Source organism: Heloderma suspectum, chromosome 6 (genome assembly GCF_057233095.1).
Source record: "Heloderma suspectum isolate Gila_16-S chromosome 6, 16-S_ref, whole genome shotgun sequence".
Lineage (NCBI taxonomy): Eukaryota > Metazoa > Chordata > Lepidosauria > Squamata > Helodermatidae > Heloderma > Heloderma suspectum.
The window spans coordinates 70,656,810-70,800,988 of record NC_139463.1 but is presented as its reverse complement, the minus strand read 5'-3'; the positions used below and the strand labels follow the sequence as shown (position 1 = coordinate 70,800,988).

The window sequence follows — 144,179 nt, the reverse complement described above, 5'->3', positions numbered from 1 at the left end:
GAGCTAGAGACTCGCGTCTCAAAAAACAAACAAACCCTGAAAGCTGAATTCCGTCACTAACAACACAACCCTGGGCTCAGCAGCATACATATGGCCTAGACAACCTCTTGCAAAGCAGCGTTTACAATTTCATTTGCACCTTTTCCCTCTGTATCCTTAACTATCAGCCTTTCTTTCTAAGGTTTCCTGAGACGCAACCCCATGGCTCTTGGTCTTTCACCTGGGGTCAGAGCTTCCCATCTTTTGGAACTGTTATTTGGAGCCCCTTAAAAGAGAGAGGCGATCTGCAAGAGACTCATCGAGGCACTCGGCTTGCCACTGAACTGTTCATCTGCCATCCTGCCATGCCTGGTGTCCACATCGGTACCGACCTGCTAATATGGCTTTGTGGGCCTGGAACTCCTGGCCTGCCACACACAGGCAGCAGTCAGTGAAGCGAGAGTTTTCCCAGAGGCCTCCCAACTCATCAGCCAAGCGGCATTCGGGTACCTTCACCATGTTCATGGAGTTTTGGCCGGAGATATTGACAGAGTCCTGCACTACACTCACCTGCAAGGAAGAACAGTGGGTCAACACCTCTACAAAAGTAGAGGGAGTAGTAGCAGCAGTGAACCTACAAGGACAAAGCAAACCAGCAACAAATCCCACAGATCTTCTCGGGTAGCGATGCAGACCTTTTTGCGAGGAAGACACAGCAATGCAGAGGGAAAGAAATGTGTTTCCCCAGCCCCGCACCCCAGCTCAGCTGCTGCGGGCACCCACAGGCGCGGATGGAATTGGAAGTTCATGTAAGTTTACCCCGCCGGGATAAAAGGCAGGACCAGCCACCCCTACAGATTAACCCCTGAAATCCAAGCCATCATGTGCTGCAGGCAAGGGGCAGATATGTCACCAAAAAATGTCTACTGAGTTTTATATAGGAAATCTGTCAAGCCACATACTGCAAAACCTCTCAGTGGGTGAATACAGATGACCACTGGGGTATGGATAAATACCTGGGAACCCAGATGTCCCTGGCCAAATCCTCTACTCCCTCAGATTTGTCATCAGATGGGGAACATGGGCAGGAGGGTGCTCTTGCACTCATGTCCCACTTGTGGGTTCCTGGTCAACAGTTGGTTGGCCACTGTGTGAACAGAATGCTGGACTAGATGGACCCTGGGTCTGATCCAGCATGGTTCTTATGTTGTTATGTAGATGTGTAGTAAAATTATCCTGACCACTTGGCAGGGTGTTACAGACCACCTTCCCAAGTGTTTATTGACATACTGCAGCAAGTTAACACCATTAAGTGGTCATCTGTATTCACCCAGCGGCACTGGCCATATGCCTTCCTGATCCCACATATAGCTATTTATCAATCCCTAAGCCTAAGCAAAACCAGGCTCCAAATCTTCTGGCAATGCAATCTCACATTACCTAGTGCAGGGTTCACAAACTTCCCCAGGCGAAATTAAGAGCTCATTCAGAGGTGATTTGTTTATCCACAGAGATAAGAATATCGCTGCTGGATCAGACCCAAGGTAACTTTAGTCCATCAGCCGGTTTCCCATAGTGGTCAACTGTATGCCTCTGGGAAGCCCACAAGCCAGGTATGAATGGCAATAATTCTCCCCTGTTGTCACTCCTCAGCAAATGAGCATTCAGAGGCATTCTGCCTTCGGACATGGCGGTTCTATACAGCCATTGTGACTAGTAGCCATGGACAGACTTATCCCCCATGAATGTACTGAATCCCCTTCTAAAGTTATCTAAGCTAGCGGCCCAATCCAAAATGGATTATGACCCAGAAAACCCAGTATAAGAATTGGAGGATTGAAATAATTCCTGTTGGATTTATTTTCAAGGCTACACTGAAACCGTCGCTCAGAAATCCACTGCTTTAGGGGACTTTACCAGGCATTGTTTAATATAAGTATAAAGAAAAAAAAAAGAAAAGTTTAGGGAGCAATATAGCCAAAATTAAGCACTCACATCCCAGTGATTCAATGGAAGATTTATGCATGTCCTGTAATCTCTCCCATCAAAATTGACAGGACTTCAAAGTGTGTGACTTTGGCTGGGTTGTGCCCAGTACCCTCTGGAGTCAAAAGGGGGTTAAAAATACCCTGCTTTTTATTAAACGAAAGCTGAGATCCTAAGGATGCTGCAGTCTCTGCTGAATACTGCAATGCAACCCAGCTTCTGCCTCCTTGACACAGCAACCGCCTCACTCTGGAGACTGATGCCTCACGATCCCAACACAACCTAGTTGGCAGGCAGGCCCACAGGCACTGGCCAGAGAAACAAGGACTGTGAAAGTAAATGTGGATGCCTGTCTCATATGATCATGCCCAAATGTGACCGTTTGTCAGCCTATGTTGATGCAGGTGACAGAAAAGAGTCACAGCAGAACTTATGTGAAATTTTGAGAGTCAGACAAACCCCCTTCCTCAGCAGTATCTGAACTTTAAAGCAAACAGAAGCCCCCACAACAGTCTCTCAATTCACCAAATGTTATCACGTCTTTAGAAAGAGAAAAAGGGGAAAAAAACTCCAAACATCATTCCTGCTAAATGGAAACACAGCTGTAGGCAACCTGTGGCCATGGAGAAAAAAAAAACATTTGCTGAGCATATTGCACATCCCACCTAAATGGCAAGAAAATCTCAGCATCAGCGAAAACCGGCACAAGTTTTTTTTTTATCTATGTGCACCACTTCTGGCTTCCTGGATTCATAAGTTTTTGTCAGAGAAAAGCTTAAGATGAGCCCATCTATTCCAAGATTGAATCAAAGACACATGGGGGACAGAAAGGCTACTTTGCCTGACTACTTTAGCAAATGTGGTCCACACACCTGTTTCCCCAACTCCTCCAGCCACAGGATGCCGCAAGCAAGCGCATAAGGAGCTTGCACAACAATAGTTTCAGACAACACAAGCAAGAGAGATGAGCCATGCCCTACAGATGGAGAGAAAAAAACCCATCCAATTTTTTTTTAAACCGCCAGGGCGAACAAGGGGTTGGACCTATGATAGATGCTGAGACGGCAGAAGCATCTTTATGAATATCCTTCCAGACAAAATGAAGATTTCGAATTTCTTCTCTCCTTACCTCACAGAAGAGAGTGAGCTTGTCATCTGGAAGGAGTCCATTGGCCTCATCCAAGAGGAAATCTCTTCTAATAAACTTCTTGAATCCCCAGTCTTTGCCTTGCACAAACCGATAGGCTCGCTGACTCTCTGGAAACACACAAAAGGCAAGATTCTTTTTTTTCCTTTTTTTTAAAGAAAATCCAAGACACGCACAACCTGGGCTCTTGTTTCCTCCCTGCTTAGGTATGGTAAGTAAATACAAGTACCCAAGCACCAACTATCCATACCCATTGCTTTTGTTTCTTCTCCTTTTGCATTCAGGATGGAGAACTTGAACTTGGCTCGGACTTCACTCTTTGGACAGCTGACCAGTAAGAGGTAGAGTGAAAGATAATCTTTACTCTCTTCATCCAAGCCCTTTGGGTTCACACGCAAACACCTGCAGAAACAGAAAAACCCTTTTCATCTTCTCTATACAATCTTTCACCCAGATCCAGTCAATCTAACCTGCTGGCAGAAACAAGTTTCCACATACAGATCTGTTGTACTGGGTACACAAAGGTTTGCATTGCCAGGGGACAACAGGCCGCATCCTGCAATGAGGTAATAATGCATGAGGCTGCTCCACAGAGATCCCAAAGAGAAAAGGATTGCTGGGTTTTAACATTTTTCTCCCCTATATGGGATCTGTCCCTCCCACATCCCCTGTTTTTCTGGGGCATCAGGGACCAACCCAGCTATAGGCAGAATACTGGGTAGGATAGAGCTGCACCAAATTTCTCTTCCTTGGGATTTCTCACTGGGTATTACTCAACCTCAGGATTCTCTGACTTCCACCTTGTGGGGGTCAGGAAAAAGGCTGCCCTCAGTTCAGACTGACTAGTTCCCATAAATTTGTTTCATTCCTCCGCAGCATGTAACTTGGCTTGCTTGCTTGAGCCTTGGGGAGTTATTGCTCTTGTGCTGGGCCTGTGGCTTTTTATTTTTGCTTGCAACACATTGCGGCTTGGATTGCATGGGCTGATGGTCCTGTCTTGCTGCCAGCCATCAGACAAGATGATGTTTTGGTCTCTTGAAACTGATTTCTCAGCTACATTTTGGGTATGGGTGAGGAAGATTATATCGGGAGACAAGAAAACTGCTATGACGCTGACGCAAAGTATCCTGATATATGCCACATCGACATCTCCCCTTTCTACTGAAGCGTAAGGCATGCACAAACAGTTCCTTTCCTTAGCCATTCTGAAAACAACCCTATGAGTCAAATCACTATTATGACATTTTGCAGAAGGCAGTACTGAGGCGGAGCATTAGCAACCTGCCCAAGGCTTCCCAGTGAATTTTAAACCAAGGTTCAAGCACCACATACTATCAATTAATGTGTCTCTTGCTGCTCCTGACTGCAGACTGTGGCCAGGTGTTTCTTGTGTAGTGGTCCTTACCATTTCAATTTGTCATTCGCTCCCGATGAAAATGTCGAACTTTTGATGACCTCACCCATTTCCTCCCGGCAAAAGCTGAAGTTGTTGATGGTCCACATGTAGGAAAATTTGACCACTTTAATCTTTAAAAGAAAAGGAAAGAAGAATAGCAGCCAGCAATTCATGTACACAGTTATAAAGAAAAAGATAGCTGAAAGGCAGAATCTCCAAGAATCCCACTAATGTTACTACTAATCAGAAATCTGAGGATGGGGGGTGGAGAATACCTTTCATCCACATTAGGGAACGATGAAGAGTTATGATACCTTGAAAACTTTGCCATCCTCTTGAAATGTGATATGTACGCCAAGAGGGACTGATCTGTGCAAACCAAAGGCATTCCACAGCACTTCTATGTTTATCCCTCTCACACAGAAGCAAGGAGGAGCATTTAGCTTGCAATTCATGGGCTCTTAATCAATGAAGAGACTCCCATGGCTATTAACAGGTATACACTCCCTGCAGTGACTCACCTAAGGAGACATCTGAGAATCTACTGCAGTATTTACATCAAAGAAAGTTTGCTGCCAATGGATTTTCTTGTTTTTGTTGTGTTTTATGGATGCTTAGATTCTCAGGATTCAACTGCTGGATTCCACAATGGAGGCCTACTCCCTTGAGACTGTGGTGTTCAAAATCAACAGCGAGCACCTTTCTTGAATATAACACCCATGACAGAGAGTGGCAGTGTTGCAGGCTGCTCACCAAAACATCAGACTCCCTTTCTCCAAAGGTTTGTAGGAGTCTGAACCTTGAGCACCTCCTCTGGAAGGAGTGCCAACACCTTATGATATTTAGGGTGGCTTTTAATGGCTGGCGTTAAGCAGTTAAGGGGAAATGTCAATGTATCTGTGGATGCAGGGCACGATACAGCCAAAATGCTGCAGTTTGGGCCCCAATGATTTCAAAGGGAGAGTTAATGTGCTTAACTTTCCCCCCACTGGTCTAGCTTTGGATTGTGCACAAGGAATTTGAGGGCTGGTCCACTGGGCTGATGCACTAACCATCCCAAGGATGGCTTGGGTAAAAAAAAAAAAAATACGAAGAATAGAGGGGCCACTTTTCACACTCTGTGAAAATTTGGACCATATGGATTTCCAGAGATACTGCAAATAATAGCACCTGCGCCACAGGGGCTGGAGATCTGGATCCCTAGCGGGACTGGAAGGACCTTAGCAGAGCAGCCAGAATAGGACAGGCTGATGTCCATCCCTGGGGAGCTGGGCAGGAGCACCACAGGAGTCTGGGAATCCCATACTTTTACACATTACATTCATCGCTACCAAAGCTGGCAGGACTTGACTGTCAAGGTTTTAGCAATTGAATTCAGTTATTTAGAAAGCATCACATAATGCCCACAACATTTGTTTGGGGCCATGGCAATTCGAACAGGGGACACTGAATGCCAGCTGGTATTACAATCACTATCAGACATTCTTTGTCCCTCGATAAGGCAATGCTAGAAGGATTCCACACTGCAGACTTACTTGAGTGTAACACCAGCTCTCTGCAACAGGTCCACTTGACATCTCTGCCGGAGGAGGAGGACTCGGTACCCTTGACATCGCCAGTGTGGAGGTCAGACAGGATTTCACAGGTTAGTTAAAAAAACAATCTGGGTGTGCAATCTTCACCCTGATTGAAGAAGAGGGAAGGGGAAGGGTTAAAACAAAAATATCCAGTAATTCTGTTAGGTTTCATCTGCACAGCAAGATTCTGAAATTACTTTTGTAGTGCTTTTTTTTTTTTTTTTAATTGCCTGATCACCTGCTCCGCTCTGTGCTCTTTTGCCCAAGGCACGTTTTATTCTGCCTGTATTATGCTAGGTTAAAGAGTTACTCCTAAAGAAATACTGACAGGGTCTCGACAAGTGTTCACCAGGGCGGGAAAATTTTTTTTGCAATTCTTAAGCACCTCGGATTTTCGCATTTCTGGCACTTTACACTCCTGCTGCTGCTTATTTCTATACCACACTGAATTTGTGGAAGAGGCTTTACAATATTTACAGTAATAGTACCATTGTGGGTAACTTCTGTGGGGAAAAAAATCTCTTTTATAGTTGAGGATTTTAGAACTGATATATAGAGATTTATGAAGGCCACACAAGGAAGTCCACAGCAGAGATGGGGTTTGAATCCAGGTCAGCACTCTGCAAGAGAAAGAACCTAAGAAGAGCCCTACTGGATCAGGCCAAAGGCCTACTAGTCCCACATTCTGTTCACACCGTGGCCAACCAGATGCCTCTGGGAAACCCACAAGCCGGACACGCGCCCAATCATAGCTTGTGTTCTCCAGCAATTGGTATTCAGGGGAGAACTATGTCTGATACAAAGAGTACGCAACTATACAAACAAGAGTCAAGCACCTGATGGAAAATATGCACGTGGGTAAGTGCAACATGTTTGTGGGTCCACAGAAGTAGAAGGAGAGGAGGGAGAAATAAGGTGATAGCCAAGGGATAGCCTGGAGGTGGGTGCAAAGTCTGCCCTCGTTCTGTGTACATATGATAACTGTAATGGCTTTGTCACATAGTCCCAGTTTTTCAGATACAGGTTGACATATAGCATTGCCACCATAAAAAGAACCTGGTCTCGATCAACCATCACAAAGACTTATGAGACTACCAGCAGCAGCCCAGTAAAGTGCCAACTTGCTGGAGCGGGGGGAGCCTTGGGCAAATGGGATGAAATCCTATGAGGGCTCCCCCAGGCTCCCAAAACACACTCAGCCCACACTGCAGCCTGCTTTAGGTATCATGTAAATCATCTGTAACACAAGGTTTGCCCCCCCGCCGACACTCCCAACTGCTGCACATTTTGTAGAGCTATGAACTGAAACAGTATAAACCCTCTTCAGTAGCAAGCTAACTCAAGAAGCATCACCAGTTCCTAACTTTGTATCAATATCACGGAATGCTATTAAACAGAACTGTCAATGGACACTGCGTTTTACAGAATAAATTCAGCAAGAGTGAGCGAGGTCCTTGCCCCAATCTTCACCAGCAGGTGAGACAATAGATGGAGCGGCGTCAAAAGAGGTAAAAAGGGCAAAGGCTGGTACATGTACTCAATTGAGATGTACATTCAATTCCCAGGAAAGTAAAATTAACACCCCCTTGCAAATACTTGAGGGGATGGTTGTCCACCCTGTCCTGCAGGGCATTCATTCTCTCTCCCCTAGCTCTTCAAGCCAACAAGCCTGCACATGAACCTCCAGCAATCTGGCTCTCTATGGAAAGCAAGCTGAACACAGTGCAGGAGATGTTGGCAGCATGGCTGAATGCCGAGGTGTAATCAGTATTTGTTCCAGGCAAGCAGGTGGGTGGCAAAGTATGTGGTTGGATCCATGTACCTTAAATTTGCTCCTCAAGGTTTCACTCAGTCTCTCTCCACTCAATCACTCTTAAGGGATTGCAAGTCCTTTTCTCTGTGCACCAAGACTTGTTAGTTTCCCCCTGCAGCCAGCACCACGATCATCATCTTGCCATACTTGCAGAATTATGCAGTGTCTGCCATCCAAAGGCATGCACAGCTAACGGGCAGGGTCCTGTGGGACACCAGACTCACTCCCCCCCTCCTGTGACTCCCTAACACACTTGACTGCCAGCAGCTGGCAAAATGTGTGTATCCACCAGCCTGTCAAAATCTAAAATTAAAAACAACAACAACAAAACTGCCACTAACAGCAGAAGTGTGAGAGATAAGCTACGGAAAAAACAGATGTTCCCATAGAATTGCGGGGGGGGGGGGGAGAGAAACAGAGAGGAGGAAGAGGAGGAGGAGAAGAGCAGCTGTTTTTGGAAAGCAAACCATTCAGGCCTCTCTCATCAAAACTGACACATGAGTTTCACACTCTCGTTACCTTTTCCAATATAATTTTCAGGTGACTTTTTACCTTGCATGACTCCCAATATGTAAACACATTCTTTATCCATTCTAAGTGGAAAAGACAAAAGCTCCATAAGTACCAGATATACACCCATCAAGCTATATATGACATTTGACTCCCATTATACTTTTCACCCTCAAAAAAGCTGGTAATAGGATGAACGCTACCTCTGCAAAATCTTCAGTCTAAGGAATAAGCCTGCTTTGTTAATCCAACAATATTTTGCATCGCACTTTAGAATACTTAACAGTATTAGGCCTTATGTGTACACCAGCTGGACAAGCCTTTGATCATATGCATACCACATCGCACTGCGACAGAGGTTCAAGCCTGCACATCAGTTGGCAAGTGTCATGTCTCCTCCAACAGCTAGGATATGCAGGTCCAGACATTTTGGCCACAGCCACCTTGCATGCAACAGTCATGTCAAAAGGCTCCGCTAATATTGCAGCTCCACTCTTATTCGCTTGTGTTAGTGATTAACCGGTCACTCTGAATCAGGCTTACTCCACCTGGTGCCCTCCAGATGGGGATGCTGGCTGGGGATGCTGGGAGTTGCAGTGTGGAGTTAGCGTGGTACAGTAGTTAGAGTGTCAAACATGGACTTGGCTCAAATCTCTATTCAGGTGGGGTTCATGAAGCTCACTGGGCACCCTTGAACCACTCACTCTTACTTTTTCATTGCGTAAACAACTCAAAGGATTGTTGTGAGGCTAAAAGGGGGGGGAGAAGAACTATGTTTACCACCCCCTAAGCTCTTTGGTGAAAAGGTGGGATAAAAGTGAAATAATGCTGCAGCTGAGAATGTTCCATGCACACAGAATCAGGCACCTGCAACTAGGGATGGGCGAACCAGTCTACTTCTGGCCTATGTCACTTTCCCATGTGTTCACCCTTAAGCTCATTCTGTCCCATTTCCACATTAATCTGTCATTTTTTTAAGTCCATACCACAAAATAAATCACATTTAAACAGTTTCTCAAATTATGTATTTTTAAACGTTGATACGTTTTTTGAGCTGAGAACTGCTTTGGAGGATTTCAGGAAGTGCAAAAGCCGGCAGGTAAGTTACAACTGGCACTTGGCCCAGGAGTGTGGATCAGGTCAGTTCATACTGGAATTCGCAAAGATCGGATTTCTCAAGCACCCCTATCTGGATCATAATGCGTCTTCCTAAGAATATCATTTACATGCAAGTAGGAAGTTTCTACCCCATAGGGAGCACAGAGGCAAAGCTGAAACAGAAAGCATGCTGAAGGCTCAGAATCTAATAAGAGGGCTTTGTATGGCCACTTCCTGAAGTCTGCGGTTATGCTGTGACCAGAATGACATTACAGTAATCTAGCCTGGATGTCACAAGTGAATGGAGAACTAAGAGCAAATCTGCTTTCTCCAGACAGGGCTTTCACACTGAACAGGAAACCGATGCCGAGAGGAAATCCTTTACTAAAAGCCACAGATGGGAATCCCATGGCAGAAATGGGACGTGAGGCCAAGTTTCCCGGATTAAAACCCAACTCTCCCCTCTCCATTGTCTCTTGATCCCTGCATTTCCTACAGCAGGAGTGGGCCACTTGTGGCCTTCCAGATGTTTTAGACTACAACTCCCATCATGCCTCACCATTGCCCGTGCTGGCTAGAGCTGCTGCAAGTTGTGGCCCTCCAGATGTTTTGACCTACAACTTGCCCACTCTTGCCCTAGAGCCGCCTACAGCTAACCAGGCCTTGCCTTTTTTCCTGAGGAGTTTCTGCTTTTTCACAACCCATCGTCTTGCCCACTCTTCTGCTAAGAACACCAGCACCGAAGAGCAGCCTGGATTATCTGAAGTACCTGGGGAGGAAACCTGATGGGGAAACTTGAGGTTAGTTTTCATTATATGATGGGTCTATTTATATTAAAGGTTTTTTTTTCATAAAAATGAATCTTGCCAATTTCCAAGCTACATACTTCCCCACAAACAATACCTTGCTAAAAAGGGGGGATTTTCTCCCAGCAACATGTAAAGGACAGGCAGAAGTAACCAACCGAAGGTGTTAAACCCCTCCCCCCACAAACAGACAAATCTGCACATACCATACACCTCCGCTTAAAGCAAGCCGATAACAGTATTATCAACACAGTTCTGAATCGCCAAGAGAAAATTAAATAGATTCTTCAAAAGGCAACAAAGCTTTCAGAAACACAGCAGATATCGAGATTAGCCTGGCACAGAGAGATTACCAGCCACACGTCTTCTCTCTCTGAGAAGAAGATTTCACACATTGCCATGCCAGGGCATCAAATTACTACTTGGAACAAGCCATTAATTTGATGCCTGCTGTGTAGGACTCCCCACAAGCAGCAGCACCCTAGCCTTTTATAACCCTTTTGACACCACATCATCTATGGAAGCTTGCTAAGACTCAGTAGTGAGGAAAGGGAACTCTGTACAGGCTCAGAGGTAGCTTCCTGCCCAGCCAAGCCTCCAAGTGCTGGGGGCAGGAGAGGATGGAGATTCACTCATGGCTGGCCAACTTCTTGGGCACCAGAATCAAGTTTATAGGCATCTGAGGTTTCTCCAATAAAGTCCCAATACGCACACACAATTGGAGGCTTAGATTCTAGCCTCCCCAAATTCTAGCTACTCAGATAGATTTCAGATGTAAAACACTAGTCAAGCCAAGAACAAATACAGTTATCTGTGTTTATTTTGGACATACAAACCCAACTTGAGATGCTTAAACTCCCCCAAGTGCGTCAAAATGCGAAGGAAATGGATTGTTTCTGTATTTGATGATACTGACCTGGCTCGCACATAGCAAGAAGCCACTGTGGGTGAATTTCCCTGTGGGGCTTCTTGTTGTGGCAGCTGCCGCCATTTTTTAATATTCAGGGTGCTGTGGGGTGCACGGTAGCTTCTCATTATGTGTGAACCTCGGACGGGTGGGTTGTTGGGCTGACAAGCCACCCAGAACCCATGATCTGTTTTAGGGTTGTGGGTGGCTTGAAAGCCACCCCAACAACCCACCCTTGCTGGGTTTGCATGTAACAAGAAGCTATGGTGCACCCCTGCTGTGCTCCGAATATTCAAAATGGCAGCTGCCGCTGCAACAAGAAGTCCTACGGGGAAATTCCCTCATGGTGGCTTCTCATCACAAGTGACCCCAGGCCATTGAGAGACAGCATGGTGTATTGGTTAGTGTGTCAAACTGAGACTGGGATAACCCATGTTCAAATCCACCCTCAGCCATGAAGCATGCTGGATGACCTTGGTCCAGTCACAATCTCTCAGCCTAACCTACCTCACAGTGTTGTTGTGAGGATAAAAGGCGGGGGAGAGAAAACCTTGAGCTCTTTGGAGACAGGATATAAATTCCAAGGCTATGGCGGAACGGATGGTATGAAGACTTGGAAGCAATCAAGTCCCCTCAACTGTTCCACTAGCACTTTTGTCAAATTTTGTTTCATCCTTTTCTTAGAGATGGAAAACAGTAAAGAACAGTTGGGGGCAGGAGCAGAGATGAGGTTCAAGGCAGTTTTATATGAGGTAGGTCCAGATACCCAGCTCATGCACACACAAATTATGCTGCCAGTTTGAAGAGGTAATACAGCAGATATGCTTTAAACAACAGTAGCACTGTGTGCGTTCAGCACATCGGCAATTTTATTGCTGAATCATATTTATATTTATTTTATTGCTACACATGACACACCCCTATCAGGTGGAGTCAAGAACACTTTACATAAAAGTAATTAAAAAAGCCAAATAAAGCCATATTTTAAAACAAAGGGGTGAGGTGGGAGGAAGGCAAATTATATACTAAAAAGGAACCACCACTGGATCCTCTAAAAGTACAGGAGAGAATAGAAACATCTTTACATGCTTTTTAAAAGCAAAGCACAGCAATCTTTGGAGGAAAGACAGGATGTAAATTCCATTGCTATGTCAGAATGGATGGTATCAGGCGCAAAATTCAAAACCTTCGAGTCAACTCTGTTCCCTTTACTTTCCACATTTCTAGCCTTTATAGCTGCAGAGAAAAGTCTGGGCACTATTTCTAGGAAAATCTCAAAGGGTGGCAGGAGGGGGGGAAAGAAGAGATCTTACACTGCACAGGACTTTCAGTGCTCAGGGGCTACAGCTCCTTTTCCCACCTGCCCCAATCCTCAAAGCTATCACTCCTCAGTCCTTTGACTCCTATCACCAACTTTCATACCCTTCATATCTCCGAGTGCTAACAATGGCCACCGAGTTGTCATTTTATGAAAATCTGGATCTCAAACACAGCAAGCTATGCATAACAAACATAAAGACGAAAATGTTTTCTTGATATACAGTAGAATGCACACAGCTTTGTACCCATGTAAGAAAAGCCAGATTTCAAAAGGGAAAAGCAACCTGTAGCCCCTCGTGGGAATGCGCTAGGAAGCTGGACAGGAATTGTGGTTTTCAGGACAGCTAAAAGGAAGAATTCGTCACACAGCGCATAATTAAACTATGGAATTTGCTACCACAAGATGTAGTCATGGACAACTTGGATGGCTTTAAATGGGAGTTAGACAAATTCTCAAAAGATAAGGCTATCCGTGGCTATTAGTCATAATGGCTATATATTACCTCCAATATCAGAGGCAGTGTGTCTCTGAATACCAGTTGCTGGGAAACACGAGCAGGAGGATGTTGTTGCACTCATACCCTGCTGTGGGCTTCCCAGAGCCATCAGGTCAGCCGTTGTGGGAACAAAACGCTGGGCTAGAAAGGCCTTTGGTCTGATCTAGCAGGGCTCTTCTAATGTTCTTAGCAGTCAGCTGGATGGAAAACAAGTTAAAGGAGGAAGCTCCTGTGAGAAGCAGGAGGGCAATCTGAACATGAATGGGAGGAAATTGAGTTCTACTGAGCATCTCTACTGAAGGCTTCTTCAGATTTTTGCATTTGATTTCAATATTGTATTAAACTTATAGACTTGCATGAGTTTGAGGGTTTTTTAAAAAATTGAACCCCAGTCCCACAATGAGAGAGTGAAAGAAAAAAATCTCAAGGTGTAACCTGTCAGGCTTTCTCAAGCATTTGGCAGCAGGCCACTGTGTCCCAGCCTCTTCAGGAGGCATAGACTCCAGTATCTGAGTAAGCAGTGCTAGAATGCTCCTCCCCTGTCCAAGGCACCATCAAGCATCTGGGTGCTAGGGATCTAGGCCTCTGGGAAATTCCTACCCCAAAAGAACTATTGCTCTGCTATATGGGTCAAGAGTTCTGCTGGCCCATAGAATAATTCCCTATTTGTATGCTGGCTTTGTAGGTGTTTGTTTTGGTTTGCTTCCTTTGCAAATTGACAGCTGGCCTCCTGCTGGTATTTCCAATGTGGCCCCCAGTGCTGAACACAGATCGCAGCCCTCACTTACATTCTAACCGTCTCACAGAGGCGATCTCCACTGATTTTTTCCTAATTGGTTCATTCCCTTTCTTTAAATATACGGTCACCTACCTCAGGCTAAAGGTGACAGGGTATGACAAGGCAGGGAACATAACTAGATACCTTGGCTAGCTGGGCTCCTAAGAATGTGCTACTGACATACAGGAATTTGGAATACTGGTTCTGATTTGTACATGCTTCGTAGATTTTTTTTAAAGATGCCTAAACATCTGTTAGAGCCTAAGCCCCTAAATGCACAGGGGCAAGAAAAAAATCCTATATAGCTGCTCACTGGGAGTCCTAGAAATGTGAGACTTGTACTAGGAAAATTCGAAGTCTAAAGGTTTCATCCCCTTTTTTTCTTCCCAAAGAGTGCTATTATATTTGGGTAAATATATTTGGGTAATATATTTGGGTAATTTGGGCAGTATCTTTTAACCTGGCAAGCACATTTGTGGGGAGGTCAAAGAGAGAGATGGGCCTCTGACCTTCTGGTAGACTTCAGAGGCACTTAGAAGCAGCAAAATGTTTCGCTGCTCTAAATGCCTTCACCCCAGCACAACTTCAGGGACTACCCCAGAGATGGTTGGCTGGCTAACCAAGGCCTGGCAAAGAGTGCAGATCTTTGGTTTTTATGTTTCATTGCAATTACCTTGGAGGAAATCGTCTTATGGAGCAAAAAGCAATGCATATAATACTTCAGACACAGTATTGCCCCACTAACAGAAACTCTGATGGTGATAAATCACAGAGACAGCCAAAGTGTAATAATAACAGGTGACTGCAACTACTCTCAAATTAGCTGGCAAAATGTAATTTCAGACCATGAAAGAGACAACATTTCTTGATACAAACAACTGTGCCTTGGAACAAAGTCAAGAAGCCAAAGAAGAGGTGATAAGGTAAAAGGAAGCTGAAAGGTATAATTAAGAGGATCTGATCTCTGCAGAAAGCTTGGAGGTTATTTACAACTGCCCGAATCAAGGCTTAAGTAACACAGAAAAGAAAAGGGACAAACAACCCCAAAAGAATGCCAGTGTGGTTAAATAGGAGAGTGGATATAAAAAGCAAGAGTTGCTTGAAAATGTATTGTCCCCGTGAAGAATTAAAAATCAAAAAGTACAACATTCTGGCAAATCTGATATGAATTGACAATAAGGCAAGCAAAGAAGTATTTCAGGGGGAAATTGTTAAACTGAAACTAGAAAAAAATCTTTATTTCAGAAGCAGGAAGGCAGAAGAACTATTAAATGGGCAAAAGTGTAAAAAGGAGAAGTGATAAGTAAATACACACAGCTAAATCATAAAGATAGTACCGTGAAGCTGGGGAACATACAGAAAAAGGGCAACTAAAATTATCAAGGAGATGGAGCTTCTTTCTTATAAAGCCGATTGAGCCTTTATTAGGTTAGAAAAAAGATGACCCAGGGGGGATGTGAGAGAAGTGTATAAAATTACTCTCGCCCCAAAGACCAGAATTCTGGGTCATCCAATGAAGTTGATTGGCAGTCCATTCACAGTCAATACAACTACTACTTCATCCATATTTAACTTGTGGAATTCAGTTCAAAAAAAGCAATGATGGCCAATAGCTAAGCTGGTTTCCCCCACCCCACCCCACCCCACCCAAAAGATTAGGGTACAATGCTATGGTCTCTAGGAGGGCATCCAAGAGGCCCAATGATTTCACAGATCTCCCTCTCTGTAGGGAGAGAGGGCAATCTGCCCTTGGAAGCCTCCTCCCAGCAGACACAGAAAAGTCCGCTGCCATTGCATTTCTGCTGTCGGAACTGCGATGGAAGAGCGGGCAAGGAGGTGGGTGATGACAGGGAAAAGTTCAAAGGGGGGGGGGACTGGCCAAAAAAGACCACAAAAAAGGAAAAACACTACCAATCCCTTCTGCTCTATATGTGCAAGTCTGGAAGGGCATAGGAAGTGGCAGTTCATCCACCATTTCATCTCCCTTCCCCACCAGATTGTTATACCTCTCAAGAAACAGCTGTTACCCAGGAAGCTAAATGGAACTCGGATATTCAGAGGCAATGCTCATCTGACAACCAGACGCTGAAGACAAGGTATGGCAACCTCTGTCAGGCCCAGCTTGTGATCTTCCAAGGGAAATTTATCTGCCATGGGTGGGAACAGAATGTAGGACCTTTGGTCTGATCCACCAAGATAATTCTGTGTTCTCACACTTAATGGGTGGTTGATGGTAGCCATATACACCTATGTTAATGCAGTTAGGTTACTTCAACAGCAGAAAAACCTACTTTGGTGCTTAATTTTTCCCTGAATATTCTATATGCACCCTGAAGCCTTATGCAGGGTCAGACCATTGGTTTGCTCTCAGCAGTTCTTCAAGAACTCAGGCAGAGGTCTTCTTCATCCTTCCTACCAAAGATCCTTTAGCTGCAGATGTAATTTCATCTGGACCTCATATGAACAAAGTCTGTATAAAGGCACCATGCTTCTCTCTGCACAGTTTCCATCTTAATACGTTTTGGATGATGGTATTTGAAAGCCAATTTACAGATCAAGCAGACAGCTGAATAAGAACACTTCTCCCTAAAGTGCTAGATTTCCATGGTCAAAGATCTGTGGGTGTATGTGGTGCATGCATGCAGATGTTCAAAGTTATGATCTACCACTTGCATTCTCAAGTTGTCAGCCCAGAGAGACTGATCACATTCGGAATACACAGACTGATATATAGCCATGCATTAGATGGCTTTTCTTCTTTCGATGTTCAAGCGTGATGAAAAGGAGATTTCATCTGAACCTGTGCAGAGTGCCTTTCCTTTGTGATTGAATGGCCACAGAGGATTAGGGAGCAGAATTCTGGTTTAGAGAATATAACTGCAAAGCACAGATTGGGCACATAAAGTTAGCAAGTGTTACATTCTAGGCAGTTCTATAGCCAGAATATCAGGTTTATTTTACCACCACCACCACCCTTCCCCAGTGCTCACAGGGCAGTTCAAGCCCTTCACACCTACACAGACACCCATGAGCTCAGGTTTCAAGATACCGCTGTCAGACTAAAACACAAACAGAAGGACAACTGTATTCAGAGAGTTCCCTCTTGAGGCTTTTGCAGAGTATTTTATTTTAATTGGTGGGGAAACAAGTTTGGCAGTTGTGCACAAGGTGCGGGTTACTCTGCTTTAACTTGGGGCCAACTCCCGATTTCTCCAGAGACAAAGGCTGTTTTATATCTCAGAGAGCAAAACACTGCCAGAATATGGGACAAGGCAGCTGACAAAGGGAGGGTGGGGGGTGAGGTGGCTTGGCTTTTTATTCTCTTAACTCCTGTGGCTTGGCATGTGAGCACATACCTTCCTGCCTGTCCCCTTGGTGTGGTTCCCCCCACCCTCCAAACATACACTTGGTCTCCAAATTGTTTATCAAATGCCTGACTTAAAACCACTGTGCATTCCAAGGCCTGTCTGAAATTTTCAGGTTGTTCCCAGAGAGGAGATGTCAGCATTGCTAAGAAAGAAACTATAAGCTCATGAATCATGAAAAGGGACTGAAGTTTCTTTTGCCAACTTGCAGCAGGGGGAGAAGCAGAGGAAGCAGGTGAGCTCTCCCACTCCCCACAATGCTTTATTATTTCAATTTATATTCTGCCTTTCTGCATACAGCACCCAAGACAGCTAACAGTAACAGAACTATTATTTTTTAAGTCAATAATTTTCTTGAAAACGTCAGTTACGAGTAAAATAAAAACAGTTGATAAAACCAGTTCTTCAAACAGCATGCTGCTCCTGTATGTCTCAAAAACATTTTTCTTGAAAACTGGTGGCAACATAGCATTTGAATCCCAAAGAGGACGAGGTGAAGCAATTCCAGCAGGATTCATTCTCAATGCTGCCCCTTCCCCTGTACAGTAAAATCATTTACGCAAGGGGGGGAAAGGCAACGTCGGTAGGTTTTGGCCATCTATAATACTTTGCCACCTTCCAACAATGATTAAACTGGACTGCACAGTACATAAAGCATATTACTATTCACAAGTGATGGTATACTCTTTCAGGTCATCATTTTAATTCATTTGACACATTTATACCCCTACCTCCAACCATTCATGACCACTTACAAACATAATTAAAATCATAATCAACAGCGTAATCCATAATTCCATAAATAGCAGCATCAGTTAAAACAGATTATGTGCTACTACAGCTAAAGCCTTCCTTTTAAGGCTTCCTTGAAATTTATTTTGTTATTCTTGCCCAATTCTCCATCCCGTCAAGATCATCTTGAATTGGGGAGGGGAAGAGGGAGGGGAAGAGGGAGGGGAAGAGGCTGGATACGGCATAAACCATCCCCTCCCTTCACCCTGGCACGGCCCCTTTCTCTTCCCTCTGAGGTCTCCTTGTGACCTTGGAGAGTCAGCTGGCGTGGTTCTCTCCATGCTGGCTGCGAGGGGGAGGGGAGCTTGGACTCCTGGGTCTGAGCACTGTCTGACCTCGGATCCAGGAATCCAAACTATCCTATGGGGCCCCAAGCTCTATCTAGGGGGCAAAAGATTGCTCTCTTAGTTTATCAACAGTTTTCAGTAGCTTTGTTTCTTTCCTACATTTAGGGCGCGATCCTATGGCCACTAGACAGCGGCTACAAAGCCATAGGATTGGCCGGTCCCCAGAGAACAGCCTCCCCACCCCTTCCCCTGCTGCTTTGTAGGCGGTGAGGATCATCCCCGTGCTCCGCACTCAGAACAGCAGCAAGGAGCAGGGCAAAAGGGGGCATCCCCAGGGGCAGGGAGGGGTGAGTGCGGAAGTGCTGGTACAACACTTACTGCGTGTCATCCGGCTGGACTCCCTTATGCGCTCCTCCCGCCCTGCATTGGATAGGCATTCGCCTCCGAGTTCGGAGGCGGCCATCTATCCACATAGGATTGCTCCCTCCAAGTATATGCTATTGTCTTCAAATTTTTCCAGGTATTCCAATAAAAATGTCTACATAATATAACTTTTAAGTCAGTCACATTACGTGTGCTTTAATTTTTTCCTCAAATATTTTGTGTCACATACTTGTGGTGTACTGATGCAAAAAAATTAACATGGGTTCCTTTTTTAGCTTTGTTGTTTATTTTACTTGTATTTAGTGAACATGCTAAATTAGATGACTCTAGATATTTTTTAATGTAAACTGAACATTTTCTGACACAAATGACCCAGGCAAATTAGCCTGATTTGCATAGGAAACTTTTCCAATTCAAAATTTTCTGGAAAACCCACATCACTGTATGATCCATCAGCAAATCCATCTAACAGTAGCATGGTTTCACCTACATTTTACCAGCTTGCCCAGAAGAATACCCACATGAGCCCTTGTCAAAAACCTGGCTGAAATCAAGATATGTCCACAGCATTCCCCTGATCTACCAGGATAGTAACTCTACCAAAAAACAGAGTTATTCTGGCAAGACTTGTTCTCAAGATACTCCTCTTTGTGATCACACCTTTTTTTCTAGATGCTCACAGTTTAATTATTTGTCCTAGATACTGATGTCAAGCTGACCTGCCAGTAGTTGCCTGAATTCTCCCCCTCCCACCCACCTGATGCTGGGGACATTTGCCCACCTCCAGTTCTCCACTTGTTCTCCAAAAAGTACTTTAAGATGCAATGAATCAGGCCCTGAATTCATTTAGAGTGGCTACACCACTCCACACCTCCTCTTTACCTATCTTGGGCTGCAACTCCTTCTCGTCATCATTTTATCTATTCTTGCATCATCAAGTGGTTTCCTTTGTGGGAGAAGGCTAAGGCGAAGTAGGAATTGCACAGTTCTACCTTCTCTCTGTCACCTGCTAACATTTCTCCATCTTCTCCTCAGAGCAGGCCTACCACTTCCTTGTTCTTCCTCTTGCTCCAAACATATCCAAACTCCCCACTTAGTTATGTTTTTTAAAACATTCTTTGCACTCCTAAATTCATTCTGAACTTTAGACCTCCTGGCACTTTCCCTATAAGTTCTGGCTACTCTCTGTACTCGGTCAATGGTGGTTTGCCCTTCCTTCTATTTCCTATAATGCCCTTTTTAAATTGGAGATCACAAAGCGCCTTAAAGAAACCAGTGTGGCTGCAAAGATGCCTCCCATTTTTCTTGTTCACAGGAATGATTTGTGACTGTGCCTTTAATATCTCACTCCCACCCATCTTGAAATCCCTTCTCCTCAGGTATTTCTGCCCATGAGATTGGCAGAAATCTGTTGAAAGAAATCAGCTTTCCTATAGTGTGACTAGGCACAGCTTTCCCTTTCCTCAGTATTTGTAATCCCAAGATGATTTGGTCACTCTCTTCCTCCCAAAATCCCTAAACTACTTTCACCTCATTAGCTAGTTCTCCCCTACTGGTGAGGATCAGGATAGCAGATTCCCTTATCTCTTCTTTCACCTTCTGGAAGATGAAATTGTCAGCAAGGCAAGTCAGGAATTTATTAGACTTTTCATTGTTAGCAGAGTTTGACTTCCAACAGATATCACTATAATTAAAGTCTCCCATTACTACGATGTCGCTCCTCTTTGAAAATGTGGTAATCTGATCTTGGAAGGCGTCATCCAAGTTTTCTGGTTGGCTTGGCATTCTGTAGCAGACTCCCACAATAATCTCACTATGATTTCCCTCTTCTTTTATTTTTACACCGATGCTCTCAACTGACCTCTCATATCCAGTCCAGATGCATGGACTTCCCCACATGTGGATAAACCCTCTACATATAATGCTCCTCCTCCTCTCCTGTTTGGTCTGTTAGTTTTGAATAAATTATACCCTTCAGTCCCTACATTCCAATCAGTCTCACCCCACAGGTTTCTATAATGCCTATTAAATCATATTTGCCTTCCTGTGTTAAGAATTCAAGCTTATCTTGTTTATTTCCCATACTCTGTGCATTGGTATAGAGACATCAGAAACCATGGATTATACAAACCAACTGTTCCCTTAATGGCTTTTCTTGCATATTAGTGGGTATCTGCTCCACTGTTCCAGTTTCACTTACACTCCTGTCCCCAGTGCATGACATCATGCTGTCATATAGGATTTCACTGTCCTCCCCCATAGGATTTAGTTTAAAGCCCTCCTGATCAAGTTTGCAAGTCTCCTGTAAAGCATGCTTTTTCCAGTCCTTCATCACGGAAGTGTAGACCATGGTTCAAGGACTCAAACTTTTCTTAACAACAGCATCTGCATAGTCAGTCATTCACTTCTGGGATTCTTCCCTCTCTTCCTTGACCATGACCTTCAACAGGAAGCTATGTCTGGCAGTATTGTTTGTTCCTATATGGATCAGCAGGAAAGGATAATGGTCAGTGAACTTGATGAGTCTTATCAAACTTTCCATCACATCCTAGATATGCACACCAAGGAGACAACACACCTCCTGTAATGACTTGTCAGGACAGCACACCACTGCTTCTGTCCCCCTCAGAGGAGAATCACAAATCAGTACTGTATGTTGCCCTCTCCTTGCCTCCATCAACTTGGACACCTCCTGTTCATGGAGGCCTCTGAGTCCTCCTTTATTCTCTGTGGAACCTGAGACAGCTGCTTTTGCTCCAGCAGTGCAGAACCATTGTTTATGGAGAGGCCCTGCAATTGGTCACACAGCTCAAAAGACAGAGTTCCTCCTGATTATCTTGCTCCAATGTGTGACATTCCAAGCAGGGCCAGAGTCAAGAGTAGTCATGGTTGGGCATCTACTGAGGGCCCACAGCCCAGCAGGGGCCACTGACAAGAACCCCCTGGAGTTACTCCTCCTCTTCACCATTGCAACCTGCCTCTTCACCTGCCTCCTGCTCTGGCCCAGTCAACAGTGGTGGTGAGACGGAGGAGCAGTAGATGCCACTGCCTGCTTGTTCACTGGCTCTCTGCCTGTCAAACAAGCAAGTGGTAGCAATGATATGAGAGGGGATGAGGAGCAAAAGCAGCTGGTGACAATGGTGCTGAGAAGGTAGACTCAATGAGCAGGGGCCCAATGAGGCTGTCTTGACCAAGGGCCCTCAAAAATATGGAGCTGGCACTGGTTCTCAGGCCCACCTCCTGAGTCCGGTTTTCTTTCTCTTCATTAGAAATTGTCCCTTCTTGTTGTCCTTCCAGAAGGACTTCTTGAGTTTTGTCCAGAAATTCTTCACTTTCAGGAGTCCCTCCCACCAGGACCATGTGGCAAAGCACACGGCAGCAGCCCTTCTTATCATCTTCCACCACTCCCATGTAAAGCTCCTTATTTGTTACTCATGTTCACATGCTCTGGATGACCTTCATCTTTGAGATCAGTCTTGAAGACCCTGTTTATCTGCCCTCCCATGAAAGCAATGAAAATTGGTATACACAAGGGACAGGGCCATTTTGGCTATGGCCCACATGTTTCTGGAATTCTATCCTGATTGAAATATTTTGGCCCACTGCACAGGCTGTAAAGACCCATTTATTTCAAAATGCTTAGAGAGATGTTCAAGATTACTATTTTAAATTGGTTTATTTTTAAGGTTATTATGCTGGGTTGTTATTGATCATTTTATTGTTGTTAGGCTATTGTTTTTATTACACTATGGTATTTTGATGTTTTTGACTTTGATAATATATTATGTTGTATACATCGGAAGCCACCTTGTGAGAGCATGGCCCTAAAAGGTGGCCTAGAAATCTCTGAAATAATTTTTTTAAAACATTTTTTCTTTCAATGCCCCCTTTCCAACTTTGTTACTAAAACAAATAACCAATTACATCTCAGTCTGTATATCAGAGAACATATGGCAAGATCATGACTCGAGCTGAAAATAAGACCGTGTGTGTGTGTGTGTGTGTGTGTGTGTGTTTTTCTGGGGGATTTTGTTGTGTTTTTAGGGGTGGGTAGCCTGCCTGATAGGCGGGAGCGAGGGGGCATGTGTCCACCTGATGGAGGCAGTGGGGGGAGTGTTGGGGACCAGAAGATACCGAGGCTGGGCGGCAGGCGCTGGCGGAGCGCTAGGAGCAGGCCATGCCAGGTAAGGGGAACAAGGGAGAGATGTGTAGTATCTGTCCCCTGCTCCGGGCCTGTCCAGAGCCAAAGGATGGCTGGGGGAGGCGTGACCCCAACTTCTGGCCTTCGTTTGCTGCTCTGCAATGTCAGGTCTGTTACCCAGAAAACCTCCCTCATCCATGACCTGATCCTGGATGAGGGTGCAGACCTGGCATGTATTACGGAGACCTGGCTGGCCAAGGCTGCTGCTCCAACCCTTGTAGCCATGTGTCCAGCCGGATTTTTGTGTGCACAGCAGCCAAGGGCTGGGGATCAGGGAGGGGGAGTGGCTGTTATCTACCGAGAGTCCTTGGTCTTCACCAGACCCCCTCTCCAGGAGACCAAGGTTGCTGAGTGCATGTACTGGAGATTGGGCCCAAAGGGCAGTCTGGGGATTCTGCTCGTGTACCGTCCACCCCGCTGCACGACTGACTCCCTGGCCTAGGTGCTTGAGGTGGTCTCTGATGTGCGTGTGCAGTCCCCTAACTTACTGGTGTTGGGGGACTTCAACGTACATTTGGAGGCCATCCTCACAGGAGCACCTCGGGACTTCATGGAGACCATGGCCTCCTGGGAGCTGCACCATATTCTAACTGGGCCCACCCATGTAGCCCGTCATGCACTAGACCTTGTGTTTGTTTCTGGAGAAGCGGGGAGTGATCTGGAAGTCGGGGGTATATCCACCACCCCCTTGTCATGGTCAAATCACTATCTGGTGACGTTGGACTTCTCGGTTCCACAACCTCTCCACAGGGGTGGAGGACCCATTAAAATGGTCCGCCCCAGGCGTCTTATGGATCCAAATGGATTCCTGAACGCGCTTGGGGATTCTCTGGGGCACGCCAATGGCCACTCGGTCGAGACCCTGGTGGGTGGCTGGAATGCCGCAATCACTGGGGCACTAGATCAGGTGGCTCCGAAACGCCCTCTCCCCCTGAACAGGGCTCGGACTGCACCATGGTTCAATCCGCGGTTACGAGCTCTGAAACAGGAGGTGAGACGGCTAGAGCGCCAGTGGCGGAAGTCTCGTTCCAAAGACGATCAGACACGGGCTAGAGCTGTATCTTCAGCCTATCACGTGGCGGTGAAGGCAGCAAAAAAGGAATATTATGCTGCCTCCATCGTGTCTGCAGAGTGCTGTCCCAGGAGCCTGTTCCAAGTGGTCCGGAGCCTGGTCGGTCCTGTGGCTCCAGAACCACTGGAGCATTCTAAGGCCTCCTGTGAGGCCTTGGCAAGGCACTTTGCAGATAAAATTGATCAGATTAGGTGTGTTACTCTGCACACTGTGGATACAGTTAGTGAGCAAGAGGCGGCCTATGGCAAACCGGTTTTGTGGGATCGGTTCCAGCTTCTTCCTCCTGATGAAGTGGACAAGGTGCTTTCATCTGTATGGCCGACCACCTGCTTACTTGATCCTTGCCCATCTTGGCTCATTATGGGCTGCAGAAAGAGACTGGGTGAGGGGATCAAGGCAGTGGTGAACACCTCCCTTGAGGAGGGAGTGATGCCATCAGCCCTCAAGAAGGCAGGGATAAGACCGCTCTTAAAGAAGCCCTCCTTGGATCCTCAAGTTCTGAACAACTTTCGCCCAGTCTCAAATCTGCCATTTTTGGGCAAGGTGATTGAGCGGGTGGTGGCGGTGCAGTTGAAGGCACACTTGGAAGAAACTGATTATCTAGACCCATTTCAGTCGGGCTTCAGGCCTGGGCATGGGACAGAAACGGCCTTGGTCACCTTGGTAGATGATATGAGGAGGGCTCTGGATAGGGGTGAATGCTCCTTCCTTGTTCTCCTCGACCTCTCAGCGGCTTTTGATACCGTTGACCACGGTATCCTCCTGGACCGCCTGGAAGGGTTGGGCATTGGGGACACCATATTGCGGTGGTTCCGGTCCTTCCTCTCCGGCAGGTACCAGAGGGTAGCACTGGGAGAGGAGGTTTCGGACCCGTGGCCACTTACTTGTGGGGTGCCACAGGGTTCCATCCTCTCCCCAATGCTATTTAACATCTATGTGAAGCCGCTGGGGGCTATCATCAGGAGGTTTGGGGTGCAGTGTCATCAATATGCGGATGACACGCAGCTCTACCTCTCGTTCAAATCTTCACCAAGGTTGGCCGTAGAATCCCTGTCCAAATGTCTGGAGACGGTGAGTGGCTGGATGGGGAGGAATAAGCTGAGGCTGAAGCCTGACAAGACCGAGGTACTTTTGGTGGGAGACAAGAGGAGGCTGGGGGATGCTGACCTGGTATTGAATGGGGTACGGCTACCCGTGAAAGACCAGGTCCGCAGCCTGGGGGTCATTTTAGACTCCCAGCTGTCCATGGAGGCTCAGGTGTCAGCTGTGAGCCGGACAGCGCTGTATCAACTCCATCTGATATGGCGGCTGCGCCCCTTCCTTCCCGACCATCTGCTCCCATCGGTAGTACATGCCCTGGTCTCCTCTCGTTTAGACTACTGTAATGCGCTCTACGTGGGGTTACCCTTGAAGACGGTTCGGAAACTGCAGCTGGTACAGAACGCGGCGGCTCGCCTGATTAAAGGCAGCCACCGGCGAGATCACATCACTCCAGTGCTGAAGGAGTTGCACTGGTTACCAGTTGTTTTCCGGGCCAAATTCAAGCTGTTGGTTTTGACCTTTAAAACCCTATATGGTTCCGGCCCAGCCTATCTTAAGGAGCACCTCCAGCATCACCAGACAGGCCGCTTAACAAGATCAGCCTCGGATGGCCTTCTGTCTGTCCCATCAGCCAGGACAGCTAGACTGGTGGGGACGAGGGAGAGGGCCTTTTCTGTGGTGGCCCCCACTCTGTGGAACTCCCTCCCTAGGGAACTCCGTCATGCCCCCTCTTTAATGAGCTTCCGTCGTGCATTAAAAACGTGGTTGTTCAGGCAGGCATTTGGGGTGGGTTAGGGTATTTTAGGAAATGTTTTTATTGTAGAATTTTATTGTTTTAAACTGTTTTATTGTATGTTGTACATCGCCCAGAGTGGCTGGGTGACCAGCCAGATGGGCGATTAATAAATTTAATAATAAATAAATAAAAATAAGACACTATTTACATGAGAGGTGAGCAACTTCGGTGGGTCCGGGGGCTAATTCTGCCCTCCTCCCTCACAAAATCTTAAAACTGTATCATAGATTAAAGAACATTTCCCTTCTCTCCTGACGTCCCCACCCATCTCTCAAAACTATACTGATATGCCTACTCAAGAATAAAACCTGGATGGAAGCAGCAAAAGGTTTCTCTGACTTATTTTTTGCTTCTCATGTTACTTTAAGAAATATGTTATTAGTTCTTACATCTCTAGCAATTGCCCCTCAAATTCCTCCAAAGTTTGCCTTGTCACTGTACACTGATTCACCAGAGTCAGTAGTCTTTTGGAAGGTTTTCCTTAACTCTGGCAAAGATTTCCTCTTTTTAAAAGGAAGTCTTCCTCCCTTTTATAGCTTTCTTGGCCCTGGTAATTAACCATGCTGGCATAGTTTTGGAGTGGACTTGTTTGTGCCTTCCTAAGTTTAAAAACCTCCAGTTTTTCTGAAGATATTCTAGCCTCCTAATTACACCTAAACATGCAAACCCTTGATTTGTGGCTTGCAGTTTGCATTATGTTCTACTGCGTAGATGTGCAGAAGACAGATATTCCACACTGTCCCAGTATAAAAAAAAAAAGCAGCAATGCCTGAAAAAGGTACTTGCTAGGATTCATGTTATTATTATTACAAGATTGAGAGACTGTCCTGCTTTAGTATGAAACAGTAATGAAGATGTATCTAGAATCCTACTTCATACATTCCAGAACTAAGAACAGGCCCGAGATCCCAGGTTCAAATTAATTGTCAGTAACAAATTATGAGAGTAAGACTCCCTGACCGAGTGCACCCAGCCTGCATGCAGAAACACATTTCCTTCTACAGCAGACATACTGTACTAGCTGTGCCCTGAAGAGTCTACATAACCCCGAAGATTACCTACTTTTTTTCCATCCGATTGCAATGTCAATGTTCAACTGAGAGAACACTCTCAACAAGATTAGCCACACACCACATTTCAATGACAAGGGCATAGAGAGGTGCATTCGCAGTTGGCTGCACCATTCCCTTCACTGTGGAGATTTGCCAAAGTTCAAACTAGATCAGGAGTAGGCAATCCGGTGCCCACCAGATGGTTTGGACTACAGCTCCCATAATCCCCTACAGGCATTATGACAGTTGTAGTTCAAAACATCTGGAGGGCACCAGGTTGCCTACCACCTGAGCTAAACTCTGTTTGTCTATTTCCAGAGGGGTAGCCATGCTGTAGACAGAATAAATTTGTTAGTTTTAAGGTGCCACAAGATTCTTTGCCTAGAGTCTCACATTCATTTCTGACATGGACTAGTCTCTAAAAGATAACTCCTCCAACATCTTTTTTACATACTGAACATGTCTTCTCAACGTGTACCCATGTGGCAAGATTACAGATGCACTGTGTCCTGGACAGTTATAAAAGACTCATATTTTCCAGGTTATGATAAATCTCATAGTTCACCATGCAAGGGCACAGAAGAGAAAATAATGCTCTAGTGATCAGATGGTCACTGCAGTTGGATACAGTTTCCATTTAAATCTAGCTTTTTAGAAGACGCTTTCAAGATGGAGCAGAAACAAATAAGCAAGCCTTGATACCTAGCACTGGACCCACAGACCATCAGCAGTGAGAAATGGATCAGGGAGCCGCCCACGCCAAAGACAGAGAAATCACCCATAATGTGAAAACCTTAATAAAAGAGGTGTTAGGGACTTGAAAAAGCACACAAAAAAAGAGAAAAGGCATATTCCATAGATAATGGGAAGGTGCAAAGACACTAATGTGAAAGAGACAAAAGAAGGCAAAAGCAAGAGATTCGACATATAATTAGGGAAAGGATGCACACAGATGAAATAGGACAAGGAGTTTGAACATCAAGCTGTAAAAGAAGCCAGAGAAAAAACACTAGTCCATTTGTAAGGACGATTACTTAACAGGCCAGAAAGGAAAATTGCTGTTAATGCTTTTCTTTAACATTGCCAGAGCTATGTAATTTGGTGTAGAGCTCTTGCTACAAGAGAATGCGATACAAGTACACACACAAAGGAGGGGGGAGGCTAAAATGTCATTTAGACATATCCTGTCAGTTCTCTCAGAAGCAGCAAATATGAAATTCAGCAGCAATTCGTTTGGCGGCTCTGGGCTCATGATGGCTAGATGATGCCTGGATAAAGGAATGAAGCCCAACCAGATTTAGTCACAAAGGGGAAAGAACCAAACCAAACCGACAGATGGAAGGCAACAGCAGTGAGCCAACATTTGGCTCTAAATATCCAAGTCGTTTTCAGAATTCATGGAAACAACTTCCAGAAGGTTAGCTACGTCAGCTGCAGCAAAAACAAGGAAGTTTATGGTACATTAAAGACCAACTTATTCTTTAAGGGACCACACAACTTTGTTAAAACAATGGTCATTGGGAGGGCAAGCAGATACCTTGAATTAAAGCAGGAGAAGTTTGAGGAGGTGCATTCCTCTCTTTAAAGTATTGACTACTTCAGATAAGTTCTTTCCATAGCCTGTCACCAGTTCGCCGTTTTGGCAAACTGACGTTACGTTAAAACCTCTCAGACAAGCTCCAGTGCAACAGAAGAGACAGTAAATGAGAGTAAAACATAAGCAATAAGTGCTAAAATGTCATAAGTAATACACCAATCAGGTAAGGAAGTGGTTACAGGGTCTCAAATTACACACACAGAACAAGAGCTAGGACTTGGCAGGACTCCAATGAACCCAAGGATCTCTGCTCTACCAGTGGCTGCCACATTAACGTCAGTGTCACACAGCTGACCCCACCAGTGAAATCAACAGAGCATCCACACACATGTGGAGCTCCATGTGTACTGGGTCCACATGTATGCCTCAGAACTGTTCTTTAAAAATAGCATAATTTTAATCTGGTGTTTTAGTCTTTTTATCCTTTAACTGTTTTATCTCTTGTGTTCACTGCTCCAAAATCTGTTCTAGATATGGAGCGGTATATAAATATTGTAAATAAATAAACTGCAGGATTAGAGCTAGCAGAAAGCCCATTGATTTGTTCCCAGCTTCTCAGCTGCAATGTATCCAATATCTGGAGTTAAAGTTACTGAGGTCATAGACTATAATCTGGGAGCCATATGGGATTAATATCTCTAAAACAGATTTCTCAACAGTTGCATACTTATCATTTGTCAGCAGTTCAGTGATATCAGTTCCAAAGTTCACAATTTATCAGGAAACACTAATTTTGGACAGAGTGCCCATAATTACTGGTCTTCACCCAGGCTACCTGGGCTTGGATCCAGACTCAGTCAGACTTAAAGTATAACCTAGCTTAAGTCCCATTGGTTAGGTCATGACTAGGTTAAGTCCCATTGATTTCAGTGGGTCTACTCTAAATATGACTTAGTCTGGAGCCAACTCCTGGTATTTGCTGGGGAAATGGGGAGGGGAGAGACCGTATTATTGTACTAAGGAGAATTAGTTTTCCAGTGATATGGTCTGTTTATTCTTAATTAAAATAGATCCTGAACTAAACTGTGTGCTACTAATTGGTGGTTCTTGGAAGGTGCCATGTCACCCTCTCACTTGCCAACTCCAGGTGGAAAAGAGGTATATCGATAAACAGCATCTGTGGCATCGGGATTTTGCAGAAGGCCATTTAGTGATGAGAATAACAGGGTTTGGGCCTTCCATCCCCCATTCACTTGTCAAAGTGGTCCTCCAGTAAAACTCTGTTTACCTGGATATACACAAATAACTGCGTATTAGTGCACCGTTTGGTTAGTAACGCTAGTCAGCTACACGAGAGAGCTTCCAAATTAAAAAAAAAAACACTAAGTTTCAGCTTCTGTTTAAGCTAAATTAACATTTCATTCCAGAAATGTTCCGGTCTCTTGAATCTGAGGGCTGCTTCTTAAGTAATATTTTGTACTTAGTTGCCAGTACCCAAGTACAATACACATGTATAAAGGGCAAAGTGTCAGATAAGGTACATGCATGCATAACTCACTGATTTTCCCTTCAAAATATATGTGAGCAGGGAAAATTGGACTGCTGCTTGCCATTCCCCCACCCCATGTGTAAGCCTTCATATCTGATAAATGTACACGCCTGCTTTTACGTGGGTATTAGCATCCAAGCAACCCCTAGATGCATAATAGCAAATGATGGGGTGAGAGGGGAAGACCATTTCCAAACTCCGGGCATTACTTGTCCACTGCAAACTGGTGTTGTGGCGTGTGTTAATTTACAGGGAAGAAATGGGAGGGAGGTGCTCAAGCCTTCCCTTCCCCAGTCACTTTTCCTACAATGTGCCCCAGCCCCAGCTGGGGTTCCAAATGGGTTTTCCCTTCACCAATATGGTTCTGGAACTGCAGCTGTGGGAAAGTGGCAGGGATGAGGGGGACTGCAAACGCAGTGGGCATGGGAAAGGGCTTAGTGCACCCACTCTTGCCTCCTGCTACTCACTGTCTCCAAACACTGGTTTCCAATAGAGAAATGGTGGCAGCTGGGGCTTGGGACAAGACTTGGCCACAATGTGTAGTTTCAGCCTAAGAAAGCCAACATTCCTTGCAAGTCCCCATGTTTGGGTACTTTGTTCAGCCATCATCAAACCAAGCTGGGAAAGAGTGCAGCCTGCCGGGTATTTATACCATCAGTTGGGAACTCCAACATGTCTCTCTGCACTAGGGGTGGGAAAGGTGTTGGGCTGCAACTCCCATCATCCCTTACCATTGCCTACGCTGCCTAGGGATGATGGCATTTGCGGTCCAACAACATATGGAGGGCCACAAATTGCCTACCCTCACTCTATACCACCTTCCAGAACTTCTGCAAGGCTCTAGAACTCCAGCTGTTTTCCAGCAACACTTCTTGATCCAGGACATCCTGCTGCTCTTCTCCTGAACTTAACATAACATCTTCCCAGTGCCTACTTAGGGCTCAGACATTCACATGAGTCCTTCCCCACTTAAGCCATGCTTCCATACACATTTCATTCCGAGACTAGCCTGGTATACTGTGTTTAGTTTATTTGCTACAAATGACTAGTGCAATATTTCCACCTTTTCTGTCTTCAGAGTAGCTATGATCTATTACCACCACCACATATTGATTCAGAGTCAGGGTGCTATATGGCGTTTGGAGCACAGTTGATGAAAGAGCTTACGATCTACCATGTGTTAGACAAGGCAGGGGTAGAAGGGGGAGGTCACGGGTGGACAAGTTACAATAAGGCTAGAGTTAAGAACCTAAGAACGTAAGAAGAGCCATGCTGGATCAGACCAAGAGTCCATCTAGTCCAGCATTCTGTTCACACAGTGGCCAACCAGCTGTCAACTAGGAACCCACAAGCAGGGCATGAGCATGACAGCACCCTCCCACCCATGTTCCCCAGCAACTGGTGTACATAGGCTCACTGCCTCTGCTACTGGAGGTAGCACATAGCCAACAGGACTAGTAGCCATTCATAGCCTTTTCCTCCAGGAATCTGTCCAGAAAGTTGTTCAGAAAGACTTATGCTAAAGTAGGCAACAAAGGGAGAGGCAGAAGCTGCTTCTTGAGACGTAGGCAGCAGCATGTCAGAAGGCACACAGAGGGAGGTGGTGGCAAAATGGGGCTGGTAAGGGGCAAGGTTGTGCAAAGCAGAGAAAGCAAGGGAGGTGCAGCTCTTTAGAAGGACAGAGACATAGCATGAGTGACCAAAGTACAGGGAGCAGAAGGAAAAGGAGAACATGATCATAGCAAGTTGAGAAAGATGAATTTAGCAGAGTACTAAAATCATTAGTAAAAAAAAAAAAAGGATAGGCAGCAGGAGGGAAGACCGGAAAGGAGGGCTTTTATTGTATGTATTGGTTTTATTTTAAGTGCCGATACCTGTTTACGGAGCCCTCACAATCGGGCAAGTTAATCTAAACTAAATAATGTTTGTTCTGGCTGGCTGAATTAACTGGTCCCTATGGAGGGACTAACTACTTTGCCTCCCCGGTACAGAAGCACTTGAAAGCAGGGAGGGAAAGGGTTATCATAATTAAGGGATAACTAAATGGGTTTTTATCACTTTCTATATTGTAGCAGAAGGAGGGTGGAACAGGGGAGAGTGGACTTAAGACATGAGCAAGTTATTTATAGTAGAGTGATTGCCAAGTACTTGGGTGCCTTGGCTCTAGTTTAGACACAGGCTTTCAGAACATGAAGCTCATTTCATATTATGAAATGTTGCACCAAACTCTTTCCCAAAGCCTTGCAAGGGTGTGGCGGTTTATTTAGGCCTATAAACCTAAAAACAGATAAATGAAAACACTAAGCATTGCTGGATTTTTCACCACATTAGTTAGAATACTTTTAATGCTCATTGAGAAGTGAACATGTACAAGGACTAGGAGCATATCCAGTTCTAAATGCAGCACAGAAAGCTCAAAGAGAAATGCACCCCTAGCAAATAGCTTTCTAGCCCTTCTGGAATAAACACAGCTCAAAACAGACATCCTTCCCAGTTTGTTTGTTTTTAAAGGATGCCACAGCAACCTGTCTTGCACTGGAGTCTGGACAGGTGCATCCATTTCGCATTTTCCAGAACTTGTTGTGTGGCCTTAATCTTGGTATGTGGGGAAAATGTAATGAGGCAGAATTGGGATTAAATAGCAACAAAAATTCTCTCCAGCTGGTTAGCAACTAAAATGGAGGGACTGCCAGAAACTCCTGAGAATCAGAATCATTGCTGTATCCAGCACAACACAACACACTCAACATTCCTTCTGTTGGCCTGCCTGAGCTTGTTAGAATTCCACAAATATGAATTTTTCTGTAGTGAGGAAAAGCTTCTAGTCCTCATGATAAACAAATCATGTGTTTATCACAATATGCGTTGAGATTATACACACATCATGCTTTTCTTCAGGGAGTTTAAAACAGCATTAACATTCCCTCAAGAAATTCTCTGGTTCTCTGACTGTGCATTATATGGAGATTGGCATGCCTTGTAAATATCTGTTATGAGAATTACAGAAATAAGGGGAAGTGCTCAGAATGCTAAAAATACAGCACTAAATAAACCCCAAATGTTGTTACTATTGTGAAGCTAGATCTTGACAAAGCAAGGTGATGGGTTTCTGCTCCTCACCCATGATTGGTGTTTTGGTTTTCAAACTGGAAAATGAAACTTAGCCCAGAGCAGGTGTGCACAGAATTCTGCATCTCTTACCAGAGACAGGCTTATAAACATTCAAAGCATGGGTTGTGATCTCAGATGGACTTGTAAGGGAAAGGTGGAGTTCAAACCTGTTAGCAAGTTCAGTTGCCTCTTTCTCTGTGTGCGCAGAGACATTTGTCTGTATGTATCAAGAAGGAAAAGTGACACAGAATGTGTATACCAGAGGGTGAAGCACCATGGGATGGTGGCCAGAGGTGCTGGGTGAGAGGAAAAGGAGAAATGTAGGCAATGCAAGAGCAAGGCAAACGCATGCACGGAAGCTTCTAGGCTGGACAGGAATTACACAGAAGAGCTACTAAATTTAGAAGGAGGACAAAATTACATAAAGTTTGAGAAATACCACTTTGCAATATTTTTCTAGTAGAAACGCAACAAGAGTTAAACAAAACGTAATTTAGGCTTCCTTTTCAATCTGCCCCCTCCTTTCCTTATCCTTTATTTCATGGTCTCTGAAACCATGCTAGCTAGAAATTTAACTGAACACTAATATTCTAACAAGGGCCTCAAAGTTGCACCAACATGCTATGGGCGGGGGGACATGTTGCCCAATTCTATATTAACATATCCTGAGCACACAGTTCACATTAGAATACATTAAGAATGAAAGATTAACTAATAAATCATAAATGCAGACCCCACATGAGTCCCGCCATAGATGAACTTTACTGTTTAACTTTCCCCTCATGTAGAATAAATTGAACATGGAAATCCAAATTTGGAACTTTAGAGGGACCTTAGGCAATTATCTGATTTTGAACTCACTAAACCCACAAAAATACCTTCTTGTACAAAACAGTAAGACACACGTCCAAACAAGAAAAATGCAGAAACCAGCAATTTCAAGACCCTTTACATTTCACCCAAGCTTTAAAAGAACAAAGGCAACACCTCTTCTTATTCAGAACACACACCTAGGCAATTCCTAAGTGAAACTCCCCACTTCCACCCAAAAAAAGAAAAAGTGAGCTAAACCGCTTGAGATACTCAGGGTTTCTGTGGCATCAATGAAGCCAAAAGCGATCTGCAAGTATCAAAGTTTCAATGGTGAGAGAGTACCACGAAGGGTGGAGCTTATTCATCCAGGTAACACAGTGCCAGCCCAACTGTATCCCAAACTTGCAGAAAAGCAATATTTTTTCATCTTTTTTTGCCAATACAGCCACCCATACATAGCCTGAGTGTTTGATTTGGCTACCTGCTCATCCCATCCCCCACCAAAGTATAACTTTTCCCAGGCAGCAGATGAGTGGCTATGGTCAAGACTGCTGTAATCGCTCACACTGCACTGATATGTGGGGGGGGGGCATACAATGTAGGTGGGGTTTACTGTGGGGACGCTGTATCAAGCATTGGTATCCACCATCTTTTATGACCAGCAAATCTTGGCCATGCTGTTTGTGCATGTCTAATTAGCCCCACCCACTGCTAGCACTATAAATCATGCAGTATAGGGTGTTGCTATCATAGCGCACAGCAGTAAGGAAGAAGGAGGTACCTAGGAGATAGTACTATGCTTGGACCAGATGTGATCAACAGAGGAAAAGGAAGCGTAGCCTGGAACGTTTTAAAATGTTATTAAACTTTATGAGGCTCTGGTGTTGCCTCATTTGAAGGCCACGATCCAATGCTGTACTGTCTAAAGCCATTTCACTTAGTCTGGTCTGACCATTTAACTTGGTCTGACAAAAGAGGGAAGAAACAAACTATTATTGAGCTTTCTATACCACAGTTCCAAGACAAGTGACAATACATTCATAACATGGGAGAGAAGGCAGAAGGGCAAGCAGGAGTTCAACTGCTCTTACTCATCCAGCCTTCTCCAACCTGGTGCCCTCCAGATGTTTTCAGCATCAACTCCCATCAGCCCTAGCCAGCATAGCTAATAGTCAGGAATCCTGGGAATTGTAGTCCAAAACATTTGGAGGGCACCAGGTTGGGGAAGGCTGCTGATTAGTAGCTAGGTTAACTGTTGGTTGTTTAACCCACAGTTAACTTATAATGTCTGGGTTCAGACATCATGTAGCAACCCCCAATCAGCCCAATAGGAGGATGAATATTCAAAAAGGCTGAGGAATGTGCCTGGCATGCACTGTGGCAAGTTGTGGGTTAAATAACTCACAGTTTGCCACTGTTATGTGCAAACAGACCCTGAGTTTCAGTTACAAGCAAGTTAGGGAGGAAAAATGATATTTGCAGGAATTCCAGAAAAACGTCTATCTCTGCTTCATTGACTACATTAAAGCCTTTGATTGTGTGGATCACAACAAACTGTGGCAAATTCTTCAAGAGATGAGAGGACCAGACCACCTTACGTGTCTCCTGAGAAACCTGTACGAGGGTCAAGAAGCAACAGTCAGAACCGGACATGGAACAACCGAGTGGTTCAAAATTGGGAAAGGAGAACGACAAGGCTGTTGTCGCCCTGCTTATTTAACTTATATGCAGAGTACATCATGAGAAACGCCGGGTTGGATGAATCACAGGTCGGAATTAAGAATGCCGGGAGAATTATCAACAACCTCAGATACGCAGACGATGCCACCCTAATGGCAGAAAGTGAAGAGGATCTAAAGAGCCTCTTGTTGAGGGTGAAAGTGGACAGTGCAAAAGCTGGTTTGAAACTCAACATTAAAAAAACTAAGATCCTGGCATCTGGCCCCATCACTTCCTGGCATATAGAAGGGGAAGAAATGGCAGCAGGGACAGATTTTATTTTCTTGGGCTCCAAGATCACCACAGACAATGACTGTAGCCATGAAATTAAAAGACGCTTGCTCCTTGGGAGGAAAGCTATGGCAAACCTAGACAGCATAGTAAGAAGCAGAGACATCACCTTGCTGACAAAGGTCTGTATAATCAAAGCTATGGTTTTCCAGTAGCAACATATGGCTGTGAGAGCTGGACTATAAGGAAGGCTGAGTGCCGAAGAACTGATGCTTTCGAACTGTGGTGCTGGAGAAGACTCTTACAAGTCCCCTGGACTGCAAGGAGGTCAAATCAGTCCATCCTAAAGGAAATCAACCCTGACTGCTCATTGGAAGGACAGATGCTGAAGCTCAAATATTTTGGCCACCTAATGCAAAGAGAAAACTCCCTGGAAAAGACCCTGATGCTGGGAAAGATTGAAGGCAAAAGGAGAAGGGGACGGAAGAGGATGAGATGGCTAGATAGCATCACCGATGCAATGAATATGAACTTGAGCACACTCCGGGAGAGAGCGGAGGACAGGAAGGCCTGGCGTGCTATGGTCCATGGGGTCACAAACAGTCGGACACGACTTAACAACAATATGCCAATAAACATTTTTAGTAGTCTGCCTGTCCATATATACCTATGTTAGTCATTTCTCACACATCAGTGGCCAGAAAGAATAAAGAAGCAACTCTTGCAGTTCCCAAAACTACCTTGCCTTTTGCCTGAGCTGCAAAAGGGAACATTCTATGCTGAGGAGGAAGGACCATTCATAATGCTGACAAGGCAGTCAACCTTGACATGCTGGGATCTAGTGCATCAGTGGAAGGGAAAAGCTGGATTGCCACTAAACCAAGACACCTAAAAGAGTAGTTCTCAGAATGCAAGGCGAACCTTCCTCAGGAGTGACCTTCTTCTTCACTGGCTCCTCCCATAATGCTTTGATCAGGCTATGAGCTCACCTTCCACCCACTCTAATTCTCCATCAAGGATTGTCAGAGCTCACACAGATGGGCAGAAGCACCACATGATACAGTCCAGTAACATATGTATCGCTTCACACTACAGGTGGGGATCAAATCTTTGAATGCTCTTACACTTTCAAAACTGCCATATCAGGGAAAGAGGTTCTACGCTAGTCTCCCCCCCCAAACCCCAAACATACTCGCATTGAAGATGTATGGCACATTTTAAGTGGGAAGGCATTCTAACATTTGACTTCACCTGCAATCTGAAATGATATAGCCCAGGGGTGGGCAACTTGTGGCCTTCCAGATATTTTGGCCCACAGCTCTCAGCATCCATAACCACTGGCTATGTTAACTAGGGCTGATGGGAGTTGTAGGCCAAAACATCTGGAGGGCCACAAGTTGCCTACCCATGATATAGCCCAACAACAGATTCATCACATGGTACTTCTATTTTAACTGTCAGCATCAGGTGTTTAAAGGGAAAAGGGGGTGGGGACAACTATTTTTGCTTATCCTTATATTCCAGCAAACTCCAAAGCTGCTCTGTCCCATTCTTTCCTTTCAGTTTCTCTTGAAAAGGGTCAGAGATGCCCAGCAAGCTGGGTAAGTTTCATTTTGCTCTGTTACCTACTTTGGAATGTTCAAACAACTACTCTCAATATACAAAGATTTGTTTTGATAACATTTGCGGAGCTGAGAATCTTTTTACCAATCTTTTTCTTGGAAGGCCCAACAGGAATTCCCCAGTCCTTTAGGGCTAAGCTAACTGAAGAAGGAACGAGGGAGAAAGGAGCAGACTCAAGGAACATCAGGACCTTGCTCCATCTGGCCTCTCTGACCCCACAGGGCTAACTGACATCAACTGCCCTGTAAGGAAGAAGCTGAGAGGGAGACAGGAACAGGCCCAGAGAACATCAGGGCCTGCTCTAGCTGGACTGCCCTTCCGAAGAGATAAGAGGCCATTCCACCAGCCCTGCTGAAAATCCTTTTTTCCCCTTTCCTTTCCTTTCCCCTCCCCATTCCCTTTTCCTTCTGTGCCACGTCTTTGCAATTTTCTACAATTTTACAGATTGTAAGTCTGCGGGCAGGGACTGTCTTATTTTACAGATTGATTGTAAGCTGATCCGAGAGCCTTTTGGGGGGCTGAGGAGATATAATCGTAACTGGGTTCATAGTTGAACAGCTCTTTGAATTATGCTTTTATAGTTTAAGTCTACCATTTCATAAACTATCAATTATTTCAGAACATTCGTGGCTCATTAGCGTTCCATAGAACACACAACCCACCACTTCAGAGTGGCCATTATTTTGGACTTTTAAGACAGCCTTGCAAATTAACTCTACAAAAATGACTAGCATACATAATTTTTTACTAGCTCTCCTGCCCACACACATCAATGTTGATAATGTGTGGCAGAAAAGAAAACAAGAACCAATTTACAAAAGCTTCTCTGCCAGATCACTTGAAAGCAATTCATACTAGTCATGGGTGACCAGCTGAGCCTGAGTGGCTATTTAGAACCCTGCTTTTAACCTATCACTCGCACCCTCACCTTGCATGTTACACTGTCAACAGCACCACTGGCTGCAATGGGTAACCTATCCATAAATTTCACAATTTGGTGAGAACTGCTGATAGCATGATTTGGCATAATACCAGGTCATCATGACTTTATTGCTTTTGTTCCAAATCTTGCAGTGCTTTACTCTTAACCTTCTCTCCATCCCTACCCACCTCCAACTCATCACAGGCTGATCTGAGTTCTCTTCCCAAACTTAGGCTGCTCCCTTCCCTCCATGTGCCAGAATCCAAAGGTAAAGCACGCTGAGAGGTTTCACATCCACTCCCTAGTTGTGGAACTCTCCCCAGAAGTATATGAAACCTCAAGCCTGAATAAACCTTGCAAGTGATGGAAGATCTTTGTTTAGACAAGTTGCCATGGATGAGGAGGGGGCATGCATGTAACAGTATTTGAGGTGGAGGTGTTATAGTCCAATTGGCACTGTACTGATTTTAAATGTTGTTACCACTGTCAGATTTTGAAGATTCAGGGGGTTAAAGACCTAAATAGAGTCTCTTCATTATCAAGTCTCTCTTTAATCCAACACCACCCTTTAACAAGCAGATTCCATTGATTTTGGTTCTGGCCCTCTGCAGTTCAGTAAGTTTGTTTGGATAAGTTGCACAAGTGATACTAAAGCATAAGCTAGAGAGCACTTCTACATGTCAAAAAAGGCTTACACAGCTAAAACCAGAAAGGGCTGGCCAGCTCTTGTATCTGAAGGTTCGACCAGACATTACCATTGTCAGATAGGACAAAGGAAAAGAGTCCTGTCTCAGTGGTAGAGCACCTGCTTTGCATGCAGAAGGTCCCAGGTTTGATCCCTGGCATCTCCAGGTAGGGCTGGAAAAAATCCTGCCTGAAACCCTGGAGAACTGCTGCCAGTCAGTGTCAACAATACTGGTTTAGATGGATCAATGGTCTCACGTAGTATAAGACAGCTTCCTATGTCCCTATGCCTTCAAGAGCTGCTGAGCAGGAAGACTTTCAGCAGCTGCAGTCTTGTCCATCTTTGCAGTACCATGACAGGTGAAGTTGCACCTGCTAAAAGTTCTCCCTCATTTGGGAGAATCACTCAACACAGGAGACACATCACATACTTACTATAGCAACCCCACTTATCTTTTCTCTCAGCCCATGTCTGACTGGTGGCAAGGCAAACTGCAACACAGCTACTATGGCTATCATTTTTCCGCCCTCTCAGCCTCTTTCAGAGTCAGGCTAACTGCACCCCATTCATCATTAAAAGTTATTTCAGTAAAGCTTCACACACTTTACCAAATCACTGGGGAGGAAAGCAAGATGCAGAAAATAGGCCTCTAATTAGATTTCTAACCCACCCCATCTCATACGTTCTAAGATTTCAATTGTGAATTCAAAGGAACCATATACTCCACAACTGAAATAAATTGCATAATGGAGAAACTTTTAGGACCATAGTCTGAAGGAACCCAGAGGCAAATCTGTCACAATGTATGCCTGTCAGTTCACTAGAAGTATCCCTGACCCTAATGTTGTTAATCCTGACAAAAACCTGCAAAACTTATTACAATCGTACAGATGAAGGAAACAGAGGCAGAGTTTCTCGCCCACGGGCTGTCCAGTCTTTTACTTTCTCCAGAGTTCATCAGTGATTTCATATGAACACTCTTCAGCCACTGGACCATACCAGATCTCAGTCAAGCCTTTAAGGTTTAACACCACTTCACCCCCAAATTTGTTATTAACATAATGAATACAGGCTTACTTCTCCCACCCACTTTCTTCCCCTTCCAGGAGGGGGGTCAGGATGAGGGGCTTACCTGTTGGCCTCAGCAAGTAACTTCTGCCACTTTGTTCTCTATCAGAATAAACAGTAGTAAGCCAGTGACCTGGGCAGGTGCAGTGGATGGGGATAACAACAACAACAACAAAGGTAATTCCCCTCCCCACTCCACCACCATGCCTAGGTCCTCTCCTCCTCTTCTTTTCCCCTTGTGAAATGCAGCAACAGCACTCACAGCTCATTATTTGGCAGCATGTCTCCCTCTTGCAATTCTTTCCCCCTTACGTAGCTGCAGAGGATCATTATTCCGCAAGGCCCCTGCAGCAATATTATGCGCAGGCGCAACAGGATGGGGTGGGAGGAGGGAGAAAGGGAAGCCAGGAAACTGCAGGATGTGACTGTTCTTCTTTCATTCCTCTTTGCGCAGGCGCAGAGGATCGGCATGCCACAAAACTTTTTGCATCGCATGCGTGCCCTGGACTTCACCTGGACCTTCCTTTCCTACACAGCGGTTCTCTCTAAGGCGCCTGCGCAGTCTCCGCAAGTCTTTGAATGAAAGCGCACGCGCCACAATCCCGAGGGCCGAAACCTCGCCGCCGCGCATGCGTAGCCTTTATCCGAGGGTGCTTTCCCTCTGCCCCGCCCCTTCTCCCTGCGTCAGGCCCTTTGGCTCATTATTTTGCAACCAGTCGCCCACCGGCGTTATGTATTTCCCCCCTTTCGTCCCTACAACGTGGTGAGTTATATCCATCGCCCGTTCCACCTCACCTGATAGCGATATGCTGTGGCTGCGGCCGTCCCCTTGTGGTCTCCTCATAACGCCCTGACCTGACACATCCGGGACTCTCCGGTGACGTTGCCACGACGCTCCGTTCATTCAGAGGCGGGAGGGGGGGGGAAGAGAGGCGGCGGCATTGCGCATGTGTCATAAGGGACCTAACCCGGAAAAAATGGCGGGAAAAAAACCGTCAAGAGACGAGATGGGATAAAAGGGAAGAGGATGGTCGCGAGATGCGGACGGCATTGCGCATGCGGCGCGTGGGGTTGCCATGGCGCGAGGGAAGTGACCATGACTACCGGTCATAGGTGGAAAAAACATGTTCCTCAGGAGTGTTTAAATCCCTGGTTCTTTTCGATGATGTTGTATTATTCATGATGAGTCAATAAAAGTTTTTTTTAAAAAAAACACTATAGTTATAAACAAATACCCATGCTGGTTCATGAGGAAAAAACAGGAACCAAAATCCACGGTTGAGCAATACCGACCAATCTAATAAAGGTATTGTTCAGCTGTGGATTTTGTTTTGTTTTTTCCCTCATGAACCAACTTGGCTGCCTATGTTTTTGTTTTTTAGTAACTATGGCAGTCACTTTTATTAAAAGGAAAGGGGCTTGCGGTTTTGTCAAGCATACCTAGTAGACTTTATGTATGCTTTGTGCCTAACTGGATTTTGGATTTGTTGCCATAGTTGTGAGGTATAAAAGAATGAAAAATGATCACAATAAGGATTCATAAAACACACCTTTGGGCCAGCCTGTTCTCTTAAATGTATCCCAAGATTAGGCTGGGTTTAAGGCAACCAGATGCGAAGGAGGATAAGGCTCTTGCCATACTTTTATCACGAAGAAGAGGGAATTTGAACAGGAGCAACTTCTCAACTAGGGGTGAGAAAAATGGCTGGTATTCTCTCTTCTACTGAGCTATTAAAGAGAAAGGAGCTGTGCCCTCCTTTGGATGCTGCAGTGAGATTTTCAGTGCAATCCTATGTATGTTTACTCAGAAAGAAGTCCCATTATGTTCAATAGGGCTTTCTCCCATGTAGATGTGCATAGGATTGCTGCCTTTAGCGCAACCTTCCCAAACCTGGTGCCCTCCAGACGTTTTGGACTTCAACTCTACTCAGCCCCAGCCAGCACGGTCAATGGTCAGGAATGCTGGGGATTGTGGTCCAAAACATCTGGAAGGCAACAGGTTAGGGAAAGCTGGTTTAGGACATAACTGAACCGTGGGTGCTTCCAGACAAGGCTTTTATCACGCTATTGCCCTGCCTCATTCACAGAATTTTACCGGGGGGGGGGGATTCTAGGATTGCGCCCTTACTCTCTTTACTTCATGTCAAATATCACAACATTGTTTTCCAGTCATAACCCTCCTGTATTTTCCCACTACTTCTTTCATCTTTTTTCTTACCATGGAAAATTTGTTAAAGAAAAAAAGACGGAATAGCTGCACAATGCCTTCTGATCATTACCACTACCCCCGCCCCCAAATCTGGAAGCACCCCTCATCTCTGCTGCTCATAAAATCTGAAATGAACTCTGAGCTATATTTCAAAGGACTGGAAACCTTTGCCCACAGCTGTAAAAGGAGTCTGTAGAAAGACTTTAAAAGACTGTTTCTTGATTTCGTTCCTGATTATTTTGTGATACTGTTTTTAATTTTAATTCATATTGTTAGCAGCCTTGGCGTCTCTAGATAGAAAGGCTGAACACAAATTGAGTAAAATAAAGAATAAAACTAGAAATTGTGATATTTGACATGAAGTAAAGAGAGTAAGGGCGCAATCCTAACTAGATAGGCGGCTGCCTCCAAACTCGGAGGCAACCGCCTATCCAAAGCAAGGCAGGAGAGGCACAGGGGGGGATCGTTCACTCTGCGCCTCTCCCGCCTTGCCATTTTTCGCTAGACAGACGTTTTCAGCTGTCTAGCGGGGGGGGCGCAACTGGGAGAGGAAGCTGCCATATGACACATTGGATGTGTCATATGTGCAGCTCCACTCTCCCCACCCCGGAACGCCCCCCGGAATGCCCCTTTTCGGTCACTCCGCACTCATCTGCCGAGCACGGGGGACAGGGCTTCTCTGCGCTCCCTCAGAGGTAGCGCGGACAAGGGGGGAGGTTGGTTTTCCAGGAACCAACCTCGGAGCACAGGGGACGGAGCACAGAGCACAGAAAAGAGTATATCCTATGGCCCTCTAAGTGTCTAGTGGCCATAGGATTGCTCCCTTCAAGAATGTGTGTAGACACTGTCTTGCTTACCCCATCTTCTAAAAGGAGGAATCTGGAGTGGTGTCAGTTTGTATAATCATGCAAGTTTAATTTATTTAAATGTATACCCAGCTTTATTATAACTACATTTGTAATTATTGCAAAATTGTTTATAGCCTAACAAACTGAATCATTATTTTATTCATCATTTGTGTCACAAATGGAGAGCAGTTTATTTTTCTCTCCATCTAGCCCAAGTACAGTATGAATTATTATTAATTTAACATGTACCCCACCGTATCACCAGAGGTTGGAGATGGGTAACAACCAGTTGAAACCCTTACAAACATTAAAACATAACTCTAATTCCACCTAGTCTTGGCCACTAAACACCAGCTTTAAACTATTACTTCCTTTTTGCCTTGCGTACTTATTACTCCCATTGAAATCACTGAGAAGTTAAAAGTGCTTAACTGTAGCTGCAATCTTATGCACACTTCTTTTTTTTTAGTAAGCCCCACTGAAACTAACAGTGCATAGGACTGGGTGACATGTTGGCAAATCCAATTATCTATTCATCTGATTAATGTTTTCATTTATTTGGTTATTTGTTGTTGTTTTTACTTTCATCTATAGCATTTCTGTCAGAGATTACTGTGATCCTATGTCATAACCAGGAAGGAAAGATTACAGTTAAGTAGCAATTAAAGCTGCAATCTGTAACCCACTTACCTGGGAGTAAGTTCCACTGAACTCATAGGATGTATGTAAGTAGATAGACATAGGCTCTTCAGTCTATCTCAATATGTTTTGGGGAGTAATTAGTTATATTGCTACTGTCTGTACTCTATAGATAGAAAAGTCCTCTTTCCTCCTACCGCACATTGCCTTTATCTAAGAACTTTGGCTGTACGTGGTTTCCAACTTTTAAATATAAGGGCGCAATCCTATGTATGTTTAGCCAGAGAAAAGGCCTACAACTCCCAGCTGGGGCATGCTAGGAGTTGCAGGCCTTCTCTCTGTCTAAACATGCATAGGATTGCACCCTAAATTGCTCTAATCTGCCAAATTCGCAATGTCTTATATATTGAAGTTCTAGAGGTAATTTGTTGTTGTTGTTGTTCAGTCGTTCAGTCGTGTCCGACCCTTCGTGACCCCGTGGACCATAGCACGCCAGGCCTTCCTGTCCTACTAGAGGTAATACATAAAACAAATATGTTAACTTAGGACGGACCATCATCTTAATAGTTGCTATTTGACTAAAAAGTGAAATATTACGTTTCTCCCATTTACGTGTATCCTTCAAAATATTTTTCCATAGCCGTCCATAATTTATTTTAAAGAGTCTTCGACTATTCCTATGTATATATATACCTAAATAGTGAAAACAATTGTTTACTAATGGGATCTCTAGTCTTTGTGATACTCTTAGGAGGATCCCTAATCGAATATTATGAATCATATCAGTTACGTCACCTCCTCTCTTGATTATCGACAGATAATAATCATTGGAGACAGGTGGAGAGAATAATGTTACCAACACAGATAGTGGATTCATTGTTATAGATTAAAAATGAATTTACGAGAATATGTGTGAGTGAAACCTCTACACTGAGAGCAATTTTGCAGGTATGGAAAGAAAAATACTACCAGGGATATCTCCTATTATTCCCTTACATTGTCATCCGGCCTTTCGCTCTAAGGATCGACCAATGGATACACTGGCCTTTAAACAGAAGGGGCTTTATGGGTTGAAATAATTTTATTTGAATGGCCTGCCCCTCCTCATAATAACTGACAACTAATGTGAATATAAAAATAATAAATTGTGTGTGTGCGTATGTGCATTTACACGCATACACATGTGTACATATGTGTGTATAGACCTTATAATCTTAATATCTTTACAGTTATTGTCTATCTGAAGAAGCAACTCATATGCAAAACAGGATTACACCGGATTCCTGTAAAAACTTTTTGTATGGACTTTAAGATCCTCAGAACAAACTATAATAATAATTTCTATATACCTGTGATTCAGATGCTTCTGTTATCTTCTAATATATGTGCAATTGTATTCACATTGTCTTCATACGTATAATCATATTGTTCTAACACCAATTGTATTTTAAATAGATTACTAACACCCACTACGCTATTGTATATTGTTACATTACACCAGTATTACCTGACCCACTTACAGTTGTGTGCTTGTTCACTAATTTCCTATCGTTTCTACAACTGTGGCCCTTTTTCATACTTAGTATCATTGGAAGAGAAGACATCAAACAACAGGCCTTGAGAAATTTAACATCATTAGAATCCATACTTAAACTCTTAGGCAATGGGGAGAAAGGCTTGGTGTCACATATTTACGGAGTGCTAACTGATTGAGATATGGGTTCAACTAACAATTTAAAATGAATGTGGGAATTGTACTGGGAAATAGAAACAGAGGATGTTTTATGGAATTCAGTGCTGGAAAAATTCCCATTTAAATCAGTATCTATTAATATGAGAGGACAAGCTTTGAAGGTTCTTCAAAAATAGTATATGGCTCCTGCTTGTTTGGCTCATATTCGTCCGGAACTGTCAAGATTGTGTTGGAGGGGATGCAAGGAATCAGGATCCACCCAACATATGTGGTGGTTCTGTGTAAAAGTGGCAAAGTTTTGGGCTGCAGTCTTTGGTGAAATTGATGACACTTGGACAACAATTAGAGAGAACACCAGAGTTGGCACCTTTAGGATTGTTTGGGGAAAATAATAGAAATTGCTCTTCTAAGCCATTGGCTGGATTTCTGTTGGCAGTAGCTAGACTGGTTATTGCTCAATTTTGGAAGGACTTAACATGAGTCTCATTGGATGCTTGGTGGGCCCAGGTTTGAAAGACTGCTGTAACATAAAAATTAACAAATAAGTTATGACTGGCGAAAGGAAATAGGAAACAAGATACATTTACTATGGATTGGTAGCAATTTATTTATTTATTTATTTATTTATTTCATTTTTATACCGCCCAATAGCCGAAGCTCTCTGGGCGGTTCACAAAAACTAAAACCAAACAACACACAATAAAACAATTTAAAATATATAGAACATTAAAACCACAATATAACAATACAACCACAATAAAACCTAGCAGCAGTACAGGAGTTTAAAATACAGATTTAAAACAGCAAAGATAAAAATTTAGAAAGCTAAAATGCCTGGGAAAATAAAAAGGTCTTCACCTGGCGCCGAAAGGAGTACAATGTAGGCGCCAGGTGAACCTCACTAGGGAGCTCATTCCAGAGCCGGGGTGCCACAACAGAAAAAGCCCTCCTCCTAGTACCAACCCACCTCACTTCCTTTGGCAGGGGCTCACGGAGAAGGGCCGCTGATGATGATCTTAAGGTCCGGGCAGGCACATATGGGAGGAGGCGATCCTTCAGGTAACCTGGCCCCAAGCCGTTAAGGGCTTTGAATGTTAACACCAGCACTTTGAATCGGGCCCGGAAATGGACTGGCAGCCAGTGCAGCTGGAAAAGTACTGGCGTAATATGAGCTCGCAGGCCAGTCCCTGTTAACAATCTTGCTGCCCTATTTTGGACCAGCTGAAGTTTCCGGACCGTTTTCAAAGGCAGCCCCACGTATAACGCATTGCAGTAATCCAGACGAGAAGTTATCAGAGCATGGATAACTGTAGCTAGGCTATCTCTGTCCAGATAAGGGCGTAGTTGGTATACCAGCCTAAGCTGATGAAAAGTGCTCCGTGCCACTGAGTTCACCTGTGCCTCAAGTGACAGTTCTGGGTCCAAGAGCACCCCCAAACTACGAACCTGATCCTTTAGGGGGAGTGCAACCCCCTCCAGAACAGGTTGAATATCACCTAGCTGGGCAGACGAACCACCCACTAACAGTACCTCCGTCTTGTCTGGATTGAGTTTCAGTTTATTAGCCCTCATCCAGTCCATTACCGTGCCCAGGCACTGGTTCAGAACAGCCACTGCCTCACCTGGTTTTGATGAGAAAGAGAGGTACAGCTGGGCGTCATCCGCATATTGATGGCACCTCAGCCCACACCTCCGGATAACCTCCCCCAGCGGTTTCATGTAGATGTTAAACAGCATGGGGGATAAAATAGAGCCCTGTGGAACCCCATGGCACAATTGCCATGGCACAGAGCAATAATCCCCCAGCACCACCTTCTGGAATCGGCCATCCAAGTAGGAGCGGAACCACTGTAGTGCAGTGCCTCCAACTCCCAACCCAGACAACCTATCCAGAAGGATACCATGGTCGATGGTATCGAAAGCCGCTGAGAGGTCCAGGAGAATCAACAGGGTCGCACTCCCCCTGTCCCTCTCCCGGCAGAGGTCATCCCACAGGGCGACCAAGGCAGTTTCCGTTCCAAAACCAGGCCTGAAGCCCGATTGAAATGGATCTAGATAATCCGTTTCATTCAAGAGTGCCTGGAGCTGTCCTACAACCACCCGCTCAAGCACCTTGCCCAGGAAGGGGATGTTGGCCACTGGCCTATAATTGTTAACATCCTCTGGGTCCAGGTTAGGCTTTTTCAGGAGTGGTCTAATTACTGCCTCTTTTAAAGCAGCAGGCACCACTCCCTCTCTCAAGGAGGAATTTACAACCTCCTGGACCCAGCCGGACAACCCCTCCTTGTTTGATTTAATAACCCATGAAGGGCAAGGGCAAGCACACAAGTGGTCGATCGGACTTGGCCAAGCACCTTGTCCGCATCCTCAGGCCTCAGTAACTGAAACTCATCCAATAAAACTGGACCAGACGGTGCTCTGAACGCCTCTACCAATGGAACTGCATTAATGGTGGTGTCCAATTCATGACGAATCTGAGCGACTTTATCCTCAAAGTGCCGCGCAAACTCGTCACAGCGTGCTACCGAGGGTTCCACCGTCTCTCTCCCTGGCCCAGAATGTAACAGGCCGCGAACCACTCGGAAAAGCTCCGCTGGACAACACTGAGAAGATGCAATGCTGGTGGAAAAGAACTGCCTCTTTGCCACCCTCACCGCCACAGAGTAGGCTCGATAGTGGGCTCTTACCTGTGTTCGGTCAGACTCAGCACAAGTTTTCCTCCACCTGCGTTCTAGCCGTCTCCCCTCTTGCTTCATTGCCCTCAGCTCAGGTGTATACCAAGGAGCTGGCCGGGCTCTGCTCAGAGGGAGAGGGCGCTTGGGTGCGATCGTGTCAACCGCCCGAGTCATCTCTGCATTCCACAGAGCGACCTGGGCTTCGACAGGAGCACCAGCCATACCAGCAGGAAAATCCCCCAGAGCCCTCTGGAATCCATCGGAATCCATTAATCTCCGGGGGCGGACCATTTTAATAGGTCCCCCACCCTTGCAGAGGGGAAAGGCCGCCAGGAGTCTAAACCTCAGCAGGAAGTGATCTGACCATGACAAAGGGACAGATGTTAATTCCTCCACTTTCAGATCACCATCCTCCTGCCCAGTCGAGAAAACCAGATCAAGCATGTGTCCTTTTATATGCGTTGGGCCGATGACATGTTGGGACAGCCCCATGGTTGTCATGGCGGCCATGAAGTCCTGAGCCGCCCCGGATACAGCGGCCTCGGCATGGAAGTTGAGATCCCCCAGGACCATCATCCTGGGGGTCCTCAACACCAAGTCCGAGACCACCTCCGTCAGCTCAGGCAGGGAGTCCGATGGGCAGCGGGGTGGGCGGTACACCAACAGAATCCCTAATGTGTCCCGGGTACCCAACACAAGGTACAGACACTCAAGATCTGCACTCGAATGAGCAGGAAGCCTGGAGAGGGAGATTGAATTCCTATAGACCACGGCAACCCCCCCTCCCCGACCCTCAAGTCGGTGTTGGTGCTGCACTGAGTACCCAGGAGGGCAGAGCTGGGAGAGAGTGACCCCTCCCAGTTCCCCCACCCACTATTGCCAACATACATAATTTATTATGTATGTTGGCAATAGTCAAGTTCACAACACTCTGCCTGTAGCATATCGGTCTCCCTGGTTCATGTGAACAACATATTCTGTATTTTTCTGCCTTGACCTATTACAATTTTTGATATGCCTGGACTATTGCATATAAGGGGGTGGGTGGGGTGAAAATATAAGGAAATAAATAAAGTTTTTAAAAAAGAAAAAGAAAAGTCTTTATTTTTGGCCATGTTGCACCAAGCCAGTTTGATGGCCTAGCTTTTCCATCAACACAATGCCCCAATTTTTCTGTTGCTGTTGTTGTATAGATGGAGGTATTGGTTGCTTCCATTTGTTGGCAATGGTCATCCTAGCAGGAACTACAAATACAGAACTCTTTAATGGTTGCATTGTTCTCATTTTCTAAAATATTCGATAAAGTTGTTCTTGCTCACATTTCTAGAATATAACAGGATATATTAATAATGATGTCCAAAATCCCTCAAGAAGTTATTTCCCAAAGGACAGGCCAACCAGATATGTGGCTCAACATATTTGGTTGCTTGGAGCAAAACCCCATTACCTCTTTCATAATTGTGTTTGACCTTCTCTAGAATTAGGTCTTGAACCTTCACACCTCGTACTCATTTTCTTTGTATGCTATACATAATGGAATTTTAAGTTGTGCCTAGGTATATCTGTGCACAGTTTATGCCAAGGAGGGATTTAGATTTTTTTTTTTTCACATAGCGCTCTTTCGTGGCATACTGGGGCATTGCTTTTCTAGACCTGGAATTAAAATGGTGGCCCCACATGGCACGCTATAGCACTATAGTATCTGGCATTGCTTGTCCCCATGGCCAGACTTTTTCTATCATGTTTACCGAGGAGAAATCCCTTTCAGGGAAGTTCTCCTGCAACTTTAATTAGAAGCTTTCTCCTTGCAGTATCTGTGTAATTGTAATTGCTTCCTTTTCGGTATGGAGACAGGCATTACTGATTGCATCATAGTTACCTCTTCTTGTTCCTCTCATGTGTGTGCTATTTACTGATTCCCTTTTAGTTTTCTTTTTTTCTTGCAAAACAGAATGAGAGGAAAGAAGAACAGGAACTGATTCATTAAATGGAAATTCAATAAGGCCGTGTGTCCTGGCTGAACAGCAAGCAATTACAAGGGCAGAAGCCACAACAATGAAGCTTTTAATTAAAAGCACAGTAGTCTTGAAAAGCTTCAAAAGTGCATGGCCAGTCCAAACTAGACAGGCTGGAACAGATTGTGTCTTAATATTTTTTTAAGGTCACAAAACCGACTTGGAAAAAAGAGAGAGGACAACACAGTAAACACTAGAATTTCTCTGGTTTCCATTGGCTCAGCTACTTTGATGTCACAGTCTCACTCTGTTCATGGCTTTTAATCAAGAGCCAACACATTTTGGCTGGCTTTGGTGAACGTCATGGGCATTGGAAAAGGGCAGAAGCCCCCCTCCCCCCCACGTTCTGGGTTCCTTCAAAGCTTGATGGAAAATGACCAGAATCCTAATCTCCCCCGAGTTCTCTTTGTGCGTAGAGACAGCAAGATGGTCTCTTGTGCCCCGCACAAACTGTGCAGAGAACTCAGGAAAGGGGAGTGGTTTCTTACTTCATGCTGTGCATCCAAGGATGCGGAGCAGTGCTCTCTCCATGGACATGTGGCAGTTCTCAAAGTGAATGGCTGCCACTGGCAATGTGGTGATGTGTGTTCATGGACCTCTACTTTTCATAGATGCAGCTGACTGTTTAGGGACAAGAGGAATCCTTTGATTCTATTTAAATAGGAAAATAATGAATGACTTCTGTAAGTGGGTGTGTCCTGCATGTCCCAATAGGAGCTTTACGAAAAGACGAATTCCCATGGTGGGGAACGTGTGATTGGGGGGGGGGTAACCCTTTCCTCTCCAGCTGCAATACCCCTCCTGAAAATTGACCCTACCTCGTGTGTGGCATTTAGGCTTTCAAAACCGCTTCCATTGGCATCAACAGAAGCTTAAAAATATGTAACTGCTGTGCTGGGGGCCAAATGGGGGGGGTCATAGTGGGGTAGAGAAGGGTTAACCGCTCCCACAAATTGCCCCCATGTGGCATTAGTCTCTTTAAAAAGTTTCCAATTATGTCAATAGAAGCTTTTTTAAAGGACAAATTGCTGCAGGGGGTGCGGAGACAGCAGGCCCAAGGATGGGAGGCTACTGGCTGGATGAGAAGGCCCAGTGGGCTGCAACCAGTCTGCAGGCTACTGGTTCCCCACCCATGATCTAGGTGAAAGTAGTCAACAGGGTTACAGCTCCCAAAAAACGGAGTGAACAACACTGGGCAAAGATGTCATCTTAAATAGGTTAAGACAACCCACTCTCTATCCATGACAAGGTATGTTATTTGAGGTCAGTACTGACGGTCCTCAGAGACTGAAGGGATAGAAGTTAACCATGACATGTTTTCAAAAATGCAAAAGGCATTCTGGATCTTAAGGCAAGTGTTGAGGCCAGTCCCACATGGAGGCATCTGTGTTTGGAACTTAACCTCACAGCACATCTTCGCCATATGAGTTTTGACAGTGGTGGCCATGTGGGAGCCACAGAAATCCTCCACTATCCTAGCATGAGCTTTACATTCTTAAACAATTAGCATGAGCTTTACATCATCTGAACAATGTGAGACAGGTTGCGCCCCCCCTGCCCCATCTTTGAAAAGTTGCAGCAGACCTTTTGACTGACCGTCATGGCTTTGGTTGTGACATTTCAACAGCACTTTGTCTCCCCAAGTTTCTAAACCAATGTCCTTGAAAGCAGTTGCGTGTGTGGATTTTTAACAGCATCTGCTTTTTTAATATTCACTTCCTTTTCGTTTTTTAATTATTTTGTTCCTCTGTTTTTCCCTTTCAATTTGCTAAAAACCCAGAAATGTAATTAGAGGGAGGCTGGGCTGCAAAAAAGCTGCCAGCATTTCTACATCATGATTAAATATATCAGCCGTTCCTTTAGTGAGAGAATAAAAAAAAGAAACCTACCAAACTGGATTCTTGTAATTATCTCCCTGTTATCCAGGAAAGAATCGGTAACACGTACAGATAGACTTATTGAAAATGCAGCACTAATTAAAAACTCATATAAGCTCCAGACGATCAAGGCAGTACAAAAACTACAGTTATTTAATTATTTCCTCTATTTGCTAATCTTTGTTTTAGCAAAACAAACAAGAACTATTCCAAACAAAACCCCACCACTCCTTCACTGGAGGGACTTAATAGGACTTTTATCTATGCAACAGTCAGAACAGACAATGGAAGCTCAATTTGATTCACCTTTCCTTATGCCACTGGGAAATCTTCACAACTGATTTTCTGAAGGTAATCTAAAAAGGAATGTTTTGATTTGTTCAAAAGCTATGCTGAGCTACATTCAGAAGGCTTTTTTCATTTTAAAAAAGTATTTGTCTCTTTTTGCTCTCCAACTGCTTAATTTCTAAAAAGAGAGGTGCGATATAAGCCACTCTGTATGAGCCTAGAGGCTTTCCCAGATCCTTTATTACTTCACCTGCTGTGGAGCTGATCATCTGGTGACACCCCCCCCCCCATCTTAGATTAGCCTCTGCTTTTCCTTGTTTCCATGTGTAGTGAGTTATGTCAAAACCAAACGAGATGTTAAATGGGAGATGCATGTAACAGTCTCCTGATCTTTGATTTTATTTTAATGAAAAGCAGACGCAGGAAGCTTTGCAATCAGAAGGGGAAGAACAGAAGAAGGCTACTCTTGTGTGTTTTCAGCTGAACTTACCCCCCTCACCCCCTGCAAATTTCCCACCTACTGTTCTTTTGGTCCTAATCAGTTAAAACCACCACCACCAGACTGTTACACACATCTCCCATGTAACTTGTAGTTTGTCTTTCTGTGCCCTAGTTCTTTAGGCCAAACCATTGGATCAGATTTCCCACATTTTTTTAAAAAAAGGTAAAAGCAGCTGTGGGGAGTGGGTGAGGGAACCTGTAGGTTTTTATTCATGGGACAAATAGCAACTTCAGGAGGCAATTTACATTGGGAAAGTGACCCAAAGGGAAAGGTAGTGCCCTCCTCAGTGCTGTGGCCCTGATCCAATTCCTTCCCTCCCAGCACACAACCATTTTTATCTTCTAAAAGAGCTGTGTTAAATCCAATCACAGATCTGCCAATATCACTTTTAAGCTCACCCTCTCTGAGGTGGGCAAACCCATATCGGGGCTGTACCCCTTCAGGCTACACGTGGGGCTCACAAGATGGAATACACACACAAACAATGTAAGGGAGAGCCCTACTCTGGAGCTCTTCTCTCCGACATCTAATTTGCTTTGTCAGGGGAAACATTTTTGTATGGAGGAGAATTCAGTAGTGTGAATCCCCACACATACACCGCCCCGCCCCTGCAGTCTGATGTTGTACAGTCTAGGCATAAGTTTACCCCCTTAGGAAGAATTAGGCCAGGTTTGGCTGTTTTTCATACCCTTCTTTCTACACTGATCTTTTAAAGTCAACTGGCTAGATGGCATAATTTGCTAATAAAAGCACTCGGCTCTGATCCGATCTGGGCTGCTATTTCTACTGAGATTGAAGAAATGGTCTGTTGCTTCTGTTTGCCCAGGGTTTGTGCCATCAGTTTCAATCTGTAGGTCCTGATGAGGTGGGCAAGAACTCTGGAGCTCTGAATCTGACAATTTGCTGGCTCTTTTTGGCTAGCGAGAGGCAGTCAGGAGTGGGGAGCCCACGAGGAAACCTAGGTAGACCTCTGCTCACTCTTCATTACAAGTGGCAGCAAGAGTGGTGATAGCAGGTGAAGTAAGACCCACTTTGATTGCCTTGGGGAAGGGGAACCCTAGTGCTCCTGAGTCAAGCTGTGGAGGCTAGACTTGGGGTAGCATATTGGGTGGCCAGGGGTCCTACTTCACAGAGGACTGCCCTCTCTTTGATGGGCTGTCCAGTCCAAATCTGCTTGAAAGGTGAAGAACACTAAGAAGGGAGAGCAGCAGGGTCCTTGAAGTTGTCCATCCATACACGTCACCTGCTCACAGTCTTCCCCACTATGGTGAGATGTCCTGGATTTCTCTTTAAATGATAGTATTTCTAAGTGTGTGTGTATATATATTATATTATATATATGGTTCCACATGGACCCATGGCCTAGTTGGAGTCCACCAGGAAAGGAGCCTTCAGTGTGGTGGCCCCTTCCTGTGGAACTCTCTGTCTTTGGAGGTCAGGCAGGCGCCAACGTTGCTTCCGCCACCTCCTGAAGACATAGTTATTTCAGGAAGCCTTCCTTGACTGACCAGCCGCAGTTTATAAAATTTGGTCTTATCTGAACTTGTCTCTTTTTAAAATGTTTTAGGGCGCGATCCCATGCATGTTTAGACAGAGCTGGCTGGGGAATGCTGTGAGTTGTAGGACTTTTTTCTGTCTAAACATGCATTGGATTGTGCCCTTAATTGTTTTAACACAGTGTTTTATTCTTTTATCTTTGCTGTTCACCGCTCCAAAATCTTTTGATGTGGAGCGGTATATAATGTAAATAAATAAATAAGCATATGCAAATGTTATGCAAACTGTTGTCCTCTTTTGGTGATGCATTTCCCTTTCTCTTTTCTTTTTTTGCTAATGTGTAAGTGGCCACCCTAGCAAGCAGGGGTGAGCATGGCTGCATTCCCTCCTTCCCAGTACCAGCTTGTCCCCTGCAGCGGGCCCAAGGGTGAACAGAGGAAAATGGAACTGTGGCTGCTTGGCCTCAATGAGGACTACTTACCTTGAGTAGCGCAGCTGTAGCAGCAGTGGGTCTTTCTACCCAAAGCCAACTTTTTGAGGTGCACTCTGGGAGACCCAGCTCCACAGCACCTAGGGTGATCACTTATGAATCACTGCAAAAAAGGAAATGCACTACCTAAAAAGAAGACACAGGTTTGCATAAAAGGTGTGTTTTTCATTTATATGTACAGATGCAAAATTTAAAATAATTATTATAATTTTAACAGAAATACAGTTCATCTGACCATAGTGTGGAAGACTGTGACCAGGTGACCTGTGTGACTCCCTGTTCAGGTGTTGATGGGCAACAGTTCTTATGGTTCTTTATCTTTAAACAAGAATTGGACAGGACAGACCTTCAAACAGAGGACCCCTTCAAATAGAGGACTGTCCTCTGTTAAAGAGGACATATGGCCGCCCTACCACCACCTCAGCCTAGCATCTTTCCCCAGGAACATTTGTTCCTGTTCTCAAAGAAAGTAGAATAGAACTGAATGATCCCAAATTTCTGTTCACTTGCAGGAGGATATAGCGTATCCAACAGCTAGGAAGTCATATCACTTTCATAGCTTTAAAGAAAAGTTGTGCACACACTTGAGGGGCGAATTTAAGCTGAAGCCAGGCGGCAGATTGTCACTAGGCCTCAGACATGGTCATGTTGCCTCTCGCACATAAAGCCTATTCTTGGCTCCATATGTAAAGTGGCTAGGGAAGAGAGTTTCTCTGAGCAGGTGCAGACTGCTTTCTCTTCCCACTGAATCACCATAGATAGGTTCCTAGGCTTCTGGCTATTGTCAACAGGGACTATTGTCACCGTCATGCTGAAGGGGGAATCGGATCCCAAGGAAATGGAGATTTTCTCAGTGGCTCAGCAAAGGCAGAATCATTCCAATCAGCTTGCCTCATCTGAGGAGAATCATTCTGGTCAGAATCATTCCAGTCATTTTGCCTCATCTGAGGGGGCTGGCAGGGAGGGGGGCAGAATTGCCATGGCCCGTACGGCAAGTCATGATGAGCTATCCATCCCTGGTTATGACCTACTTGTGAGTCTCCCTGTCTGGCCACTTGAGGAAACGGATGCGGAATGGATGGACCAAATCCAGCACAGCAATTCTCGTGAGAGATCCAGTATAGGGTATAGAAACCACAGGCCGAAATACCAGTCAGTCATGAAGTTCTCTGCCTGGGCGGGTGCCACTCTCTCAACCAAACTTACCTCGCAGGGGTGTTGTTTATGAAGCTCAGTTTTTACTTGTTGCCCATCAGTGGAAGGGCAGGATTGCAGTGGAGGCTGGTGGCTCCGATGTCAGTGGGGCTATTAATCCATTCTGGGTTTCGGTCAGAACCAGCCAGAATTCTAAAGGACCTATCCAAGATGTTGAACCCAGTCCCCAAAATAGCACCTTGGATAGCTCTTTTAGAGTCCTCTCTGGTTCTGACAGAAACCCAGAATGGATTCACAGCCCCACTGAAATTGGAGCCACCAGCTTCCACTTCAGGATTGAATTGTAGTAATACCAGTTACTCTTTTCCCAAGGCATGGGTATTTTAAATCCCCAGGCAGGTTTTGGCCCTGTCTCCTCCTTTGGAGCAACGAAGCCCTGACTAAGCCACAGGCCTTGATGAAACGGGTGGTGAGATCACTAAGCAAATATGTTACTAAACTGTGTGTTTCCCACTGGAATTTCTGTGTGGCACCATTATCACCAGAATTGCAGATGTGGAGATTCAAAAGTTTAAACTTTATTGCTTGCAGAGTGGGTGAGCAAGGGCTGGCCTTGTTAAATCAACCACTGGGCTCTTTGGGTTTTTTTAAAAAACCTGTTGTTATTTTATCACCTTTAAATACGATCTGGGGATTTTAATTGCATGCTGCCTGTGTGAGGCTCTTATATTCACCTGTTTGGGAAAGAAAAAAAATCAAAGTTAATTTCTTAGAGAGGAGGAAATTATACTTTAAAATGTGCAGTTGTGAGGAATCGTCTCCCTCATGTCTTTGAGTCCATTCTTTGTTTCTCATTAGAAGCATCTCTGTCCTCCCTCTTCCCTGGCGAGTCTGTCTCTTGTTTTCAGCGGCTGCTTGCCTTGAAGATGCTTTTGATCCTGTATTCATTAAAACTTGATCCTGCTGCTTCCCAACAGCCCTAATGGTGTGTGAAATTATTTCCCCCTTCTCAAAGACACCACTAATTCAGCCAGCATCCACAGGGCTGGGGAGCATACACACAAAATTGTCAAAAGCCTCCCTGAGTTATTCAGATCTGCTCTCCTCCACAAAAGAGAAATTAATCTTCAGTGATATCTTGGCAATCTGCTTTCTGCAAAGGAGAAGTGGGAACTGACTTGAAGCAGTCTAAAGGCTTTTATTGGTGCGCTTTTCTCCCCATGTGCAGGTAGTCAAAGAAGGATAATTGGCCGAAGGGCATAGTAGGAGAAGAAGGGGGCGATCTATCTAGTATGATAAGTGGCAAGAAGCGAAGAAACAAAAACAAACAAAGGCAAGGAAAAGGTACGCCTTAATGGGAGGACAGAGAATGAATGAAGGAGCGAACGTTGCGCATTGGGAGACAGCTGTCGGTTAGCTGACGCCAGAGAGAGAAAACAAACATGGTCATAATACCAGCATTTATTTAAAAAGCCATGCATACAGAGAATTATTGAAGAGGACCACACAGCAGTTGGCAAGGCTGAATTTCACCCACGCCACTTGGTGAGACAGATGAGGATACATTCTAGAGAAATAGCTGGTTCTATATGTGGAGTCCCTAAATGTTGCTTCCTCTGTCTTTCCCCAGCACACACACCAACTTTAGAAATAATGCCCTTTCAAAGGGACTTGCGTCTCAGTAGAGACTGACTACTTGACTGCTGCATGAGCTGTCACAGGCAAGAAGAAAAAGCAAGTAAAGGTGCAATCCTATGCAAGTTTAGACAGACAAAAGGCCTACAACTCTCAGCATACTCCAGCCAGCATAGGGTGGGGTGTATGGCATGAACACAATAACAGTAAAAATCTAAATGTGACCAAGAGATGCTCCCTGTTAATTTTTTTCCTACACCAATAGTCAGGCTGGTGTGAATGTAGAGTGCCAGACTAGGATTGGAGAAACTCAGGTTCAAGTCTCCGCTCAGCCGTGAAGCTCACTGGGTAACCTTGGGCCAGTCACTCTCAGCCTAATCTACCTTGCAAGATTGTTGTGAGGATAAAATGAGGGGAGAGAATTATACCTTGAGCTACTTGGAGGAAAGGTGGGATCTCCTCCTTCTCTTCCTCCTCCTCCTCATTATTATTTAGACAAGAGCTGTGGCTCAGGCCTGCCTACTGTTATCCTATGTGTGTTTACTCACAAGTAAGCCCCACTGTGTCCAATGGGACATACTCTCAGATAAGTATGTATAGATTTGCCATCTAAATTCCAAAGCACTATCGTTCATTGTACTAGAAACTTTGTTCCCTTTTTCATTTATGTAGACTTCACAACCCAACGACAAACCAGGGGGTTCTCTTCCTGGGCTGTTTGTAGTGAACAATCCATAGTTAAACCATAGTGCAAGGTTCGCACGTAACGACAACTCTCAATTCAACAACAACCCAGATTCAATGACAACCCATACTCTGGGTTGTCGCTACATGGCAGGCCTTTATCGGCTTCTTCACATGGAGCTTTTATCCTGCTGTTGAGGTTGGTTACTCACAGAAGTTTGCGGGTCCATTAGATGACATCGTCAACCTCCAGGGTGCTTCCCACACTAAATGACCTTTATTCCATTGTTTTTAAAGATCGGAGATAATGAGCTATCAAATTACGATGTTTGAGTTCCCTCCCTAAAAAGAGGAAAAGCTGCAATAAGGGGAGCTGGACCACAGCGCCATCTAGCAGCTGTATAATGAAACATATGGAAGACTCAGGAAAGGGGGGTGGGAGGGAAGCATGTGTAAAGGGAGCCGTTGTGATCCTGCATTTAAAACGGAAGCAGAAAGCCCCGTTTTAAATGCAGGATTTTAGGCTGGTGTAGAGATGCTCTATGTTTCATTCACCACAGGGAGGCAAGTCTCTTCCCCAGCTGTAACCCAAATGCCAACTTACTTCCTGAGTTGCAGCCAACACGCTCCAAGTTGCTTGACCAACAACTTCACTGACATGGTGGTGCAGTTTGGTAATTTTAGACTCTGGACTAAAAGGTCCCCCTTTAGATGGCCATGTGTAGCACTTCAGTTGTGAAGCACACAACTAACATTTCTCTTTCCCCCACACAACTGCCATTCCATGCTTTATAACTGTTTCTGCATTCCCAAAATGCTAGAACATCATCATCAGCAACACTGTCTACCAACCTTGACAAAAACAACAACCCCACCTCTGAGCATGTGCAGTTTTGCATTTTAAACTCGCTTAAATGATACATCATGACTACAGGAACAAAATGGAGCTTGCTCCTGCTGCCCTGTTCCTCGTGTCACCTGGCACTCTCTGGGTGGTCATTGGGGTGGGGGTGGGGGGTGGAGAGCTGGGCTGTGGACAGGTGTGAATTGCAGGTGAGAAAACTCCCTTACAATTGACTGTAAGACACATGTGGAGTTCAGCTCCATGATATATCTGGGAGGTGGAAAACTCATAATAGGGACACCAAACTTTGTGATGGGTTGGTGTGGGAGATGACAGTGTATCCCCAGCTTTGTATTTTATTGATTTTTGGTGTGGGCTTGGAATTTTCCCCCATAGTAGAAAGGACCAACAAAATTAAGAACTTTCTCTTAAGATTCCTAGTTTATTGATCTGTTTCTCCCTCTCTTGAACCTTGACTACTGATTTCCAGCTCCACAGATATAATGGAACAGGTTTATTTCACATGGTAAATACAGTTCTTTGTCAAGGTTCTTTAAAAATACCGCCCCCGCCCCCCCGGCTGGCAGAAGGATTGCTCCTGGTCCTGGTCCAAATGAAGAGGGGTGAGGTGAGGAGGGGTCTGGAAGTTCTGTTGTATTTAAGAGGACCATGCACAATTAATGCACTGTGCCTGAATTCATCTGGCATATAGCAAATGCCTCCTGTAGTAATGACATGTCCCTTGTATAGATTTTTATACGAATAACTCTACTCCATTTTATTTTCACTATTCTACCAGGTTGCTGATAAGTTGAAATCTCAACTGGCAAAGTCGAACACAAAAGGCTAGATAGGGTTACCTTAGTAACGAGGAATTTGGTGCAACTCAGCCTAATTACGTGTAACTGAAATAATTGCCTATTCTTCCTCTGTTTACACCTGCCACCATTTCCCTCCCCTTGTGTCGATCCTTAGATTGTAAGTCCCTTGGGGGCAGGGACCTGTCCTCTCATTCTTTCTAAAGCACCATGCACGTAGGGCGGAATCCAACCTCACGGGAGCATGATGTACAACAAGACTTTCTCCTCCTCTCCCCTGCAGCTCCCTCCCCTTCCCAAAATCTGCCCTGGAGAGTCCCCTAACCCTCCAGAGCAGAATTTGAAGGCATGTGGGGGGCTACCCTCTTCCCCATTCTGCTGATGGAAGCTGTTCCATCAGCAGGATGAGCTAATTGGATTCCATTCCTATATTTATAATAAACCCATGATAATCATGTTAATGATAATGTTAATAAGAGCAGCATACCTGGGCTTTGCAGCCGCACATAAGCATACCAGGGTTTGGCACCAAGCAGATGCTTTAAGAAGGAGCTGAAGTCGTGCCTGGCTGTCTGATCCATGCATTTCTGATACTGCTGCGAAAACAGGCACATGAGAGCCATCTCCTCAGAACTGAGCTGGCGCGCCTCTTCCCCCCCTCCCCACAACTGTGCGTGTGTAATGCTCTGCCTACTTGTAGAGCCCCCAAATGGTCCTGCCTGGGCCAACGCCCCCAACCCCCTAGAAGTTGCCCACCCCGATCTGTGCAACCCGCATCTGCCACATTCCCAATTACATGTCTATGTGTACGCTTTAACATCGTAGGTGCTATAACGTGATGTGTTCAGCAGCTCTAACACAGGCATATGTGCATTTCTGAGTCATTGCAACAGAAGGCACCTACTCCGCTGTTGCCTTCCCTGGAGCTTAATTTCTTAGCTGCCAAGGCCCCTTTTACTTTACCCATCCCATCATGTGCTGGGAATGTGGTTTGAGTGGCGCTGGGTGTCAGGAGCGCCCTGGCGGCCTCTTTCAGTAGACTCCAATAGCCAACTCAAGACACAGACGAAAGGATTCTTTTCAAAGCTTTAATCCTTTTACAACTTAATGACTCTTTCAGATGCCAATCGCCAGCGACTAAAGCAAGGAACAGCAGAGTGGCCTAAGCTTCGAATAGGCAGTTGATCCCCGTTTGAAAGAGAGTAACTTGAAGACCCAGAACTTATGGGCTAGGGAGAGATCCTCCCTCTTTCCCTTGGGTCCATGGGAGGCGGCCGTTGCTTGTGCACCAAATGGGCGCTACGCCTCCTTTCCGCGCCCTCCATCACTTGTCGCTCTCTGCGTCTGCGTCGAGCATCTAGCAAGCCTCGTTCCCGCACTTTCTCACTGCTACGATCACTATCTAACTCAGGAATGCCAGCAGGAGGAATCTCTGCCAGCTGCTCTGCCTGTGAGGGATGAGCTGGCTCCTCTCCCATGGATTGCTGTTCCTCCTCAGAATCAGAACTGCTCTGGGGCTCTATGGGCTCAGTTTCCACCCTGACACTGGGTGGGGCTCAGCAGTGATTTCATCACATACTCAGCTTGTGACTCAAGCCAGTGAAGCCACGTATGCCCCCACATCCCACACTAGCCTTCGCTGCTATGCCTTTCTGGAGGGCACAGGAAATGCTTAGTAAGCTGCAATTTAGGCATATATGGGAGCAATTGCACATAGTCCCAATAGCCAAGCTCTGCATGAATCCATAGCGTCTCACCCCAACAGTTTTGTTGTGTGAATGGCCCTACATCCCTGCACACTTCTAGGGAACTTTTACATACTGTGTGCAGTGGCACCCTCAGAACTGGACTCTGGGCCCCACTCAGTAGCATGAGCAGGAGGGCCCCCCCCAAACACTGCAGGGCTGGCTTACCACCAAGAAAGCAAAGTCACGCATATTACCATCTAAAGAGTGGGGGGGGGACCCCTTTAAAACCAGCGTTGAAAGTGTGTCGACAGCCTGGGTTTCCTGTGTGGCCAAGGGAAGCAGCTCTTTTCTCCTCCCACACTGGCTAGGAAAGCTCAGAATTTTTGCCAGCTTCTAATATTCACTGTGAGGTCATGCCAGGCCTCCTTGCTTAGTGGCCTCTCTCTGTCTCTCTTCTCTGTCCAATTTTATTTATTAAGAAAATGGAGTTGCATTGGGGACCGACCGAGGCAGGAAGGGCTGAAAGGGAGAAGAGATGCTCTGCCAAGTTCTTCCCCCCATGGACGCCACATCTTGGTCAGCTACGAGATAAAGCTTCATCTTTCTTAGCAGATCTATCAAACAGCTCCTTCCTGGAGGGCCAGCGAATGCAGAAGCGTCATAATCTGCTGTTTGGTTCGGTATCCATGTGAATAGCCCACTCATATCTCTGGAACGACCAAGAACTGACAAGGATCCTCAGAGGGTTTCCAGCAGCAGTGCATTTTCAGAAACAAAATGAAATAAAAACAAAAAAACCCAAAGAAGCATGGTGGTTGTGGGCGGCAGCGACCAGCTTCTGAGCAAAACCAACTGTGTACATTTCCATAAGAGTGAGGCTAAACCAGTGGGTGAATACACATAAAAGAGAGAGAGAGAGAGATCAGTCTATCCGAGTGACAACTTCACCATGGAAAAAGTTGTTTCCAGCCACTAGGTGACTGGCTTAATTGGAGCCAGAGCACAAAACCCTCGGACAATCCTCAACTTGGGCCAGGTTTAAGGTTTTGGTACTAGTGTACAAAGCCCTAAACAACTTGGGACCAGGACAGCAGAGAGAGCACCTTCTCCCTTATCAACCTTCCTGATCACTGAGGTCATCAGAGGGCATGCTCCAGCTGGTTCCACATGGACCTATGGCCCAACTGGAGACCACCCAGAGAAGAGCCTTCAGTGTGGTGGCTCCCATCCCATGGAACTCCCTGCCTCTGGAGCTCAGGCAGATGCCAACACTGGGTTGTTTTTGGTACCTCCTGAAAACAGCTCTTTTCCAGGGAGTCTTCCTTAGTTAACCAGCCTCGGTTTTACTGGCACTCTGCTTTTGAAGAATATTCTTAATATCATGTTTCTTCTTTTTATCTTTTGTTTCATTTTATCTCATGTTGTTCACTGCTCCGGAAGCTGTTAAGATGTGGAACGGTATACAAATGTTGTAAATAAATACATAAAATAAACCCCACAGTGCCATGTAGAACTTGCACTAGGGGTGGGGAACCTCAGGTCCGGGGGCCAAATCCAGCCCTCCTGCTCTCTGGGGCTCCCCAGATGGCCATTCCTCTTCCCCTGACCCCACCCCCTTTTGCCCAACCATCCATTGTTTCGTGGTTTCGCAACTTCTGTGCAGCTGTTTCCCCATTTTAAAGTGCTGAGATGCCTCTCCTTACTCCACTGGCAGTAAGAACTTTATGCTAAAATATGCTGGTATATTTGGCTCCTCCTCTTTTGTCTTCCACCCTATCCACCACTGGAATGCCCCCTCCGAGAGCATCTCTAAAATTTAATTTGGCCCTTGGGCTGAAAGACGTTCAACGCCCCGGACTTACACCCATCTTCTATCCCCAAGCATACTGGTGGAATGGGGGATAAGAGATGGCCCAGATGCAGTGTTTCACACCTTGGAGAGCTCCTTTAGAGTTCCGACTGGTTCTGACTGGAACCCGGAGCGGATTCACTGCCCCACTGGGACCAGCACCAGCTTCCATTGCTTCACATATGTCAAAACGCAGGCAGCCAGCCCTGCTGTGTTTGCGGGACGTCCTGTGGGGTGTCTCCACCAGCGATTTACTCCGAGCCGGCTGCATGTTGAGGTTGTTAGGGATACATGATGTTGTTGCCATCCAGCAGCCACCCTGGAGCTTATCATGGGGGGAAACGGATTTCCTGAGGGGATCTCTACACCTCAAGTTCATTGCGCATTCATGGTTGCTCATTCACTGAATTGAGCGGGTCCATTACATGACGTCGTCGTTGTCCAGTCATTATTCCACTGTTTCCTCCCACCTATGCCGTGTTTTCCTCAAACGGAAAAAATGGGGTATTTCCCCAGATATGTGCAAATGGAGCGTCATGTCCTCCCCCAGGGGCAATGAAGCACGGAGTGTGCTTGTTGGGGGCGTGGTCATGATGTCGAAGGTGGTGACGAAGGTCTGATGGGCGTTCAGACTTCCCGCTCCTGCGCCATTTTGGCTCCTCGCCGTTTTCAGCCTGCCTGATCAACACAGAGCAGCACAGCAGCAGAATAGCAGAACGGCGGAGTGACAGCGAGGGGGGGCGGCAGAGCAGAGGAGCAGTAGAGGGGCTGAGCGGCAGGGACTGGCCAAAAGCATGGAGGAGGGAGGTGGGGCCTGGGGAGATCGGTGGGGGGGCTGTCTGCGTGTCAGTCCCCATCCCCCAGTAATGTGCAAGGGGAGGGAAAGGGGCAGGAGCCCAGGAGAAAGTATCGCTGAACCTGGAGCGCGTGTAATGCCTCTTCACGGAAACATAACACGATGGGAACGGCCATGTACAGAGAAGGAAGCGCGTGTAAAGGCAATCCGTTGTGATCCTTAAAACGGAAGCAGAAAGCCCCCTTTTAAATGCAGGATTTTAGGCTGGTGTAGAGAAGCCCTGAGACTACTTAAAGTCCGATTCTTTTCCTTAAGTTGGGTTCTCTGCAGTATAGCTGTTGTGTGCCCCAACCCCCGCATTTCCCTGGGGTGTGCTAGCCCTGCCCAGGGGTGCGCCTTTCACCATGACCCCGATCAAGGGATGTTTCCTGTCCCTGTGTATCCCAGCACAAACCAATTAGTGTCTACTCAGAAGTAACTGCCATTGTGGTCAGTGAGGCTTGCCCTCTGAATGCCCACATCAGAATGTACAGAGATCCCCCTCAATTGAAATGGCACAGTTTAAAGTACAAAGTAACCCTAGATGCTCTAAAGCGTGATCTTGAGGCTCCGATTCTCCGTTGTTTGGTTTATTGCCTTAGGAAGTACTTCACACCTTCGCTATAGAGATCCTGCACAGCATCCGACTAGAAAGGGGGCTGGTTTCCCATCCCTGTGTTCTCCCCCCACCTCTTTCCCAGCACAAGCATATGTGTGTCTACTCAGAAGTAACTCCCATTGTGGTAAATGAGGCTTGCTCCTGAACTGCAGGTGCATCTGGAGCTTCGGGGAAAAGGGGGGAGAGAGGGGAAGCCCCTCTTATTGGTTGAGCAGACCCCACCAGTCAGATGACGTTAACTTCAACCCCCAATCCCACTGGGAAGTATGTTCTGTGAAGCCATTTTTACTGGTGCGGAGAATCTGCTCATGGAGCCCTGCATGGACCAAAGTGCAGCAAAGCTGATTCCTTTAAAAAAGATCCGGTACTCCTCCATCGGCTTCTCCTTCCATTGTCATGGAAACACCCCCCTGGTCATTTTGTTGAGTGGGGGCCCTTTAACATCTGCCCCCAAATCCTGCCCAGTTGGTGCCACTAGAGCGGTTGCCATTGCTCTGGCTATTCCTAAGTCATGTAAGTGCCCTGGGGAGATTCACCGCCCAAGGCTATTTTCTGACATCAGCTCAGGGATCTTAATGAAGCCTCAGTTCAATAACCAGTAGTTGGTATTTTTTATCTGTCTGTCTCTCCCTCCCTGTGTCTTCAGCGAACTAACGATTTGCTGCTGTGCTGTAGCTGAAATGAATTTGAAGGGGCGTGGGGTATGTGTGTGCAGAATCAAGGAAATTATAACTCAAGTTTGCCTTCAAATAGTCATTTATTTTCTCACTGAATATCTTAAATCAAACCAACAGCAAAGAGATATGACAGAGTTTGAGTGACTAATAATGAGGCATAAAGAGCATCTATTATCTAAGATCTATAAATTACTTTTAAAATATGAAACGGAATCAGAACAGGTTCAAGATTATAAGGTTAAGTGGACATAAAGTATTGGAAAGAACATTCCAGTGGAAATTTGGGAAAGCCTGTGGAGTAAGGGACATAATTTTTCATTAAATCTGTCAGTTGGAGAATGTTGATGAGGTGGGATACAACACCAGTGAAAATAAATTAAGAGAGATTATAGTTCCTGGGCAAGTGTCCCAGGGACCACAGGATGGCTTGGAAAATCCCTGCAGAGGTCGGAGACAGCACTCTGGCCTCGGAAGGGAGAGTTGGAGATCCACCCCACATCACCCTGCAGTTGGCATGGAGAGAACCATGCTGGTTGCCTCTCCGAGATTGGAAAACTGACTTCGGAGAGGGGGAAAAGGGGGCATTCTGGTGGGCAGGGAGAGGATGAGACCAGAGAGGCCAGGATACAATTTATCCTCCACCTCCTTCCCTCCCGCTCCAAAGCGCCCTAGCTAGATGGGCTGAAAGTCCATCTAGCAAAAGTAAAGGAGACTGGAGGACAGGGAGGCAAAGACCACCCCCACTGATCCCCCAGCCCCATCGGCTGTCTTGGAAGCCTCCAAGTTTGGGGGCTTTTGAGTAGTGAGGACACAGTCCATAGAACTGCTTCCTAAATAAATAAAAATTCTCCAATTAATTGCTGGAAATGTCAAATATACATAGATTTTTTTTATCATTTCTGGTAGGAATGTCCTTTGGCAAAAGATATTGCAGGATAGTTAATAAAAATATGGAGAGAATATTAGGTTGCAAAATCTCATTAGATCCCTTGTTTCATCTTGATAATTTTATGGATGGCTTTGTTAACAACATCAGGAATTAACAGTTTATGTGTTGGCTGCAGCCAGAATACTGTGTGCAAAAAAGTGGAGAGTGCAAATAACACCTTCAAGAGATGAGTGGTTGGATAAAATATGGGATTTTGCTATTATGGTAAAATATATCAGAATGGTAGGGAAAAAAAGGGGGACAAGTTAGCAAAAATCAAACAAACATACCCTTGCACATGCTTTATTAATTTTTGTAGAAGCAATATATCCAAATATTCAATTTTGTTTTTCAATAACCTAATTTAGGGCTTGGATGGGGAATGTGGGGAATTGTAGAACCTTTTCCTATCTAAACATGCATAGAATTGTGCCCTTGGTTATTTATAAAATCTATGGATATATACAGAAATTGTTTATTGGTAACTTTGGATTCTGCATAAGAAATATAATGTATATCTGATTGGGGAAATGCACATACCTTATTTAAGTGATTCAGAGAAGGGATGCCTTACAGACTGATGTGTAATATCGCTGTATGCATAGTAATATGTATTGTATCATTCTTGTTGTATGGGGAAAAAGTCCAGGATGATTGTTTACACGAGCAAGACAATAAACACACTTTTTGAGTTAAAAAACCAAAATAAATACTTAGTTTTTCAATAATCTCCTAATTAATAATAATTTATAACCTCTTAATTTAAAACGTAGAGAGTTTGGCAGAACGTCATATAAAATTAGTGCCATAAATGTAATCACAAAAGCATATTTTAAAAAGTATCATTCAGAAGAGCAAAATTTGAATTTTCAAAATTCAACTTCAGAATGTATTTTTAAAAGCTTTGCCAAATCTGAGCAGGATTGCTTCTTGTGATGCTAGAACCTAGCAGATTGGCTGAATTCTTGTTTGATTTTGGGACAGTGGTGCTATTTTCCCAATGAAAATTCCTGAGGGTCATTATGATCTAGGAAGGAAGGAAGGAAGGAAGGAAGTGCAAGGGAACTCTAACAACAAAAGTATGGAAAAAATATGAGGTTTCAAAAATCTCATTAGATCAGTAACATTGAGATGTAACTACAAGTGATCCCGAAGGGGGAAAATTATCCGCTTTTGATGAATGTATGGGTCCTGTACATTACTGCAGTTACAGCTTCAGGGTGTGACAGGGCTGGCCCAAGACATTTTGCTACCTGAGGCGAAGGGCAAGATGATGCCTTGTATAGAGAAGCTGCCTGGACTGGTAGCTGAATCTTACTTCTGCACTGGCAATTGGATAACGTCCTCCTCCACCACACCTGTTACAGCAAGCTAGTTTAGGAGCCCCAGGACAGGTTGACTTGGTTCTCACATAATGATAACCCAGAGTACGGGTTGTAGTTGAATCAGGGGTTGTTGCTGAATGGTGGGTTGTCCTTCTGTGCGAACCCTGCAGTATGGTTTAATCATGGGATGTTAACCATGAACAACAACCCAGAGTTCACAACTCAACAACAATCCATGTGTTCTCTTCCTGGGATGTTTGCGGTTAACAACCCATAGTTAAGCCATAGTGCAGGGTTCGCACAAAACAACCCACAGTTCAACGACAACCCACAGTTCAATGAAAACCCATACTCAGCCCATACATGTGAACCAGGCCGTTGTGTAGCAGACACAAGTAGTCCTCCAGCATTTGCCACCTGAGGCAATTTCCTCACTCTTCCTAATGGTAGGGCTGGCCCTGGGATACAATAAATTTGATTTTTGGTAGCTGATTGTTGTCTTTCAATAGCAACATGTATTTATTTATTTACTGGTGTGGTGTAGTGCTTGAATGTTGGACTAGGAGTGGGGAGACTTGGGTTCTAGTCACCACTCAGCCATGAAGCTCACTGGGTGACTTTGGGCCAGTCACAGACTCTCAGCCCAACCCACCTCACAGGGTTGTTGTTGTGAGGATAAAATGGAGAGGAGGGGGGTTATGTACACTGCCTTGGGTTCCTTGAGGAAAAAAGGTGGGATATAAATGTAATACATACATACATACATAATATTTATTTATTTATTTAAAAGGTAGTGAGCTGAGGCTCAATGCTGGATCCTGTTCTGAATGCAAAGCTTCCGCACCCTGGAGTAAACATGAGTGAGCTTGTACAGAAGTGTGATCAGCGGGTACCTACCCTCTCACCGCCCCCATCTCAGCTGAACCTGCTTCACAGCATTGTTCAGAGGCTGAAACACAGCCTATGTTGAAATCCTATGTACACCAACCGATTGAAGTGAATGGGACTTACTTTTGGGTAGGCACACCTAGGATTGCAGTAGGGCAGAACAGGCTATTGCATTTAACAAAACGTTATGTCTGCCAGGGACTGTGGGCAGAAAAGTCTCCCAAACTGAGAATAAGTACCTGTAGAGCAATCTCTACTCTCTTTTAATCGTGCACTGGGCAATCCCAATCGGGGTAAGTCACCAGTTGAAACAGGCTGCATAAATATTCTCCCTCTTGCCTTCATTTTAAACAAACACTGGTCTGAGTTCTTTGCTTTCATGCCTGTTCTGAAAGGAAACCGTTCCAAAATTTTGCAGTTTGTTGGGGGGGGGGGGGGGAGAGAGAGAGAGACCTTTCTGTACTATGGAGAAAATTCCATTTTCCTATCGGTTGACTTTTAGGAAAAGAGGAACAGCCTGTTGAGATCTCAGCAACATCTCCCACTTGAACTTTTCAATATTGTTGTCCTGGAAAGAAAAACGCACACAAACAGTCTAACTTTGGACAGAGGGAAAAGCGTTCCTGGGGCAGAGACCAGGGACATCAGAAAAGATTAACATAAAAGTCAGTCGAAGGCTGGAGAGGAATTGGAAAAGATGGGGAGCGGAGGGGGAAACATAGGGTTTGCAACAGCCACTGGAGGAGGGAGATCAAGGTCCCATCTGGAAGGGCGAGAGGCCAAAGGCGCAGAGCAGATGGAGGCTGGTAGCACCAGCTGGTGGAGACGCGCTTTCATGTGTAAAGTTTGTTCCACGGAGACTTTGGCACGCCGGCTTCCAAGGCCTCCTTATGTTGACAGCCCCTCCCTGTTCCAGCGCTGGGGAAGCAGCCTGAATGGGCAGGCCTGGGGCAGCCCCTGGGGGCTGCTTGCTAATTAAAACAGGCTCTTCTTAAGCAACCTTGCAATGCACATCTTGGCTGGCTTGGGAGATGGCGGCGAAGGCTGGGTTTCATCAGCAGCAGCGTAGTTCGGTGGCACTGAACTCTTGCATCTATGCCCCCCTGCATCCAGTGGAGGCTCCAAGGTCAGTGGGGCCTTGAATCCGCTCCAGGTTTCAGTGAGAACTCTGAACAAGCTGGATTTTCTCAATGTAATCACAGGGTGGGGCATGTTTCCAGTCCTCATGAGGACAGGGCGAAACTACAAAGGGCGGTGCCACGTCATTGACTCTCCATTAATGAAGCAAGGAGAACTCCAAATCCTGTACCGTAAGGATCAATATGAGCACTCCTTGGGCCAGCTTGGACCTTTCAAACTGCCTCATCTTTTCCTCAGGTGCATTTCCTTTCCTGGCTACAAGATCATACAGAGAATTGGCTGTACAGCTATAGCCTGCGATGGCCGGCAGCCATTTTTGTGATCACAGTGTTCATTTGGTGCCTGGGCTCTTTGGCATAAAGATAATACAATAAAGCCACTTCTTAGAAAAGGTGAACTGGCAAGAAGGGTAATGATGTAGGACCCACTGTTTCTGCACATGATGTAAAATCTGTTCATGGCATAAGCTGTGATGGTGCGACAGCCAAAGACCAGGGTGATCATGTCGCAATGTATGTAGTATGTCTTTCATTTCACTTATTACATTTCTTTACCGCCCAATAGCCAAAGCTCTCTGGATAGTTTACAAAGATTAAAACCCTAAAAATACAATATAATAACATAATATAAAGCCATACCCATGCAAAGATATAAAACCATTTTTGCGCAACCAACAGTAAAGATCTCGTGCAAATTGGAGATCTCCCCTTCCACCTGAACTGCTGCACCTATCCTTCTGAAACTTTGCTGGTTTCTTACTTACAACTCTAGGCTGTCTGTAATTTTCAGAATAATGGTCCACAAGGAAAATAGGGAGATAAGTATGTCCTCTTTTGGAGACCTCAAAATGTCAAGGCCACTCTTGCACAAAAACCCTTGTGGCTATCATTCTGAAATTTGGCAAACATGCCCTCCTCTGATGGGGCAATGAATCCTGAAATTTTTATCCAGTTCTTCCAAGGAATAAAAATGTTATTGGCAGTTCCCTTTAAAAGAAAATCAAAAATCAACCCTGTACCTATTTTTCTGACATTGGGCAAGTGTACTCCCCTTCTAGGGGACTACTACTACATCCAGTTCTGACCAGGAGAAAAAAGTTACAGTTTTTTTTCTTATTTCCCATGGCAGTCAACAAGAAGCATAGACCCATTTTTCCAAACCTTAACTCAGGTTTGGTGCTGAGCTGAAGTGGACCAACCACAAATTGAGCCAAAATGGAGTTTTCCAAAATGCTAAATAGGGGTCTGAATTGAATTGGGGGTGGGGGCCAGTGCACACTTATGTATGTAATCTAATCACACACGCAAGCATACTACGCGCACCCCCCCCACCTATATATATATTAGAGGTGCACTTAGACTTTGTATATATGCGCAAATTTGTGTTATGGGTCTGTGCCCCGGATCTTTTAAGAACCTAGCAATGCCCCTGGCAAGGATGTCAATGGGCAGGGATGTCAATGGGCAAGGATGTCAATGGGCACAGCCCGATCCACTGATGTCATCCGGCCCGCAGAGGGCTGGGTGGAGGCAGCGAAGCCCCCCAGTTACGATATTGCATCCCTGTCTTATCAAATTCCCCTCACAGGGCCTTGTAGGCCCCTTCCAACCCGACTATTCTATAATTCTATGACAGTCTCTCCTTATATCCCAGCCTTCCCCATCAACTTCCCTTCCACTTGCTCAGACCTCTTCTCCTAACTAGGTTCTGACTTTGGGCTGCAGAACTTCTGAGTGCAGGATGGAGGCTCACCTCCTTTGTATGGAGGAACATCAAATCACATAGAGAACTAGATGTCAGGAAGAAGGGGTTCTAGCTTAGCCTTCTTCCAGACGTGCTAGTTTCCTACGGCGAGGAGTTAAAAACACTAGGGTGGGGGGGACAGAGAAATAATCCATTGTGCAAGATTGCGCCCGCAGCGGTGCTGCTCCAACAGAAGTTTACTCCCTTAATAAGTTTTCTGTAAAGCTTGGAATAAAGTATGCAGTTCTGCATATCTCCCCCCCCCCCCACACACACACAAAGCTAAGCAAGCATTATTTGCATATGTTATTTTGAATTCAGGAGGAGTAGGCTTGCAAGATCTACTTTGTTTTTTACGAGAACCTCACAACCCACCAACTGGTCCTGGTGCAAAAGACACACACTAGGAATTAAAGAATTATGAGCTCAGGAACTTGAACTCACAGTCCTTCCACACGAAAATCCCCTCCTGGTTACCCTAAACGTTCTTCATTTCAGCAGTATAATTTAGGGTGTGGGCAGGCTATTGTTAAACAACTGGAATCAGAAATCTTTGCTGATCTACCACAGATCACCTCGAGATCTACCAGTAGATCCAGATTTACCTTCTGCCCACCCCAGGACTACAGAATTCAGATTTCTTGGTCACAAACTGGTAGGCCCCCTTTATTCCCATTTGTACAGCTTGGGAACTGAAGCTAGAAAGCAGCAAATTGCTCAAAGGCGCATCAGTGGGCACACAGCAGAGGTTGGCTGGTAGCCCCAGCATCTCAGATTCAAACCCAACTTTCAGATCTACCAGACCACGGCTGGATTCCTGCGGATGCTTATCTGGGGAATAAGTTCCATTAAACACAGCAGGACTTATTTCCGAGTGAAGATACGTGGGACGGCTCTGTACATTTGGCTTCTCAAGGAAAAGGGCTTCTCAATGAAATAATTTCACCCCAATGATTCATCAACAGGTGCACTATAATGCAAACACAGTATGCTTACTTCCCACAGCCCCACCCTGAAAGGAGATTGTCAAGCTGCTAAAGTATGGCTGGGCAACTCCTGTCCCTCCAGACTGTTGGCCTACAACTCCCATCATCCTTCACCATTAGCTGTGCTGGCTAAGGCTGATGGGAGTTGTAGGCCAAAACATCTGGAGGGACACGAGTTGCCCACACCTGCTCTAAAGAGCAAAGAGACACAAGGGGAATAAAAAAGACACAGGTCTCTTTCTCTCTCTTCCTTTTATTTGCTTTGAAACGTTCCTCCCGTTCTGTCAAGAATTTCTCGGTTTTACCATTCATCAGTCCCAGCTTTGATTCCTTGCCGGGGAGTGTGGGGGGAGGAAGTGGGGCAGCAGATGCTGAGAAAGATCACTTCCTTGATTTTAATTAAAACAAAACCCTGCCTTTAAAAAAAAACCCCACCAAACCAGATTTTGGAATAAAAACAAAATACTTCCCTTCCCATAAAACCCCATCCCCTTTCCCCAAGCACCCCTCCTCAGTCCATTCTGACAACTGGTGCCGGGGGGTAAGACAATAAGTTAACAGTTTGTTAAGCTTGAGGTTTTCAAGAGAGCCACCCAAAGTCTTCTTAATGTGAGGTTTTCTTGGATGCTTTCCCAAATTTGGCATCCAGTCCAAGTCCTGCAGAGAAACAAAAGGGAACACATTGGTTTTAAGGGACTATCCAACAGCAGATCCAGGCCAGCAGCCAACCCAATCCACGCTTTCAAAGCTTCCCCTTCTCCGGTGAGGAGGTTGCCACAAGCAGGTCAGACCTCCTCAGCTGAGAAGGGACCATTAAAAATGTGGCCTGTGCTCGGTGTTGGCAGCTTGGCCCAGCAGCCCCCTGCCTCTTGGCCCAGCAGCCCCCTGCTCCTTCCTGCTCTTCTTTTTCTCTGCACGAAGGCAAGCATGCACAGTCATTTCATGTCTGGTTTTGGGGTTTTTTGTTCCCTCTTTTTTTAAAAAAATGCATTTCTGAACACCGCGGGGCTCCCCCAGGGATAGCCAATACCACCCTCTCTTTGCGGGTGGGGTCATTTGCCATCCAAAGTAAGGCGCATGCACACGCACAGCCCAGCCTCGCTGTTGCATGGCATGGCAGACACCCATATGGCTTATTAGACTAGCATAAACAGAGGCTGTGTTTTTGCGCTCTCCTCGCTCACCACTGCGGTCCGGGAGGCTGGGCTGACAGATGGTCCTGCTTTTTATTCATTCATTCTATTTATATCCAGCCATTCTATACTAACGTATAGGAGGGTTGGTTCAAGGTGGCTTGAAATAATACATACAATAATAAGCCAAAATCCGGTGAATCAATAAAAACCAACAACGACGCACAATAGCTGGATGAGACACAACGATGCTGTCTTCTCTCTGAAACATGGTCCCTGGAACAGTTTTCAAAGCTTGTTTAAAAGCAGGCCAAATGGACATCTTTGGAAGGCTGTTCTGCATTCCAGGAGCCACAACCAAGAAGACGCCAACCTGCTCTCATTCCCACCCGCTTTATCTCCATCGGCAAGGGGCTGGAGAGCACGGCCCCAGAAGCAGAGTGGCATTCTGAGGAAGGTTCATATGAGAGACGGCAGTCCCTCAGGTACTGTAGACTCGGGCCATTTAGGGCTCTGAAGGCCAAACCCAGCATCTTGAATTGAGCACTGTGAAAGTAGGAGGGGCCAAGGCCAAGAGTTGGTGGGGCCACCCCTTCTCTCTCCCCTCCTTTCATTCATCCACCATCCATTCTTTCTGTCTTCCGTTTATTCTCATTGCGTCTTTCTCTCTCCCCTTCTCTCTCTCTCTCTCTCTCTCTCTCTCACACACACACACACACACACACACACTCCATTCACAAAACTCAAACCATGGTTCTCCAATCTCTCACAAACCTGCCAGCCAGTCTGCCTGCTTCCATTGCGGCTATCTGCCAATTCCCCCCCGTCCCGTCCCCCAAATCTGGAGGACAAACCACAGAGGTGTGGAGGACAGCAAAGAGGCAGTGGCAAACTTAGCGCGGCAGCTGAGCTGCAATGCCCGGCCACAGAGTGCGTCTAGTAGAGCACCGAGAAGACACTTGCTCTGGCACAGACTGTGGCTGGCCCGCCGAGTGCGACTGGAAGCAGGAAGCGTGGATAGGTCCTGTGAATTTGGAGGGCGGGGGGTGGATGCTCAGAGATCTGAACTCTCTGGAAAAACCGTTTTGCTAACTGAAGGGCATCAGGAGGCAGGAGGGCCTTGAAGTTGTGAATACCAACAGAGCCTTAGTTCTCCCCAGTTTTTACCCCTGTGGGTCCAGGCGGGAGATGGGGGCATGCATGCAGGCCCCACTTCCCAACATCCTCTTCAGGCCGTTGCAGATTCAACATGACGGACTGAAGAGGGTTTCTATGAGGGTTTCAGCTGAATACGCTAAGAAGGCTTGGTGCAATTAGGAAAACTTGCCTGGCACTAACTTCGATGCCCTTTCCACATGAGGCAAATGAGGTTTGCCCATGCCTTCTGGCAGGCTTTATAACTGGGAGTAGTATTGTCTTTATAGTACATGTGGGCAACCTAAGACTTGCAGAGGCCTTCAGAGAAGAAGAGAGAGTTTGTGTGTGAGGGGGGATGAGGGGGACACTGGTCCCAGCTGTGTCACTGCCAGCCCCAAGCCCTGCCCACTGGCACACAGCCCCTGGCCCACCACCTCATTCTCAGGGGCAAAATGTTGGCCATGCCCGATTTACAGGTCTCCTGGATTTTATGGCCACTCCTCCCGTGTTTTAAATGGGATTTTGATTGCATTTGTTATTCGAAAATTGGACGCCACCCCGAGAGTCCGTAAATGGATTAAAAAACCAAACCAAACCAAACCCCCTCCCTCTTCTTTCACAATGCACCAGGGAGGTAAGGGGCAGCAACCGACTCATCACGGAAGCTCACAGGGAAGGACTAGCCAGGCTGCCGAACAGCAGGGAACGCTACACAGGCCTTAAGACTTCACTGAGCTGCTTGGAGAGTTTTGCTAGAGTTATTGGGAGATGTGGTTTTGCTACCACGTCCCCCAATAACTAAATACAGAATGGGATGCCCAACTTCCCAAACTTACCGAGAAATACTAGGATGGTGCCCACCCACTGCAAGTTGGTGATAGGATTGGCAAACAAGATGACCGAAGCCAAGATGGTGAAGAACTTGCGGGTCGTGGTGACGATGGAGCAGGTCAGGGGCCCAAAGTACACCACAGTCATGAAGATGAAACTCTGAAACAAGGTGGAGAAAGATGCACGGTGAGGCTGGAAATGCAAAATAAACTCCATACAGTGTTTGCCTCTTAAGTCTCCCCGAGAGTGCATCCCTGCCCCCCTCTCCTAGGCAGTTAACGGTGCTGCCCAGTTTGCACATGATCAACTGGAACAGTGGGATATGCTGCCCTTTCCCCACCCCATGGAGTGCTTGAAAGAAGTAATGTAGACAATTCTGGAGAACAAGAGAACCACATATCTTCCCCCTGGGTCAAAAGTGTTGGGCAGAGTTTCCTTTCAATGTTTACTTAGTGCGAAGCAAAGCAAAGGCCTTGCAACTTGTCTTTTAGGCATGGGGGCAAAGCTAAGAGGAAAAGCAATAATTTGATTCCTACACACAGAAGCAAAATGCACGACTTCTGAATGTAGCATGGGAGCAGGAAGAATGAAGGCACTGCTTGTTGACAAGAGAGGGGAAAAAGAGGACTTCGAAGGTAAAGGATTTAGGTGAGGATTGCAAGGATGATGAAAGAGCTCAGCTGTGAAACATCCAAGGCTGTCATAAGAACAGAAGAAGAGCCCTGCTGGATCAGACCAAGGGTCCATCTAGTCCAGCATTCTGTCCACACAGTGGCCAACCAGCTATCAACTGGGAACCCACAAGCAGGACATGAGAGCAACAGCACCCTCCCACCCATGTTCCCAGCAACTGGTGTACATAGGCTCACTGCCTCTGGTACTGGAGGTAGCACATAGCCATCAAGACTATGTCGTGACGATGACCCCTCTGAGCACATGCAAAATACTTTTTCCTCACCACTAAGTAGCACAGCCAACCTTCATATACAGCAGGGGCTGGGAACCGGTGGCCCTCCAGATGCTGTTGGGACTCCCAATTTCCATCAGCCCCAGCCAGCATGGCCAGTGGGCAGGGATGATGGGAGTTGGGAGTCCATGAACATCTGGGCCACAGGTTCCCCAAGCCTGACATACAGGATGAAGAAGAAAAGCATTAGAAACAGAAGAGGAGCCCTGCTGGATCAGACAAAGGGTCCATCTAGTCCAGCATTCTGTTCAAACAATGGCCAACCAGATGCTTTTGGAAAGCCCACAATAGGACATGAATACAATAGCACTCTCCTGCCCATGTTCCCCAGCAACTGGTATTGAAAATCATACTGCCTCTGATACCGGAGGTAGCACAGGCCTAGTAGCCAATGATAGCCTTCTCTTCCAGGAATTGGTCTAACCCCCTTTTAAGGCCTTCCAAACTGGTGGCTATCACTACATCCTGTGGTAGTGAATTCCATAGTTTGACTCTGCGCTGTGTGAAGAAGGACTTTGCACCAATCAGCTTCATGGGATGACCCCCACTGGGTTCCAGCATTATGTGAGAGGGAGAAAAATCATCTATGCTTGGGGCATTCCGGAGGGCTTTGAGCCACTGCTCCTTATGACTTTTTGAAAAAAGAGCCACAGTGCATGCACACGCCTGTGAAGGTGCAGCGGGACAGATGTCTCTGGGAACCTGCAGGAAGAGCACTTGTAGGCAGGGCATGGGGCCAGCGCAAGCAGATGCGCAACCGGGTTCCCATCCTGATTCACAGGATGCAGGCTTCTGCTGCCTTATCACCTGTAACTGTTATGAAGGACATCGTTTTAGTGGATTTGTATTTCGTTTAGGATTTTTTAAAGTGTTGATTGTATGCTGCCTCAGAATCCACTGGGTGAAGGCCAGTTGAAAAACATTTTAAAGAAAGAGATTTAGGTGCTTCTGTAGGATGCCTCACTCCCTCTGGAGGAATCCTCCCCCCCCCCCCGCGCTCCCAGGCCAAACTTCATGGAGGAGCAGCCTGTGTCGAGGGACCGTGAGGCAGTTCAGGGGGCTCCTGGGCCCTTGGGGTGATGGCAGGTGAACTTTCCCCCCAGGACGCAGATAGCACCCTCTCTGAATTGGGAGCAGATGTGGAACACCCACCTCGTCCTAGGCCGTGCGGGAGCCTAAAGGTGCAGGCGCTGTCGGCTGCTAGATGCAGGCGTGCCCCCGCCCAAGTTGACCATTCCTCAGGTGGCCCGGATGGCCTGCAACTGTGCTCTGTGTGGGGCTCTGAAAGCTCAGGCTTAAAAGCCTTCCGTTCTAGGCACAGAGTGCTGGAACAGTGGCTGTCTACCAGATCCCAGACTCCTGCCTTGTCTTCCCCCTGGTACCCTTGCATGTCTCTGGCTCTCCCTGTGTTTGGACCTTGGACAGCCATGGACTGACCCTTGCTAATTCCTAGCTCCTCTGTCTTTGCACCACCAGAAACAGGACATAGGGCTTGTCTTAGTCCTGTGCTGTTCACACACACACACGCACACACTATGGCCAGGTTCGCACATCACTTTAAGCCAGAAATCCTGGCTTGATCAACTACAATGTGAACCAGCAGCTTGCTGGTGCACACAGCCCATTCACTCCTCCTTTTGCATGAGCGGGCAAACAAACCAGGAAGGGGAGAGATTTGTGTGACTTCTGAACTCGGGATTATAGTCCAGTGCATTTCAGCACACCAGGACTCATAAGGCAACACACCCTGGTTTAAAGATGGTTTATAATCCTGGCTTGCTGGGGCGCACTTAGCCATAATCCCAGATTTGCATAATATCGAAAGTTATCTCTTCCTGACTTGTTTGCCTGCTCGTCAAAAGGGAGAAATGAAGCGGGCACGAACAGGTTAATTTATTTATTGCATTTATATCCCGCCTTTTTTCCTCTTGCAAGGAACCCAAGGTGGCTTACATTATCCTCCTCCTCTCCATTTTATCCTCACAACAACCACCCTGTGAGGTGGGTTGGGCTGAGAGTCTGTGACGGGCCCAAAGTCACCCAGTGAGCTTCCATGGCTGAGTGGGGGCTAGAACCTGGATCTCCCGGCTCCCAGTCCAGCACTCTCGTCGCTATACCACACTGGCTCTCAGTGGGCTCACATGCTGCTTGCTCACAATGTGGCTTATCAAACCAGGATTCCTAAGGAACGGGTGGACACAACTAATCTCTCTCTCTCTCTCTCTCCCGTTCCTAAGCAACGGGTGGACACAGCTAATATATATAAACACACACACACACACTATATATATATATATATATATATATATATATATATATATATATATATGAATGAATGCATCCCCTGAAATCCTACGTCCTTGAAATCCTCCTCGAGGCCCTGTCAGGGAGGGCTTCACCCTTTGCTCACCATCCCCAATTGGGGAAGGCGAGGGGCGGGCAAAGTTCACTTGAGTGCATGCAAGTGCGAATGATGTGGGTGCGGGGGCTGCATGCCAGAGGCCACATGCCAATGCTGGCTGTGGCCCCACCTACTCCTTGCATGCAGCTCCTGACATGCTTGTCTGGATGCAATTTGGCCCTTGGGCCAAAAAGATTCTCCATCCCCGTCCTATGAGGCTTACCCAGACGTTGCTCTTGGGAAGAGAGGGGATGCTTCCTCCTCTGGAAATATTCTCATGAATAAGCCATCTGGCGATCAGGATACTCGAAGAAGAAGGTTCTATATTCTGCCTTTCGGTGTGTTAAAGCGCCCCGGACATTGGGTAAGCATGGAGTAAGCAAAGAAATCCACGGGCAGAACAGGAAATGCTATTCACTCACCTGGCCCAGAGCGCTTGTTAGGCCAAAGAGAAAGATGTTGTAGATGATGCTGGGGTAACGCTCGGTGAAACTCAAGAACTCCCAAAGCTCTCCTGTAAACAAGATACCTGCAGGGGGAAAAGAAGTTTATAAGGACAGAATGAACTCCTGTTTGCCTGCTCTGATCAATCAGTGCCCAAGATTGGCTCCGAAGCTTATATTCTTTAAAGATGAACATGGGTAGAACAAGCAGCAAGACTCAAGGAAAAGCCCTAGCAACATTGACAGTCAAATGCTACACAGCCTCCCACTTGGTCTGGAAGGGAGATTCAAGGACTGGGGTTGGGGGAATAATATGGGAGGGTCAAGCGGGGTCACGCAAAACTACTGAGTTGGATCAGGTCAACAATACACTGGACCCAATATTCTCTCATTCGACAGAAGCAAGCCAGATGACATAATCTAATACCCCAATTTCTCACCAACGTTAAAAAATACCGTCACCAATACTTAAAAAATACGCTGGGTAGAAGCCTGGATTGGTAAGAAACTTACTGCTCATCCATCTCTTCCTGGTGGACGTGCACATATCCACCAGCGTGAGACAGAGAGAGAGTATGCCTGTGTCAGGGTGGAAACTCAGCCCAGAGAGCCTCAGAGCAGTTCGGATTCTGAAGAGGATCAGCAATCGGTGGGAGAGGGGCCAGCTCATCCCTCACAGGCTCAGCACCTGGCAGAGATTCCTCCTGCCGGCATTCCAGAGATAGAGAGCGACCCGGGTAGTGAGGGAGTGCGGGAGGGGGGCTTCTTAGACGCTCCACACAGACGCAAAGAGCGATGAGCGATGGAGGGTGCGGAAAGGAGGCGTAGCGCCCGTTTGGCGTGCAAGCAACGGCCGCCTCCCGTGGACCCAAGGGAAAGAGGGAGGATCTCTCCCTAGCCCATAAGTTCTGGGTCTTCAAGTGACTCTTTCAAACGGGGATCAACTGACTACTTGAAGCTTAGGCCACGCTCCTGTCCCTTGCTCTAGCCGCTGGTGATTAGCATCTGAAAGAGTCATTAAGTTGTAAAAGGATTAAAGCTTTGAAAATAAATCCTTTCGTCTGTGTCTTGAGTTGGCTATTGGAATCTACTGGGAGAAGCCGCCAGGGCACTCCTGACAGCCTGTCAGCTAACTGCAGCAAGGATCCCATGCATCTATGCACATAATATACTCTCCACTTTTCCTTCATCATGGCACCCTTCTGCAACCTGGTGCCCTCCAGATGTGTTCGGCAGCAACACATCTGGAGGGTGACAGTTGGGGAAGGTGGCCATGACGGAATTCAAGGCGGAGCATATGGGGTTCCGATCGAGGCCCTGACCAGACTCAGGGCTGCTTACCTTCAGCAAGAGTGTGGCTTCATGTGCCTTCAGGCATGCTGCCCCATCACACCTGCATATCATCAAATGCATGTGGCATTTTCCACAGTAACAGAAGCCAAAAAACAAGCAACTGTACAACAGAGCTCCTCAGAAGAGAGGTGCCAAAATTGGCAACAACTCAGAAGAGTGCACCAAAAGCTGGCTGCTGCTGATGGGGGTTGTAGTCCAACACATCTAGGAGGCACCAGGTTTGGGGAGACTGCTCTGGGGCATCATGAGATGGTACAGATAGGGTTGGGTCGCTAGGTGGGATAGTCAGGGGCCCTATTGAACATTTGCCCTCCAAGAGATGAAAGGGCTGGGCAGGGCTTCACATCCAGGTAGCTCACACTTCCACTTAGGAAGAACCTTCCCCAGGTGAGACTGGATGCCAAGCCCCACATGGATGGGCTGTAGGGCATTTCTTCTGTGCTTTCGGCCATCCCTGCAGTTAGCTCACAGCTTGACTCACCTAGAATGGGAACCCTTGCCCCGCTCCTTGCTCTCGGGGCACTCCGATGCAAAGTTTGGAGATGACAGGCCAACCAGCGCACGAGCCGATTTCGCAGCTTTGGCGGAATTTAACTGAATGGAATTGTTTTTTAAAGCTGCCTTGTTCGGAAACGACTACGGAGGGAACGATGGTTCTCTGGATTCCTTTGGCTGGAAGGGACTGCTCCTTTTCATTAATTCTCCAACCCTTTCTCCTAAGGCAGCCTCAAGGGAGGGGAGGGGTCCTAATGATCGCATGCAAAAATAAATTTTAAGGGCTTCGCTCTTCCAAGCCAAGTGGAATGGGGAAGGCACCCACGCTGCTGGAACAAGGGAGACACCAAACGGTGGAACAGGCTGTTACTGTCAAGCTGCAGGCAGGACCAAACCGCACACTGGAACAGCCTGCTGGAGGGGGGGACCTTACAGGCGGGGGCGGCAGCAGCAGTGCCACTGCCTGGCCATTCGAAGAACTGCACAGCAGCCACAGCCCGGAAGCGAGAGGAGATGCTTGGTGGCAGCTGCCTGAGCCTTGAGATTACGGACCAAACTAAACGTTCCTTCCAGCATGCCTAGTGGAGCCAGACACGACACTTTTATTTCCTCTCCTGCAACCACGGCCCCAATTCAGAGGAGGACTATGGCATTTCGGGAGAGGAGAATTTAAGCTTTCCTCTCCAGTTTTTGTGTGTGAAATCCCCCCACCCCCAACTTTGTGGTGGTGTGGATTAAAAAAAGAGTCTCCCCCCCTTTTTTTTAATTCCCCCTGCCTCACATGGAGGGGGGTGTGTGTGTTTGTGTGCACGCATAAAATTTTAGGACAAAATGGGAAGAGGCTCTCCCAAAGCACTATGTTCCCAATCCGAATTGGGGCGGCGCACACTTGCATGATGAGCGAAGGCCTGGATGTGCCCGATCTCATCTGATCTCGGAAGCTAAGCAGGGTCAGCCCTGGTTAGTACTTGGATGGGAGCCTGCCTGGGAATCAGGCTTCCTGCACTGAGCAGGGGTTGGCCTCGATGGTCTTGTAGCCCCTTCCCACCCTATGATTCTATGGGGTCGAGCAAAGGGATGGATGCGCCCGATCTCGTCTGATCTCGGAAGCTAAGCAGGGTCAGCCCTGGTTAGTACTGGGAATCAGGCTTCCTGCACTGAGCAGGGGGTTGGCCTCGATGGTCTTGTAGGCCCCTTCCAACCCTATCAGTCTATGAGTAGTATGAGAGCAAACAGAAGTAGCATGCACAGCTCCACTCTGTTTGCATAAAGGAACATTTCATGTGGCCCTAAAGCAACGGGGTAAGAGCTGGAGCTCCACAGGGGTGGGGAGAGGCATCACCACACTCAGGCTTTAAACTGGCCTGTTTGGCAGCCTAGCTGCTCACCCAAGCAATATTTGCCCTAATCTTGCAAAAGGCAATCCGTGTGTGGAAACAGGATTCTACGGGTGAAGCGACCGTAAGCTTGTGTGCGAGGAGGGAGAGAGGGGGAAAGAGGCCACCTCCACAAACAGGGGTAGCACATGCATAGCCCCAGGCTTTCCACCACAAGGATTCCAAGGTGTACAAGAGCTGTGCACGAGGCTTCGCTGCTTCTTAAATTTCTGCCGGCGCAGCCGCCTGTGTGGAACTTTCTGCTGCTCCCATGATGACCTAGATCCAAGCCACTGAGTTCAGTCCAGGCTATCTTAGCTTTCCCCTCTCTGTGCCACAAGAAGGCCCTTACCAGCTCCCAGGAACAAAGTGGACCACAGATTAACGTTCAACATCATGTGATTGGAGCCAGTCTGGTAGTGCGCTCTCATGTGGTCTTGAGACACTCCAGTCAGTCCATCCAGTGTCAAAGACAGCAACTGAAGGGTCGGGTGGAGAAAAACAACAGATGGAGAAGACAGACATCTGCACTGCTGAAAACCCTATGCTGTCCCCCCAAAGGATCTGCTTAAAAAGGGGATCTCCGACACACACATTTTCCATAACTGGAATATGCAAAATTGTGGATTTGCAGTACACACATTGATAGCATTACCAAAACTGCAGCCTTCATTTTCAGAAGAGGCCAATATGTAGCCTTCAAGGGTGGAAAGTTATCACATCCAGGCAATTACTGATGAAGATGTAAGAATTTCCACCACACACACAGCTTCCAAGACAGTTCCTGCTGCTTCCTTTTTGTCTATACTTAGTCCACATCCCCCACCCACTCCAAGAAACACCAAACAAAAAGTAGATTACAAATCATTGTTGTCATGTTTAATTTATGCCTATAGCTACCATACAAGGTAGGTCACATTTCCCCCATTTTAGAGATCTGTGAATTGAGCCAGAGAGAGTGAGAGAAAAGCTCATGCCTAAGTTGGATTTAAATTAGAGCTGTGCGCAAATGGCCTCTCAAAATTCTCCAGCCTATTTGTGGGCAAAGAAATTGGGGGGACAATTTCAACAAATTTCTCCTAGGGGAGGAGAAATTCCCCAGCAGCTTCTCACAGATAGAGATTACTATTGGCAGGGGTTGTAGCACAGGTTCATTCTTTTGTCCTAAGGGTTTTTGGTTTATTGCACTGCCCCTGCAAGTGGCAACAGCATCAACGGTGTTGAGACTTCCACTTTTCTGAGGTAGAATTTCGAATTCTTTCGGTGGTATTTTTGAGCTTACCTCATCACTGCGAGGTGGCCAAGGGGGCTGTGCGTGTTTTCTCTATCTATTAAGCATCTTTCCATTGCTCTGCAGCCTCCCAGGCCACCTGCACTTCCTGAACTGAAAAAGCCCCATGGGAGGAATTGCCTCATGACGTCTTCGTCTTGATGGCTTTAATTGAAGTGTGGGAAGCTGAGGAGGCTACAGGCTGCCACAGAGATGATTGTATGATGACAGACAGGACACTCATGCACACTCCTCAGCCACCTCATAAGTAAGGTCAGCATAAGACCCTCAAACCCAACCCATGAAAATTTCTCCGAAATTTCTCCTCCTTTGAATTTCTTTTCAAAAGCAATTTCTTTTCTATCAAATTGAGCGAGAATGGTTGAAAAAAAAAATGTGGGAGAAATTTTCAGCACTGCACTAGTTGAAATCCCCCAGTCCAACATTTTCTCTGTTGGGCCACCCAAGTGCCAAATGGGTAAGATGGATAAAATGGAGAGGAGGAGGATTATGTAAGCTGCCTTGGGTTCCTCACAGGAAAAAAGGCAGGATATAAAAATAATACATCATATATAAATAAATGCAGAAAGAAAGGAAGGGAGGGAGGAGAAAAGACCCCACCCCTCTTTGTATCAATTATTTATTTAGTAAATTTCTTGGCATCCTTCAGGGAAAAAAGAGTTCACAGGACAGCTTACATCCATTAAGACGGTGAATAAATGGATGCAAATTTACCTGACCTGCACGTTGTAATATAATTACATAAACAGGGAGCAGATCTGGGTGCTAGTCTTGGTTCCCAGCCATTCTCCAGTGCCATCCATGCTTTACAATTACTGTCAAGTAGAATTTATTTAATAAAAATGATGGTACTGCTGAAATGTACGTATTTATTTTATGTACTTCCCACTGAAATCCCGCCACAATGGTTCAAAATTTGGCAACAAAAATTGGAGGTTTTTTCCCGTTTTTAAGAAGAAGAAACCCCAAATAATTAAGACTCTTCGGTACAGACTTATTAGAGAGGGAGGTTGGGGAATCCCATGTTTAAAGCTTTATCACAAAGCATTCCAGATCTGCCATTTGCTCTCAATACTGGCGGTTAGGAAAGAAGCAAAACAATGGATAAGAATACAGAATCTTTGTTACAAAAGGGATTTTTTAATACTGTAACATATATAAAAAACCGAGATAAAACAGAGTATGCACATTCCTCATTCGACGTTAAAACCAGTTTGGAAAGTATGGAAATTTTGGAAGGAAAAATTGATTCCTGGGTTTTCTCCTCTTATCCCCATCAGTGGACACCCAGATTTTCATTCCAATGATAGATTAATAATAAAATAAATTTTAAAGGAGCTAAATCTAGGGAAATTACAAGATTATGTAAACAGACAACCTCTCTCCTGGGATTACTGGAGGAATAATTTACAAAATAGCAGGATAACTTGGATGATGTGGTATCAGCTTAGTTCCTTTATTAGGCGAGAAAATATAAAATGACAAGGATGTAGGGAACTAACAAACTTTGAAAAATTAATTCAGAATATTTCAGGAGAGGAAGTAGGTCTGGTTTCACAAATATATAAAATGTTAATTGAGATCGATATGGGATCTAAAATAAATTTTAAAAGAGTATGGGGAATGGAATGGAATGTAGATATTGAAGATGAACAGTGGAGAAATATGTGGGATAAATTTCCTTATAAATCAATCTCAACCAAGTTCAGGGAGACAGCTTTAAAAATAATACAGAGATGGTACCTGACTCTGGTCAGGATGGCCTATATAAACAAATCATTGGAGGAGATGTGGTCAGAAAGGTACCTTTGTGCATACGTGGTGGGATTGTGAGAAAGTTCCAAAATTTTGGGAGAGGATATTTCATGAAATATCACTTATTTTGGGAAAAGAGGTTTCTAAAACACCTGAGTTGGCTTTACTCAACCTATACCATGGGGGAAATCAAAATATATTGAATATAAACTTGGTAGATTTTTTGTCAGCTGCAGCAGGATTGCTAATAGCCAGGAAATGGAAAGACGCAAAGGGCTTAACTACTGCAATTTGGTAAACATAACATGGGAAATTGCCCTTTCGGAAAAACTCACAAAAAAACTGAGAATTGTAAAGGGCTTAAAAAAGAAGAAATTATTTCATGTGGACCTGCAACCTTTTATTATACATACAGATATATCAGCAGTGAGGACTAAAGTACCCAGCACATTTGAAATGCTTTGGCGGAGTGAAGGAATAAGTTTATGAAATGTATGTATTAATCATGTATTAGTTTTCATTGAGGACAATATATGTTTATACTTAAGGACTCACCTTGCTGATTGGGTTCGGGTTGTTGTGGGGGGTGGGGGTGGGTTACTGTTGTTGTTGTTTTTTGTATTGTTTTTGTTCTTAGTAAGCCAAAAATATATTTTTTTTTAAAAAAAAGGAAGGATGGTTGAAAACAGAGTGGGGATATGAGGTAGGTAGGCAAACATATTTGCAAAGTAGTTGGAAAGAGGGAGGGAGAAAGGGAAGAAGAGAGAGAAAGAGCAGGGGGGAGAGAGAGAGAGAAGCTTGCAGGGAAAGATGTACAAAGTGGTTAAAAGAAGGAAGGAAGGATTCTTGGAAAGAGAAACTGGGGACCATCATGTCATGGACAGATATGGAGAGATACATTTCAATAATTACAACTGAATCTTAAACCCCTGAAGAACTTCTGTGGATAAATATAAGGTTATTAATATATTGAAACTCCTGCGATCCCAGTTGACTGTAATTGGATTTCCTATGTAATGTTTGTGTTTTGTCAGAATGTTTTCCATCCATCCATCCAAACAAGCAAACATACAAACAGGGAGCAGATCTGGGAGCTAGTCTTGGTTCCCAGCCTCTCTCCACTGCCATCCATGCTTTACAATCTGAACAGACTATGGTCTTGTGCCCTTTCCCTAAAGCAACTACCACTGCTTATGGGGAAGGGCCGTGGCTCAGAGGTAGAGCACCTGCTTTGCATGAGTAAGGTCCCAGGTCAGATCCTCGGCATCTCCAGGTAGAGCTAGGAAAGAATCCTGACTGAAACTCTGGAGACCTGCTGCCAGTCACTGTCGACAATCCTGGGCTAGATGGACCAAGGGTTTGACTCAGTGTAAAGCAGCTTCCTAGGTTCCTATGCTTGCCTATACAGTACCTTGCCACTGCGAACAGACTTTAAAAAAAAAAGCTCAGGGCTTACCAGCAGGAGCTCCCCATACCCAAAGACGTGGTCGTCCCCGCTGACTCCTCCCTTTTTTGGCTTGTACATGAAAAGGGCGACGCCTGTGACAATCAGCAGGACACACAGGTATTTGGACAATGGGTACTTCTTCCTCAGCACTGTCACCCCCAGGAGCATGACTACAGAGAGATAGGAACTGTGAAAACAAATACTACTCCCTGACGGCCCTCCTAGGAAAGTTAACTAACTAAGAACATCTGCAGATTGTTCATTAGGGCATTCATTTCTATGCTACAACCAGGGTACAATTCCACACAGAGCCATACACTCTGGCCACTCTTAAGAATAGGGACCATGATATCAAGGCCTTATTCCTTCACGCAGCCTTCCCCAACTGGCGCCCTCCCAGTGTGTTGGACTACAAATCCAATCATCCATAGGGATGATGGGGATTGTAGTACAGCACATTGGAAGGGTGCTGGGGTTGGGGAAGGCTGCCTTAACAGGCGGCCTGCCAAGCCTGCTGAACCAGGTTCCTCCTGGCCACAGCAAAGGCCTTGTTCAAACAAATGTTTGGTGCCTACGGATCTGCCTGTGAAGTGATCCCATGCTTTCTCAAGAATAAAGCACGTAAGCAAGGACTTATTTTATATTTACATTTAAATCTAAGTGCCACAAACGTAAGCAATAAGCCCTCAGAACCTTGGCTTTCTCCGCTGTAAAGGGCAGTTTCTAGTTATTAACATTCCTAATACCAGTTTGAAAACAGGGACATCTGATGAAAATCATCCCCTCCCAAAAAAGAACCCCAACCCAAAAACACACAGAAGGAGTGAAAGAGCCCTCCAGAGACCAGAAGTAGGACTTCAGTGCCCCTCTGACTTCCTTCCTGTGGCTCTTATTCCATGTTCCCCAATTCTACTAGCCATGTGATCTCAACAGTTACTCCCTTCTCTCTCTCCATTCCACTTTTTCAACCCAGCAATATCCAAGGATTGTATGGAAGCCCAACTCCTCACAGCAAAAGCAATTCCACCAGTCACAGCAGTCCTGCAGATTCAGCCAATGTGTGCAAAGCATCCAATTAGTTCCCACACACACAACTCTGGTTACGGGGCTCAAGGTTTGCTTACCAGGGATGGGCTTACAGGACTTCCCAAGGACCTACGAGAGAAAAAGGGAGAGATTGAGTTACATCTAGCAGTCCAGAGCCCCACCTTGAGCAGTATCAGAAAGCCCCCTGCTTCACTCCACCTCAGGAAAAAGCTGTGGCTGGAGGCAGAGAAATAACTTGTTCCCAGAACAGAAATGACACACATGCTTTCTCAGCTGAGCATTTCTGTTCTCTCGTCTTTGCCAGCCCACCACGTTACACATCCATGCCTTTATTTTTAAAGCTCTCATTATCTCTGCTCCATTCCCTCCCTCATGTCCACTTAAGTCTCTTCTCACTCCTTTCTTTCTTCACAAGTGCATCCCTTTGCCTCCCACACTTAGACCTCTCTCTTCTCTATCTAAAAGATTTCTCAGGCTTAGTCCCATAGTCATCAAACACTATCAAACTCCCCACACCCAGCACACACCCAAATCCTCCTAGAAGTACACTGTCCATGCCTGCCTGGTTTATACATCCCTAAAGGACGCTCCTTTCTCAAACTCCTGCCCCCTGCATCCCCTGTGGAGCTTCATCTCCCACTACAGGGGTGGGCAGTAAGTAGATCGCCAGATGTTTTGGACCTCAACTCCCAGCAGTCCTGACCACTGGCATGCTGGCAGGGGCTTCTGGGAGTTGAAGTCCAAAACATCTGGAGATCTACTCGCTGCCCACCACTGTCTTACTACGCCCACCTTTGCACATCCCCAATCTCACTCTGCCCTTACAGCAAGCCCAGAGAGGTCAGGACAGTCTCACCCTTTGAGATCATGGCCAGTTCCAAAGGTTGGCTGAGGTCAAGCAAAGGCCAAGATGCCCAGGGAAGTGTCACTGAACCAAACATGCCGTTATTCTTCCCTTCATGTAGTAGGCTCAGGAAGACTGGGGCCAGCACATCATTTTTGCCTTGCTCCATCCAAGTCTCCTCTCTCTGCTTGCACATCGCAGAAGAATTGGGAAGGAGCAGGGGATAAGGTCATTTTGTTCTGAGTTGCAGGGAATCTTGGAGCAAGTTCTGCTGCTTCTAATCTCCCTGGCAGCCCAGCGCAAACTGAGAGATCTTGCTGTCCTGCTCCCACTAATTCCTCTGCAAGAAAAAAAAAGTGGGCAAGTGGGGCGAGGGGAGCCAGGTGAATGCTGGAGTGGATGTGTGTGTGCAAGCCTTGCCACTTCCTGTATGCGCAAAGGGCTGGATGCACCTGATCTCATTGGAACTCGGAAGCTAAGCAGGTTAGTACTTGGATGAGAGACTGCCTGGGAATCAGGCTTCCTGCACTGAGCAGGGGGTTGGACTCGATGGACTTGTAGGCCCCTTCCCACCCTATGATTCTATGACCCACTGATGGGTCTTGCCCAAGATCCCCCACAATCCTGGAGCAAGCAGACCTTGTTTGGGATACCCCAAGGCAGTGCTGACTCGCAGAACTTTGGGGTCTCCAGGCATGGTACTCAGTGGGCCCCCCTAACTTGGATGAAAAGGGAGACATGCAAACCAAGAACTCTCTTTGGTGGCATCTGAGCTTTTCTGATACTCTGTGCAAAGTGAACATGGCAGTGCTGGTAGGGCAATGGGCTCTCTATTGGTCTTGGGGCCCTGGCATGTGCCCAGCCTTGCCATCCTCTGGAGCTGGGCCTATGCCAAGCATCAGTTTATTCTAAAGCAGATCCCAATAAGATGTGCAAAATGGTTTGCCACCAAAATTGCCCTTGGAGTGCTACACATCACTCTTACCTCCCCCTTCCAATCCAATGACTATTTCAGAATCATTAGGGAAGAACGGCACATCTAATGCCCTAATGCGACTGATATGGGAATTAGGTCTCCAGCTTTTCATATTTTCTCTGCATTGTTCTGTGTCTTAACATACCCTCCGCCCAAGCAAGAGGGTGCTGAGCTCTTCCCCAGGAAAGAGGAGACTTCTCTGTGAACCCCACAACCTGCCCTGTTTTTCACCTGAGTTGGGTAGTTGACAAACTGCAGAGCTGAGTTGCTGGAAACCATGGCTCCCAGGTAGGAGAGGGAGCAAGCGGCATAGAGCCAGTTCTGTGTCCGGTCCACCTTGACAGTATCAAAAAACTGGATCACTGATTGGGGAGAAAATGCACAAGAAATAGGTGCGTTGGCAACAAAGCAGCTTGTTGAGCAACAGCAGAATGACCTAGAGCAGAGCTGTAGGAGCCTTACTTTCATATGCAAAGGGAAGAAAGGCACCCCCCCAAGTGTGTTTATTCAGGTTAAAGATTTTTAATCCATCTTTCAGGACTCACTGCCCTCACAGGCAGCTTACAACATTATGAAAACATTAACATACAAATTACAACACACACACACACACACACACACAGGAGCATTAACAGCAGCAGTTAATGATTTTCAAGCATCAAATGCAGACGTGAATAAATCCGTCTACAGGTTGTTGTTTTTAAGAAGCCAGCAGTGATGAGGCTATATGTATCTCCCTGGGGAGGGAGTTCCCAAGTTGTGGGGCCACCACTGAGAAAGCCCCATTCCTAGTACCCACCAACCTAATGGGTTGGACTAAACCTCCTATCATTACCAGCCAGTATGCTCCCAAAGTGATGTATGGTAGGCAGACTACACAGCCTAAAAATAAACTCAGCATCCTTGGTTGGCAATTAATCTTATGTCCAAACAAGTCTTTACATATGTAATTTTCACCCAGCATGTGTGCGTGTGTGCACACGCACGTACACACATACACAATGAAAAGCAGCACCAGGAGGCTGGAAAAGGGAGGCTATAAGCAGCTGGGATGGTGGAGAGAAGTGAAGGGTGGGCATTTGACAATGGCCTGAAGCGAAAGGGTCGTGATCAAGACACCCTTCACAAGGTGTTTAGGGAAATGTGTGTGCAATATCTAGTGTGGGCCCTACCAGCAGGCCACTGTTGAGGGCAGAAGATTAAGAGGACTCAACCCCCTGACCCAGTGGCATGCTGGGAAGACTAGCTCTCTCTTCTGTGTGTAACGGGGCAGTGAAGAGAAGGGCATGCTGGGGAGAGATTTCTGCACAATCCCCTCTGCCACCCACTTCCCCCAAGCATGTGCACGCGCATGAATCACTTCTCCAAGAGCAAAAGGCAGGTGTAGTAAGAACAAGGAAAAAAGAAGCCTTCTTTCCTTGTATGCCCTTCTGACACAGACACGTACACACACCTGAAGAACCCAAAAGACAACTGTGCACAAGGGGAAAATATTTTCTGAGCCCTTGCCTCCCTCTCCCATGTTGCTTTTCTGCACTGTTTTCTGCTTGGAATGGCAAAAAGCGGCTGGGGGCAGGGATAGCACAAGGACACATGGGAAACAGATCTCTTCCTCACACCCTCTACTGTGTGTGTGTGTTGCATGTATGCGCGTGTGCCACCTCCTTCTCCCTCACCTTTCCTAAGCCATTTTTGAGAAGGAGGAAAAAGCAAAAGGAAGAGCACAGGAGATCTCATCCTCAGCACACTGTCCCTACTCCCTCTTGAATTTCTGAAGACCAAAAGGCTTGAGAAGGAGAGAAAGAGCAGCAGACAAGCAACAGAATTCTCGCCTTCGTTCACCCGTTTCTCCCTCCCCTGAAGCAAACAGCCAGGGATGATATGGGCTGGCCAGAATAAGAGGTGGAGAAAAGGGGCTTAGTTTTCTACATAGATGTGAAACAGCCAGCCAAATATTTGGCCGCAGGTGTCTCATATAGGAGTAAGAGAGCCAGTGTGGTGTAGTGGTTACATTACTGTACTGTGACTCAGATCTTAGTTCTAGTCCCCATTCAGCCATGAAGCTCACTGGGTGACTTTGGTCCAGTTGCTGATTCTCAGCCTAACCCTACTTCACAGGGTTGCTGTGATAATAAAGTGGATAGGAGGAGATGGATCACGTAGGCCACCTTGGGTTCCTTGCAAGAGGAAAAAGGCTGTGATATACATGTAACAATAAATAACCAGTCAGAATCAGGCCACTGCAACTCATTCCTATGAAGAATCGCAAGATGTCCTTCAAAACCATAGGGTTTCACAACAGCCTTGAGGGCCATGGGAAAGGCGAGGGTCTCAAAGCAGATGGCTGCTAGTTCACATGGAAGTACTTACACAGCCTGGCAAAAATGGCATTGATCACACATTGAATAAAGACCAAAGACAGAGCGTATCTGAACTTCTCCTGCTTTTCTCCTTCCCCATATTTGCCTCTTGTACTGTAGGAAAAACAAATCAAGAAGGGAAAATCAGTTGCAAAGAACGAGACACCCACCAGTTCAACTATATATTGTTCGCATGTTATCAAGCAATAGGTATGTATATGGTAATTTTGGGTTGGAAATTTAGAAGGACCAAGGTACATTTCCTTCTTTTCCCAGGTGTTCCAGCAATGAGCCAAGGGCCATCAAGATCTTTTTTTCCCCTGAAGTCGCAAACATCAGAGGAGAAGCTATGACTCAGAACTACACAAAAGCCCCTGCTGGACTACATTTGTGGTTCCTCCATAAGAATATGCAAATTACAGATCTTATCAAATTTGTGTGATTATCAAGAGAGCAACGAGACATGGGTGCTTAGGAAAAGCAACAGGCTGACACACAGGAAGGGAAGGAAGCAAATCAGATAAAAATGAAGAGAAGGGAGAGGGAGGAAAGAAAGTAAACTTTTCAGAGAGATGCTTTTTAGAATCCACTTATGTGCTTTATAACATGCAATTGTAGCCCACTTCTGATACTAACTGCTTATTTTATTTTTCAGTGAACAAAGGTGGAAACATGATGATTTTGGAAAAAGCTATAATTCAAACATCAGAGTTAAGTGTATATTATGTTCACCATCCCTTCCAACCACTACCAATTTTTTTTCTCTTTTCCAGGAAACAGTGCAATTCTATACATGTCTACTGAAAAGTAGGCCCCACTGAGTTCAACGAGACTTACTATGAGGTAAGTGTGTATAGGATTGCAGCCTAAAGTTGTTCTAGAAGCCATGTATCCATTCTGGTTTTGAATTTTCAATTGTTAAACCTTGTGTTGGGGTTTCGTTTTTAACAGGAACTGCTTGGGGAAGGAGCTCGATAAATGAAAGGCGAATGTAAAGATTGCCCTCACCTTAGAAGGCCCTTTGACCACGTAGCAGGAAGCAAGATTCCACAAATGCCTTCCTTAACTTGAATTGGCTACCTCTGAACCTATAGACCAGGGATAAGGAACCTGTGCAACTCCCCCTAGTTGGACCACAACTCCCATCAGCCCTAGCCAGCATAGCCAATGGTGAGGGATGATGGGAGTTGCAGTCCAACAATATCTGGAGGGCCACGTGTGCCTCAATCCTGCTATAGGCTAATGCGGCATACTATCTAAAAATAGATGAACACATGCTGTCCCTCTATATGATTGTAGACCAATAAGTGCGTGCGCGCGCACACACACACAAGGAAGAGAGAAGAATTGGTAACTTGGGAGTGGGGAGGCTCCAGCTCTTTTAGTAGCTGTGTGAACAGGAAAAATTCAGTACAAGTAAATTCCCTCCGCTTAAGGATGTGCAACGGTGGGAAAAGCCACCTGTGGTTGTCACATACGTCTTAAAACCATAAGGCTGGATCCAGACTTAAGAACAGAAAAACTGTGCTGGATCAGATCAAAGGCCTATCTAGTCCACTACTGTGTTCTCACAGTGGCCAACCTGATGCCTATGGGAAGTCCACAGCAGGACATGAATGCAATAGCATTGTTTTGCTCATGTTCCCCAGCAACTGATATTCAGAGACATACTACCACTGAGACTTGAGATAATATATATAGCCATCGTGACTAGTAGCCATTGATAGCTTATCCTCCATCAACCCATCTAATCCACTTTTACAACCACAGAAGTTGGCAGTCATCACTACATCTAGGAGCAAACTGCATAGGCTGACTATGCGTTGTGTGAAAAAGTACTTCCTTTTGTCTGTCCTGAATTCCTCACGGCTCAGCTTTCTTGGATAACCCTGGGTTCTAGTTTCTAGATGCTTAGAGTAAACCCATTAAAATCAGTGGGACAAGTAAGTCATGGCTAACTAAGTCCCATTAAATTCAATGGGTTTCCTTCAAGTATGACTAAATCTGAATCCAACCCAAGATCTCAGCCAGGATGAATAATAGCCATCTTAAGAGGGAAGGGAAAAGAGGAGGCCTTTTGCATATGTCATTGAAAGTATCATCCATGGTAGGGATGGACAGAAACTAGATGTCCAAATATTTTGGCCTTCAACTCCCAGCCCTTGCTAGCAAGGCAAACTGGCCAGGAATGCTGGGGGTTGAAGTCCAAAACATCTGGAAATTACTTTCCACCCACCCCGACCCAAGGCAGGGGTGGTCAACTTGTGGCCCTCCACACATTTTAGCCTACAACTCACATCAGTCCTAGCCAGCATAGCCAACGGCAAGTGCCACTCAGAGTTGCAGTCCGGTAACTTATGGAGGGCTACAAGTTGACCACCCCTAATCTCCTTGCATATAGAAGGGGGGGAAATGGAAGCAGTGACAGATTTTACTTTTTGGGCTCCAAGATCACCGCAGACGGTGACTGTAGCCATGAAATTAAAAGATGCTTGCTCCTTGGGAGGAAAGTTATGGCAAACCCAGACAGCATAGTCAGAAGCAGAGACATCACCTTGCCGACAAAGGTCCGTCTAATCAAAGCTATGGTTTTCCCAGTAGCAACGTATGGCTGTGAGAGCTGGACTATAAGGAAGGCTGAGCGCCGAAGAATTGATGCTTTCAAACTGTGGTGCTGGAGAAGATTCTTACGAGTGCCCTGGACTGCAAGGAGGTCAAATCAGTCCATCCTAAAGGAAATCAACCCTGACTGCTCATTGGAAAGACAGATACTGAAGCTGAAGCTCAAATATTTTGGCCACCTAATGCAAAGAGAAAAGTCCCTGGAAAAGACCCTGATGCTGGGAAAGATTGAAGGCAAAAGGAGAAGGGGACGGCAGAGGATGAGATGGCCAGACAGCATCACCGATGCGATGAATATGAACTTGAGCACACTCCGGGAGAGAGCGGAGGACAGGAAGGCCTGGCGTGTTATGGTCCATGGGGTCACGAAGAGTCAGACACCACTTAACGACTGAATAACAACAATGGCAGAAGAGAACATATGACCATAAGAAGAGCCCTGCTGGATGAGACCAAGGGTCCATCTAGTCCAGCCTTCTGTTCACACCGCGGCCAGCCAGCTGCCCACGGGAAACCCACAAGCAGGGCATGCCCGCAACATAATGGGACTTACGTTAGCCATGACTTACTTGTCCCAGTCATTTTAATGGGTTTACTTTAAGCATCTAGAAACTAGAACCCAGGTTCCAGATGTACACACTCCTCTGCCTCCAGTGCCAGAGGCAGTGAGCCTACACACACCAGTTGCTGGGGAACATGGGCAGGAGGGTGCTGTTGCACCCTGCCCATGATCCCCAGCAACTGGTGTGCGTAGGCTCACTGCCTCTGGCACTGGAGGCAGAGGAGTGTGTGTAGAGAATACGGCACATCTCAGGGCCGTTATTACTGGGGAAGGAGAAGTCTCTCAGACGATGCTGCTGCCAAGTCTGCTGGCGGACCCCAGAAGCAAAAGCATCTCAGGCGCAAGCAGACCTGGAGGGAGAGGGAGAGGGAGGGAGAGAAGAAGAAGAAAGCGTTCTCTCTTCGGGCGACTTACATTGTCTCTTGCAGGACGCCGTACCAGAAGTAGCAGACGAAGACCCCCAGGCAGCAAATGGGCAACCGTAGCCGCTCGGGAAAGAGGGCGCCGCCCCCCGCGCCTCCCGGCCCCCCGCTGACCCCCATGCCCGGCCCTGGCCCGGACTCAGGCCCCGGCAGCCTCAGCGGCGACAGCTCCACACAGACATCCCGCAGCGGCGCCGCCGCCGGGGCGAAGGAGGGCCTCATAGACGCGGCTGCGACCGCGGCCCCGCAGGACCCCCGCCATCGCCACCCTGAGGGCTGCCCTGCGCGCCGCCTGACCAGCTGCACTCGGCCGGACCGAGGCCGCCCGCGTCGCACCGGGCCGCGGGCAGGGCGGGCCGCGGGCAGGGCGGGCCGCGGGCGGGGTTTCCGTTCGCGCCCTTCGCTCCGTCTCGCCTCCGCGTTCTTCTCCGCGCCCGCGTAGGCGCCGCGGCGGACGGCGCCGCGGCGGGGGCCTGCGCTAAGGGCGCCGCTTTGATACGTAAGCCAATGTGGACCGTTCCGATTGCTCGGCCGGCCGAAAGGCGGGGCCGCGCTTGGGGGCCGTCCCCGTGTCGGGCTCTTATTGCTGGCCCCAGGAGAGGAGGTCGGCGGTGGAGGAGGTCGGCAGCCACTGTTGCTAGGGGGCCGGGGGATGAAGCCGCCACGACGGGGACCGACGTTTCGGGAGGCCTGCCGTAAAGGCGCTCACTTTACGGCAGAAGGACGTTACTGCCGTGTTTACGGGGCGTCCGCACGGCTGGCGCGGTGCGGGGCAAACCACGCGTGGCCGCGTGAAGAGCTTCGCTTGGAAGCGTTGTTGTGACTGCTGTAGCCGGGGCCGGGAACCGGTGGCCTTCCAGCTGTGTTATTTGTCACATTTATATCCCATCTTTCCTCCCAGGAGCCCTCCTCCAATCCCATCCTCACAACAGCCCTGCGAGGTAGGTTAGGCTGAGAGGCAGGGGCTGGCTCGAAGCCTCCTAGCGAGCTTCATGGCCGAGTGGGGGACTTGAGCCCGGGTCTCCCCCGGTCCAGCACTCTGACCACACTCCCATCAGCCCCAGCCAGCATGGCCAATGGCCAGGGATAATGGGAGTTTGGAGTCCAACAACGCCTGCCACAGGCTGCCCACCCCTCTCCTGCATGGCGAGATGGGCCAGTTGCCCTTTCATCCTGAGCAGAAGTGTGAACAGAATCCTCCCACGCCTGCTTATTTTCTCATGAGTGCTTATAGAGAAACTCAGAAAAAACAAACCCTTTAGAAAAGCAATACCTTTTGGAATATCTATGAATAAAATGGCACGAACATCTCAAGAATCCTGTTTTGACCTTATTGGCAAGATGGCCTTTGTTTTAACTCTAGCTCATCTTCACATGGCTTCAGTAAAACTTTCTCTTTTTACCTAGCCCTGATCATCTCTCCTCTGCTTCCTGAAATTCAACATGTTTTTCCCACTGCAGTCTTCCACTATTATTACCAGTCTTTAAATTCAGGATGTCTGACATCTTTCAGGAAGAATGAGGTTATACTCAAGCTAGTGCATGCTGTAAGCCACTACCTCCTAAAATAAGTGTACTATTTCCAGTTTAACCAAACTTCCTAGTATTTCGTATAGGCTCAAGAGAGTGATAGGATACAGGGAGATACTAATTTATCAGTAGGCCATTAATCTATAGCAGGGGTAAGGAGCCTCTTTCAGCACAAGGGCCAAATTCAGTTTTGAAGAAGCTCGGGGGTGGGATTCCAGTTGTGAGAAGGGCAAAAGGGGGGAGGAGCCAAAATACCAGCATAGAGGAATTTCAACTTTTTAGAATGGGGAAAAAACTGTAGAAAAGCCAGGAAACCATCAAATGATCAGTGGTTGGGGGGAAAGGGAGAGGGTTCAGGGGAAGGGGGCATTAGCTTCCGGGGAACTCCTGGATTGCTGTTCCCCACCCCTGATCTATAGCTTCTCATTTAGTTTTTGTGGTGAGGTGAAAACTTCGATTAGTGGAGTGGAAGCCAGTAAGGTTGGAACACCAGCTGCTTCCAAGACTGCCCAGCCCCCTCCTACCCAACTTCTCTTTTTTAGCCCAGAAAGGTGCTATATAAATATGCTTTAGAGGCCCAAAATTTTAATTTTATTTTTTAAATTGGTTTGAACACCAAGATCGGCAAAAACCTCTCAACTCAAGACAAGGCCATGAACCTCTGAGGCTAACATTCTTCCATTAAGCTTTTGTGATACATACATTAAAATTTACAAAACTTCAAAAGTAGCTGCAAAAATACTGTCTTCAAAAGAAAATATAGTTTCTATCTCAGGTTCAAGAAAACCCTTCCAATACAATCCAGAGGCTTAACATGACAAAAAAAAGTCACTTTAATTTCTAATACACTTTGCAATCAAGGCATCACCAGGTTTAAGGCCTTTCAGTTGTGGGGTGGGGGGTGGCATAAGATGTAGGTGTAAGTGAACCTGGGATCTTTGGAGTGTTCTGTGTGCTAGACGTGGAGTTAAAGTTAAACAAATTCCCCAATGTCATTGGCTAGAATAGTAGTAGTGTCAGACATTGCTGGACTGGCCAATTTATTATAATTAAAAGGAAATAATTCCACTAACAGCTGCATTCCACCAGAAAACCTTAAACATTGTTCTGGCTTGGGCTTCAATCTCCTTTTCCAGAACTCTGTTGCAAGGAGTATCCTCAAGAGGTCCACCTGGAAACAGTGCAGGAAAAGACACTCGCTTGTTCTTCCTCCATAAGGCAGAAGAACCTATTTGAAGACCTCCACCTCAAAAAGGCACTCAAGTTGAATATCTGCTTATTCAACTACCTATTATGGCATGATTGTTAGAAGGGGAAATGCTTCAAGCATTGGGCTGATTGTGTTCCAGTGATGCAAGTCCCACAGAGTGCAGGGCAGGATACAAAAGGAGCCTTAAAATACAGATTTTGACTTGGCACCCCTGGAAACAGATTGCCCTGCTCAATTCTTGCCCAGCAGTCATCTCCTGAACCAGTGTACACCAGCTCGTCTGGCTACATGTAAACCCTTTCTTTCATCCTCCCTATTCCGAGGGAAGCCTGAGAGGCATCCTTAAGATCATTTAAAAAAACAACTATAAATGAGCTCCTGCCTAACCCAGCAAAGCAAACAAACACAATAATCTGGTGGCTAATAGTGTGCGTATTCCATCAGAATATTAGGTGCTCTTTGGACACTGCAATAGCAGGAGGACATCGACATGAACCCATAGGAAAAGGAAGTGCTTGAAGTACTGGAGTCCAAGGGAAAACCTACTGTGGCTGCAAAGTCCAGAGGCAATCTGCACATTAAGGCTGTTGCTGAGAGCACTTGTGTCCTGGGAGTGCTCCGTTTCCCAGTTCCAAGGCACTCTTCTCCTCAGGCCATGGAGGGGACCATGGGTTTATTTTGGCTCTGTCCCTCTCTCAGCTTCAGACAACCAAGGAGCTGTGGAAGAGGACGGCATCTTCTGCCTGGTGCCGCTTCCAGGACTCCAAGTTCAGCGGAGGTGATTTAGGGTTCTCGCTGAAGTTGTCTCCTCTTGAGTCTCTCCGCAAACCGAGGATTGGAAGAGCAGAAGTGGGAGGGCACGAGGAGAATGTGCCTGGCGGCACGGGGCTGGGAGAGGAAGAGAAGTCTCTGAACAGGAAGTCTACATTGGGGTTGAGAGGTTTCACCAGGCTGAACCGGCAAAAGGCAGAACCAGTTGGGTTGAAGTGGACTTTGTTCTTGTCTGGGCAGGAGGGCAGGAAAGGCTGATCGGGGCTCAGTGGCCTAGGGGAAGAAAGCACAATGAAAACGGGTGAGGAACGCAATGATTAACGCCATGAAGTGCTTGAGAGTTTGGATTTTTTGGCCACACTAAGATCCTTGACAACAGGGCACAGAACTAAGGAATATGTCCATGAACGAGTCTTCCAGGTTTCAGGGTTTTGCGCTTCAAAAGGCAAACGTGTTCAAGGGGGTGGTGGCTAAAAAGAGAAAGGTACAATGCGGCATGGGGGTTACCAAGACTGGAACATTTCAGTGTACAGAGTGCGTTACAATTCTTACTCCAGCTTCATAAAGCTACCTATGTCAGGGGTTTGCTTAAAGTACAGCAGCCTGCCCCCAGGCCACTATGGGTGTCAAGAAAGAAACATGATGCTTATGTCTAGGAATAGTCTCTCAACCCTGGATATTACTAACCCCAAATCAATTCTGTGCTTGGAGTCTGCATCTATCTGCTGTGGGGGCTGACCAGAGTTCAAGGAGGCAGAATGTGTACATTTGAGACGCTGCTCCAGCCTCTCACAATCCCACTTTCATGTCAGAAGTAGGCAAGTCTTATTATTGTTATTTTGTTTACTAAGGATTCTCAAACAGAAGTTCCAGCCTAGTTGCTAAGTGCACCCATAATATTCATGACAATGGATGGAAGTGAGCGCCATGTTTACGGAAGTCCGCTCATGTAACAGGATTTTCCCCTCTCTTCTTCCATGCAGCCACCTGAAAATCTGCTCTGCAAGATCCCCCAATCCTCTGGACCAGATTTTGAGTGCATGCAACGGGGGGGGGGGAATCACCCTCCCCGCAAGACGTCATCCAATGAGTGTTTTCTTTTATAAAGACCCTACAAAAATAAACTATTTTGCTTCTAGTATGGCTAATGATCAAAGAGCAAAAGCAGAGTTTACTAAAGGCCTGGAGTGGGGATGATATTTGCCAGGAAGACTTTCCGGCAGTGAGGAGGTAGAACTTGTTTTCTCCCAACTTTGATGCCCCTAGTAGTTTTTGTCTGTACTGTTGGCTCCGTTTTGCAGTTGAAATACACAGCACAGGCAGCGCTCTTACATATTTAGTGAAATAGGTGCTGTAGTGGTTAGAGTGTCAGACTAGGACTGGGGAGACTCGGGTTCAAATTCAAATCTCCACTCAGCTATGAAGCTCACTGGATCATTCTGGGTTAGTTACTATCTCTCAGCCTAGCCTACCTCAGAGGGTTGTTGTGAGGAGAAAGTGTGTGGGGGTGGATGGGTGGGTGGGGAATGTAAGATGCCATATCAAACATAAGATATTCTTCTAACAATACTGTGTGGAGTTTGTATCAAGTAGAACCCAGTCAGTGTTACACCTTATCTCTTCTACTCCTTTTGTAGGTGGAGGGCAGCAGTGTACATGGTCCATTTCATCTAGGTTTGGTTCTGTCACCAAGCATTACAAAAGGCAAGCGTCCTCCTACTTACACCACTTCCTCAAAAGCACGGATTTTTTCACAGCCTTCCGGAGGTTCCCGCTTGAACACATAGGTGTGGTTGGGACGAGGAGACAGGGCGAAGGCAAGGACCGGAGAAGTATTGCCGTTTTCTAGCAGAAGGGGAAAAAAGGGAAGGCATCAATTCAACACAACACATTCAGACAAACGCAGAAGCAAAGAGAAGCTCCATATAAAAGAGATGCATCAGCAAGATTTGCAACAGTCAGATGGAAGCGTACTCAGGAAGTAGATTTTTTTTAATAACAGATCTTTGGTGGAAGTGTGTGAGTCAACAAAGAGTGAAATAAAATCCTATGAACTTAGTACAGCTGACTTGTTTGGCTACTCAAAGGCCTCAGTGCACCCCCAGGGCGGGTATTTTATCTACAGTTCAGCCTGCACAGCGAACATCTCCAATGGTGCTTCAGGCATCAGGATGGCCCTCAAGCAACAGTAAATCTCTCAGCTTTGATGGTATTACAGAAAGAGAGGAGTCAATGAAATTAGCTTGAGAAAAAAAATCATTTACACTGCATGAATACTAAAGCTTATTCTTGTAGCAGTTTCCATATATGCAATCCTATCAATTAAGGATTCCCTATATGCAAGTCAGTTCCTATGGAAGCAAGCAGCTAGTGTCAGCAGTGCTTCTGACATCACCTGCATATTCAGGGCTAGCTGGCTCTCTCATATTTATACACAGGTTGCCTAGTTTTTGCAAGTAAGGCTTGCTACCATACTATTTATGGTAGCACAGCATCTGCACTTTGCTCTGATCTCCCCTTCCTGTTTCACATTTTTGTCACTTCTCCATTCGTTCCGGATTTCTCCTTTTTTTCATGTTCAAGGGCACCCCCAGTAATGGTGCCCACAACTGCCTCAACATTTACAAGTCCTCCTCATCCCTTCACTGGGCTCCACAACACAACTCGGAACATGGCAACTTTTCCTTGCCCTGGCTGCCAGAAAAGTCACACACTTGTTAGCCAGTGTGGTGTGTAGTTAAAACTAGGACCAGAGACACCTGGGTTCTAGTCCCGACTCCACCATGACATTTGGTGGGTGATCTTGGGCCAGTCACTCTCTCTCAGCCTAACCTACGTTACAGGGTTGTTGGGAGGACAAAATGGGATGTAGCCATGTATGTCACCTTGTGCTTCTTGGAAGAAAGGGGGGACAGAAATTTTAATAAATAATAAATTAAAAAAGAGGTGGAGATCTTCATACTGCAGATGCAGTCAGAGGCTACGTGCTCAAATTTCTCTTCAAGTGCTTTACGTTCTAGAAATGCTCTTCAAGTCCTTGAAAGGTTGTCACAGAGAGGAAGGCCAGGATCTCTTCTCGATCATCCCAGAGTGCAGGACACGGAGTAATGGGCTCAAGTTACAGGAAGCCAGATTCTGGCTGGACAACACGAAAAACGTCCTGACTGTTAGAGCAATACGACAATGGAACCAATGACCTAGGGAGGTAGAGGGCTCTCCCACACTGGAGGCATTCAAGACGAGGCTGGACAGCCATCTGTCAGGCATTGACTTGGCTTCTTGCATTGAGCAGGGGGTTGGACTCGATGGTCTTGTAGGCCCCTTCCAGCCCTACTATTCTATGATTCTATGAAACCTGATTTAGCACACACAAGAGGCGACTCTACACGCGGACATCACCAGATGGTCAATATCAAAATCAGATTGATTATGTCCTTTGCAGCCAAAGATGGAGAAGCTCTATACAGTCAGTAAAAACAAGACCTGGAGCTGACTGTGGCTCAGACCATGAGCTTCTTGTTGCAAAATTTCAGCTTAAATGGAAGAACGTAGGGAAAACCACTAAACCATTCAGGTATGACTTAAATCATATCCCTTATGAATATACAGTGGAGGTGAGGAATAGATTTCAGGGATTAGACCTGATAGACAGAGTGCCTGAGGAACTATGGACGGAGGTCCGTAACATTGTTCAGGAGGCAGTAACTCAATCCATCCCAAAGAAAAAGAAATGCAAGAAAGCAAGGTGGTTGTCTTTACAAGATGAGGCTTTACAAGTAGCTGAAGAAAGAAGGGAAGCGAAAAGCAAGGGAGAAAGGGGAAGATATTCCAACTGAATGCAAGTTCCAGAGAATAGCAAGGAGACACAAGAAGGCCTTTTTAAATGAACAATGCAAAGAAATCGAAGAAAACAACAGAATGGGAAAGACTAGAGATCTCTTCAAGAAAATTGGAGATATCAAGGGAACGTTTTGTGCAAAGACGGGCATGATAAAGGACAAAGAAGGCAGGGACCTAACAGAAGCAGATGAGATTAAGAAGAGGTGGCAAGAATACACAGAAGAACTATACAGGAAAGATCTGAATGTCCCTGATAGCCATGATAGTGCGGTCACTGAACTTGAGCCAGACATCCTCAAGAGTTAAGTCAAGTGGGCCTTAGGAAGCATTAGTAACAACAAAGCTAGCGGAGATGACAGTATTCCAGCCGAGCTATTTAAAATCCTAAAAGATGATGCTGTTAAAGTGCTGCACTCAATATGCCAACAAATTTGGAACACTCAACAGTGGCCACAAGACTGGAAAAGGTCAGTTTACATTCCAATTCCAAAAAATGGCAAAGCCAAAGAGTGTTCAAACTACCGTACAATTGCACTCATTTCACATGCCAGCAAGGTAATGCTCAAAATCCTACAAGCTAGGCTTCAGCAGTATGCGAACCGAGATCTACCGGAAGTACAAGCTGGGTTTCGAAGAGGCAGAGGAACTAGAGATCAAATCGCCAACTTTCGCTGGATCATGGAGAAAGCAAGAGAATTCCAGAAAAACGTCTATTTCTGCTTCATTGACTACGCTAAAGCCTTTGATTGTGTGGATCGCAACAAACTGGCAAATTCTGAAAGAGATGGGGGTACCAGACCACCTTACCTGTCTCCTGAGAAACCTGTACGAGGGTCAAGAAGCAACAGTAAGAACCAGACATGTAACAACCGATTGGTTCAAAACTGGGAAAGGAGTACGACAAGGCTGCATATTGTCGCCCTGCTTATTTAACTTATATGCAGAGTACATCATGAGAAACACCTGGTTGGCTGAATCACAGGTCGGAATTAAGATTGCCAGGAGAATTATCAACAACCTCAGATATGCAGATGATACCCCCCTAATGGCAGAAAGCAAAGAGGATCTCAAGAGCCTCTTGTTGAGGGTGAAAGAGGAGAGTGCAAAAGCTGGTTTGAAACTCAACATTAAAAAAAACTGAGATCATGGCATCTGGCCCCATCACTTCCTGGCATATGGAAGGGGAAGAAATGGAAGCAGTGACAGATTTTACTTTCTTGGGCTCCAAGATCACCGCAGATGGTGACTGTAGCCATGAAATTAAAAGACGCTTGCTCCTTGGGAGGAAAGCTATGGCCAACCTAGACAGCATAGTAAGAAGCAGAGACATCACCTTGCCGACAAAGGTCCGTCTAATCAAAGCTATGGTTTTCCCAGGAGCAACATGGCTGTGAGAGCTGGACTGTAAGGAAGGCTGAGCGCCGAAGAATTGATGCTTTCGAACTGTGGTGCTGGAGAAGACTCTTACGAGTCCCCTGGACTGCAAGGAGGTCAAATCAGTCCATCCTCAAGGAAATCAACCCTGAGTGCTCATTGAAAGGACAGATACTGAAGCTGAAGCTGAAATATTTTGGCCACCTAATGCGAAGAGAAAACTCTCTGGAAAAGACCCTGATGCTGGGAAAGACTGAAGGCAAAAGGAGAAGGGGACGGCAGAGGATGAGATGGCTAGATAGCATCACTGATGCAATGAATATGGACTTGAGCATGCTCCGGGAGAGAGCACAGGACAGGAAGGCCTGGCGTGCTATGGTCCATGGGGTCACGAAGAGTCGGACACAACTGAACAACAAATCTGGAGGATTCTGCCTTTCAAAATAAATAGTAATTATTTAGGAAAAGAAACGTATTCAGTAATGTGAAGCTCTGGAAGGAAATTCACGCCCCAAGCAATGACATGACAACCTTAAGACTGGCCTTGTTTAGACACAAAGCCCCCCTTTCCTAACCTCCGTGCTCCCTTCTTCCCCTTTTACATCTTTAATTTGTTGATGGAAGTCAGGTTGGAGCTGGCCAGGGAAGGATCGATGATCTATGGAACGGGGAGGGTAGGCCGCATCTGTTTATTTTAGGGGTTATCATTGGCTTATTACATCACTAATTGAAAAGTCAGTAAAATAAATTAGGACGTTCATGCTCTGACAGCTGCATTCGTCATGCTCCGACAGCCACCCAACCTCTCCGGTACTTACTTCCTCAAGGGCAACACAGAGAGTACCTGCCAAGTTCACCCTATGAAGTCTGCCAGCTTCCAGACTGTGTTCTCATGCTGCCGAGGGTCAAAGGCAGGTTGGGGTGAGAAGGCCTTAAAACTTCTTCCAGGGCCCTGTGCCCAGAGCAGGCTATTGCTAATCCACAGGGGCTTACCTTTTCCCTTGGCCTCCAGCCCTGGCTTTTCTAGCACTCCAGGAGAGAGCTCTTCTGTCGTAGCGCGAGCAGGAGCATATGGAGATCGCCCGAGCACAGCTGAAGGGGACGGAGACAGAGAGAGGCTGCTGCTGCTGCTGCTGTGCTCCAGCGGGGGCAGCAAGGAGTCTTGAGGGCCTCTCTGAAGAGGGGCCGGGGCCCTATGGCCGTCTGGTATGTCCAGAATCTAGAAGGAAGGAAGATACCTTTGAAGCACAAAGAGGCAAGCAGGAGCGCTCAAAGCAACGCAGAGATCTGGGCAAGAAGGAAGGTTTAAACATCCGTCGGAACCTGCAGCTTGTGCAAGATTCAGCAGCCAGACTGATAACAGGGACCAGAAGGTTCGAATGTATAAGAAGGCTTATACAAAGCCTTCCAACCCGACTATTCTGTGATTCTATGAAACCTGATTTAGCACACACTGCATATCTGGAGGATTCTGCCTTTCAAAATACACTAATTGTTTAGGAAAAGAAACGTATTCAATAATGTGAAGCTTTGGATAAGCTTGATCAGCTCTGGAAGGGAGTTCATGCCCTGAGCAATGACATGACAACCTTAGATTGTGGCCTTGTTTAGAAACAAAGCACCCCTTTCCTAACCTCCGTGCTCCCCTCTTCCCCTTTTACGTCTTTAATTTATTGATGGATGTCAGGTTGGAGCTGGCCAGGGAAGGATCGATGATCTATGGAACGGGGAGGGTAGGCTGGATCTGCTTATTTTAGGGGTTATCGTTGGTTTATTACATCACTAATTGAAAAGTCAATAAAATAAATTAGGACGTTCATGCTCTGACACCTGCATCAGTCATGCTCTGACAGCCACCCAACCCCTCCAGTTCTTACTTCCTCAAGGGCAACACAGAGAGTACCTGCCAAATTCACCCTATGAGGTCTGCCAGCTTCCAGACTGTGTTCTCATGCTGCCGAGGGTCAAAGGCAGGTTGGGGTGAGAAGGCCTTAAAACCTCTTCCAGGGCCCTGTGCCCACAGCAGGCTGTTGCTAATCCACAGGGGCTTACCTTTTCCCTTGGCCTCCAGCCCTGGCTTTTCTAGCACTCCAGGAGAGAGCTCTTCTGTCGCAGCCCGAGCAAGAGTGTATGGAGATCGCCCGAGCACAGCCAGACTGGTAACAGGGACCAGAAGGTCCGCACGTATACGACTGACTGTGCCCCACTTGCACTGGCTGCCTATATGCTTCCAAGCTCAATTCAAGGTGCTGGCTTAAACCTATGACGCCCTACACGGCCTGGGACCACAATACCTGATGGCATGCCTCTCCTGAAATGAACCGCCCCGTATGCTACGTTCAGCATCTAAGGTCCTTCTCCGAGCGCCTCCTCCAAGGGAAGCTCAGAAGGCAGCAACGAGGGAGAAGGCCTTCTTGGTGGTGGCCCCCATCTGTGGAACAAGCTCCCCAATGAGGTCCGCACCAACATTGTTATCTTTCTGGAGCCAGGTTAAGACCTAACTCTTTTCCCAGGCATTTGGCAGCACATGATGAGTTTTAATCGGTCCTGGATGTGTCTTTAGTTATGACTGACAGTTCAAAGTTGTTTTTAGTTATATGTTGTTTGTGTATATTGTCTGTGTGCTTTTATGTAAATGGCTTTTAAACTTTGTATATTGTATTTTAATGTTTTAACTTCTGTAAACCGCCCAGAGAACTTTGGCTATGGGGTGGTATAGAAATGTAATTAATGAATACATAAATAAATACATCTAAAGCATTTTTACTGTGCCTATTGTTCTAAAGGGTTCCAAGAGCGGCTTGCGAAACAAGATGGTACTATCTAAAGCAGGCTTACATTAAAAAAAAAAAGACATGAAACACAAGGAAAGAATGAAGAGGAAGGAAACCTAAAACAGACCTGGCCACCAGTTTTTAAAAAGCCACATCACAGCTGGGATGGAGACAGTTCAGGGAGAGGAGGAATCAAATGGAGCTCATCTCTCAGCACCCCTGCTTCCCGCCTGTCCCTCTGCTGGAGCCTGAGAGCATATAGCTGTGCTCTGGGAGCCATGGGGGGTGGGGGGAAGACAAAGAGCCAGCACGTTATTTCCCTAACTGCTTCATATCCCATAGATAGGAATTCCCATTTAGGTCAGGAGGGGATGAGAGCAGCGGCCTTGGGGCTCAGGACCAAGGGTGGCACCTTGCCACGTGAGATGGCAACATAGCCTGACCGGGACGCAGCCACATGCTTTGGTGCGGGACCAACAAGTGGGGCACGCTGACTTCGTCTGTGGGGAGGGCAGAGGCTGCTGATGTGAACCCCCCCAAGGCAGGCACAGGTCAACAACTGCTACCCAGTACTTTACTCAGCACTCAGGTCAAGAGCAAGCTGTGCATTGCACCGCTGCTGCATGTATCAAAGGCCCCATAGCTGCTTTGCAAAGTACCTATTGGAGGGGGTGCTCTGAAGCAGAGGAGGGCTTAAACCCCACCTTGTCAGTCCATTTGCTCCAGAAATGGCTCCTTTTCAGCCTGCCAGCACACTGGATCCAGGTATACATACACCTCACAAGCACACATCCCACACAGAGGTACAAGCAGCTGACAATGGGCTGGCAGGAAAAGGGTTAAACCAGGGCTAGGCAACCTTTTTGGGCCTGTGGGCACATTTTACAATTTGAAATGTGTCTGCGGGCACCACCAGAAATTGCCATCGGGGAAGGCCCACTGTCCTCTGCCTCCTCTTGCAGTTTCCCTCTCTCCTCATTTGTGATTTCCTTCTGCCTCTCCCCCACCACCCCACCCTCGCTGCTTCTACCGCATTCACCTTATCTCCTGATCCGCTGACTTCCTGCTGCTGAGGTGAGCGCGGCAGGAGGGAAAGAAGGAGGCTGGCGGGAAGGTGGCAGCAGTGACGGGGCAGGAAAGGCTCCTGTGGAAAAGCAGTGTGGGGGGGAGAAGAAAAGGCTGCAGGAAGGAAGGAAGGAAGGGTGATGTGTGGGGGAGGAAGGACCTTGGGTTGAACAGTGCCTGGCAAGCGCACGTGGGAGCCTTGGGGTGTGCCAGCGCACCCATAGGCAGTGCACTGCCAACCCCTGGGTTAAACACTTTCTTTCCCCACCATCATTTCCTGCAGGCAGAGTAGCATTGGTTCGCCCTCAGAGGGGGCTTTGCCTCAAGGCCAGCCATGTGGGGAAGGGTGCAGTGTAGCCCCACAGTTCAGCAGAACAGAAGCAAACACTGTGGAAGCATATCCTGAACTGGGCAAAGCAGACTGTTCTCCTGGGACGTGATGTTGCCCAGAGCTTCACTTCCCATTTTGAGAGAAAGTTTGGGGATGGAGAATTTCACAGAGCGCAACTCATCAGTGTGTGCGCAAGTGTTTGGGGTTGGGTGGGGAGCAGCCCTGTACGGAAAACGAGCCGTGCAAAGGTGGCGTGACTCTCGGACACAGTTGGCATCTCAGCTTAAGCAGAGAGTTCCACACAAGGAGGCTATCCTACATCCTGCCTCAGCCAGCCACAACTCACTCTGAGGAGCTCCTCGTCTCCTTGCTCCTTCACAAACACCTCTTCCAATTCCCGACTGATGCCATCGAGGCTGTTGTGCAAACTGGAGCTGATCGACACGGCCGCCAAGACCGGAAAAGCTGCCGGCAGGGAAGCCTGCAAAACAAGGACATGTAGTGCTGTGGGAAAGAAGCCACTGACACTTTGTGCAACTGGAGAACACGCTGCCCGGTGAGGGCGGGCACACAGTTAGTGGGCCAACTCCACCACCGTATCTGTTAGGAACACAGGAAGCTAACTTAGGGTGCAAACCATGCATGTTTAGAGAGAGAGAGGGAAAGTCCTACAACTCCCAGCGTGCCGCAGGCTGCTGGGGCATGCTGAGAGTTGTCGGACTTTTTCTGCCTAAACGTGCATAGGACTGTGCCCTTAGGTCATTGGTTCACCCAGTCCTGTATTGTCTGGCGATGGCTCTCCGATGTTACCAGGCAGAGGTCTCTCCAAGGCTTGCTACCCAGGACAGTCCAACCAGTGGTGGTGTGGTACATTTTGAAGTGCAGGCACTCATCATGACAGTCCCCAATGCCACGTCCCCGAGGACAGTCCAAAAATGCAGGCAGCTGCCTTGATGCATATTTTGAACAGCTGCCATCTCCACCAGGAGCAGGTCCTTTGTAAAGCTAATGGGTCTTAATTGGCCATTCAAGACCAAGCCACCCCAAAATACTTTGCATTACAACGGGGAAGCATATACTGTTGCTGGGAAAATTCATTTCTCCCCAGCTACTGTGAGGACTGCAGTTAAGATCAGAGGGAACAGGAAATTCGGGAGTGGGGCGGGGGGGGGGGCAGAGGACATCAGCATCTCTGCTTTTGAAAAAGTGCGGGTGCTGTGTCACTGTGAGCCCTGGCTCCACTACACCACTGAGTCCAACTGGAAGATGGCACAGGGAATTAATTTGGGACTATCTGCACTGTGAATCGTATGCTCTAACACAGAGCTCTGGACTCTCTCCTGTGATTGTCCATGGGGTATCGAGAGGCCAGGGAGAGATAGTAGCCATGAACCTGGCATGCCCGCCAGATTCAAACTGCAGGTCAGCTATAGTTTCGGGGGGGGGGGGGGGCTTTGGCCAAGGCTCATTCCTGACCTCCACATATAAAAAGGAGGCATGGCCAATTGACAGAAAATGCCCACTTGATTCTTTGCATCGTCATGGGGTGGGGGAGAGAATGGTTCTGTGCATTCCCCAACCAGAACAGCAGAATGGAATACTGTAAACCATCTTTCCCAAGCATAGCCTCACACTAGCCTCTTGCCAACAAGTCCATTGAAAGTTGGACCGTGTCTCCTCTGGCTGCAGCCAGCTTCTGGACAGGAACAACAAAGAAAGAAAGGAAGGAAGGAGACAGAGAGATGCAAGAAAGAAAGAAAGAAAGAAAGAAAGGAAGGAAGGAAGGAAGGAAGGAAGGAAGGAAGGAAGGAGACAGACAGACAGATGCAAAACATACCTTCGCTGATGGGAGCACACTATGATCGCCCTGAATGGGGGAACTCCAGTCTTTCTCTTTGCTGCCCCAGGCCCCGATCTTTGTCCGCTGGAGCTGATGCTTCAGTTTTGCAATCTAGGGAATGAGACGTTAACCTGCATTTTTAAGAGAGAGAAGCCCTCCCCAGCTAGTCAACCTCACCATTTCTCCTGCCTGCAGGAAAAAAAAAAAAATAGTTGCAAGACTCAATTCATTGGGGCATTTTGTGTGTACCGACTTGTTGCCCTACTACCAGATCGCTGTGGACACGCACCGATTCTTCCATGAAGTGAGCACCGTGACAAGTTCACCTGGGGATGATGGCTTTTAAAGCTAACTGAATCTACACAGCAAAATCTGGATGGAAGTTGCCAGAGAAGCAGCAGTTCCACGTAAACGTCCCATGGATGGCCCAAGCCCTTCTTCATAGCTCTGAAGGGGGCTCTATGAGGAATTTGGGGTGCTGCTTATCTTGCACCATTCATTTTTGGACAGACTCACTTGGGTCCCTGCAAAGATTTGGGACCCTGGAGAAATTTGGGACCCTGGAGCCACCCCAGCATTGAGCTCCAACTGGGCAAAATGAGGAGTCCCCGCACTTAAAAAAGAAAAAGAAAAAGTCATCCAGTGAGGGCCTCAGCTACTTTGTGTGTGTGTGTGTGTGGGGGGCAGTTAGAGCAGTCTAATCCTGACACAGCCACATCTTCTCCCATTACCTGTAAAAGCAGCACTACTAACTGCAAGCATCAGTGCTCTCAGGCACAGTACGGTTTGGTGAAGCCAGCTGCAACTTTTTCAAACGCACTTGTTTTTAATGTTATCAGATGCCTCCTGCAAACTATCCCCCCACCCCCCAACACAGAAGCTGCATACCGTGCCCATTCAATGGGGGAAGGGAGATACAGAGCCTCAGAATAGAATTTGTTCTGATGTTCCCAACGCATTTTATGGTACAGCCTTTGTCAGAGACGAAAAAACACCACCACCACCCTGCTCCAGCAAGATAAAAACTACAGAAGTTTGGGCATGGTTTTCCGATTGAAACTTCTGCCATTTCCCTCACTTTGGTGGTGGTGGTGAGGCGTGTGTGTGTGTGTGTGTTGGGGGGACGGGGCGGGGGCAGCGTCAATGCAAATGTGTTTTTTACTCCCAGGCATTTGACAGCGTACGATGGGGCATTTTAGTGTTTTGGTTTTTTTAATCAGGCTTCATTGCCGATTGCTTTTAACTTGTTTTTACACTGTTTTAATTTTTTATGTTAAAGGTTTCATATTATGTTTTATCATGCTGTGAACTGCCCAGAGTGCTTTGCCTACTGGGCTGCATAGAAATTTAATGAATGAATGGTGAAACTCACTTGGTGCATCAAATCTCATAAGCAAATCCCATTTTCAGCATCTATTCTGAGGGCTTTTGACTTCTTTGAAGGGGTGGGGATGCCCCTCCTTTTCAATGGAGATCCTTGGATCACTGCAGCTGGCCTAATATTGCATATGAAGAGGGCACAAACGGTGCCGAAAGTTCCTTAAATGACTGGCCGGTTTGCATCATCCACTGTCAGCATCAAAGCAGGGTTTTCTGGATGCATAATGCAGACACTATGTCAACATGTGCTTCAGAAGTTTAATTTCTTTTGCACACTGTGCAGTGGGAAGATGGGTCTCATTTGAGTTGCCAAGTGGATCGCTCACCTCTCTACGATGATCCATGCTACTCCACGAGGCAGAACGCTTATGGACAGCAGCTTTCCCTGCCTCTGTTTCACGCCAAGATACAGGAGTCTTCGAAGAGAGAAAGAAAAAAGGGGTTTATCAGAAATTAGCCAGCTGAAGACTCAAAACCTTAAGAAGCTAGTTCCAACGTGGCAGTTTTCTCCATGAACAGTCATTCTGAAAGCACGCCAAGGGAGGAAATATTGTGCCCTAGGCCTACTTTACAGGACTTAAATTAAAAAAACCCTCTCACTTCCATACAGGAAAACAAAAAATAGTACACGCACACTATCACGCTGTCTCGGAAGCTCTGGCCAAACACTCCTTTCCACTGCTTATACATAGGGCAGAGGAGACACGCATTTTTCCAAACATGGCAGCATGCAGGTATGGCCCACGCTTTCCTACACAGAAACAATACTGGGGTAAACACTGCACATTATGCATCCTAAATGAAATGCCCAACTGGATTTTTCAGGAAAGATCTGTGAACAGGGAACTACTTTCTTGCTCACAGATCTTTCCTGGGAGAGGGAGGGGAAAAACAGACTCGACATTCACACAGACTATTTCCATGTGTGTCCCTCCATAAGAATAATTCTAGAAGTGTTTCCAAGGAGGAAACCAGTGGGAGCCAGTGGGGTGTAGTGGTTAGAGTGTTAGACTGCAGAGACCCAGGTTCAACTCCCCGCTCAGCCATGAAGCTCACTGGGTGACTTTGGACCACTCACTGACTCTCAACTTAACCTACCTCACAGGCTTGTTGTGAGGATAAAATAGAAAGGAGGAAGATATTGTACGCCACCCTTGGGCTCTTTGGAGGAAAAGGCACATGTAAACATAACAACAGCTAAAAAAGAAATAAATCAGCTTCTGAAGAGACCTTCAATTAGCCCATGAGAATTCTGCTCTATTTTTTGGTAACAGTTGTTTTAGTATTTTAAAATTGTAAACTGCCTTGGCAGAAAGGCAGCATATAAATACATTATATCAGGGGTAGGCAATCTGGTGCCTTTCAGATGTTTTGGACTACAACTCCCATAATCCCTAACCTCTGGCCATGCTAGCTGGAGCTTATGGGAGTTGCAGTCCAAAACATCTGGAGGGAACCAGGTCCCCCCCCATTCAATAAATAATAAATATCCCTGATATATACAAAAGAAGCTTTCAACAGATTAAAAACAGGCCAAGTACTACAATCACCACCACCCTGCCCTCTAAAACCTTCCCATCCCTTCTGGCTCATTTCCACCTTGGTACACCTTCATCCTTTGAGCCAGAAGTATCAGGACAGGTGGATGAAGGGGAGAAGATAACAAGGCCGTAAGAGACTCCTTCCACAGGCAACAATGGAACTTATACATCCACCAGCCACATACTTATTGGATGATCTCCGGCAATTCTCATTCAAGGTCAGTGATCACAGGACTGTTGTGCAACAAGAGACATACAATTGTGAAGCACTTTGCAAACTAAACAGCATCACACTTGCCTGTAACTGCTGTTCAAGCGGCTTGCCATGCAAGCACACGCTGGAGTCTGCACACAACAGTACCCAATGTGGGACTGCAGAGAGGCAAAGGTGGCAGTGGTATTACCAAAGTGACAGTATTTCCAGGCAAGTAGCTTGTTAGATCTACTATTCAAGCCTCTTGATTTTACAATACAAGCAACAACGAAGAAAGAGGCAGATCTCTGTCCAGCAGCCCATGTAGACAGGCTGCTAAAACACCGTGCAGGGTATGGTTCAAGATCAGCACCAACTGGCCAATACCTCTGTTGACAAAGTTCTTAAGCATCAAGGTTTCCCCCAGCATCTTAGAATTCCACCCTGAGCATTTATTTCCCATTTCCGGAGGTGGGGACAGTTTGGGGACAGTTCCATTTCTTCCATTAGACCAGCTGCCAAGGCAGAACAAGGGGCCTTTGCCAGCAGTAAGACCGGCCTCTTTAGAGAGGCTGTTGCAAAACAGAAATCAGTTTTCAAAAACAGCCCTGTTGAATAACACTGCAGCAGCAAAGGATGTCATAGCCTGGAAAGTAGCTTGAAAAACGGCAAAACGTCCAGGAGTCAAGGAACAACATTCCCAACTGGTAAGGCTTTGCAAGTGGTGGGAGCTGAGCTTCACTGGGGAAGCTCCAGGCATCCTAGCAAATGTCAAAGGCCCCTTCTTGGGCCTCTGGACTTGACGGTCTTATAGGCCCCTTCCAACCCTATTATTCTATGGTTTTGTGTATAACTTCTGCCTGCAATGTGTCATGCAAAACACGCTGCATCACACTGGTGTGGGGAAAGCTCCCTGCCCCAGCTGCTGGCTGTCAAATTGGTGAGCTGCCCTCTAACTGGAAACCCACATCCCTCTGAAATCAAGAGCCCCGTTACTTCTACAGTTCATTTCTCTGCTGCCATCTGCAACAACACAAAAAACAGAATCCTAGAGAGCAGCTGAATATGCATCCCCTTCCAGGCTCTTCAGTTTGAGAGGAGAGCCAGTATTTGGACACTGGCTGCAAACACTACCCAAGGCTACAGGAAGCAATTTAACCTGTAGATCACCTCACTGTAGTGCATTAAACTCATCTGGAGCCAGGGCCAGCCCTACCATTAGGCCGAGTGACACGGTCGCCTCAGGCGGCAGATGCTGGGAGGCGGCAGCAAGGTGTAGGAGAGAGCCCACCTTGTGCCCCTAAGCTAACCTGCTGCCTTCAGGTGCAGCAAAAGATGCTGTTCCACTGTCAGTGATAAACAGTCCAGTTGGCTTTTGTACATGGAACAGGAGAGGGCGCCATTTTGTGCTTTGCCTCAGGCAGCAAAATGTCTGAAGCACTGTCTGGAGGAAATGTCTTAGATGAAGTTGGCTGACCTGGGATATAGATGGGTTCAATCCACATTTACACTGGACTTCCCTGCCCCCTCCTTCCTATGGCTGCCCATCCAGCCCCCTGAAAGTGCTACACAGAGAGTCAAGAGACCCTGCTGAATGGGATGAATTATTGGGGGGGTGGCGGCAGCGGGGAGGGGGATTCCCAAAAATCAGGCAGAGGGACATTGCGAGAGTGGAGCCCTTCCTCTCGTGGAAGGTCTCTTCCTCTTGCAGAAGGCAAATTCCGGATCCAACTCTATGTATCTGTTTACATTTAGAATAAGTGACGTAGGGAAGCTTACTCTTTATTTCAGGTAAGTTTATACCACCCTTCATAAAACGTATCATTTGGGGCAGCTTACAATGCAATTTAAAGTCCGTCCCCTCCAAACAAACAGCTTTGCATTAAAGCACAACGTTGGTAGCCACAGGCAACCAGTACTTCCATGCAGGCGAGCAAGTGAGGTGGTAAAGGAGAGGCGAAGCACCCAACCTTCCTCCACACCCAGCACAGAAACCGAACGGTCTGCTAGAAGAGGGAAGCAACCTCTCCTGTGCCCAGCAGAGAAATGCAGCTCTCCATTACAATGAAGGGGAGCGTAAGAAGCCTCCACCCGGCGCCTGAAAGTATGGGAGCATCAGGCACGCTTCCTTGGGGAGGGTGTTCCACAGCCGGGGCCCCACAGATGAAAAATGCTCCCTCTCTTGGGGTGCCACTCACCTTGTCTCAAACGCTCAAATCAGCCTCTATGGAAGATGTTAACATTCGGGCAGGTTGGGATGGGGGCAGGTTGGGATGAGATTACGGCTCTGATGCTGTAAATAGACTCCCATCGTATGTGTGCCGCCATGTGTAAGCTATGCTCTCCCCCAAGCTGCTTTTATTTACTTCTTTATTTGCATTTATATCCTGCCTTTTTCCCTCTTGCAAGGAACTCAAGAAGGCTTACATGATCCCCTTCCTCTCCATTTTACCCTCACAACAACCCTGTGAGGTGGGGTTAGGCTGAGAGTCAGGGACTGGCCCAAAGTCACCCAGTGAGCTTCATGGACAAGTGAGGGCTTGGACCCAGGCCTCCCCGGTCCAATGCTCTAACCACTACACCACACTCCCATCAGCCCCAGCCAGCATGACCAATGGTCAAGGATGATGGGAGTTGGGAGTCCAACATCTGGAGCACGACCGGCTGCCCACCCCTCTCCTGCACTTCAAGATGGGTCAGTCGCCCTTTCATCCTGAGCAAAAGCGTGAACAGAATCTTCCTAACCCTGCTTCTTGTTTTCTCATGCGTGCTTATAAAGAAACCCAGAAGAAACCCCTTTAGAAAAGTTACGCCATTTGGAGTCTCTGTGAATAAAATGGCATGTACATCTCAAGAAGCCTAGACTAGAACCTGATGGATGGACTCCTGAGCCCATCTTTACACTCTAACCACTACACTCACCACTGTTATGCCCTTTCACAGATGGGGCTGAGGGTCAGTTGCCCTGAACTTCAGGCCTAAGGAAGAAGCGTCATGGGGGGAGGCAGTCAAGTGAAAGACATGTCAGAATGGGATGATGAACCGGCTAGCCCGTTTCAGGTTTGCCTCATGCTCTAGGCAGGAAGAAAGTCACACGTTGGCTCTGGTCCCAAGCAAAGCAGATACCAGATCGGGGGGGGGGGGGATTCCCCCTGCAAGTTGAAATGATTTGTGCCGCCACAGGAAGGCTGCACCCTGCCTCAAGGCCCAGCCTCTTCTAACACAGTAGGAAGTTTCCAAAGGCAGGATTCAAACAGTGGTCAAACAGCTTCCTCTGAGCAGGGAAGGAGGGGAGGGAAGTGCTTTGAGAAGCAACCCAAGTTTGAAACCACAAGGTCAGATAAACTTCAGGGGGAGGCATGCATCATCCCCACAAGGCTGTGGGAAAAAAATCTTGTGCGTTCACAGCAGAAAGTGACCCACCTGTTGACACTCATCCGGCTACTGTGCAAACAGGGAAGGCCCTTTGGAAAGGTGGAGACTTTGGGATTCTTTGGGGCTCACTGCAGCCCACGACCCTAAACACCCACACTTCACCCGTGGGACAAACAGCCAAGCGGGCATGACACCGGCGTACCGCGCTGTGCTGAGAGCCAGAGCGGGGCAGAAGGCAGCGTGTTGGCCTCAGGCTAGGGAGACCTGGGTTCGAGTCTCCAGCTCGCCCGAAGCCATGTAACGAACAAGGCCAAGTCTCTCAAGCCAATATACCTTATGGTGTTGTTGCAGGATTTTAAAAGACAGGGTAACTCCCAGGTATGTTGGCGTTGTTTCAGCAAGTTCAATAGGGAAATCTGCTGGTTGTCAGACTGGGTAGACTGCATCTTAAGAGAAGAACAACGCAAGGACTGCCAGTGCCCTTTTTGGCTGGAATACTGGGAGTCCAGCCCAACTCATCTGGAGGGCACCGGGTTGGGGAAGGCCGATCTATGCAGCCCAATTAAAAATGCCAGAATCCTCTCTCTAACTGAATGGTCGGCACTGTCCTTTGCTCTCGGAAAGACCATGCGTTGCTCCCCAAAAATATTTACAGGTTGCTACGGGTTCCTCGATGGCTGGAGGCTTCCCACTCCATCTGGGAGCACTCACACATGCCTCGTGCTGAGCGAGCTTTATCCATCGTGAGAGCCCTCATTTTTAAAGCACTGCATGGCACACAGCCCACGAATGTTATATAAGGGTTTTGGCCCGGAGCAGTGAGCAGAGCTGGAAAAGCCTCCAGTGTCGAGCCCGTTCCAGGAGGAGAGTGCCGAAGGCCAGCTGCCTCTGCAACAAAACCAAGGAAAAGTCAAGCATCGCCTCCGAACCAGTTTAAGCACCACAAGGAAGGGCCTTTCCTAGAAAGGACTTGTAACATACGCTTGCTATATTAATGAACAGGCTTGCATTGTTAAGCGTAACCCAGATAAGTTAGGGTTAAAAGAACATTTGGGAGTGAGCAAAAGGTGGGAAAGAGGCACACACGTGCGCGTGTTTTAAAAGGAGAACACTGACAGTTAGTCAGATTGGGTCTTAGGCATGGGGAGACTACATGTAGTGAGTGGGATTCTGGGAATAGGATTTAGAAGGGGGAGAGTAGGGAGGTAGGTTAGGGTTATATATAACTCTTCTTGTACTAAATACATTTTATTTGTTTGTTTTTAAACTACAACATCCCACGTGTTGGTTTGTCTTTTAGAAAAACCTATTTCCTTGTTACTTCTCCTGTATTGGGTAGAGGGAACCAATTAGGCATATTGGATGCCTCTTTAAGCGAGAGAGTAAAAGGGGCTGAAGCTGTGCGTCAGTCAGGATGACTGACCCAGTGGAGGCAGATGTCCTGAGGGGGTTTTATTCTCAGGTTCACCAGGTGAAAGCTGGGGAAGGTAGAACCTGGGGCAAGAATGTTATAGGACTTGAGACTAGAACAGTAGTTTCGTAACAGACGAAGGCTTTATACATAAACAGTTTGATGTTTACACACAAGATTCGGACTCAAGCAAGATTCCTCGAGTTTGGATCTGGTTCCTCTTGCTTTGGGAGGACTGCAAAAAGTTATAGGACCTCTCCAGGGCTTTTCTGCATGTGGTTCGATGAGCTTTTGTGTCGAGAAGCACAGGGATGCTGTTGCCCCAATGGCTAAATGCATGGGGGTCCACGCAGGGCAAGACTCGGGGGTCCACATGCATCACCAGGTTGCTGGATGCAGGTCTAACCCACCCTGACACAGACACAGCAAAGCCACTGTGAAAATCCATTTCTGCTCATGGATTCTGCCTTCCCTAGATTTCAGCATTCACGTTTGCTGTAAAATGTAGTACTTATCCATAGCTTTAGTTCTAAATACTTCCATTTCCTACTTCACACTCCATTTTAAGCTCCTTACTGTGTACCTCTTACCACTTTGTGTGTTGTGGAAGTGCTCTACTTATAGAGTAAAAAAGTACAGAAATTGGCACCTAAAACGATCAAGGGGCTGGAACATCTCCCCTATGAGAGAAGGTTACAACAGCCGGGATGGTTTAGCTTGGAAAAAAGGAGGGTAAGGGGAGACATGATAGAGGTCTACAGAATTATGCATGGTGTGGAGAGTGTGGGTAGGGAGACATTTTTCTCCCTCTCTCAAAGTACTGGAACCCGGGGTCATCCTATGAAGCTGATGGGTGGGAGATTCAGGAGAGAGAAAAGGAAGGACCTCTTCACGCAGCCACAGGATGTAGAGATGGCCACCCATTTGGATGGCTTTAAAAAGGGGTTGGACAAATTCCTGGAGAAGAAGGCTATCAGTGGCTACTAGTCTTGATGGCTCCGTGCTACCTCCAGGACCAGAGGCAGTGAGCCTATGTTGCTGGGGAACATGGAGGAAGGGGAGGGTGCTGGTTGGCCCCTGTGTGAACAGAATGCTGGACTAGATGGACCCTTGGTCTGATTCAGCAGGGCTCTTCATATGTTCTAAATATTATTGCCTGTTCACCATTTTCCCGTTTCATCTGTCTGTGCCTTTGAACCAGTGATAGGCAACCTGGTGCCCTCCAGATGTTTTGGACTACAGCTCCCACAATCCCTGACCACTGGCCATGCTGGTTGGGGCTGGTGGGAGCTGTAGTCCAAACATCTGGAGGGTGCCCGTTTGCCTACTCCCTGCTTTGAGCCAATACAGACGGAGTGAGAACATGCCTTTTACTTATGTATGCTGGCGGCACGAAGTTTTAGCCGTCAGAATATTGACAGGATATTTTATATTTACTCATTATTGTTACTTGCCCCAAGCACTCAGGGAAGACCAGACGAGAAAGTGAAATACACACCTCCTACCACTGATAACCAGAACGAGGAGGTGGTTGAGCTCAGCTGCTGGATTGAATCGATTTGAAAGGGCACGTTGGTCTTTGGCAAACTAGTCCAAACACCACAGAGTCTTTTGGCACATTTTAAAGACCAGTAGAGAGTCTTGCATAATCTTTAATGGACTGGAACCCACTTTTTCAGATGCGTGATGAGTACATAGGATGACGTGTGTCCAGGGGTCAGAAAAAGACAGGCCTGGATCTTCTGGTAGATCCCTGGGTGACTTGCTGTTGATCAGCGAGGATTTCTGACACCCAGTTATTTCACTCTAGCAGCAATGAAATAGCTCTCTCCTCCCACCCACCCTAAATTATGCTGCCACAATGAAGAAAGCTTGGGGTAACCAGAAGTAGATTTTTGTGTGGAAGAACTGTGAGCTTCGTTCAGTTCTGATACTCAAAATATATTCCTGTGGATCTCAGTGTTCTAGTAAAAACAAAGCAGATCCCGCAAGCTTACAGTCTGCTCACCCCTGCTAGTCTATGACAGCTTATGTCATAATAAGTCTACTAGTCTTTAAGGACACACTCCTATGCATGTTTAGACAGAAAAAAATCCGATAACTCCTGGCATTCCACAGCCAACCTGGCTGGCTGGGGAATGCTGGGAGATGTATGACTTTTTCTATCTAAACTTGCATAGGATTGTGACCTATTATGCCACAAGACTGTTGCTCTTGTTGCAATAGACTAATATGGCTACTGCACACTAGAGTAGGGGTGATGGGGGGCAGGTAAGGACTGGTACCACCTTAGAAAGTCTGCCTCACCCTTCACCAGGCACTGCCTACATGATTTCAACCATATGGGTTACCGTGTGTGTGTGTTTGTTTGTGTGTGTGTGTGTGTGTGTGTGTGTGTGTGTAAAAGAGGAAAACCAAGGCCCTCACGACATATAAACTGCACCAGAAACTGTTGTGGGTGCACAACATAATTGTAGAACAGAACTCCCAGGTCTCCTTGCCAATAGCAGAGGACTATCATCATCTGGATTTTTACATTGTCTGTGTTCGACTAAGAAAAGGACAATCTCAGCGGAGACAGACTTGCAAGGGATCTGGAAAATACCGGGAGGGTTGTACCAAGTCTGGGTCCAATGGTGGGATGGTCAAGAGGTTGGAGCATCTCCCCTATGCACAAAGGTTACAACATTTGGTGCTTCGGGGCTTAGGAGAAAGACAACAGAGGTGGATAAACTTATGCATTATGTGGAAAAGGTGGTGAGGCGGCCTTGCTAGAGCGGTACCAGTCCGTACCTATCCTGCCTTGCCCCCAGCCGTAGTGCACAGTGGACTCTCCCACGGTAGTGGAACCTGGGGTCACCTCATGAATCTGAACGGCGGGACATTCTGGGCAGATAAAAGGGAGGGCTTCTTCACACAGCATGGAATGCATTGCTACAAAATGTAGTGATGGCCACCAACCTGGACAGCTTTCAAAAGGGATTGAACACGCTCATGGAGAATAACTCTTTCAATGTCTATTAGTCGTGATGGCTATTTATTCTGTCTGGTATGGCTCTCAATACCGGTTACTGGGGAATGCGAGCAGAAGGGTGCTACACTCATGACCTTCTTGCGGGCTTCCCGTCAGGTCAAGGCTGGGGAACCTGTGGCCCTCCAGATGATGATGAACTACTACTCCCATCAGCCCCAGCCAGTCAGCTAATGGTGAGGCATGATGGCAGTAGCAGTTTATCAACATCTATGAGGGCCACAGGTTCCCCAGCCCTGCATTAGGCATAAAAACATCAGAAGGGCCCTGTTGGATCAGACCAAGGGTCCATCTAGTCCAGCATCCTGTTCACACAGTGGCCAACCAGCTGTCGACCAGGAACCCACAAGCAGGGCATGAGCACAACAGCACCCTCCTACCCACACTCCCCAGCAACTGGTGTACACAGGCTCAGTGCCTCTGATAGTGGAGGCAGCACATAGCCATCAAGACTAGCAGCCATTGATCGCCTTCTCCTCCAGGAATTTGTCCAACCCCTTTGAAAGCCATCCAAATTGGTGGCCGTCTGACTGGTCATTGTGGGAACAGAATTCCAGACTAGGTCGGCCTTTGGTCTGATCCATCAGGGCTCTTCGTATGCTATGCTAAGGAAGCAAGGACAGGAGGACACCATTTGACAGTTTTAAAGTTGCAACAACATGCTTCCCTTTTCTAGTTTGTTTTATCCTTTATAAACTCGCAAGGGTTTATCCCTCTGTGACATCTGGGGACAGAAGCCCAACTAAGCAAAAATGGATGACCGACAGCCTTCGACTCTCCCTCTCAGGCCACAGCCACTACCGCACCTGGAGACGCGTTCCACCATCCTGTAATCCTCCACTAGTGCCCTTCTTTAAAGAGAGCTCCAGTACCTGGGTAGATTTGTCACTCATATGCGCTGCGACAGCTCCTTCGGCATCTCGAGGCCACTGACCCAAGAGATACGATCCAAGGATGGTGTCTAGGGAAGAAGTGCGTCGTACTCTGGAGGGCCTGTTCCGGCAGGTCTTCTCCACTTGGCCACTTGCACATGGAACACTAGCTGGAAAGGAAAGAGGAGAAATTAACAAGGGCTCAGGCTGGTCAGAAACCACTGCCAAACTCTTCCAGCTGATGTGCTCGCTGTCACATTTGCCTTCAGTTACTCCAGGGAGAGGCAACCTGGTGATCACCAGATGCTCTGGACTACTACTCCCACAATCCCCGACCACTGGCCAGACTAGCTGGGGCTGATGGGAGTGGTAGTCCAAAACATCAGGAGGGCACCATGTTGTCTACCCCTGGATTACTCTAGAGTACTCAATGAGAGAGCGCAGGACAGGAAGGCCTGGCGTGCTACGGTCCATGGGGTCACGAAGAGTCGGACACTACTGAACGACTGAACAACACTCAATGAGGGGGCTGCCTTTGAAGACGGCTCAGAAATGCCACGCCTGTGTCAGAATGCGGCAAGCATTAACGGGGGCCCACTCTTTGGATTACAGAACTCTACACTGTGCCATCTTCACGGGCTTCCCGTTTCTGAGCTTGATTCAAAGTGCCAATTTTGATGTTTAAAGCTCTAAGGAGTTTGGGGCCAGGATCTTTCAAGCACCACCTCCTTCCAGTCAAACCTATGCACTTGTGTATTTATTTTATTTATTTACAATATTTATATACCGGTCCACATCAAAAGATTTTGGAGCGGTGAACAGCAAAGATAAAAGAATAAAACACCATGTTAAAGCAAGCTCTGATATGACTGAATTTAATAAACCGCAGCTGGTCACTCAAGGAAGGCCTCTCGAAATAACAATGTCTTCAGGAGATGCCGGAATGAACACAACATTGACTCAAGGGGGCCACCACACTGAAGGCTCTTTTCCTGGTGGACTCCAGCCAGGCCATAAGTCCATGTGGAACCATCAGGAACATGCCCTCTGATGTCCTCAGTGACCAGGCAGGTTGATAAGGAAGAAGGCACTCTCTCAAGCAGCCTTAGGTCTTTCTTTCAAAGTTTTCCTCCATGACCCATGTGCACTACTTGATATGTGGCGGATGGGCATACAAGGTAGGGCCTTCTCCACAGCAGCACCCAGGCTTTGTAAGCCTCCTCCCCAGAAAGGCTAATCTGCCTACCCTCCTACCGCACCCCACCCACTTGCTTTTAGACGCTTGGTCCAAACGCTGCTTTCCAGATAGCAACTGAACACACTTTTATTATTATTATTATTATTATTATTATTATTATTGCTGCCAACTTTGTCTGTTTCTTGCTACTGTTCTATCGATTTATTCTTTTATTGTTTTTGCTGGTTCTTTGGGGTAATCCATTTAAGAATAATGTTTTCTTGAATTTTCCTATTGCCAGCCTTGGGGTTCATGACAAAGGCAGGATAAAAATACTTTAAAATAAACTAAGGGTACAATCCGATACATGTTTCGGGAAGAACAGGCCTGCAACTCCCAGCATTCTCCAGCCAACATGGCTGCTGTGGAATGCTGGGACTGTAGGACCTTTTTGTATATAAACACGCATAGCATTGCACCCTAATTTCATTTTCTAGCCCCGGTCCCACAAGGGCCAGCCTAACAGCTATGGCTGGGGAAAGTGAGAAAAAGCAACTTTTTAGCAATGGAACCAGAAGCGAGTTTCTAAGTGTTTCTTCAGATCTGCTAACCCCACTTCATTTTGAAGCCAGCCGTGGACAGTGCCCATGGGTGCAGACTGCCACGTTCCCCACTATTATGGTAAACATAAACAGCAAGTGGGAGAGAGTCAGGTGTGGCGCCCACACTTCCCAGAAGGGAGGGGGGGACACGGCCAACCGACGCCATTCAGGCACGGTTTGAATGGTGGCAGCTACACCCCAGGTAGGGGGCTGCTTCTCACGCAAAACCTTCTAAGTCAACGGGCTGACTGGGAAGCCTTGGGCAATCCGTGTCTTCTCTCAGCTGCATCTTTCCCAGAAGGCCGAAGATGAAACACAAGACGAGATGTTGTAATGCTCAGCCCTTGGGACAGAAATCTAATTGCATCTTAATATATTCATTCCCCAACCGCTTCTCTAACAAGAATGCATTTTCTGCCCTTATTTTTAGGCTGTATTCCCGTAGGTTGGGCCCAGCAATTCTTACCCACCCACCCCCACTACCATTGCACAGGACCGCAAGTCGATTTTATGTATTATTTCCGATGCTGGAGACTACAACCACATTTGTCAAGAACAGTCATAGGCTGCAAATATTTCCGTTTCCCAGATTCCAACCCCGCCCCCCCAACACACACACACACACGCGCGTGCACGCGCGCACACACACACACACACACTTTGTTCCTAGCATCATCAACATTTCTGGAAGCTGCTACTCTCTAGGGTAAATTTGGTTCAGAGAGCCTAGACATAATCTTTCCTCAGTCATGAAGCCTTTGCCTTCTCTAACCCTCCAGATGCGCTGGGCTATGAATCCTACCAGCCCTAGCCAATGCTCAGCGATGACGGGAGTTGTACTCTGATGTATCTGGAAGGCACCATGCTGGGGAAGGCTGCCTTTAAACATCACCTCCCTCGCAAAGCCACACCAAGGACCGAGCAGATGGTTACAAAGCGAGCCGTGCCCTGAAACGTTACCTGTAGATTAACAGTAATGATGCGGGTTGCCAGGAGACCCGAGGCACAGAGAAAGCTGCCTTACGTGGCATAACACCCATTGGTTTAGCTAACCTGGCATCACCTGCTCCCATGGCAGCGGTTTCCCAAGGTCTCAGACAGATAGAGCGCTCTCCCAGCCCTGCTATAACCTGGGCACTTCTGCATATAAACCATATATTTCAAAACTGAGCTAGGGCTCCCTCCTCAGTCGACACCATCGAAGCATGCTGTATTATGGAAGACCATCAGCAGGAGGCAAACAGAATCACTGGGTTTTATCCTCATCAAAGGCAGCCTTATCCAACCTGGCGCCTTCCAGATGTGCTGGACTGCAACCCCCATCCTTCCCAGCCAGCGCGGCCAATGGCCATGCTGGCTGGGAAGGATGGGAGTTGCACTCCAACACATCTGGAGGACTCCAGGTTGGATAAGGCTGCCTTTGATCTAAGAAGCTCTGCGCAAGAACTTAAAGCCAACATGCGACTGCCAATCATTTGCTGTAAAGCAACACAGATATTCGTAGCACTTCGGTTGCAGGACTCTTTCCCCCAGCCCCGGAGCAGGGCAGGGCAAGGATTCATGAGAAAAATGCCCCCCCACACACACAACCGCTTTGCTGCCAAATGTGGTGTGGGATGTGGCTGGTAAAGGCTTATGACACCACTGGTGAACACGACTTGCCCCACAGTTGTATCAAGCAACATGTTAACCCTAATAGCTGAGCAGCCGGCCCCCCACAACCCATTCCAACATGGGGGGACTACGTTGTGCTTGAAACAAGCTGCCGCTGCCACAAAGAGCAAGGGTGGATAACTTGTGGCCCTCCAGATGTTTCTGCCCACAACTGCCATCAGCCTTAGCCAGCATAGCCCATGGTGAGGGATGATGGGAACTGAAGGCCAAAAACATCTGAAAAGTCACACGTTGCCCACATCTGATCAAGCATATTCTCTCCTCGCCATTTCTTGAATCTTCTGCTTTACCCCCCAAACTGAGTTCTTTGAAAGCTATGAACTCCTGCAGTACAATACAGGGTGCTTGTCTCTTTCTCTTTGGAATCCCCCCCCCCCCCCTGCCAGCAGACCAGAAGTACAGCTACCCCTTTTTGACCTCCCTTCTTATGTGGGAGCAGGATATCATGCTGCCGGTGAGAAGCATCCTCATTCCCTCAGTCAATTTTACAACCTCTCCACTCTTTAAGGAACCTGTATTCAATTTAAAAGAGAGACAAGCTACCTTAAAAACATATGCCAGATGAGGACAATATGCTGTTCAACATTGCAAAATATTGTTTCCCACCTATACATCCCATTCAAAAATATGGACAATAAATGTACTCACAGTTAACCACTCCAGATTTTCCCTCTTAAAATGTAGCACTTCAAAGCAATTCCATGCATGTGTACCTTCTGTTTAGAGCCGTGTGAAATATGCAGACATGGTGGATGAATTAATGTATATTATCCAAAGGTATAACCGAGGTTTAGGGCATGACAACATGGCTTCAAGAGTCAAGCCCTGAGCACTAAGGGATACAGATTAAATATATTCCTAGCTAATGCTCCTAAGATTTGCTCTTACATCATTTCTCCTTTCTTTTTGTAAGGTTTGCTCTTAATTCTTAATAGTAAGGGTATCGCAGTACAATACAGGGTGCTTGTCTCCTTCCCTTTGGACCCGCCCCACCCAGCAGACCAGAAGTACAGCTACCCCCTTTTAACCTCCCTTCTTATGTGAGAGCAGGATATCGTGCTGTCGGTGAGAAGCATCCTCATCCCCTCAGTCAATTTTACAACCTCTCCACCCCCAGTCACGTGGGATGGTATTATTCACATACTCGAGAAGGGTTGAGGCTGGGAAAGTGGCAGGCGCAAAGCCACCAACAAGTCTGTGGCGGAGACAGGAGCGAGCGCCAAAGTGAGGATTTCCTGGCTCATGGCTCCAAGTCAACTATGACGCTCCCAGCTACTGCGTTCAAAGCGGAGAAAAATGCCAGCCCAAGCCCAGGGCTGGGGATTGTTTGCTTTTTATTTACACGTAAATTAATATGCGCTCAGAACTAAAAGCAGGAACCTCCTGGTATGCTGCCAAGGAGATCGCTGGCAGCTTTGATTTAGAGCTCCTGACTCATTGCTCTCCAGCAGCTATTTACGGCCTCCCTCAGCTGGTTGTTGACAGCACAACAGGGTCTATTTGAGGCGGAGACCCCTTGCGCTGCATTTCAGAAGAAATGCCAGGGCTTTAAGCCTGCTTGCGCGGTTCATTCTCTGGCCTGAAAGCTCTTGCCCTTTAACCCCAGAGGTGTAACTACTCAGCGGCAAAGGTGGCCTGCCTGGTGCAGTCTCACGGACCCACAATGGCGGGCCTGGGGTTGACAAGCCAACCCTGGCCCACATAACTCACACCTGCCAGGCGCTGCCTGCACAGAAGACATCTGGGAATCAGCGGCTGCACAGTGAAGTTCAGCAGAGCTGAAAGAGATTGCAACCCCGCAGCTGGACTGAAGAAGCGGCTTTTCTGTCCCCGTCAAAGCAAAGCAGCCTAAAAATACACCAGGGACAGCAAAACAATGCTTGGTCCAAGACAAAGATGGCATGTGGGAGAAGCAGAGGCAGGGTGGAGCGTCCTGTTTACACTGCTGCTCGATTATCAGCTTAGGCCATTTGGCTGGGGCCAACCCAGCCCCACCTGGCTGCATGTTCTGGGGACTGGCCCAGGTCCGTTCACGAGCTAAGCATCTTCGTTCTGGGGTGTGTGGGGGTGGGGGAAGCCAAGACAGAACAGCTCCAAGATAATAAAACCAGCCCTATCTCAGCCCACCAACTCCCTCAGCTCGCATCGTCTACTCCTCCAGCTGGGGTTGATCCTCTTTAATTCCCTTCATTTGTTTTTCCATGCAGAAGGAAGGTGGAAATGTCAGCACTTTGAGCCGGGGGGCGGGGGGGGCGGGCGGGCGGTGGCAGCGGTGGCAGGGAAGAGAAATGGGAGATTGTGTATCCTATCCCACTCTGCCCCAAATACTCTGCTGTATCTCCGGAACTCATGCAACAATTCCTTCCTATCTTAGACAACTTCAAGATATAGAGAAGGGCCGGAAAGGCAGAATCTAGTTGGAACTGAGCAAGTTCAAGAGAGGCACACAGAGAACCAAAGAAGACAGAAGCTCATGGATTCCCACATTCATTTCTCCGCTTCACTTTTACACATAGTTTTGGGGTGGGCAGAAGATAGATCTCCAGAAGACTGGGACTTCAACTCCCAGACACCTCTGACAGTATGGCCAATGGTCAAGAATGCTGTGAATTGAAGTCCAAGACATCTGGAGATCTACTTTCTGCTCTCCCTGGTTTAAGGAGATGTAAGCAGACAATAAGAGATCTAAAAAAGCATTTTGAGGAGCATATCACTAACAACATCAAGGCCAACAATAAAGAATTATTTAAATAGAACAGAAGCAGGTAACCAGCTACGGAAGCAGTTGGACCATTGGATGACAATGGAGTTAAAGGAGTACTAAAGGAAGACAAGGAGATTGCAGAGAAGCTGAACGAATTCTTCTCATTGGTCTTCGCTTCAGAAAGTATAGGGTAGATACTTGTACCTGAACTGATGTTTTCAGGAAGGGAGTGTGAGGAACCGAGGCAAACAGTATTGACAAAAGGTGAAATTCTCAACCTCATTGACAAACTGAAAGTTAATAAACCACCAGGCCCAGATGGTATCCATCCTAGAGTTCAAGAACTCAAATATGAAATTGGTGATCTTCTAACAAAAATATGTAACATGTCCCCAAGATAAGCCTCTGTACCAGAGGACTGGAGAATGGCCAATGTAACACCAATTTTCAAAATGGAATTTGGGGGGATCTGGGAAATTATAGGCCAGTTAGCTTAACATCTGTTCCTGGTAAACTAGTTGAAAGCATTATTAAAGGTAAAATTAGTAAGCATATAGAAGGACAAGTCCTGCTGAAAAAGAATCAACATGGATTCCACAAAGGTAAGTCCTGTCTCACTAACATTTTAGAGGGTTTTTTGAGTGTCAATAAACGTGCGGACAGAGGTGATCCAGTGGACATTGCTTACCTAGTTTTCGAAAAGGCTTTTGACAAATCCCTCTCCAAAGATTCCTGAGCAAACTTAGCAGCATGGAATAAGAGGACAGGTTCTGGTTAAAGTAAGTGGTTAAAGAACAGAAAGCAGAAAGTAGGAATAAATGGTAAATTCTCTCAATGAAGGGATACTGGGACCAGTGCTTTTCAAATTATTCATCAATGATCTGGAATTAGGAGCAAGCAGCGAACATGTTTGCTGATGACACCAAATTTAGGGTAGTTAAAACAAAACAGGATTGCAGGAAGCCCCAAAAAGATCTCACCAAACTGGGAGAACGGGCATCAGAATGGCAAATACGGTTTAATGTAAGCTAGCGCAAAGTGATGCACACTGGAGCAAAAGATCTGAACTTCAAGTATAAGCTGATGGGATCTGAGTTAGCAGTGACGAAGGAAGAGATCTTGGTGTTGTAGCTCAATGAAAATGTCCACTCAGCATGCAGCAGATGTAAAAAAGGCAAATTACCTTAGGCATAATTAGGAAAGGAATTGAGAATAAAACTGCTAACATCATACTGCCCTTATATGTTGAGGGGGGTTGTGGCCCTCTAGATGTTTCAACTTACAAGTTGCCCACCCTAACTTACAGAATGTACATAACACATATATTCATAGGCAGGGCTAACTAAATATGTTAAGATCCGTTATATAAGAAGCTGCCTTATACTAGTTCAGGCCAATCTAGGCCAGGACTGTCTGTTCTGTTCCAACTAGCTGCAGCTTTCCAAGGTTCCAGGCAGAAGTCTTTCCTAGCTCTGTTACCCAAGATATTTTAGCTGGAGATGCCAGAGACTAAGAATGGGACCTCAAAAGATCCCAGGTTCAGTCCCTAGCATCTCTTGGTAGGGCTGGCAAAGTTCCACCTGAAACCCTGCAGAAGCATTGCTGCTCAGCACAGACAACCCTGAGCTAGATGGACTAACAGACTGATTTGGCATAAGGCACCTTCCTGTGTTCTCTCAGTTCTGCATGCAAACATGTGCTCTGCCACTGAGCTCAGGCCCTTCCCCTTTTATTAAGTTCCTGATGAAGTATTTAAAATATTTCCATCCATCTACATACACATTTCACTTACCTTGTAATCCTCACAAAAAAGTTTTGTGTCTATTGTTCCGTATTTCAAAAAGCAAAACCAAATAGTTACAAGAATTCCTAGACATCAGCATCACATTTCCAGGCCCGCAGATACTCTATTTCGTTCACAGGGGCCTGGTAATCTTCTTCTTGGGTTAGAAAGATTTCTGGTTTTCATGTGGCCCTAGGTGGCAGACTCTGCAATACTCCCTCTCTCCCCACTCCGCCTCCATGGGCAATCATAGGCAGGAAAGAGCCACCCAGTCCAAACCACAGGCCAGCACACACAGTGAGCAAACTAAGCAGTCATGGTTAAACTATGGAACTCACTTCCACAAGGCAGTGATGGTCACCAGTTTGGATGGCTTTAAAAGGGGGTTGGACAAATTCCTGGAGGAGAAGGCGATCAATGGCTACTAGTCCTGATGGCTGTGTGCTACCTCTAGGATCAGAGGCAGTATGCTTATGCACACCAGTTGCTGGGGAACATGGGCAGGAGGGTGCTGTTGCACTCAAGTCCTGCTTGTGGGTTTCCCACGGGCAGCCCGTTGGCCAATGGGTGAACAGAATGCTGGACTAGATGGACTCTTGGTCTAATCCAGCATGGCTCTTATGTTCTTAAGTTACTGCTGCTTCTCTCAACTTTGCCCCCATGCTGAAAATTTTATTTTCTCCGTATTCTCTTTGCTTTATTGTGTTGATGGCCAATTTTTTTATTCAGGGGAGTGGGGGGATGCATTTTTCTCCAAACTGTGGTCTGGGGTTGGAAGTGTATTGTGCTGTACAAACTAACCACCGCTCACGAGTGGTCAGGCTCAACAATAAAGTTGGCACCAGGAAAGGATCCACAGTTATTTTGCACAGATGCTCAGGAAGAGTCTTGCATCATATGTAATGTATACCTGCTACGCAGATTGCATACCAAAAGAATAAAATGCAAAGAAAAGCAACCCTACATCTTGGAAACATCTCTTCTTGCAAGGACTGTGAGACTCAGCCACTTGTGGTGGTTAAGAAGGTGCTGAAATCTTCTCCACCTAGGCAGGCCTTTGCAATCTTTGGATGATCTGTCACTGCTGTTGCTGCAAGGTTTTGTTATTTTAATTTACTGTTTTATGCAATTGCGGTTTACACTTTTAAAGTGCTAAGGCTTTACCAAAAGCATGGTCATCGCAAAATAAAGGTGGAAATATTACAGCAACCACAAGTCATAAAATGGGTCATGAGTTACAACTAGTTTCAGTACGACTATATTAAGAAGATCAGAAGAGTGCCAATACAAAGCCAACCACAATTATTAGTAACCCAAGGGAAGCTGTTGCCAAGTAGAGTCTAGGAGGGGCCAGATGGTTCTTCTAGAGTAGTTTCATATTGCATAACTTTCAAGCCACCTTGAGGGCCTATCTTTGGGTGATAAGGCAGGATTGAAAAATGTTCCATCGAGAATTAGGTAACTCATGCTTAGTGCACTGAAGAACCTGTGCTGTTTTTGGCAATGCGCTCTTAGATCTAAAGTCTCTTAAAGGCTCCAAGGATGGCCACCTGACAGGCTTCCCTTGGCCCTGAAGCATGTCAAGTGGCGCAAGTCTGCAGCCAAACAAAGACCACTAATCCCAAGACAGGACAAGCCTTCTGACTAGCCACAAAACAAAGTTCACAGCTGCATAAGGGAACACTGCAACCTGGAAGCAGCCAGCTATTGAAAGGGTGGGAAGGGACTAAAAACGCATTGCAAACTATGACCCATGTTGGTTGAGGTTATTTCTGAACTACCATGAAATAAAAAGCCATGGATCTTCAATACCCCCAGCAAAGGAAAATGCAGCAGTATGTTTACAGGGAGGAGGTTGGCTACCAAAAGGGAGAAGTAGCTGCAGGCTCACATCCTGGCTACTGTGAACCCCAGCACTGCTGCTGAGCCCCACCTCTAGGCTCTCCCCTCCCCTGAAGCATGTATCCTACTGTTCTACTACATCCAATAGCAAGAACATCCAGCTTAAAGCAGAGAACCTCTATTTTGATTTTTCCAAGAGCCTCTTTGCTAGTGCGAGAAGAGCCAACATTTGCTCACAATATAAGGCACTATTCCATCCACTCCATCTACCCACCCACACTGATGCAGAGTGGAATTTTGTCCTTCAGCATCCAAACATTTTCATCCTGCCAAGAATACGCCCAGCTTGCTCCATTTATCAAACAGCATCCCAACCACCACCACCCCCGCCTACAAACTAGCCTATCTGCCTGGTACTTCCAAAAAACAAAGCAAAGGATTCGACTCGCTCAGCTCTTGGACGGGCACGCAGCACCTAGGCAGCAAGGAAACTATTTGGCAGCAAGGCTCCAATGAAAAACCCCAGCTATGGATGGATGAGTCACCTCGGTTTGTAACGGCAAGTTCCTGAAAAGTGAAATATCCCCATAATACACAGTAAATCAGGGAGTGGAAGAAATTCTCCTTTGCCCTGGTGAGAAGGGGGAGGCTGCCAGTTACTGTTCCCGTCTGTCCCACACTTTGCTTATTTCCATAACCTACTTTATATCAGCTTATTAGCAGGCAGGGACCAGTAGGCTCTGCTGCTCTTTAACAATATTGCTGGCTTTGGGGCGGAAGCCTGACATCTTGAAGAAAGCCATGCTAGCAATGCTGGCTCCAAGAGATTCCATTTTCCACTCCCAGGAATACAAAACTGCAGCAGCAGGGTGTGGGGAGAAAGCAAGAAACAGAAGCAACCTTCTTCTCCAGAGAGTGGAATGGAGTGGTTCAACTTAAGCAACAAGCAAAGCAAGGAAGATCACTGGATACAAGAGAGGCCCTCTCCCCAATGCTATCCTTTTCCCCACCCGGAGTAGGAGCTGTCCTGGAGCAAAACACAAAAACATATGGCTGCATCAGAGGGAACAACGAGACAGCAAAACTCCCTCTGTCGGCTTGGCTGGGACCAACTGTCATCTGGCGTCTCTCCTCCAAGAACAGTCTCCCTCAAACAGCCATTCCACCTGGCAACGTCAGCCGGAGAAGCAAGACAGCGAGACCCACACCGCCAGCTCGACCAGGACCAGCCACTATTCACCCAAGGAGGGAAGGAACCACTCTCCTGCACGTCCATTAAGAACCTTCATTAAGTGACATTATGGAAGAGTTGGTACCCAAATTTCCCTCGTTTCTTTCTTCCGGGATCATAAAGCATGGTCTTAAATCTGCCTTGACCACCCTGGCACCCTCCAGATGTGTCGGACAGCAACTCCCATAATTCCTAGCCAGCATGGCCAATGGCTGGGTGAATTATGGAAGTCGCAGTCCAACATGTCTGGACGGCACCAGACTGGTCAGGGCTGACTTAATTTGTGACCAATCTCGAGTGGTCAGGAAGAAAGACAGTAAGAGTGCATAAGCCAGGGCTTAATAGTTTAAGAATGGAAATCGATAGGGCTAAGTCCAGTTACCCTTTTTGAGCGATGTGCACTCTGCACATGGGCAGAGTGCCTTCTGGAGGAAGCTCAGGCACCTGCAAAATGTTTTGGGAGGTGAGGTACAACTGGATAGGGAAGCTCGAACCCAAGAACCTTTGTTTTCAAATAATCAGGTGTGGCTGCAGCTTTCCCCTAGAAAGACGAGGTTCCTGGAGGGAGGCACAAACCCCTACCCACACTTCCTGCCATAGACAGGCATGGGAGAATCGCAAGTAGAACTGGCCTGCTTAAAAACGCAACGCACATTAGCAATGATCCATATGCCAGACTTCACAGGACCACAGAATTGTTTTCATTAAGCAGCAACTAAGACTAACCTGTCCACCGTTCGGGCACAAATGCCCCATCAGGATCTCAGGTCAACATTCAAGGACTGTCAGAATGCCAGATTTAAGCCATCTGTGGAGGGCTCATGCCAGGCAAGACAGCTTAGTTTTCACCCTGGTACACTGGAGGGTACTCAAAGCATAGAAGTGAGTGGCTTGGAACTCATACACAGGAAGGGTTGAGGAGATTTTTTTTTCCAGTTTACAGAAGGGAAGGGAATTAACTAGTGGTGCACATAGGCCAGGTTTACTCAAAAAAGGTCCCCGCTTTCCAGCACGCTGAGAGAACAAGATCACGGCTGAAATTATGGCCTTCAGGAACAGCTATATCCCATGACCGAGCACTGAAAGCGAGGCATGCTTCTTTAACAGGATCGTTTAAGCATTGCGATGTGCTTCATTTGCCTCCTCAGAATCAAATGCACCAGCCACAAATAGCTGTAACCACTGCACCCCGTCCACCTTGGCTCCCACTTTGATATCTAGAGGTTAAAAATAAAGGTAATCTTGCTCTCCACACAGAAGAGAACTACACATTACACACATGTGCATATTATAAAAGCCTGACAGCCAAGTTTCCTCAGGGGCGGTGGGAGAATCGTCTTTGGGCAGAAACTGGGAGAGGGGGAGGAGGGAAGAAGTGCCAGTGGATGGACCAGCTCAGCCCTCCCCCCACTGCTTCCCACTTCAAGGTACCCTCCAAGCTGGGTTCCCTTCCACGAGGGTCCAAATTTGTGAGTGGGAGAGGCAAGTGAACACGTGGAAGCAGCTGGGGGAAATGTGTCTGATTTCTAGCAGTGATGTGGTGCTTAGTGAGAAGGATTAAGTGCACCAGCCCCCCCCCCCCCACACACACACTTCACATCCCCTTGTAGAAGAGCCTTTCCTCAGGAGAAACACCCCTCCACCAAACACACCCAGCTGAACTGTTGTCACAAATCTTTGCATGTAACATGTAGGTTTGCCCGAGAATCTTGTACTGTGGGGGTGGCCAGCTTGCAGCTCTCTAGGCGTTATGGCTTACAACTTCCATCCCCTTTCACCACTGGCTACGCTTGCTGGGGCTGATGGGAATCATACTGTACTGCATTGGGCTATACCTATGTATGGAGGCAAAGCATTCACCGAGAAGGGTAGAGACCTCTGTGCATGCAAGGCCTGGTTGCATCCACACCAATTCTCTCTGCCTGCACACTGACAGCAGTTTGTACCACTGCTGCCTCCTTCACACCAAGAGGACCCCAAGCAAGCAGGAGCAGCAATCCCCCACACCCCATGCTTTCCATAAATTGCCAGAGGGAGCAAATCCCTGCAACTGCCCCCCTTTTTACAGCTAGGGTATAACACATGGGGTGGGGGTCACCATGTGTACGCCTCTTTCCCTGCAGAGAATGCCACAGGATCGGTAGACATCAAGCACAAATACCGTGGTGGCAGCCATCAGACCTCTAGTTTATATATATCATGGTCCAGATCTCGTTGCCCAACACACAGCCACTGACTGAGCTACCACAAGGCTTAAGAATATTCATAAACATCCTAACTGCGGAGAGAGGGGGCCATTCATATAATACTGCAATCAACATTAGTGAAGGGGGTCAACTGAAGGGGGACTCTGCACAATCTAGGGTAGGTGGGTAGATCTGCAATTGTATGTGTGGTTGCTAGGCCATAATTGTGGGAAACATCAGAGCAGTTCCTTTATAATCTGGGCATAATGTAGCACTCCATTTACTTTATGAGAGCTTGGGATTTGGGGCAGCTGAAAAGATGCAGTTATCATCTGACAATAGGCAGCTGGTGACTGCAGAGCATCCTGCTTTCAAACCATTTGGAGACCCCACCACCACAGGGCCAGGACTGAAGGCCTGAGCGCCCAGAGCAGGAAAACCTTCCACATAGGCACTGAGACCATTTTTATCCTTGGTATTTGTAAGTCAGCCTTTTGTACTATTTATAGCAGAAAGTAGCACATATGTCTTTTAAAAAAAAGTGAGATGGTATGGGCCATCGGTGGAGACAGGCATGAAGAGCTGAATTTCCCACATGATTAAAAAAAAAAAGCACCATGAAATCTTTGTCTGCAGGTCTCTAAAAACAAAACAGGATTTATATATATTTAAAATAACTCATTTGTTTCCACTTTTTATCCAGTATGTTCTAGTTGGGTGAAGGAAGGATCTGGATGGGTCTGCAGTTGGCAACTACCACAAAGGAGATGGGTTAGCAGGAGATTAAGGCAAATCCTGGAGCTGGAGTGAACTGAGACTGTTTTAATAAGAGGAGGAAGAGAACCAGAAAAGTGGGGCAACAGGATGTACATAATCTGGATCATCATTGTGTAGTATTTTCAGTTGTCCGTCCCCCCCCCGAGCCCCTTGTACAGGATGGGATACAAGTAAGACACATAAGCATGCACGGTTCATGTCATTCCCTACTCACCTTCCCCCCACCCCCATTCATAGCCATGTTTGTAAACCACATGATAGGAAACCAAGTTTTGTATGATATTCTGTGGCAAGAAGTTATCAACCTATTACTGATCCTGTCTTTGTTTGGGGCCAACTTTGCAGCCACTTTTCCATTCCTATGCCTAAGTAGAGCTTATTATTGGCAATACCAATAACACTGGCCTATCTATCTTGCCCTGGTGAGGACTGGTCGCCACCAACGTCCAAAGGACTGGATGCGCCTGATCTCAGAAACTAAGCAGGGTCAGCCCTCGTTGGATGGGAGACCGCCTGGGAATCAGGCTTCCTGCATGGAGCAGGGGGTTGGACTCGATGGTCTTGTAGGCCCCTTCCCACCCTATGATTCTACTTCTGAAACAGCAATCGAACCTTCCTCTCCCTTATTTCCGATCTTTTCCTCCTCCACAACCTTGCAGTTAATAACCACCAGGCCGGGGGGGGGGGGGGGAGCACACCACCATAACCTGGTTATTTTTTTGGCTTCTAGGCCAGTTGCCAAAGCCAGAACCTGGAAGGCTAGTTACCAGAATCCAAAGAGAAGTTGGAAGCATCATTTTCCCTGCATGTGCAAGGTTGGAATGTGTGATCCAGGACGTAAGCAACCTGGCGCCTGTCAGATGTCGTGTACTACACCCCCCCAAAAAAAATCTTCAACCACTGGCTAGAGTTTACGGGAGTTGTAGTTCAACCCTTTTGACAGGACCACCAGCTCGCCCACCCAGTAATAAATCCATACATGCAATGCAAAATGGATTTGAGAGCTTGTAAAGTGGAAGATTAGGATGGAGCTACCATTAAATAACTTGTAATAATTTAATTGAGCTAATTTAGTTTTAACAAAACTGAGTGTTTGGGGGTTATAGTTATGGAAATACTTTTTATCTCACTGACGAAGACCCTTGGAGTCAAAACACATCTGGGACAGGTTGATGTGTATCGGTATAACCTACTATATGATTGTTATAAATCAGGAATATTACTATGCTTTTGGACTGTCGATTTTTCATTTTGGTACAATTTTATATGATTTGTTAAATAATTAAATTTGTAAAACTATTTTTATACTTCGTATTACAGATCAGTGATTTTAATTTTTATGAAATTTATTTAATGGTAGCTCCATCCTAATCTTCCACTTTACAAGTTCTCTTAAACCCATTTTGCTTTGTGTGTTGATTTTGGTTTAAGATAAGACCTTTATTAAAATGTATAAATCCATACATGTGCATTAAGGAGGCTGAATGTTGAGTTTAGTCCTCCTAACTCATCACTTCATGCTGCTGCACAAGAGACAGCAGAACGCAGAGACAAGGCTCCCTCTGTACCCATCTGCCACAGGCTCGCTCAAGTCAAGCGCAGGCAGGGTGGTGGCACAGAAGCTTGGCAGCGGAAGTTGTGGGGGACTGCTCACACCCATTTCCCTCCCAGTTCCTGCCCAACTCCTTCACCCAGCACTGGAACAAAAGCATGTGCCCAAGGCGATTTTATCTCTGAGCACCAGCATCAGCAATCCAGAGAATGCTTCCGCTATTCACTCCAGCTAGCACCTGCAAGTACCAGGGTTGTGAGTATCAGGTGTTGGTAGTCCTATACATCCAAACCAATGCAAGAGAGACTGTGAGCCCCTTTGGAGAGGAGAATCCCTTTAACCAGATGACTCATTCAGAGAAAAGACGCTATAGGTCACCTCCACATATGAGCCCAGTCCCTGCTCTGCTGTCATTTCCCTGACAGCCCATCTCTTCTTATTCTTGCATTTCTACCCACTCAGCCTGAAATGTAAATAAATTCACATGCTTCCAAGGCACTTCATACACTTCCCCTGGCAGGGCAATAACTACTTTCTGCAAATGGAGTCATTTGTCAAGGACCTCGCTAACTGGGGTAGTAATGTGGTTGGGTGGTGTCTGGGTGTGTGTGTTTTTTTGGTTTTGCTTTTAAAAACCCTCAGTCCTAGCCGGTACAGTATTCACATAAGCATTGAGCTGGAATTGGATAATGAAAGGGAAAATGGGCACACAAGAATCTGACCGGAAAGGATATGCTCTCATTGAAAACAGATGGCTCTTACCAACCTTTTAACTTTGATAGGCAGCCTTGAGGGGTGTGTGTGTGTGTGTGTCTAAATCTTATGATGCTTGTTAAGACCTATAGAATCAATCCTTAGAATCAATCCCCTCCTACCAGCACCAATTCCATTGGTAGGATTTGGAACAAAACATGGCAGATGTTTTTAAACCTCGTCTGCCACAATCATGCAGGAAGTGTACACACCGGAGGGGAAGAATATGACCAAGGCAGGACCACAAATGAATGCAAACCCCCTGCTGTGTATCCTTCTAGTTCCTCAAGAAGAAACCCCACCCTATTCTTTATTATTTGGATTCCTGCATCTCTGAGTTAAAACACACAGACCTGCTGGCATCGAGTCTAAGTTGACCCCAAGAAGTCTTAGCTACTTTATTTTAACACTTAGCTTTTACAATCATCTGCTTTCACAGAACTCAAGGAAAACCTACACCTATGTATATTACTTTTTAAGCAGAAAGATCTATGCCCTTAACTTCAGCCATTTTCCCTAGGAATATTACTACATAAGGGTCCACTTCTAACTTCCCCAGGATGCCTCTGTCTCCCAAAGAGGCCTCTCTGGGAAGACAGCAGGAGTGTGTCTCATCAATGAAGGTCTGCAAGGGATTACTGGAAAGCAGAGGAGAATTCTGGAATCACCCACCCCAACAGGACTTTATGGAACACCTCCTTGCTGGAACAGCCAGGAGGATGCAATCATGGCCATGATAGGCTGCAGTGTATATAGGCCCATTTTCCTACAGTAGGAAATAATCCTTTGAATTCACCATTAGCTCCATTGTAAGATACACACATGACAAAAATATATATACCCAGTTCAAAAGATGAGATGTAAAGATGCATTATTTTATTTTTTAAAAAGATTCTATTTGACTTGGGCTGTATTCCAGTATATTTAGAGGAAAACTTTAGCAAGAATACACTAAGCAAAGGTGTAAGGCAGGTAATATTAGGCATTTTATGGAGAGTAGCTAGGTCTTTGAGCCAGACACTGGAATAATTTATTTGACGTCTGGCCACAACATTGCACTCTGATTTCATTATGGTACTGTCTTTGGTAGCTGAAAATGTTGCATTTGTCAAAAATGTGATGGGGCAGCAGCTAACCTCAGAGCACCCAACTGCTGTACCGTCTGGAGTTTGGTTAGTTATTGTTTTTTGATCCACATGCAGTTTACAACAAATAGCTTTCTGTCAACCAGCAATCCAGTTTTATTAATTCCCCCAGTCATAAAGTGAGGAAACCCAGCCAATATAATTTAAGTGGTAAATAAAGTTAACATGACTTCCAATAAAAGACACAGCTACCAACTGTCAGATTCATCGGAAGATACCGTTTTCTAAAGTCAACTCTGTCTCTGTTATTAGATCCACCTTCATTGAGGTTTCGTAATGCTACATACAGTTACACAGTACATTTTTCAAAAGATCCAAACAATGGATGAAAGGTTTTGACTAGACGGCCTTACAGAGACTCAGCTACTAGATCAAAATTAAGAGCTCTTTGCAAAAACTTCACCCCTTTGCCAGCCTACTAAGCAGGAAATGCCAATACTAGGGTACAGAGATGAATAATGAAATGTACTTGAATGTACTATCCAGCCAACTTAAAAATGCAGCAATAGAAAATATCTTAGCCTTTAGCAATCTTGTTGGGATATGCCTGAATGGCTAAAGGCACATATCTTTGCAGGAATACAAACTGAGTGACCTGTTCTCTTAGCTTTATTTTAATTGTTAAGGAACCTAAACTCTCTCTTCAAGCAAAAGGTGATAGGTACATATGAGGTACTAAGTCAGGGGTGCCAAACCAAATTAAGGTGGGATCGAACTGCCACCCATCAGGCCCCAAAAGGACTTGGATGGTGCTGGGAAAGCTACTCACCACCCGCATCCCCACTGTTATCTCTGATCTCAGGTGACAGATAACCGCAGGATTTCTCCAGGGGCAATGACTCAGGGGGTGGGGCTTGGGAGGCCAAGCTCCACCCCCTGGAGGAATCCAAGTAGGCACTAAGCACGTATTATGATTTAACAGACATGTCTCTCTCTTAAAACAGACAAGCAGCGCTTATACGCCCTGAAGAAGAGTTTAGAGGAGGAGAAATGCATGTGAGGTTGCCACAGCCACAACAAATCCTTCACTTCATTTCTAACCTCTGCTGGCTAATCAATCATGCAACTGTACAGACAGTTTTAGCTCCCTTTTTTATTGTGCATATGGAATCACCTGAATAGGCCAACAATTTTGTCTGCAAGGGAACATTGGCAATGGAGCAGCTAGCACTAAATCAACATGACCCAGATAAGGGTGGCCCCCAGAAGAAAACCCCACAGCGAACACTGTAGCATGTCATAGCAATGAAGTGAGTCAAAAGTGCAAAAGGAGGGGAAAAGGGTGCTAGTATGGGCATATCTACTTCCCACCCCTGCCACATTTCTGTCCTGAACCCCCTGGCTTTGCCCTAGACATGTCACTAAACCATTATGCTGCCCCCACCTACATTAAGCTCTCCCCATATTGCTTAGCCATGTATCATTGCCAAGTGCGCTGAATATTCTGCAACACACACTGCTCTTTTCCCTTTGCAAAAAAACCGTCCTTCCCCCATTACTTCCATATCATTCTCAGATGTTTGTTGTGCCCTCCATTTTATAACACAATAGCTATCAGCTGTCCCTACTCCCCTTTCCCAGAGTCCCTTGCACTAATCTCAGCCTGGCTTTTCCACACCCACGTTTTGGACCTGCCATATAGTCTCCTCCCAACCCACCGTTATAAATCTCCACCTGGTCAGCCATCGTCCATTTTCACAGCCCAGTAAAGTCATCCAATGTTCCCTTATAGACTTGAACTGCTGCCACCTCATTTGCCCCATTCACCTGCGGCACCTCCATCAGATACATGACCCACTTTGATATGTGTTCTTGTTTGACACAACCTATGCTTGACCCACGCCCTTTCCTCCCCATACGTACACCCCCCACCCCGCCAGCCAGCAGTGCAGCCAACTCCACAGAACAACCTTGCCCAACCCAGGATTGCCTGCCCTTTCCCTCTCCACACCAGCCTCATCTTAACTGCTCTTTTCCGTACCTTTTCCCAGCTGCATGACAGCCTTTTTCAAAAAGAGCCTACAGACTGCTCTGGTTGTGTTCTAAACTATGGCCACACCATATATTTATTTAATAGCATTAACGCTATTTGCAGCCTCCTTAATGCCCAACATAGAGTCCCTTTTTACCTACCACCCACCCATATGTGGAACCAGCATTTTCCGAGAGCTTTCGGACAGCCCAAAGACCCCTTTCATGTGCGAACACAGCCAATTCAGAGACAATCAGCATATTACCTGGCCAAGGGTGTGTGTGTGTGTGTGTGTGGGGGGGTCTCCTTATCCATGACCTCACTATCACTTCATGTAGAACCCCATCTGCAATTCTGCTGCCCGTTCACCGGGGAGGGAGAGGCACTTTGTGGCACTCTCTGCAGTTTGCACAGAGCTCCACCATCCTGCCACCTGTGAAGAGGGGTGGGGAGAACACCTCACTGCTCATACCTTTTTACCCAAGGGATCGGGTCCCTCCCCCATCTAACCCTTCAATCCCCACCCCCCAAGCAGCTCATCCGTCAGCCCCTCACCCAGCTCCTGCTCCTCCAGCCGCATCCTTCGCACTAGCAAAGTGACTAGCGTCCTTCGCTTTCTCCTCCTCAAAACCCATCACCTGCCCTGGACCCCTTTCTCCGCCATAGGCCTTGGCACCTCTCCTCCCTATTCCTCCCCGCGCGCCCATATCAGCAGCACACAACACTCCTCGTCAGACATCGCCGCCCCGCATCCGTCTTCGCCGCTCCGCGCCTCGACTCGCCACGGCCGCTCTGCGGGGGCCCCTTCCCCGCTGGTCCCGTATGCACCCCCCCTCCGCATCGTCCGCACTCGCCCCCGCACGCCAGAGACCCACACCTGCCCTTCTGCGTGCCGCTGCTCTCCCTCACCTGGCCGCCTGCCCAGCCCACTCGGGCCTATTCCTTACCCCACCGCCAGACCCCTCCTTGGGCTTCCCTTTCCCTCCCTCTCACCGCCCCCCCGCTCACCTGCCCGGCCCCCGTCTCCGCTTCGCCGGGGCTGCAGCTGGAAGGGGACGGTGGCCTTGAGCGGCTGCAGCCCGCCCCGGCAGCAGGGAGAAGTCCCCGCCGCCATCAGCCCTGCGGGCGAGGGAGGGAGGGAGGGGGCAAGCGCAGCGCGACCCTCCGCCGCGCGGCCCCGCTCGTCGGGCGAGGAGCTGCTCGGCGCCCGGCTGCACCGACCCGCTCCCCGGGTGACGACTGACGCGCTCGCAGGACGCCCCTTGCGCGGGGCGGCTTGTTCAAGGCGCGAGGGGCGGGGCCTCGGCCAGCCGCCGCTGCTCATTGGGCGCCCAGCTGGGCAAGGCGGGACCGCGGCGCCGGCCCACCCACAGCGCGGAGCTCCCCTCCGCCCCCGGCCCTGCCCGCGCGTTCGCTCGAGCTGCGGCCGGGGAGGCGGAAGAGCCCCGCGGAAGGCTGGGGGCTCTCCCCCCCCCTTCAGCAGCCGGACTGGCCCCCTCCGCAGGTTTATCTATTTATTTTAAAATATTTATATTCTGCTTCCCGTTAAAAAAAAAAAAGGAAAAAAAGTAATCCCACAGAGTTAATGACTCGCCTGTTCCCATGGGCTCGCGCAGGCTGCCCAACTTCGAGGACATTGCGCGCGCGCGCGCCCGAGAGCAGAGGCGAGAGCTTCCTATAGAAAGCCATATAAAAAGCCCAGGATGGTAGCTGGGCTGTGCTTGGACAGCGGCATCCACCCCAAGAGGGGGAATGGCAAAGGCGGGCGTTCCTGCTCTTTCTAGCACAGGCGTTATCTTCGGTGAACAATCCGATTCATGGTTTGTTTTTATTTTTAGACAGTTGCGCAACGCGCACCACCACAACGTGACTGTAAGCATGTCGGCGGAACACAGAGTTTCTGCGTGCAGTGAAGTACTACTGAGTTTGTGCTGGAAGGTGGGGGTGGGGATGAAGCAGAGCAGATTTTGCTGCAAGCGAGTGTGTTTTCTGTGCAGGACTTTAGGCTGGAGATCCAAAAGAGCCTCAGCCCCACCTCTAGCTTGCAATATTAACAGTGGACTACATTGCAGGGCTGGCAGAGGCCACTCTCGCCATCACAAACTTCCCAGTTGGTAATATGGAGACAACAGACTGTATTAGCACTGGTCTGGCAAATTTATTACGTACTTT

The 144,179-nt window shown here is 46.7% G+C and overlaps 3 protein-coding genes across 11 annotated transcripts in view; all 3 read right to left on the bottom strand.

Annotated features, from left to right (window-relative positions):
- SPOP (speckle type BTB/POZ protein) overlaps positions 1 to 40,924 on the bottom strand; it is a 59,949-nt gene extending 19,025 nt beyond the window's left edge. The window contains exons 1-8 of one of the 6 annotated variants that reach the window (XM_084804795.1): positions 40,127 to 40,924; positions 10,174 to 13,233; positions 8,451 to 8,491; positions 6,044 to 6,191; positions 4,518 to 4,639; positions 3,363 to 3,514; positions 3,095 to 3,222; positions 372 to 549 (exon numbers count right to left, since the gene is read on the bottom strand). In XM_084804795.1, the coding sequence (XP_084660921.1) occupies positions 372 to 549; positions 3,095 to 3,222; positions 3,363 to 3,514; positions 4,518 to 4,639; positions 6,044 to 6,121 (658 nt within the window). In that variant the 5' untranslated portion in view covers positions 6,122 to 6,191; positions 8,451 to 8,491; positions 10,174 to 13,233; positions 40,127 to 40,924. Of the gene's footprint in view, positions 1 to 371; positions 550 to 3,094; positions 3,223 to 3,362; positions 3,515 to 4,517; positions 4,640 to 6,043; positions 6,192 to 8,417; positions 8,492 to 10,173; positions 13,234 to 40,126 lie in introns of all 6 variants that reach the window. The other 5 variants (XM_084804797.1, XM_084804796.1, XM_084804798.1 and 2 more) reach the window with 5 other exon arrangements.
- A 30,866-nt stretch (positions 40,925 to 71,790) lies between these two features.
- Positions 71,791 to 96,305, bottom strand: SLC35B1 (solute carrier family 35 member B1). Its single transcript, XM_084804793.1, has 9 exons — positions 96,064 to 96,305; positions 92,476 to 92,579; positions 90,337 to 90,467; positions 88,363 to 88,393; positions 87,248 to 87,408; positions 83,098 to 83,224; positions 79,501 to 79,607; positions 75,716 to 75,869; positions 71,791 to 73,266 (listed from the first exon to the last, which is right to left on the bottom strand). Exons 1-9 carry the CDS (start codon positions 96,291 to 96,293, stop codon positions 73,214 to 73,216), a joined length of 1,098 nt encoding a protein of 365 aa, XP_084660919.1. The 5' UTR covers positions 96,294 to 96,305; the 3' UTR covers positions 71,791 to 73,213.
- Positions 96,306 to 98,165: 1,860 nt separating this feature from the next.
- On the bottom strand, positions 98,166 to 143,257 carry FAM117A (family with sequence similarity 117 member A). 4 transcript variants are annotated; one of them, XM_084804788.1, is made up of 9 exons: positions 143,016 to 143,257; positions 122,610 to 122,779; positions 112,513 to 112,602; positions 110,804 to 110,917; positions 109,313 to 109,447; positions 108,610 to 108,714; positions 105,790 to 106,015; positions 101,307 to 101,427; positions 98,166 to 99,855 (listed from the first exon to the last, which is right to left on the bottom strand). In XM_084804788.1, exons 1-9 carry the CDS (start codon positions 143,119 to 143,121, stop codon positions 99,513 to 99,515), a joined length of 1,410 nt encoding a protein of 469 aa, XP_084660914.1. In that variant the 5' UTR covers positions 143,122 to 143,257; the 3' UTR covers positions 98,166 to 99,512. The 4 variants fall into 4 exon arrangements, with proteins under 4 accessions (XP_084660914.1, XP_084660917.1, XP_084660915.1 ...); XM_084804791.1 differs by lacking the exon at positions 108,610 to 108,714; XM_084804789.1 differs by lacking the exon at positions 112,513 to 112,602.
- Positions 143,258 to 144,179: the final 922 nt, after the last annotated feature.

Bases quoted from the DNA above. Each gene is read 5' to 3' on its own strand.
- SLC35B1 (XM_084804793.1), bottom strand. From the start codon at position 96,293: ATGAGGCCCTCCTTCGCCCCGGCGGCGGCGCCGCTGCGGGATGTCTGT. The intron at 90,468-92,475 runs GTAAGTACTTCC...CTCCCCAATCAG, and splicing joins TGCCATTTTTGCCAGGCTGT to TGATCCAGTTTTTTGATACT. The intron at 79,608-83,097 runs GTAAGGGCCTTC...TTCCCCCTGCAG, and splicing joins CACTTTGTTCCTGGGAGCTG to GTATCTTGTTTACAGGAGAG.
- FAM117A (XM_084804788.1), bottom strand. From the start codon at position 143,121: ATGGCGGCGGGGACTTCTCCCTGCTGCCGGGGCGGGCTGCAGCCGCTC. The intron at 122,780-143,015 runs GTGAGCGGGGGG...TTTCCTTTCCAG, and splicing joins CGGAGACGGGGGCCGGGCAG to CTAGTGTTCCATGTGCAAGT. The intron at 109,448-110,803 runs GTATGTTTTGCA...CTTGTTTTGCAG, and splicing joins GTGTGCTCCCATCAGCGAAG to GCTTCCCTGCCGGCAGCTTT.